We start from the raw sequence: 144,179 nt of genomic DNA, 5'->3' as shown, positions 1-144,179 counted from the left end.
CAATGACACCCGGATGCGAGCAGCCCTGACTGTCCAGAAGAGAGTGGCCATCGCCCTCTGGAAGCTTGCAAGGCCGGACAGCTACCGGTCAGTCGCAAACCACTTTGGCGTGGGCAAATCTACCGTCGGGGTTGTTGTGATGCAAGTAGCCAACGCAATCGTTGAGGTACTGCTCTCAAAGGTAGTGACCCTGGGAAACGCGCAGGCCATCATAGATGGCTTCGCCGCGATGGGGTTCCCAAACTGCGGTGGGGCTATAGATGGAACTCACATCCCTATCCTGGGACCGGAGCACCAGGCCAGCCAGTACATCAACCGAAAGGGCTACTTTTCAATGGTGCTGCAAGCACTGGTGGACCATCGGGGACGTTTTACAAACATCAACGTCGGATGGCTGGGCAAGGTTCATGACGCTCGCGTTTTCAGAAACTCTGGTCTGTTTAGACGGCTGCAGGAAGGTATTTACTTCCCGGACCACAAAATAACTGTTGGGGATGTGGAGATGCCTACAGTGATCCTCGGGGACCCAGCCTACCCGCTAATGCCCTGGCTCATGAAGCCCTATACTGGCGCCCTGGACACTGAAAAAGAACTGTTCAACTACCGGCTGAGCAAGTGCAGAATGGTGGTGGAGTGTGCTTTTGGACGTCTCAAGGGGAGATGGAGAAGCTTACTGACTCGCTCTGATCTCAGCGAAACCAATATCCCCATTGTTATTGCAGCTTGCTGTGTGCTCCACAATCTGTGTGAGAGCAAGGGGGAGACGTTTATGGCGGGGTGGGAGGTTGAGGCACATCGCCTGGCTTCTGATTACGCCCAGCCAGACAGCCGGGCGATTAGAAGAGCCCAGCGGGACGCGCTGTGCATCCGGGTGGCTTTGAAAGCTGGGTTCCAGAGTGAGCAGGGTAACCAGTGACTTTTAAGTTTCTGTACAGAGAAGCTGAACCTGCCCCCGTTTCTTTACCCAGTTAATGTTGACTATCCTCTCCAGTTACATACCCCCTTCTCCCCCTTCCAAAAAAATAAAATCAGTTCTATTTTGTTAATGAACACCGTTGTCTTTATTACTGTTTTCGCGGGAATGTTTTAAACCTGGGACGCAGACTGTGGTGGGGAGCGGGTGTGGTGTACTGATGCAAATGACGCTTCTAAACTCCAGGAATGACAGGCTCCGCAGTGGTGGACTGGTTGTTTCAACGGAGCCTGCCAGCCCTCCTGATCGGGACTGCGTGTATGTGGGGGCTATGTGACTTTGTGGCAGGGGGAGGAGGGTTACAGATCCCCTGCTGCGTGGCTCTGTGATCCAGGATAAGGACCGCTGCATAAGATCTGTAACTGCCCTCCCCCGCCACAAAGTCACAGAGCAACCCCCCCCCCCAGAACATGAAAACCACCTCCCAGACTGACCAGGGTAACTAGTCACTGCACTGTGTATGTGCCCTGCTGCTGGACCTGCTCCCGCCTCTGTACCCTGCTAAAGGTGACTGTCCTGTCCAATTACCAACCCCCTTCCCCCCTTCAGACAGACTCTCCTCCAAAAGAACATGATGGAAACAGTAATTAACAGAAACGTATATTTTATTAGCAACTACACATGAAACGGGGGGGTGAAACTTGGACGGGGGCTTGGGTGAGGCGGGAAGGAAAGGACTTGTCAAATTTTGGGGAATGAGAGCCTTCTAGTAGTAGAGCAGTCTGCAGGGGTGGAGTGAGAGTTTTCACGGACTCTGCCGCCCCTCCTTCTTTGGACTTTGGGTGAGGGGGGTATGGGACTTGGTGGCGGGGGAGGGCGGTTAGAGATACACTGCAGCGGGGCTCTGTCCTCCTGCCTCCGTTCCTGCAGAACATCCACAAGGCGCCAGAGCGTGTCCGTTTGCTCCCTCATTAGTCCAAGCAGCGTTTGAGTCGCCTGCTGGTCTTCCTGCCGCCACCTCTCCTCCCGTTCCATGTTTGAACGGTGCATTTGGGACAAGTTCTCCCTCCACTGGGTCTGCTGGGCTGCCTGGGCTCGGGAGCAGCCCATGAGTTCCGAGAACATGTCTTCCCGTGTCCTCTTCTTCCTCCGCCTAATCTGCGCTAGCCTCTGGGAGTGTGATGCCAGGCTGGGTTGGGAGACAGTCGCAGATGTGGCTGTGGGAATGGGAAAAAGGGAGTGAATTCCTCAGAAAGATAAATGTAGTTGTGAACAAAGAACATAGTCTTTCTCTGTGAACAAGACCATGCACTGCACCTATCACATGCGCACTCAGGACAAGGTCGAATTTTCGGCCCTCGCATTCAGTGCCTGGGGTCTTGCACTGCCGATCTGAGAAGCGGGGCAGGACACCGGAATTTGTGTAGCAGGCAGACATGGTAAGCCGTAGACTTGTGGCTGCTTAAAACTTTAATAGTAGCACTGGCCTCCTTTCACATTGAAAGCAATGCCAGTCCCTGCTGCCAGCAATCCGGCAAGCATGAACTCTGCCCCTGTCCCACCCCCTCGCGGCTGTCCCAGGGAAAGATCCCTGTATGCTGCCCCTCTCCCGCCTCCACCGCGTGGCTGTAAACCGGCGGTTACAGTTCTGTAACGGAACGGGAAAGCAGTCCCAATACTAACATTCCCCTACCTAATTCAAAGCAGTCACCATGAGCGACATCACCCTGATGAGGATCTCAGACAGTGATAAAGAAAGAATGCTTCGGGAAAGCCTGCAAAGACCAGGGCCGTATGCCGCCATGCTCTGCAGGGCAATGATCTCGGAGTACTTGATTGTCTCCTGGCGCGGAAACGTTTCCTACCACGGAGGACCCAATAAGGCCGCTCTCCCCAGGAACCTGATGCAAAGGCTTTCCAATTACCTCCAGGAGAGCTTCGTGGAGATGTCCCAGGAGGATTACTGCTCTATCCCCGGACATGTAGACCGCATTTTACTGTAGCTGCACTGGCAGGGACTAAACAGTGGAGTTGCTTGGGCAGAACAATCATGCAAAACCGGACATTGTTAGATTTTTTTTCAATAGTTGCACTGCCCAGGACTGAAACGTTAAGCGCCTAGGGCAAACTAAACATGAAAAACCCATTGTTGTTATTGTTAATATTCCAGTTCTGTTAAAAATAAATGTTTAGATGTTTAAAGCACTTACTGGTTGATCCTTCCCCTGATTCCGTGTCCGGGTTAATGGCTGGGGACGGTTGGTAGGGGATCTCTGTAAGGGTGATGAAGAGATCCTGGCTGTCGGGGAAATCAGCGTTGCAAGCGCTGTCGACTGCCTCGTCCTCCTCATCTCCTTCCTCATCTTCCCCGTCCGCTAACATGTCCGAGGAACCGGCCGTGGACAATATCCCATCCTCCGAGTCCACGGTCAGTGGTGCGGTAGTGGTGGCGGCCGCACCTAGGATGGAATGCAGTGCCTCGTAGAAACGGGATGTCTGGGGCTGGGATCCGGAGCGTCCGTTTGCCTCTTTGGTCTTCTGGTAGCCTTGTCTCAGCTCCTTGATTTTCACGCGGCACTGCGTTGCATCCCGGCTGTATCCTCTCTCTGCCATGGCTTTAGAGATCTTCTCGTAGATCTTTGCATTCCGTCTTTTGGAGCGCAGCTCGGAAAGCACGGACTCATCGCCCCACACAGCGATCAGATCCAAGACTTCCCGATCAGTCCATGCTGGGGCCCTCTTTCTATTAGATTGCACGGCCATCTCTGCTGGAGAGCTCTGCATCGTTGCCAGTGCTGCTGAGCTCGCCACGATGTCCAAACAGGAAATGAGATTCAAACTGCCCAGACAGGAAAAGGAATTCAAATTTTCCCGGGGCTTTTCCTGTGTGGCTGGTCAGAGCATCCAAGCTCGGACTGCTGTCCAGAGCGTCAACAGGGTGGTGCACTGTGGGATAGCTCCCGGAGCTATTAGCGTCGATTTCCATCCACACCTAGCCTAATTCGATATGGCCATTTCGAATTTACCGCTACTCCCCTCGTTGGGGAGGAGTACAGAAGTCGAATTTAAGAGACCTCTATGTCGAACTAAATAGCTTCGTGGTGTGGACGGGTGCAGGGTTAATTCGATGTAATGGCGCTAAATTCGACATAAACGCCTAGTGTAGACCAGGCCTAAGATGGGTTAAGGGCAACAGTTTTTACTGACTGTGGTTAAGGTTTGTGGGCTTCACAGGAGAAGGCCAATTAAATCAATTGGACCAAACAAGACTGATCAGAAAAACAACTGTCTGCACCAGGTGACAAAAATCTTCCTGAAAGCAGCTTTAGTAATATTTGGTGATCTCCTTAGTCAGCGGCCTGTCAGTCTCCTGAAATCCTTCTATCCCTCTTAAGAGGTGTGTGAGCAACGAGGCTCGGAAGCAGCAGTCAGGCAGGCATGCAGGCAGGGCCGGCTTTAGGCCAATTCAACCAATTCCCCTGAATCGGGCCCCGTGCCCAAGCCCCGGTACGGTGTACCAGCAAGAGCTGGTGCACCGTACCGGGGTGGCCCGGCTTCCCCAGGGGGCAATTTAAAGGGCCTGGGGCTCCCAGCAGGGGCTGGAGCCCCAGGCCCTTTAAATTGCCACCAGAACCCCACTGCTGGAGCCCTGGGGTAGGGCTGCGGGGCTCTGGGGGCTATTTAAAAAGTCCGGGGCTCCCGCTGCCTCTACCGCCCCGGCCCTTTAAATAGCCGCTGGAGCCCCGCTGCTTCCCCAGGGCTCCCACGGCTATTTAAAGGCCCGGGGCGGTAGAAGCAGGGGAGTCCTGGGTCCTTTAAATAGCCCTCAGAGCCCTGGGATAGCGGGGGGCTCCGGGGGCTATTTAAAGGGTCGGGACTCCAGCTGCTTCTGCCGCACCCCCTGCCCACACCAGCCCCCCACCCCCTGCCCTGCCCATCTCCAGCCAGCCCTGCACCCCCTGCCCACAGCCAGCCCCTGCTGCACCCCCTGCCCTGCCTCCAGCCCCATACCCCCGCCCTGCATGCACCAGCCCCGCCCCCCCTGCCCTGCCTGCAGCCAGCCCTGCACCCCCTGCCCACAGCCAGCCCCTGCCACACCCCCTGCCCTGTCTCCAGCCAACCCCTGCCGCACCCCCCTGCGGCCCTGCCCGAAGCCAGCCAGCCCCACACACACCCCTGCCCACACCAGCCCTGCACCCCCTGCCCTGACTGCAGCCAACCCCTGCCGCACCCCCCTGCCTGAAGCCAGCCAGTCCCGCACTCCTCTGTCTCCAGCCCAGCCAAGCCCTGCCACACACCCCTGTGGCCCTGCCTGAGCCAGCCAGCCCGCCCCACACCCTCCTGTCTCCAGCCAGCCCCACACCCCTTGCCCTACCTCCAGTCAGCCCCTGCCCTGCCTCCAGCCAGCCCCATGTCCACTGGTGCCCTGCAGTTCCCAGGGCAGTAACCCTGCACACCTGCTTCAATGAGGGGGGCAGGGAGCAGCTGGGACCCACACATGTGCACACAACTAGGGTGACCAGACAGCAAGTGTGAAAAATCGGGATTGGGAGGGGGGGGAGGGGAAAATAGGTGCCTATATAAGAAAAAGACCCAAAAATCGGGACTGTCCCTATAAAATTGGGACATCTGGTCATCCTAGCACATCCCCAGGGAGTGGCGGGGACCCACACGTGAAACGGAGCTCATTAATAACCGATCAACAGCATATATGACGCAATGTACATAATATATAATTTTATTATTTATATAGTTATGGAAAGTAAATAATACATGGAAGAAATGAAAGGCTTTCTTTTTACATGTTTTTTTTTTTTTGGTTAGTCATCCCTGCCGGTGCCCCGCCGAAAATGTTCGAATTGGGCCCCGCACTTCCTAAAGCCGGCCCTGCGTGCAGGGTGGGTAGGACAGAAGTCTCGTTCATTCAAGAGGATCTCTCCAGAACGCCCAGGATCTGGGGACTCCCCCACTTCTGTTTCCTCCCATTACTCACTCTTTTCCCCAAAGTTGCTGTTAAGACAAGGCAGCAGGAGATAAAGTAACTAGGAGCTACCGGGCTACTGAGCAATCTTGGGCCCTTACTGTTCTTTTTGAAAGTCAACAGCCCCAGGCTTCAGACACAAGGGAGGACCGCAAGAGTCCTTTGAGAACATGCCAGGGCTTAGGGAAGAAAGAGGAAGATAAAAGCCCAAGCCCAAGAAAGGCAATTGTTTTAGAGATCAACGTATCAAGCGTTTGTTCACTGCAGTGAGCTCAGCTTGCAAGTCCATGACCAAGCAGCCCAGTGGAAATGAATAGCACCGAGAAATCAACAGTGTTACAGAAGGAGCGCAGAGGTAGGGCCAATCCGTTCCTCTACCATCAACACACCCAAGAGCAAATAAAGACAGAACTCTCAAGAGTGAAAGAGAAGGAGTCCTACAAAATGGGTCAAACCTAATGTTGGTGAAAGGGGCTAATATGAATGGCTGGGGCAAGTCATAGCGCGGGCAGATGCTATGCAATCTTCCCTCTGCCAAAGCACCTCAGTCTTGACAGGCCACAGGTCCCTGCTATTCCAGCTCTGGACCCCTTTACTGCTTTGCCAATATACTTCAGCACTGAACAGCAGCACCTCTCTGCTATGCTAGTTGTTGTGCCCCTCCACAAACTTCTGTCAATATGCTTCAGTCCTGACCTGCATCATCCCCTCTATTCCAGTCCTGGGCCTCCACACTTCAATCCTAACTGGCTGCTAATACAGTCCTGGGAGTGTCCTGAACGGGGATGGCCAATCACGCTGCCATTGTGGTGTCAACAATTGACAACTAGGATGAGGGCAGCGAGCTCATCTTGCCTGTGACCAGAGACAGGATTTGTACTCTTGTCTCTGCGGGTAGAAGTCAGTGCTGCAGCTGGCCGGAAAAATTCCAATGAACATTTTGGGTAAGAATTTGCCAATTTGTCAAAATCTAAATGTTTTGTGAAATGGTTCTATTGGGATGAAGTTGCCTCATTAACCAGGCGGGAATCCAGGGACTCCAAAGTGCATGATTCCAGGGCTCCTAGCATCCGTGCCTCTATGACAGCCCACCAGGTGGACTCCCCCGGAGCTGGGGCTCCATTACCTTTCCACCGAGAATTTTGAAATGTGGAGGTTTGGGTCCAAATCAGAATGAAACCAAATTTCAGAATAGTTAAACGCCATTATCTTTCTCCACCCAGCTCTAGTTAGTGCTCTGGGACTAGAATCCCATCAGCAAGTAGGGTTAGGCCAGGTCACGACTGAGATAGGAGACCTCCAAGCAGAAGCCAGGTGCTACAAAAAGCAGCATTGGCATTTGTTAGGTAGCGCTCTTTCATGCAAGTCAAAACTAAACCAATATCCCTTGCAAGGCGGCAGGCAGCACTGGGCATTTGGAGCCACCATCCTTTAGATAAGACGCAAAACCAATATAATTAAATATCATGTGCTGCTTTGGAAAGAGAAGAGGTGCTAGTTCCCATCTCCTGATCATATTCTTATCTGGGTAATTAAACCCTGCCTCCTTAAATTCCCCTGTCATTACACCTGGATACGGTATACTTCACCACTTCCAGTTCCAAACTGTCATGTAATGTCCCTGTGTGCTGTAGAGTGCTTGATGTGTTTTTAGCCGAGAGGTAGCTGTATTTCAGTGGCAAATGAAGCAATCCCTTGATGTATCCATTTGTAAAATGCTTTGGGGTCCTTCTGGCTGGCTGGCGCTATAGAGAATGTTAAGAGACAATTGTTATTCCTGTGACTGCGGCAAAGCAATCTGCAAACCACTGAGACTGGATGAAATCGACTCAGGAGCAGGTCACGCAAAAGAGCTGAACAATTTTCTCACCCACTGGGAGAACAGGGTCATTTAATACAGAGCCATGAAATGGAAAAAATAAGCTTGATGTTATTGGTTCATAATTATTCTAAGTTAAATGTTGTCCAGGGGCATCCTCCCTGCTCTGCACTGCAAGCAATGTAAAGTAAAATTAAGCATATTGACGGGAATATGTTATCGCTACACTAGCTAGCACTGACCGCGTTCGATCTTTGTGTCTCTCACACTGACTGCACCCCAGCAAGCATGTCGCCATTCTGGCTGTGTTCTTTGTAGAGCTGCTATTACTGTTTCTCTTTACATCGGCGCCTAACTGGCACTAGAATTGAAAAAGCAAAATGGAAAAAAGGGGGTGTGGTTCATTTACCATCACAGCACGCCAGAGCAGGCCGCTCAGGGGTTCGCTGCTCGGTACAGTAACATGTGGGAGAATGCGCAGAATTGGACAGACCCCTCCAAAGAAATTGCTCCTTTTAGCTGCAGATTCTTCCATTCCTTACAGCTTGGTTTAACTTTTGCCCCTTGTCCCAGGGAAGCAGTGAAATCCCACAGGCCCGGTTCTGATCTCACTTAGGTCAGTTTTCCTCGGGCGGAATTCCATTGATTGCAGTGATTGACATCAGTGTGACGGAGACCTGCCTCAAGCCTAACGAGCTGGCACTGAACTCCTGCTCTAAAAAAGACCCAGGAGTCACCAAAAGTGCCAGTGATCCTCTCGGGAGAGCCCTGACCAGATCTGGTGGCTCAAGGAAAGCCTCCACCCGGGCCTAGAAATGCACTGGTCTAGAATCAATCAGGATTGGCTCCCAGTATGACCCGGCTTACCCCAATGAAAATGCAAATACTGACCATGTGGTAAGGGAGACGTTGAACTTGTATTGATCCTGCCTCACCTTGAGCCGGGGTTAAGCCCATCCTAAGGGCAGATTGAGAGTTGAGTCTGGGGACAGCATTTGAACTAGGAGCCTCAATCACCTTTTGTGCCACTCTCCAGCCCAGAGCAACTGTCAGCGGCTGCTAATAAACCCTTGAAAATGAGGGGCTTATAACGGGAGTCAAGGGACCTCTAACTAGCGTTAGAGCAAACCCTCTGCTATCGCTTGCAGGCTCAGGGAAACAGCTGGGCTCCTCTGGCACAATGCAGGTCACAAAGCCCGGACTGAAGCAAGCAAGAGCTGGAGGTCAGGTATTCTCTGTCAATGGGATCTGGGCTATGGACCGAACTTCCAGAGCAGAATCAACGAATCGAGATGCTGATCAGCCTCAGGGAACACGACAGACTTTCCCCTCACATAAAGCTTTTCCATCATAAACAACACAACTTTCACAGCAGCCACTGCCTTCCCTCTGCTGTAAAAAAGAAACCCAAAATAAATAGAAACCCTACCTAAGCAGAGCTTCCTATAACACGGAGAAAGGGAGATGTCTCTATGGAGTCCACCAGGGACCTTGCTATGCTAATCTAATCTCCAAGATATCTGTGCTTCTCCCATGTTAATGTGCAGCAGCAGTACAAAGCCCTTCAATCGATAGGAGACCGGCATATATCCATCCCCAAGCCTTTCACCCTGGCTAAGGCACAGCAATTCTATTTGTTCAGATTTTATCCTGCCAACAACTGCCACACATACTAAATAGGACCTGCTTATTGCCAGGCATGAACTCTCTACCACTTTTCATTCCACTCAGTTTCCACTATACTGGAAATCTCATTTCTGCTGGGTTCCCAGGTGGCATGTGTTATTTCTAAAACCAGACAGAGCTGGGTATAAAGGAGGGAGAGACTCTTGTCTTCAGAACAATGCACATGACACATCCTTGCTACGATCACTAGTTCAAACAATTTGTTTTTAAGTTTCAAACTAAAATAGTAATTATAATACCAGCACTTTTCTTCCATAGATCTCCTTGCACTTCCCAGGGGTGAGGAAGTATCATTCTCCAGCTTTTTTCCTGCTATGGAAATTGAGGCACAGGAAGGTTAAGTGTCTTGCGCAAGGTTATAAAGCAAGGCAGTGGCAAAGCTGCAGATAGCGTACAGGATGGGGTTCTGACTGCTAAGTCACGCTACCTTGACCTATCCACTGAGCTAGGCTCCATCCCTGTACATAAGCTGAAAAGGGGAACTTAAAACGGAGGTGTCAATGGCTATTAACAGTCTCATAATTCATCCAGATTAAAATGAAGTACCACTTTTCAACTTTATTTCACCTCCCCCGCCCCCTGCATTTTGCTTTCAGTGTTGGGCTCACACCCAAAACACAAACCAAAACTCATCTGAAACTTCAAAATTTCATCTGCAAAATTTTAGCTTAAATTAAGCCTCTGTTACATAAATTTCAAGGAGAAACCCTGCACCAGCCCACGGTCACTCAAAACTCAACACAGCTTTGCTGTGAAGTTTGTAAATATGGATGAACCTGGCCTGGGGTTGGGCCTTTTAATTTTAAACTGGAGACAAAGGAGCTTCCCTTAAAATGGAGGTCCTTTTCCTTTGGGGTATAAAGGTCAGTTCAATATAAAAGTCCTAAAGTTAACAGATGGTCCAAGGCCCTAGTTCTGCAATGTCTCAGTATTGTTCTTGGATAACTGTACACCAATTTCTGCCCTGAGACACAGCCAGGCAGATCCCCCTAGGACAGGCGAATCGTGCAGGAAGCCTTGGGCAGAGTCTGGCTCTGGAACCAGATATGTCAGCCAGAGAGATTCAAAATCTCCAGCAGCAATCCTCCAAGCTGATTGTTCTCCGACAAGATAGGGATTAGGTACCAACGGTTCAACCCTGGCATTTATTTTATACGTCTAAACCAACAAGCCTCCTGTAAACAAATCCCACATTCGACGACAAGAACAAAGGAAGTTGTATTATGAAGTTATCGGTTTCCTTTCTGCTCTTCGGTACATTATAAACTAGAGAAGGCAAAAGCCATAAACTTTGCTGATAAATGACTCTCATTTTCAGAAAACTGACAACAGGTAGGCAGCTGTTTAAGGATTTTTCCATTGCAGGTAATTTTCCCATACTCGTTTATGCCACCATTATCCTGGAGGTGGCTTTTTGTGCCTCTTATGAGAAACAACTGCATACGCAGCTGTTACTAAGTTATTCAACTTTCTGCCTGGGGATGGTTCCAACTCTAAGCAAGGCTGAATGCAGAACAGTTCGCTTTACTATTATTGAATTTTATCCTATCCCTTTCCACTGGGCTCAGAACCTCCATTTGCCATGGAGTCCAACCAACCTGTGTTTCAAGACTCCAGACCGGCTAGCCAGATATTCAGATAATGCTCATTACAGCTATTTGTCATAAGAGAAGCAGCAAGAAGAGATAACACCATCTTTTTCTTGTCTCCAGTCTAATCTAAAAAAGGCAGTGTGGTTTAGCAGTTAGAGCAGAGGACTTGGCATCAGGAAGCATATGGGGGGTGTGGGTTTCTATTCCACGCTGCAATGCAAGCTGAAGCAAGTCACTGCACCATTCCGTGGCTCAGTTTCCCCATCTGTAAAATGGGGAAGATATTTGTCAATCCCACAAAGTTTATCAAGTGAGTTGAGAATGTTGGAGGAAAGGTGCTGTCAAAGTGAATGCAACTCTGGAGCGTTTCCTTTCCCCCCCAGCGTTAAACATGTTCCGCTACCTATATCCAGGAGCAGGAGAGAGGGAAATGGAGGGCAAAGATTGAAGCTGAGTGTTAGAACAACAGAGAAGCCAAATAGAGTTATAGGTACACCAAGGACCAAATTCCAGCCTTGGCTGCTAGCAGATATCTCTCATTAAAGTCTATGGCAAGGGTTCTCAACCTTTTTCTTTCTCAGCCCCCCCCCCCCCAACATGCTATAAAAATTCCACAGCCCACCTGTGCCACAACAACTGTTTTTCTGCATAACCAGTAGATTAAAAGCCAAGGTCAGCATTAGGGGGTAGCAAGCAGGGCAATTCCCCAGGACCCCACACCACAGGGGGCCCCATGAAGCAAAGTTGCTCCGGCTTTGGCTTTCAGCCCTGGGTGCTGGGACTTGGGCTTCTGCCTTTTGCCCTGTGCCCCAGCGAGTCTAACGCTGGCCCTACTCTTTGGTTTATTTTGGCAGACCACCTGAAACCTGCTCGCGGCCCCTCAGGGAGCCCTGGACCCCTGGTTGAGAACTGCTGGCCTATGGGGTCTGCGCCTGTACAGAATTTGGCTGAAGGGTCTGTTGGAATTTAGGACAAATTGCCAAGGGAGCACAGGGAGGGACCCATGGAGATCAGACTGAGGACGATGTAGGCCTTTTAGGAAAAGGAGGATACAAAAGCCATTGACATTTTTATAGCAGCTTTTGGCAACATTCCCAACTACACCCCAACTGGTTCTCATTTATATGCATAGAGAAAAGGGATTTAGGTGCTAGGTGTAACTACAAGGTTAAGAGGATGAAGTATAGCGATTTGGATTTCCAGGACTTCTTCTGGAGGGAATAACTCATGGTCTAAGTATCAGGTTCCAAGTAGCTAGATTCCTGGATCCCATGGCTTCAGTCCCACTAACATCAACTCAGTCCTTCATCCTTCCAATGTAGTTGAGTTGAATTGCACACAATTGAACATGTCCGGGAGACTTCGGCATGAGACCTTAAAATAAAGGTCAGCGAAGATCCCATGGCACTTTTCATAAGGGCAAAATTTACCCATGTCCTTGTGCAAAATTGCCCCTTGCAATGCTCTTGATAGTTGTATAGCTGATAGTTGTGTTCCACACCAGAGCTAGCTGCATTTTAGGGGAAAAGTGATTATGTATGGATTGTAAAGCACTTTGGGATGCGAGAAGGTGCTATGTACATATAAGACAGAAGTGCTTAGGGGCCAAAGGGTCTGTTTCTAGCCCTTACTTTTCCCTCCTCTCCCAGCCTATCAAATCACAAGAGATTGAAAGAACGATGTCTGAGTAATGAAAAGATTACAAAGGGCTATTCAGTCAGCTACTTTCTGCTCAGACAGGTTTTATCTAGACCTATGAGTTCATAACCCTTCCTTATACTGTACTGCCACTGTTTGCACAGAAGTTATTGTATATTTACCTTCCCGTCCTCAAACAAATAAAAACCACCTGCGTTACCATGGGGAGCCAAGCACCTGTTAGAGGCTTAATGGTACTTGGGCTGCCACTAACCATAGAAGAGCTGAGCACAGGCAGAAGGGGTGGAATCTGTAAGGTAAATACTGGTGCAGCATAAAAGACACCCTTCATAAGAGAGGGAGTGATGAGAGCCCAGGACAAGGATGTCAGCAATGAAAAACAAAGAGGAGGACAAGGTGGCCACCTTTCAACGGAGGGATGGAGAGCAGACAGTTAAGGGATGAGACCAATATAACAGATGACCTTTCATCTGCTACTATTATGTTCCCACTCCAATCCTTGTTGGCCAGCTCTGGGCCTTGTTCGAGGTGCTGCAGTGCCGCACAATGGGACTTCTGGAGCTTGTACGTGTCTGACAAATCCTCTTGAAAGCGACAGCGCTACAATAGGCTGGAGGTTTCTAAAGGCTACTGTGAGACACTCTCTCCTTTATTCTGCCCTGTGGGCTCAGAGAGGACATAAATAAAAGTGTTTTCATTGCTCCGGAAAGCTACTTCATTAGCAGCACCAGGAAGCAAAGTCTTGTGTTTCTGCACAGAACAGGAGCAGCATGAGCAGCAGCAAAGAAAATATCCCCCAGCTGTGCCAATATGTCTCTGCTGTAGCCTGGCTGGACCAAACCAATCGAGGAGTTCAGTCTCTGTGACCCATGCAGCCATTGTCCTCTCTGCTGAGGCTGCCAATAAGAGTGCTGATTAATGCCAGCTGGGAGGTGGGCAGTTGTCACACACAAATGAAAGACCATTAAATTATTTCTCACAAAGCAATGAAAAGATCAGAGCCAGAGAGATGATATGAAAGGAAAAACACCTGTCCCCCTTCTCTACCCTATAGCTTCCAACATTGGGTGGAAGATGCATCAAAACATATTATGCAGAGGATGTAAGGTTATGCAGCATCAAGATGCATGCCTCCAAATTGCCCCAGGTATAATTAGTGCAATCATCTCCCTGGCTCATGTTTCCTTTTGTCCAGGTGCCCAAAAGAGGCTTGTAAGAACAAACGACATTGCCAGTCCAGCTGCTTAGAATGCTTGTCTACAGAGTCAACCAATCTTGTGCTTGCCTCTGCCCATCATGGGGCTCCAGCACAGGCTCTGTGAAAGGACCTTTTGCAGAAGCCCTAACATGGAGAGAATCCAACTAGAAGGACAGCATACAATTGTGTGACTCCCCCCAACTCTTCCATAACGAATCCTCAGAAATAGCTGCATCTGACTGTGCAGACTTCACAAAGGGAGCCTTGTGTCCATGACTGAAACGTGTTTTACAATCCGTATTTCTACAGGCATTTCAAAGATGGATGGCAGAAAGCTGCTCTCATCTCAAATGAATGAGTGTCGGGACAATTGACCAAAACCGGAAACATGCAAGCTACATTTAAGTTTAGACCTTGTCACTTCATATTAAAAAATGGGCATAGCAAATGGCAAATACTCAGGAAAACATAATTGTAGCACCCAATATTATTTCTAGGAGCATTTTTAGCTCTTTGCTGTATGTAAGCTCCTTAGCACCATATCATTGCAGAGAGGTGTGTCTGGTGCTTGCCAGGGAACACTACGTCTCAAGGAATGAACATATGCTGGATTTTCCCTCTTTCGTTTGATGGTAAACTCAAACAGTTGAGTTGTTGACCAACGGTTGCACAAACTGTGACAGACACTGGCTAAAGTCACCACGGCAGGGCCAGTGCAAGGATATTTTGCGCCTAGGCGAAACTTCCACCTTGCGCTTCCCCCCCTTCCCTTCTCCCTCCCCTCCCCCCGGAGAATCGCTTATTATAAACTTTCAAAAATGAATACAGTGGAGTGACATCTTATGTTGCTGCCAGCCTGGGGTTCCGTTCACTCAGCCGGCAGCGGGCTGAGCGGGCCGGCGGCCGGGACCCCAGGCTGGCAGGAGGCTCAGTGGAGCCGCTGGCTGGGACCCCGGATGGCAGTGGGCTGAGCAGGCTGAGCGGGGCCAGTGGCTGGGATCACAGCTGGCAGCGGGCTGAGTGGGGCCGGAGGCTGGGACCCCGGCTGGCAGGAGCTGGCGGACGGAACCCCAGACTGGCAGCGGGCTCAGCGACGGCTGGGACCTGCAGCTTGCCATTAAAAAAAAATCGGCTCGCGTGCCACCTCTAGTATATACTGTACTTTATGGTAATTTTCACTATACGCGATTTTCCTCTTACGCGCTGACCTTAGAACCTAACCCCCGTGTAAGATGTGACTCCACTGTAGTGTAAAAAAAAATTTGGGGCACTGCTTTTTGGCGCCCCCAAAACTTGGCACCCTAGGCGGCCGCCTAGTTCACCTAGTGATTACACCAGCCCTGCACCACGGCCAGAAGGAGTCGTTCTCTCCAGACCATGCTTTGAGGGAGACGTGACCAGAACACCAGATCCGATCCAATCCCCCACATGTTGAGGAAGTTCAGATTCAAGCTTTGTGTCTGGGGCTTCTCTCTCTTATGGGCCCAACTCGAACATTACACCTTGAGTCACTGTCCTCTGGGAGGATCAGAACTTCATGACTTAGGCCCATCTCTTAGGTTTCCAAGTGGATCCCGGTGTGACGGAGTCTGGCCTCTTCCCACAGTAAGAGCCAAATGGAGGTTTCTCGGGGCCAAATGACTGAAGTTGCAAAATAGCCAAGACGTGTCCTAGAGGTGGAATCCATTTGTCACTGAGAAACCTCTATTTGGACATCCCAGTCTCGAGAGCAGAAACCAGCAGAGCAAGATTCCCATCCAGCTGAGCAGAGTAATTATCGGCTGAAACACCTTTAAGGTTTTGACATCTAATTCCCTTCTACAAACATGCAAGGTGTCACAAGGTCAGGACTGAGGAGGAGCCCATTACATGAGCCATCTTTGAAATACTTGCTGATTTCCCAACTATGATATGGGATAAACCCCAGGCCTAACAGAGTCTGAGGACAAGTTTCCAAACTGTCTCGATTGAACACAATGGCCTGGACCAGAGGATGGATGACCTGGACACACACATGGGGAGAACTGAGAAGATGATATCAGCACCGGAAGACGTAGAACAGGAGGGTAAGGGCTTTACTCTCTTGGCTAAGGAATTTGGTCACATAGCGAGGAGGCTGGAGGAAGAGAAACAGCTGAGAGATGGGAATAATCGGCAATTAGCTTCCCTGATGGAGTTGATGGTATTTTTTTATTACTATTTTTATTTAATAAGCACCCACGGCTGCAAGTCAGGAACAAGGACCCATTGTTCTGACCCTGTAAAAACACAATCGACAGACATGGTCCCTGCCCCCAAAAGCTTACAATCCCTCATTGAAAAATACCTTATTTATTTTGGCTGGAACTTTTCAAAGCAGTCTAGTTCACTTAAGCCCCTTTGAAAAGCCTCTATATCTAATTCTTTGTACTTAATACATCTCTACATTAGAGCTGGGTGTAATTGTTTTGGTGAATAGTAAATTTGCTGAAAAATGCAATTTTGGGCAGCCAAAACTATTCACAAATTCAGGTTGAATTCGGCAAAGAGTTTTTTTAAAAAGGGGACACATTTTTTTTAATGAACCATTTTTTAAACAAACTGTTTCAACATTTTGTTTTAAAACTAACATTTTCAAAATGAAATGGTTATTTTATTCAACCCCAATGAACTTGTTTTCGTTTTTTTATTTCAGTGAGAAAAATGGGGAAAAAACTCAGTTTCTGTTCAAAAGGAAACCTTTTTGTCCCCTGGATTTTCCGGTTTGGCCGTTGAACTAAATGACCATGCTACATCTAAGGGATCCAAAGCCAGACTCTGCATGAAGGGTGTCTTTTGTTTCATAAAAAAATGTTTGATTTGCTAAGGATAAATCAACTACTCCCTCTGCAGAGCATTTCTCTGTTATTTTACTTGCAATGTTATTCAACGATCACTCCAGATTTACATGGTGATCTCAAAAGGGCAGAAGGATGAATTTGTGGTTAGAACACAGGACTGTGAGTCAGAAGATCCTGGTTCTGCTCCAAGTTCCCGTGTGAAATGAAGCAAGTCATTTAATCTGTTCTCAGTTTCCTTCATCTTTAAAAAGAAGGACAACACCCCCTTCCTAAGTCATGGATCCACTTTAACAGTAGAAGGTGTAAGCTCTCATCCTCCCCACCCACACCCAGCCTGTTTGTTTCACCTAATGCAGCCTGCCTGTCAAGTAGATTGTAGTCTCTCTGCGGCAGTGACATGTCTGTACAGCACCTAACACACTGGCATCCTGACTAGGATTCTTAGGTGCTACCATAATACCAACAATGAAGAATCATTTGGAAAATAGGTCCAAACACTCCTTAAACCAAGGGATCTCTGCTCTATGGAATAGTTACACATTTGAAAAGAGATACTTGCAGGGAAATGAAATAATGGAACTAGTTTTCTTTTAACAGGACCCCAAACGGCATGGATGATGGAACAATCACAGGCTTTTCGGACACTCACGTAATGGGTGACTCAAGACTCCATTACAAAGAATAGTTCAGAAGACAGAACAGTGGACATGCAATAAATGGACACGCTTTGGGGAGCAAGGGGCTGAAGGCTGTTCATTTCATTTTCCTTATTTATTACTCTGGTATTGTATGGAGTGTGTATATTTAGGCACGGTCTAAGTATGTTGTGTGTGTGAATTATATATACACCTCTACCCCGATATAACGCTGTCCTCAGGATCCAAAAAATCTTACCGTGTTATAGGTGAAACCGCATTATATTGAACTTGCTTTGATCTGCCGGAGCGCGCAGTCCCGTCCCCCCCCCGAAGCGCTGCTTTACCGCATTATATCCAAATTCATGTTATATCGGGTCGCCTTATATCGGGGTAGAGGTGTACTAACTAACTAAAATCTCTGACCACTTCTAATTGTGAGGAACAGCAAGATGGTCTACACAATTAATAGAGCAGACTCCAGACACAAATGTCAGATCCAGAGTTTGAACAGCCCAAAGTTCAGAGCTGCTGAGGTCCCAGGTTTGGGTTCAGACCCATCTATGGGCCTCTGTTTCCGGGCCAGATTGTAAACCCCTTCCTCACAAAATGAGCAGTTACTCACCCCAAGTAGTCCCATTGACTCCAGTGGCATTACTTGGGTGAGTAACTGCTCAACAGACTGAACCAGGAGTTTATAATCTGCCCCACGGAGCTAGAGGAGCCCTGAACAGCATGATGTTACAGCCACTGTCTGTTGGAATCCTACAGTAGGGACTATGCTGGTACTGGCTTGGGTGAAGTCAGAGAAACCACTAGTGATATGATCTCTACACGATTAGACAAGAAAGGGAATATTTTATTTGACCTGACAGTACCAAGCCCTAAAACCTTATTCTTTGTGAGCTTAGTGCAAACCTAATCAAACAATTGTTTATAGGGTCCCTATTTGTACATAAGTGTATGGCTAAACTACTCAAACTTCCTTGTGCATTTTTTCTTTTCTTAATTAAAGGGAAAATAACGTAGAAGGTTGAGACTGCGATGTCTACCGGTTTGTTTGGATGTCACTATTAAAACAAACTAAAGAAGCACATTTTAGCCCCAGTCCTGCAATGAGCTCCAGCTCCTTTTGCCCACAAAGTCCATGGGGGTTCTGAGCAAGTGCAGAGGTCTGTCTGTTTCATTGCCGGATCAGTGTCTTTGTTGGAACTCTGCAACCCCTAGAGTAGATCCTATAGGAATTCTTCCTTGCAGATTACAACATGCTTTATTACGATTAAACACTTATATCGCGGCAGCCCGCAGAGGCCACCCAGATCAGAGACCCATTTACAGCAAAGTCATCCAAAATGTTCTGCCCTGAAAATATTTTTTAAAACTCTTTTAAGAAGCAAAATGTTGTACACCATAGTCTGCAGGAAGCCTGCGTGGAGGCCCTTAGGATGAACTAAGAAAACCTCTTTGGCCCTGATTCTAGAATCAGATCCACCAGCATAAACCCCTGCATGCAGACAGAGTCCCAGTACCCTCAGATTACAGGAGAGGGGCTTCAGTCTGAATGTAACAAACCCTACACCTGTAGATCATTATTATTCCAACTCTCCATATGTTTCTGTTGCATTCAGGGGATAACAGAGGAAAATTCCTAGAGTAATAAATTGCAATGGCCAATAACAAACGACTTAGTAGTCAACCGGTAAAGGGTCTGCCTCCTCTTACAAACATTATGGCCAGATCCTCAATTTGGGTAAATCATCATAGCTCAGTTGAAGTCAATCGAGCTACAACAATTTACATCAGCTGAGGAGAGGAGTTCAAATCCCATTAAGGTTATAGTTTTAATATTATATTTTCTATTCACTCCCCCGCACACCAATATGCCTATAGTCTAGTTTTTACCACTCTCCTAAAAGCAAAATGAATTCAGATCCTCATCATTTGACTTTATTAGAAAAAACTGAAGTGAATATTTTAGTGCAATAAAGCCAGGGGACTCATCAAAACAGCCTAATCCAGTGGCCCTCAAACTGTGGGGCATGTACCCCTAGGGGGTGTGGAGGAATGTTCGGGGGTGTGTGCGGCAGGGCCCAGGCCAGCCCCCATGGGTGGGTGGGGAGGGAGCGCCACCGAGCCCCTGGCGCTCAGCTGCGGCCATGGTCCCAACCCCCATCCTGGCACCCAGCCCAAGTCCCGCTCCTGACTGTGGGCCCGGCACACAGCTGCGGCGCCCATCCATGGCCCCGTGCTCAGCCCCTCTCCCGATTCCCCACTGCATCTCCCGGGGGTGGGGTGGTGTGCAAGCAAAAAAGTTTGGGGACCACTGGCCTAATCAAAAAAGGCTGCCATGTGACTTAGTGTGTTAAGGTGGAGAGTGGGGTGCAGGACTTCTAGGTTCTAATCCCTACTCAGCCACTGTTAAACTGTGTAATCCTGGGCAAGCTACTTTAACTACCTTCCTTTGGGAGCTCTACTGCAGACACCTCAGGAACAATTTTCAGTGCTGCTGGACACCTACAGTTCCAATTAGTCACCAGATCATCATGCCCTAAGCATCCCAAGTAGGGCACCCAAAAGGAGCGACACTTGGACTTTAGAACATTTTGACATTAGCTTTCTGTGCCTCAGTTTACCTCACAGTAAAATGGGGATAATAGAGATCCCATGTGGCTGCTGCAATGCTTAATTGGTGTTTTTACACCGCTTCAAGATCCTTCAATGAAAAGGTGGCAGGTGTCTAAAGTATTATTTAAATTGTTACAGTAAGTTAAATAAGATTCAATTAGGGTTAATTTGGCCTTGTCTCCCATTCAAGTGGGAATTCTGACTTGCAAAAGAAGAGATGCCCAATTAGCCCTAATGCTACCATAGTTGATTCAGCCATTTAAATGGCTTTGCTAAGAGGGTTGTTTTTATAGACGTCCCATCTCTGTATTGATAAACTGCTTCTTTCCACCCTCCAACACGGGAAGTGTTCGGGATCAGGTGAAATGACATATAGGTCCAGCCTTTGGTCAAACAGTGCTCTGGGCAAATCAGAATCTGGGGCCAACAAACATGCCAAGTTCTTGTTTTTACTGTGGTTGGGGCACCAAGCCAGGACGAGTTGCCCAGGCTGCAGTTGTGGGGGCAGAGCGTGGGGTTCGTGAGAGCACTTTGCATGTTCCCTCTGAAGCTCTCACAACTCTTCCCATTAGCTCGTCTAGTCTGACCTCCTGTATAGCATAGGCCAGAGAATCTCACCACTTACCCCTGTATTGAGCCCAATAACTTGTATTTGACTAAGGCAGATCTTACAGAAAGGTGCACTATCGTTATCCCCATTTTAATCCTGGGGAAACCAAAGCAGAGCAGGGAAGTGAGTTGTCCACCATGAGTCTGGAGGCTGTTTCGCCCCAAGAAGCCTCATGTTTTTGTGCCGTGTGGTCCGCACCGCCCCTCACCCACATCACTTTCTTTAGCTTCTGGCCATGCAAGCTGGGACTCACATTATCCCTCTGGGCACTTCAGGTGAGATTCACAGGGGAGTCTTAGGCACGAAAGTCCAACATCTAGACACCAGTGGTGTTCATAATACCCTTGCTCAGATGCTGCAGAATGCTGCAGGCACCTACATTTCCATTGATGAAGTCCTCAAGGCTACTAAATTTGGCAGCTGGTCACATGCACAGCCTTGTAAGTCCTGACATCGCACAGCAGCTCGGCACCTAACTCATGCTTAAGCCCCAGAGGGATTCAAAAACCAGGTGTTTCCCTGCTTGTCTTGAGCTCAGGGCCTGATCCAGTAGGCACACACTGAGCACATCTAAACCCACATCAGAAACACCCATGGAGGAGGAGGAGGAAGAAGCAGCACATCCCTAATAACCTTTAGCCCAGTGGTTCGAGCACTCATATAGGACATGGGAAACCCAGGTTCAAATCCCTGCTCCGCCTGAGGTGGACCAGGGATTTGAATGTGTGTCTGCTATCTCTCCTGAGAATGCTCTGACCACGGGGCTATGGGGTATTTTGAGGTATATTGCTCTGTTGAAGCTGTTCCACGATGTATAAATAACTAAATATTCATTGGAGCAAGGAAAGTGCTGGGTCTCCCACGTGCAAGATGAGAACCCTAACCCCAGGGCTATAGAGTCAGTCTCACTCCAGCTCAGGGCACACTAAAGAGAGCTAGAGATAGCTGCCTCCCTTTGCCCTGCCCGCCTGGCACCTAAGGCCCAGCCCAAAGGGAGTTAGGTGCCTAAACCCCTTTAAGGGCAGGGCTTAGGCATTATGGCACCTAAGTCTCTCTTATGATTCCCACCCTCCCCGAATGCCCAGCTGGTTTCCTCTGAGAGCTGCATTCCCTGCCTGTCATTGACACAGAGCGGAGGCCAACAGGACAGGGTTTATCTCCTCAGAAGTTTCTCTCTCTCCTCTCCCATCATTTCCTAACTCATGTGGTCTCCTTTCCCCACTCACCCCCACCACTTGTTTCTCGTCCCCTTACTCTCCTTGTGTTAAACACTGGCTGATTAAAGCACAAGTGATCAAGTTCACTGATAGATTTAGGCTGCCTGCTCCCTGTCTACTATGGTTTGCCTTAGGATTCCACAGCTCCCAAGCAAGGAGACTATTCTAGGCTTCCAAAAGCTCACCTATTTTCTTCCAGTCCCACTAATGGACAGTGCGTTGTCTGCCTCTCCAGTCTTGCTGCTAAAGAGACAAGAAGAAATCTGGCTGTGGATCATAGACCCTCGCATTTGTCTCCCTTAAATAATAATATTTGATTATCAGCATAGCACGTAGGAGCCCCAGTCATGGACCAGGACCTTGGATGCTGTACAAACACAGGAGGGAGAAAAGACCCTACCCTAAAGCACCTCCCCTGGCACAATGGCAAAGCACTTCACAAACACTAATGAATTTAGAATCACAGCAAGTATTATAATATCCATTTTACAGATGGCCCAGCAGCCACTCTGGGCAACCTTGCTTTGACATTCTGTATCTCAAAGCCATACTTTTAAGAGTCCACCTGATGCCACTATCACTCTTGAGCATTTTGACATATTGACCCCTTCCCATGCCATCCCTCATAAATGAGTAAGAGTTTGCATGATTTGGGGCATACAAAAATCAGGCAGAAGAGTTCCAATACATGAAATGCGGGTATTTAACATGTTCAGTATCAATAGCAATACATATTTGAATAACAGGGATATAAAACAAGGGAGGTTGGGAGTACAGCACAGGCCTCAATTTTCATTTGATACACTGACCACTCTTTTTAAGGTGAAAAAGATTCAAATGAGAAATGTATATATTCAACAGCAACAATAATTAATTGTAACCAAACAGAATGATTCCAAAATGCAGTAAATGATTACTAGTGTTCTCTCTCATGCAAACTACAGTTGAGTGTCCTGATATAAGTAATTTGGGGAGTACTTGTCACCACCATTTTCACCTGCCAATGCTAAAACTGATTTTGTCAGTTCATTGCAACACACCATGCCTGTCTCCCATGCCCAGCATATGGTACATGGCAGTTTGGTACGCACAGATCCACATCTAGAAGGTGCATCACTCACAAAAGAGCACTTGCTTCATTTCAAAATATCTGGAGGAACAAGTGGGACATTGTCTGGTACAGTTTTTGGAAACAGACACTGCGTACCCATCCGCACTGCAATGGGTCAGGTGGTGGTGCATCTGGATCCAAAGCACTTTTCCACCCACAGGCCTGAAGATCGTTTTCTAGAAATGCTTCAGTTGGTGGTAAGGAGGTAAGCTCTGGTGTTGACGAGGTACGCTTGCTGAATTTTGCTGCCCATGATTTCTGCCATGCTTCTGACATGGTGGTACAATTTAACTGTCCATAGCATGCAGGCATGAATTTAGTTGCCTGTTCAATGGCGTCAGGCGTGCAGTCCTGGTACAGCATTCTGGTGTTGCTCTGCAGCAGCATGGAATGTCTATTACTGCTCGCTCTTGGACTAGGGGTTCTATCATCAATAAAGATGTTAGGCCCAGTTCAAGGTAATGATACAAAAGTAAGATATATGTCAGTGACATCTGATAATACCAGCATTCCTACCATTTGTTGTACAAGGATGTTAGCTTCCTCATGCAAGATGGCCATATCTTCTCTGTTGATCACCACATCTCCCCGGTTTATTTCAGCTGGGGTGTTGTCTCTGCCTGTGATGACTAGCTTGTGGTTTAGTGTGTCATTGCTGCAACTTCTTGTCTTGAACAAGTTCTGTACCAATGTGTCAATCAACAGTTTCTTATTTTCAGTAACTGTCAAGACGACTTTCTGTGGAGGGAACTGTGTATTTTGCACTCAACTCATGCACTCTGCTTGCTTCTGTAGCTCTGCTAGATTTTGTGACACCCTTTGTGCTGAAGGCTTTGTACCTGTCAAAGGCAAGATATGCAACATCTTCTACTAACTCGTGTATAGTGTCAACTCTGAAATTGGTCACAAAGTCCTTGAAACAATTTGCTGGCCAGTGTACTACCCAAAGAACTGCAGAACTGACAATGACTATGCTAGTGACTTCTTCTGAAGTACATCTAGTTGGCACCTCTGTCTGCAGCTGCTTCTTTAGGTTAGACTTAGCCTTGGCAGTCCTCATGTCACCAGTCACTGCACACTGACGTTGGTACAGGAGCCAACTCATGGTGATGAAATATTCTTGATATCAATCTGTCATGAACTTGCTTATAGGCCTAACATTCTTTAATATATACGGTTAGTGTCAAATACCTTTGTTGGCTCAACCTATGCATGCTTTTTTGTTACTGCCAGTGCCTGTAGTAGCCTTCGTATTGTGTCATAGAACCTGTAGGCCAGCTATCCCTATAGGTAGTGATAGCTAGCATGGAAATTAAACAATGAAAAGCATAAAACAAAACAAAAACAAAAGGGGAATGAAGAAAACAGCTGACTATGGGTTTGGTTTATAATCAGTTAAAGTCTATATATTTTTTTTTAATTAATGGAGATATCCCATCTCCTAGAACTGGAAGGGACCTTGAAAGGTCATCAAGTCCAGCCCCCTGCCTTCACTAGCAGGACCAAGTACTGATTTTGCCCCAGATCCCCAAGTGGCCCCCTCAAGGATTGAACTCACAACCCTGGGTTTAGCAGGCCAATGCTCAAACCACTGAGCTATCCCTCCCCCCCAAATTGTCCAACATTTCCAAATTAATTTGCATGAGTGAATATGTAAGAATTTGTTAAGTAAGCATGTTTTGAGAGTAAAAGACAAATATATCTTGTGTCTCAATTGTGGGGAGGAAGGAAGGTGTAGTATTAGCAGCAAGGCATATGGCTATAACAGGCCCTAATACAGACATATGTGCCTCCCTAGCTAATTATGCTCCATAACAAAATACTAGTGCAAAGCTTCCATGAAAAAGCAACTGAAATTCAATTAAAGTGTAAAGTATCAGAGGGGTAGCCGTGTTAGTCTGGATCTGTAAAAAGCAACAGAGTCCTGTGGCACCTTTAAGACTAACAGTTAGTCTTAAAGGTGCCACAGGACTCTGTTTCAATTAAAGTGGTTTCACTGTCACCTAGCTTGGGACGGGGGGGGGAGGTAATAAGTGCTCATATTTCAAATTGCTCAACAATCACAAGATGGCAGGAGGCAGTTGCTTCTAAATTCAGCATCCACAACACACACACACACACTATGGGCACTACAACAAGGTACTGCACAAACCCTGCATTTGGCTACTGGGCTGAAATGGGAAAGCAGAGGCCACCCAGCGTGCCCCAGGTCAGACAGAGAAGGGACTCCAGTGTGGGTGGGGTGGACAGAAAGCGGTGGCTGGGCTGCTCTCTATCCTGCCTGCAAGGGGGCGAAGGAGCAGATTCCTGGGAAGCCCACTGAAGACCTGGCATTTGGGGTGGGGGGAGGCTGCTGCGGCTGCTGCTGCTGTTTTCCCCGAAAACAAGTGGGGAGGAGGCGCATGCTCAGTTCCGCACCCCCAGTCCGGACCCTGCCTATTGCCACGCTGCCGCGAGCAATCGGAAACCCCCCACGGCCGCACCCCGAACTCCACACGGGTCCCGGCTCTCACGTGGAGCAGCTCCGGCTCCTCCCTCATCCCCGCGGAGGGGTGCAGCCTTGAAGCCCCGCCCCAACCCCGCTCTGCCTCCCATTGGCTGCTTGTCCGACGGGTTACGCCCTCTGCGGGCGGGCCCCTTTGTGACGTCACAATCAGCTGTTTGGACGTTCTAATTTCTGATCTGGTCTGAGATCAGCAGCAATAACAGAAAATAATAATAATCACCCTGAAGCCAGTGGAGGGAGGGTCCGGCCCCAACAGCAGCCGCCTACAGCTTGCAATGGTGCATATCTTCTGAGAAGAACAGACACACCACCACCACCTCCTGCATTTTTTTTTAATTTCCATTTATAATGTTGTTGATTTAATTAAAACTACCTCATAGACTGCCTAAAGCTGGTGCTTTACGATATTTAAAAAAATCTTGTGGTTTCTTGCGGTGTTGTTTACAAAATAATTGCTGACATTAAAGGCAAGGTAAGTGCCATCCTCTGTTCTGAAATGTGGCTGGCTAAATTCAAACTTGAGAGCTCTCTCTTTGTACTGCGGGCAGTATTTTTTTTTTTTAATTGAGTATGTTGTTTACGTTTTTAAGATCTCTCTCTGCATTGAATGGGCTGGGTGTGTGTTAAAATCTCGATGTGAGGGTGTATTAAGATTTAAGAGCCATCTATTTTCTCCTTGGTGTGTGATTTAAGGTCCCTTTGTATTTAGCTGGCTGTGTGCAGGCAGGAACATCTCTTTGTGTTTTAGTACGTTGTGTGCATTATGATTTGATGTGGCTGTTGGGTGGAAAGGAGAACAGAGCTCATTACCTTGTCGGGGAGACTATTAGCTATGAAGAGAGGTTGGTCTTTTGTTGTTTTTATACATCAGCCCTGGCCTGTAGTGACCAGGGTGAAAAAACAGGGTAATTTTGGATCTGGAGAGAGGTTCCTACTTACTTCAACCACACAAGAGTCTGTCTCTCTCTCTCGCCTTGGCTTGCCAATAATGAGAGGGGGGGGGGAGGGACATAATGTCGAGGCAGGTTTGTGAAAGCATATGGCCCCAGTTCAACCCCAATCCTCCTAACTACCTAAAATGGTGATGGTGCTTGGATTTGGTACTAAACAAAAAGACATACGAGGTCGCCAAAAAGAATGCACTGGGAGGACTCGGGCTCCGGCTGGTGTATTCCTCTTTCCAGCTCCTATGCAGGAGTCTCGACTCCCTTTTGCCACAAGCAGTGGGGTATAAATTAGTACAGCACACGCAGAGAAGGGGATGTGAGCAGAGAGCCCGTCTAGGTCATAGCAGGCGAATGGAAAGTGTACATCCTAATTAACGGCAGATCAGAGGGGTGATGCGCTGCGGCTGCTGCTTTGACTCAAGCTGTTTCTCTGAGGCAGAGACAGAGGCTTATGCTGAGACGATCCAAATCGGGCCTGTCTCTGTTCGGCTAATACACTTCTCTCCAGCAGGCGTTTACAGTGAATGGGCAAAGCGAAGTTGGTGCCTGGTTTGTTTCCTGATCGATTTCCCGTTTCCTCCCTCCCTCCCCAACTCCTTCACTGCAGGGTTAGCGTTTCTCGCTTGCATGAACAAGAGAGCGTGAATTGCACCAGATCCGCTCGGGCTTTAGCAACTAAGCCGGCCTAGGGAAGGACAGAAGCTGTCCAGCCCCGTGGTGTGGGCACAACGGGGCTGGGTGTTTGTCCTACACCATCTACCCTTCTTTGGAAACGGGCAGTGGTGCCAAGGAGGGTGGCTCCTGGCTCTCCTCCTCTTCGAGAACATAAATAGGAACAAAGCCCCGGCTCCTGGAAGGGGGGGGGGGGGAGATCTCCCCCTCCTGTGCGTCTGCAGAAAAAAAACAACTGGTGGCCAGTTGTACCGCTCTAGTCAATACCCCCTTGTCTCTAGTTGTTGTTTGTTTCGCCACCAACGGATTAAGATTAAAGGTGGATCTCTATCCCCATTGGCTCCCTGGGATTGGACGCCTGTGGTGACGTACGCGTGATTTGCATATGACATTGAAACGTCACCCAGGCCAGCCCTCCTCCACAACACATATTGAAGTTGTCCTCTTTTGACCTGTGCTGAGGGAGGTAATGTGCTCAGTGCTGGTCTGCAGCACATTCCTTTGACAGCTTTGTAGGCAAAAGACAGTCGGTAATATTTTTATCTTTGCCTTACTGAGCAAGGCAAGGTCAGGCTGCTCAACTGAATAAGGCTGAGCAAGGGGGGAAGTATTAATGCTCACCTTTGCTCTAGGAAGTTATCCTTAGTAGTAGCTGCACTGCTAGCCAGAACTTGGAGGTTGCTTCACTGAGCTATATATAATTTAGTATTGACACATGCAGATTAGCATGCCTAACCTATTTTTTCATACCATTAAGATGACAAAACGTTCAACTAGGCCATAGTAGTTGAGTGAAATGAAATACTAGGGCTGGATAAAAATGTTCCACATTAAATATCATTTAATATCTAATCAATAATGCAGATCCCAGATTGCTCCATTAACTAGAAAAAATAAATAGGAAAGTTATTTTAGCGATATGGCTGCTCCATAAATATTTCTAATGGGGGAGGGGAGAGAAAATACTTTAAACATTTGCAGCTGCTTGAGTAAGTCTGAAACTCAAAAACGTTTTTAGATCAAAACTTTCAAATGCATCCCATGCAAAACTGGTGTAATACCTTTATAATACGTTATTTGGACTGGAAATGCTGCCATCACGAAATGCTAGTTACAGATTTATTTAAGCTAAATCCTGTACATCCCATATTACTGAAGTTTTGACTAGTTAGATTTTTAGACCCTGATTCAGCAAAGCACTTAAGCGAATGCATGAAGTCCCATTAACTTCAGTGGGATTTAGGCATAGGCTTAAATGCTCCGCTGAAGGTCCTGGTGTCCTTCATGTTAGGCCTTAGCAGATTGACAGATGCAAATACCGGCACTGGCATGGTGAAGTGTATGCTACAACCCTCTCTGCACTATGGAAGTTTACAAGAACAGCAACAAATCTCACTGTTCAGCTGAACTTGTGTTAGACGCACATCAGCCCTACTGCAGGCAAATTCTGGCTGCTGGACCTGTTCTTACCACTTGCTTTTCAGGTGGTTAGAAATGTCAGAAGTCATTAGATCATCGTCTACTCTAGGGGCCGGATTTTCATAAGGGCTGAGCAGTCAGCAGCGTCCTTTAAGTCACCTACATTAACTGGCCAGAGCAATGAAAGCTGCGAGATGCGGAGCCTCTGAAAATCTGGCTCTAGTTGTGGGTTCTTAGCAATGGGGAGGGGGAGTCTAGCTTCAGTTCACCAGTGCTAGAACTAGTGGAAGCCCTGGGATAAGGAGTGGGGGGGAATTATTTTGTAAATTTCCCCATGGTAGACAGAATCTAAGGGGTAGATACACCCCCCACTCAGAGCCCAAACCAAGGCCTAGATGCTATTTAAGCCTAGGGAGATTAAAGCACTGTCCCTGCTACAAGAAATACCCACCGCTGACCGTGCACGTCAATAATGGGTGCAGCTGAACAGGTATTGACCATGGTTTTCTGCAAGCATAGACAAGGGCATGCTGTGTATCAGAAGCCATGATTCAAACTTGTATGGGGCTTTGTGTTCTGCCCAGGGCCAGGGGTGAGTTTCACCCAATTCCTTCCCTTCCTTAAAAAGCTCTCCTTTTCTACAATACCTACAAACAAAAAACTTGACAATGGTTAGGCCACTGGTGTACTGGGACCACAGCCTATCAAACTGACCAATATTGTCTCAGTGTTTTCTTGTGTTCCCCCATCAGCCGGTCTCCATCTGTTGGATGATATTTAGATTGTAAACTCTTTGGGGCAGGGACTGTCTTTTTGTTCTGTTTGTACAGCACCTCACACAATGGGGACCTGGTTCATGACTAGGGCGCCTCAGTGCTCCAGTAATATAATAATCTAGTTTATAATTCTGCCACATTTAGTCTCAGACATATTTAAAAAAAAACAACTTTGCCCTTCAATAAGTTTTCCCCCCACTCTTCCCAATAGCAGCAGAGAGACCTGCTTAAAAAAAAAATCCAATTGTCACAGTAAACATTCCATGGTTTACATCAAAATCTCTGAATATCTGAATGAATGTATGAGATGCCAGCAGTTTTAGTTTGAGGAATAATTTTGCACTAACATCCAGTGCTTGCAGCCAAGAGTAAAGACCTCTGAGTTCTAATAAATTATTTCTTTGGCCCTGATCCTACAATAAGCTCGGCCCAGGCAGATCAACCATGCAACCCACAGAGCCCTAACTGAGCGCTGTGCAGATACAGGGCTCCAACCCCATGGTGCTCATTGTAGGATTGAGACCTTTGTATTTTGAAAGTAAAATGTTCCAGATTAGCATTCAGTCTTATGGTTTTACATAAAAATTAGCAATTGGCCTGTTCATCCCTTGATAAACATATATACAGGTACTCCTATTAATATTGTTACATATCTGCATCAAAAGGAGACCAAGGTGGCTTCAAAAAATCCACATGCTAAACCATGGTGCTTTTGTATATCCCAGCCGGTTGAAACAAAGCCCAGACTTCTGGGTAATGTCTTGAAGTCTACTCTTGGCTTTTCTCCACATACAGCATGTAACATATTAAATTTATCCTCAGTGAAGTGCCACTGACTCCAATGGATTTATATCAGGGACAAATTTGACCCATTGGGTGTTGCTTTCAGCAAAGCGGTTTTCACTGTGGGAGTTGCAGTGTATTTGTATGCCTGGGGTTTGTACTTCTCTCAACTTCTCACCCATGAGAGCGAGAACACCCTTGTGCCCACTTCAGTGACAGAACAAAACTATCACCTTCAGTGAGGTGTTGGGACAGGATTCTTAAAGGGATGCTGCCAAGCATAGCATTTTTTGGGAGGGTGGAAAAAACCCCACACCTTTCCTTCTCTCCACCACAAGTTACTTAGAGTGGTTATTTTGTCACCTGAAATAGCTATAAAACCCATGTATGATGTATGTTTGCTTTCTGCATTTCACTCAGCTTGGAGAATGAAACTAGATAGTTTCATTTTTCTGGTTCTCCTGCACAATGCCAGAGTGCCTTGGTCCACAGTACGTGAGCAATCAAAGCAAAAGTAGTCTTCTCCACTGAATGTAAAACTTACTGATAAAAACCATTTTTCTTCATATTAGATTTCCCAACTACAGAGCACCTCTTCAGCATTTAATAACTGATAAGGCCCCGAGCCTGAATTCAATCTTCACAGACCGACCCTTGAGCCCAAGTGACACGCTACTGGAGTCGATGGCTCTACATAGGTCCTAATCCTGCAATTGGCTAACTTTGAGCATCAATTAACATGGACAAAGTTCCCTTTGGGAAATGCATTAATGGATTTAGTTCACTGTTAGTTGGCAGCCACATATAGACACTGGAGTTGATCTGCAGAGATTTTTTTTTTTTTTTTTTTTAAATGATGGATTAAATGCACTAACCCAGCCTTGCAAAACTGCTCTGAAGATTTACGAGCCCAGGAACAAGGTCTGCTCCCCCACCCTTTGCTGTGAAGATTGATGTTAATGAAGATATTGATATGTCACTCATCCATCCAAAAAAAACTCATTACTGTCTGGGTGACCACAATGTTGGAAGGCTGCATACAGCTCCTCACCCTATATTTTTTGCTAGAGCAATAAACTTAAAATGTGTATTGCATCCCCTCCAGTGGCTATTAGGATAACAGCCTTACTACTGTTGCCATATAATGGAGTTTTTCCTTTAGCTAATGGTGTTTAGAGGTGTGTGCCGTGGTGTCAAAGGTCCCATGCTCAAGTGCTGCTGCTGACCTATGAGTGTGGGTGATGCTAGCACATCTGTGTTTTAAGAGCTATGGGGTTTATATATTTCCAAAAACTATCTGCTTAAGAATCCTGGTCTAGTTAACATCTTGGGATTGTGACATTTCTTTCATTGCACAGCATTTTCCAAGAATAGGATGATTATAGACACCAAAGGAAGGAATTATTTGTGTGTCTTTTTTGTAGAACTAGCTGAAAATAGCATTTCCCAAGAGCATCAGCGGAATGCACTTGATTTGTGCCTCCAATGCATGATAGTGACGCCTGTATGGGGTATTCTTAGCTCCGCTTAGGAAGAATGTAGTGTTTGTCGTCAGTCCCTGTCCTACTGTGTAGTATTTATGGAAAGTTTCTGGGATCATGGTGCCATTTTCTGAGTAGTATTACAGCCTGCGATTCTAGATCTCCTGCCCCTGTTAGCTACAAAGAAACAGACTCCTACTCCTAGCTTCAGCAGGATTCCTATGCAACAGAGGTCTTTGTTGCCATTCCTTTCTCCTATTCTTAGCTTCTAGGGCTATTTGCAGAGACAGTGATTCACAAAACAAAGCTAATTATGTATGCAGATTATGGGGAAAAAATAGTTAAAGCCTTTAAACAAACTCTTATTTGAATCTGTTTAAGTGCTTAAAAATATGGAATGGTTGGACTTTTCAGAAGAGTGATGACAAACTTAACCCTTAAGAAGCAAGTTTATCCTTAAGGGGGTGTCATTTGAAGACTGCCTACTTTCCACAGTGTGTCTGCCCACTGCGGATTGCTGTTGCAGGGAAGAGGTAGCCTCTTGGTGCTGGAAACTGAGGATGGGTCAGGATTCAGAATTCTGACTGGTCCTCTTCCTTCTGTTGGGGCCACTCCAGTTGGCTCACCTTCCTCTGCTGGCAGTGTCAGAATCAGTCTTAAGGGTGGGGGCCAACCTGGGGAAAAGGCAGTACTGACTGGAGAACAACCTATACAAAACCTTGGAAAATTCTGCCTGGGATTAGGGGAGTGGGAGGTGGAGAGGAGAAAAACCCAGAGGAATTTATAATCCAAGTGTCAGCCAAAATGTTGTACCACAGTGACTACTTGCTTGTATGCAGGAGAACTGGGTGTTTCTTCTGCATATAGCGAGTTGCTGCTCTGGGGCTTGAGGTTGATGTCTCACAGATGGCAGCTTGTATCACACAACTTGGTGGCACCAGCCACATCTGTGTTTGATTTCTTTCCCCCCCCCCCCAATCTCTCCAGCCCAAACAAAACAAAGCTTTTGTCCATTCATGCAGCACAGTGTAGTCCCATAGCTGTCAGACTGTGAGCAGATGTCCCCTACCCAGAGTCATCCACAGATAGTCTGGACTGTCACTCCATGGCTTGCTTCCTTTGCAGCTCGGAAGGGGGAGTAGATTTATGTACAGTCCCTAGACCCTACTTCACACCAGGACTAGGGTGACCAGATGTCCCAATTTTATAGGGACAGTCCCAATTTTTGGGTCTTTTTCTTATATAGGCTCCTATTACCCCCGACCCGCTGTCCTGATTTTTCGCATTTGCTGTCTGGTCATCCTACACCAGGACACTTTGCTCCTAGACTCAAGGAAGTGATGCACAGGCAGGGCCAAGGCCAGACCGTGCTCGCCTACCCAAGCGATGGATGCTGTCCCAAGCATACAGGAGTCTGCAAACCTCCAAAAAACTGCACAGGTGTTTTCCCTGGGTGCCCTACAAAGCGCTCCACAAAGCAGCTGTGGGGTTCTGTTAAGAGGGAAGAGTTTGTGGGGAGTTTATCACTGTCGTTTACACCGTGCTAAACACTAGAACCGGTTGGAAAGAATTGGGGGGTGAGGGGGGTGGAGTCTTTCCCTGTGGAAAGTTTGACTTTTGATTGGGGGGGGGGGGGGGGGAGTCAAAAATTGGAACTGTCCATTTAGGAATTGCCATCATAGTGCCTCATGGAAGTTGTAGTTCATGCTCCCATTCTCCTCTGTATGCTGGCCTCAGTGATATAACTGCATCTCCCATGCTATGCCACTGTGGCCCCTTTTAGGGAAGATTCCACACCCCCACCTTTAATTTCAGTTAGATGGTTGTAGGTTTTGCAGTTGCCAAATGCTGTTAAACCATGTTGTACCCCAGAATTGGTGCATTTCACTGGTGGGTGCAATGATTCCTGCCTATCTACTTGGAGACAAGAGACTATCATTACTCTGAACACTGGAGTGGACAAAGCATCTAAGACCATCTACATTACAAGAACTGACTCCAGGGACAGTCTTAGATGCAACTTAGTGTAGACAGGACCCAGCAGTGTCTCCACAACTGGGTTAAAAACCCCAGACAGTCCAAGGCTTACATCTCATTATGGAGAGCAGTAAGGGCCCCTCACTCCCGTCTACATTATTTTTAACCAGGGACCCTAGCTTTTTTCTGTTAGTGGGGCCAAGCTTTTTTAAAATCCAGATAAATGATTGACAGACAAAGCAATTCTCTAACTACTTTAGCACAGGCCTTTTTATTTCCCTGCCTGCTGCTGCAATCCGCGGCTGTACCATTGCAAACAATGGATTGGTGGAACATTTCTAAGAGACTGAGAAGCAGTGTGTCTGCACCTTTGCTGGATGCACTGCAGATGTGAGGGGGCAATTGGCGGGTTACTCTCTAGCCATGAAGACAGCTGCTAGCTGCCCACAAGCCTTGGCAAATGCTGAGTTGATCCCCTAGGAAGGGAATGTTTTCTGTGAATGGCTGGGTGCTTTATGGCACAAAGTGCTAATCATGTTGGACAAGAGCCACTGATTGTAGGGCATGGGGAAACAGCCTGATCCTGCCTCCCTTGGAGTTTTGCCATTGATTTTAGTGGGAGTGGGCTCATGGCCCATGTTCAGATCAAAGGTCATGCCAGCCCTTGTAGAGAGAGCTCTCTCTCTACTACAGATGCAGAAATATGCACTTTGGTCTGAAAACTGCTTTCTCAAGCTATCCATACAGGACTGTCCCCCAGCTCTGAAATGCAGCTGCCTCTAGGATGAAGGGCAGCAGTCAGTGGGCTACAGTCGTGCAAGTAGAATTCAATTCTTACTGGTACGCTGTATCAGCATGGGGGAGAGGGGACGTGGCCTCCCCATATGATCCCACCCCAGGGCCCCGTGCTCTCTCCCTCCCATGTTACCTGGGGTGGGGGGCGCTCCCAATGGGTGGACAAGGCACAGCTGCTGTGTGGGCTGCTAAGAGAAGAGGAGGGCTTGCTCTCTGGAACACTAGCCGGCTCACAGAGTCACACCTGCTTTGGGAATTGCCAGCAGAAGAGCTTCAAACCAGCTCCTTCTGACAACAGAGAATATTTTTTTCAGCCACACTGGCAACCAAGCCTCACGCCGGCAGCTCCTCTGGCATGGCTGTACTGCCCCCAGCCCTTCCATGCAGCTGCATCTCCTGAGTCCTGTCCGGGCTCTGTGCAGCAGCCCCGCTGGAGCCCAGTGCTGGGGTGGCTGGGGGGAGAACGAGAGTAGGGGCGGTACAGCTGCATCAGAGGAGCTGCCAGCGTGGGGTTCTGCTCCTTTCGCCGCTGTGGTTTCCAGGAGCACCCTGAACCGCGGGGCTCTCCTGGGAACTGAAGGGGTGAAAGGAGCAGAACATGGGACTGCTGGGTGGCCCCATGCGGGCAGCTCCTCTGGTGTGGCTGTACCACCCCCTAGCCTCACGCCCCCGCCCCCCCAGCACTGTCCTCCAGTAGGGCCGCTGTACAGACCCCAGACAGGAGACGCAGGCACACAGCTGCGTGGAAGGGCTGGGGGCGGTACAGCCGCACCAGAGGAGCGGCCGGCGTGGGGCTACCCGGCAGCCCCATGTTCTGCTCCTCCTGTGTCTTTCTGGTACGCTGTACCGGCTATAAATAGCTTATTGGTACAGCGAACCGTACCGCCCTACTTGCACTGCTGGTGGGCAGTACCGGCAAAAGTGCAACAATCACACATGACACAAACATGCCCAGAAGTGTCCTTCACTAAGCATGACCCTTGTGCATTCTTTACAGTAAGCCTTGAATGACCGAGCTTGGCATCAGCTATGCCTGATGTTGCAACAGGAGTAGAAAAAACATGTTGGCCAAGGACACCCAGGCAACCCTATCTCTTATGAAAGGTCTTTCAGGCCCTTATCTCTCTGTGCAGGAGAGATAAGGATCTCAGTTTGAGGTTTCACTTAAGCGATCATCAACTAGATGGAATTCAGTTTCTCTGCCTTGGAAGGCTGTAGACCTGAACTGCCTCTGAAAGCCCAAACCTGAGATTCCAGAGTGTGTAGACATTTCAAACCTGATCCCTAGGCAACTGAGCCCTCCCCAAGTCATTCTGCATTATCTTGTAGGACATCCCCTGGATTACACTATGTAAGATTGGCAGGCCACTTAGGAGGTCTTCACATAAAGAGGAACCTGTTGCTGTAAGTGCCTTTTGTTAACTACTTCCCCCTTCCATTCATTGTGGAGGTTCATAGATGGAGGTAGGGAGCAGGAAATGGAGATGGTTTTGAAAGGAACCTGCTCACCCATAAAGTAATAACTAGTCTGCTAACGGTGGTCATGTTTTCACTGCAGAAGTAACCCTGATGGCTGGCACCTGGTTAACTGAGCTTAGGTGTGAGCAGCCACACTGCAAAGTCCTACCCCGGTTACCAGTACTGCACTCCATCTGTTATTAGGGCTCCTGGGGGCAGGGCTGATGAAAGGGGGACAACTGTACTAGGGCCCCAAGCTAAGCCCCCCCCACCCCCCAAAAAAACCATAAGTCTGTGTAAATAAAGTGCAGTGGGCCCCAGCTTTCTCTCAATGGGCCTGCCTGGGGGCATATCCCATTGGTCTTTGCATTGAAGTAAGCTCAGCAGCTGAATTCCTGGTGAATTGTCAGCTAACTAGCCTGTTCGCCTGGGCCCAAGTGGAATTATGGGAAGGCTCTGGAGGACTATCAGAACTTGAGTGATTTAGTTTGTGTCCTCAATGCAAAGTGAAAGCTCCAGCTGGGCCAAAAGCTCCATCAAATCTGTGTGAGAGGGTGGTGTGTGGGGAAGGAGGAGGGCTCAGCAGCAACTCCCAAGTTTACTCTGCAGTGAAGACAAACCTTGTGTGTGTAGAAGTGGCCGTACTAGTGCCCCATCTTCTCTCCTTGTGTTTATTTTGCTTTAAGTTCGGGTAGTTGTAACAAACCATATGGTTCTAAGTCCTTCAGGCAAGGAGTGGAGACCTACTCACCAGGGGGGATTCCCTGACTCCATGTGGGAAAGGAGCAAGTTGGAGGACTTAAGTGTTCAACTCTAGCTTGGAAAACCATAGTTAGGTGCAGCACTCAGAACCCCCTCCACCAAGTGTGTAGCCAGGGTTTTTAAGGGCCCCTTTACAGACAAACTGAGGAAACAGTTTGCAGCTCTCTCTTTAGCATCCAGTGGCTCAGAATAAAACACTTGGTGAGGGAGTGAGGCGGGGCACTGTCAATTTAAGACTCAAGTAGCATGTCACTGCTATCCCACCTTCCCAAAAGGGGGAACCAGTCGATAGCAATTTCTGAGGGTGTTGCTTAGTTGGTGTCACTATGGGCAGGTTCCATAAGAATAAGCCAAAGGCCTCCCTATTTTCCCTTTTGCTATGAGCCAGGCCTGGTGACTATCCTCACACAACCCCTTATTTCATGCTAGCAAGACCCCTGTCAAGCCAGTATACAATTAACACCATGGGGGCCAATTCATCAGCTGGTTTAAGTCAGGAGAGCTCCACTGAAGTCAGTGGCATTACACTGATTTACAACAGCTGGAGATTTGGCCCAGAGTCTGTATTCCCATTAGTAAGAACCCCTTGTGCCCTTACTGAAATCTATCTTCCACTGGACACACCGACTGGTTCGTTGTTCCAGGATTGCCTACACAGGTTTGTTATTGTAGGGTTGCTCATGGCGAGCACTGGGCTACTGTTAATTATTAAACACTTGTGAAGACATCGTTTCATGGCCTTTGACAACAGATAAGAAAAAGCAATTTTGGGGCATACTAGACCTAATTGTAGCTGCCTAGCTGGTAAAGGTAATAGCTTCAGGAATATAGAGCCTTGGACAGTGGCTAAAGCAGGGGTCTGAGAGCCAAGAATTTTAGTTTCAGGCACTGCCAAACTCAGTGTGTAACTTTTGACATCCAACTTAACTTATCTGTGCCTCATTCCCCCCTTTACCACCTGAGAAATAGGGATACCACTTCCCCGCTTGGAGGAAGGTTGGGCATCAGTTAAAGTCTAGACTCTAGAGTGTTTTATCTTAAAAAATATATATATATATTTATTTATTATTTCCATTATACACTCTGATGGCCTAGTTTATAACTCAGCCCTAAAATTCACACACAGGCAAGAAACTTGCTATCTTGGGGGGCAAATCTGTGAGCAAGGTGCAGACTTTAGAGCAACAAAAGAGAAGGTCTGTGCTTTCAAACACTCTTCCATTCTAGGATCTCAGAAAACTCCTGGATTCTTTAACCCAGAATGCTTTGGGCTACTAGTCTGGTGTTTCCAGAGAGGCCATGTAGAGCTGTGTTGCTTCTTACAAAAACCTGGATAAGATTGCCCCTTCGCCAGGTATACACAGGTATACAAGTGCATTTCGTTTTCATTCCAGCAATGGACTCGTTTTAGATGCATTTTACATCACGGCAAATTATAAGACAAGCGACTGCCTCCTACTTTAGGCCCCGATTCAAGAATGTACTTAAGCACATGCTTAGCTTTAAGAATATGCTTAAGTCGATCCCTATTTAGCAAAACACTTCAGCCCATGTTTAAGTTCTGCTGAAGCCAATGCTCATGGCTCAGTGCTTTGCTGAAGTAGGGCCCTTGTAAATGAACTGGAAGGGGACCACCAGACTCCTCCTCTTTACAGGCTCCACCTGGCTCTCCACTCCCCTCTTCCTCTTGCAGGGCCAGTTAGTTTTCAGTAGGTTGCAGAATGGGCCAGACATTACGTTTGTATGTTGTTCTGCAGCAAACATCAGTTAAAAAAACAACAACCCTATGACTGCAATTCAATATGGGACAGTTGCCAAGGGAAGTCCACGTGTAGGCCTAAAACATTGTCAGTGACCTTATAACTTAGACCACTTTCACAAACAGTGTAATTTAAGGACACAGCAACAACCTTGGCCCTGGTGTCCCTTGTTATCAACCAAATTCAACCCAGCTGTAACACCTCTGAAATGGAGTTACACCAGGGATCAATTTGGACTTATACATATATGTGTATGTACAAACACTATGTTGTTTAACAGTGAAGGCAGCTCAAGATAAACAGCCAGCAACATAAGCAGAAAAGAACCTAAGCAACCAACAGTTACATTCTGTTGTATAGTCAACAAAACACCTAACCTGTGACAATTTATAGAATGCTTATGACCAGGTCCTCATCCTACTTATACCAACTGAGGATCTGGCCCATAACCCTTAACTAACCCTTTCAACATATTTGTTTTAGATCTCCTTCCCTCCTGATCTGTTTTGTTAATTAGAAGGAAAAATCTTAAGATTTAGAGAGCAATTTAATTGGAGTGAGAGAGAGAATTCTCTCTCACACACACACACACCCCACTAGGGTTGCCAATCCTCCAGGATTGTCCTTGAGTCTCCAGGAATGAAAGATCATCATGTGATGAAGCCTCCAGGAATACATCCAACCTAAATTGGCAACCCTGTGTGTCACATCAGGCCATAGATTGGGTTGTGTTAGTCCTAAACTTTCTGTACAACTTGCTCACATGACAGATGTTGTGCAAAGAGACATGATAAAGTTCCAGTGCTGTATTGCTAGAAGAAGGCACACAGTTCCATGGTAAAATTCAACTGACTTCTGCTCTTGGCAACATGTGCATTTAGCAAATGTAGACACATTCATGAGCATTCAGATGACTTGCTGATGGAATCTAGTACCTGCCATGCTGTAAAGGGGAGCCACCCACATTAAGATGTTGTAACAAAACCATGGCAACTCAGGAATGATCACTTAGATCTTCCAATGCTGCTGTTGATGGGACCTCAGATCCTCCTGCTCCAAAAGCACAGCCCCCCAGCGACTCTCTATTAGTGTAGGGCCTCTGACACACAGCTGAGCTGTTCTGGTTCCATCCAGCAGAAGTCATCAGGGCACATATGCACTAGCCAGTTAAAGCAGTAAGCTTATATATATATATATATATAAATAAATAAATAAAGATTGCTGGATCTGCAGAGAAATTAGAGCAATTTATGGGCTTAATTATGAAGTGGGCTCACAGAAGCCAATATAAACTCCCAGAGAGCCCCAGTATCATGGCAATGGTGGATCTCATGCACTAGGAACCATTTAGCTTAGTGCAATTTGAAATGGAGACAAGGGCTCAGATCTGCCGATATCTAAAGCTCTTCCTGCTGTCAGAGAAAGTAGATCTGCCCAACAATCCCAACTCCGTGCCCCAGAGGAAAGTGAAAACCATTCTGCTTGGGATGGGGAGGGGAAAATCCTTCCTGACCTCAGATTTAGTAGGGCAGATTCCCTGAGCTTTCTGCAGCCTCGCTTTGAGCTCTGCCCCACCTAGAGCCAGCACGCTTTCTTCACGCTCACTTGGAAAATATCTAGCAGGCGTAGGACTCACGCTAATAATTAACAGTCATTGCTGTAGGGCCCAGAGGCTGCTGGGATCAGGGCCTTACACACTGCACAGGCAGATAACATGGCCCTGTCACAGACATGAGCGCGCACACCCCGACCTCAGCTCTCGGGAACAAAGTGATGTTTGCTCCGATTCAAATTCCTGTTGTAACTTTTGCCCTTCTTAGTAGCACTATATTTATGTAGTTTGCCTGCAACGCTAGTGCCATCTAGGAGGGGGATGCTGATGAAACAAGCTGCACTTAAGGCTTGGTCTGCCCTGCAGACTTACGTCGGTATAACTACATCCACCCTCCCAAGGGACACAGCTATACGGACTGAACTCCCGATGTAGGCAGCAGTACGTCGCCAGGTGGGCACCGCCCATTGACATAGCTATCGCCGCTCAGGGAGGTGGAGCGCCTACACCGATGGGAGAAGCATTAGATAGAGTCGTCACCAAGCGCCGCTGCAGTGTGTATGTGTAAACAAGCCCTAAGGCAGGGTTGGATTAAAGCAATCTGTCATCCTAGGCACACCCCTGGCCACACCCCTGTTTTGGCTCCTACTCGCAAGCCATCTGATGGGTTGGTGGGATGGGCAGGTTGCCACATCATCTCTGGGGGCACATGGTCTCCCTGGACCACCCAGGCTTCAGGGAGTTGGGGTCTGTCCTGAAGGGGGGAGAATTTATGCCCCAGCCACCCAGAGGCCTGGTTGGTATTGGCCAGGGCCCTCTCACAAAACAAGAGTCCAGGGAGAAGCTTACGAGCTTTATTTCCCCTGCCTCCTACACCCGCAACTTACTAAAATACCGTGGCTGGGCTGCTTGGACCTGCCTATGTCCCATGGACTCACCATGGGGCTGGCAGCTGCCCCTCTGATCTCCTGACTGGAAGCAGGAGTGCTACAGGCCTGTCCCAAGAAGGGAAGAGACCCCTTGTTAAGTCTCTCTTGGCACCTGACCCTTTGCCCATTGACTTTCTGGGGCCAGTGTGAGGGCACTGGGGTATAATCAGAGGCCGTGCTCTAGACGCACTTCCCCACATGCCAATATTCACACTGCAGCACCACTATGGGGAGACCCTATAAGAACAGGCAAAGGGTGCTGGATTTCTCCACCACTCTGGCTGGAAGGAGCCAGTCTCATGAACAAGCTGGATTCATAGGTGTCCAGTGTCAGTCTAGTCCGCTTAGAAGAGTGGAGGCCTCACAAGCCAAAATGCAACCGGTTGGTCTTATTTCCAGCCTGAGCAGCTTGGCATGTTCCCTTTCAAAGGCTGGTTATGTGCCAGCTGTGAAATCCACAGGAGCCCACCATGAACAGCCTCTGTCCTCTTCATCAGGTCAGAATGTGTCAGTTCCTTGCCTCTCATGGAAATGGCTTCCCCTTCTCCCTCAGCCAGGACAAGCCCTGTGGGAGAGCCATGTTCAGCTGCATCCCACTCTGCTCAGGAAGTGGGAAGCCAAGGCCTCTATATAGTGTGAACCACAGATCTTATTCCAACCCTCCCTATACCCTTCAGAGGAGCTCTATGCTTCAGACAGGTGCCAACTGCGTTGCCCATGTTTGCTGCTTGCAGCTCAGTCCACACCGTGGCATGAACACAGCTCCTCCCTCCATCGCCTTTTCCAGGGTCACGAAGTGATGGTGTCAAGAGGGAGTTGCTGACTGGACTAGGGGCTTAAAATCCTTCACTGCCCTTAAGGGCCCAGCTGGGCTCATTGCAAGCAATTGTCAAAGGCTTGGATTGAGTAGGGTTTTAAAGAGACTCAGGCACAGGGAAGAGTCATTTCACTTACCAACATCCTTTCCTCCTAGCCCCCTCATTGCTGATCTGAGCCATCAACAACTCTGTCACTTCTGCTCCAGAACAATGCTCTGCAGTTCTCTAGTGACATCCAGCTTCAGACATGGGGGGCTGGGGAGGATTCAACCCAGGGCAGTGGACCCGTATGAGCAACGAGGCACTGCTTACCCCCTGCCCCATGTTGAGGCCTGTTCTGGGGCAGATTTCACCCTTGAGAGGGAGGTCACTTCTCCCCCCCCCACCCTTTTACAGATGGGAATATGGGGGCGGGGGGGAAGATGCCAATATTTTCAGAAGTGGCCATTGATTTGGGGTGTCTGAGTTCCTGAGTGCTCAGCCTGTGCCCCCTTGGAGGTGGTTTGCAGAGCCGTGGAGCACCCACGACTCCGCTTGAAGTCAGTGGGAGCTAAAGGTGCTGAGAACCTCTGCAAATCAGGCCCAAAGTGTGTCTTAACACCCAACAGCTGAGCTGCTCCCCCAGAATCTCACCCCCTTTGGAGGACTCAGCACTAAGTGACTTGCCCAAGGTTGCACAGAACCCAGCTCTCCTGACTCATGGACCAATGCGTTAACTGCTGAACCATCCTTCGTCTGCTCTCCCTGGAGCCCCTGCCCAGTTCACCTACCGATGCCATGTGCCTCTGTATGTTATCGTTATGATTGCTTCCCTCACAGTGCTGCACTCTCTAGGCATTCGTTATGACCCCTCACATTCATATAAAGCACCAGCAGACACTGGCCCAAAGGGTTTAAAAGGCAGGAGATAGCTCATTGTAAATGAAAGTGTCTCTCTTAGGGCTGAATCTTGCCATTGTTCCATGGAAACCCTACGAAGGCAGCAAGAGTATTTCTGAACGGCTGCCAGAGTGAGATAGTGGTTCTTCCATTGGCCTGGGAATGAGAGCTGGGTTCTCTAGCGCCAAGTCTCTGTACGAAGCTGAGTTGGCACTTTGTGTCTAGGCCTCACAATCCCCTCTTATAGGATTGGTAGATGCACACTTCTGAAGGGCTGTACGGTCTGCGTTTGAAGAGTAAACTCGTAGAGCGCTAATACTGGGGCTGATCCTGCAGCATGAGCTCATGGGAGTAATCCCACAAATGTCAGTGGGCCCATTCTGGATAGAGCTCCATGCGAGGAATGTTATATGGATTCTCCTCCTCTCAGTACATGGAGGGACTCCACAATTTAAATGAGACGCTCTAATGGTTTGTAACATGCAGAGAGGGCTGCTACAGGAACTAACAGGGACAGCTTGAGTGCATGTGTATGGAGATCAGGAACTAAGGTAGACCAATCATGTAGAATAAGGAAGGTGATGGTTGGAGATATCAGCAGCTCTGTAGAGGAGAGCAGATGGCCCTCTTCTTATAGGGAGAATGGCATTGTTACCGGAGTGATGTGACCCTCCCTCTTCCCTAGCTCTACAACGCCCCTGTTTATCAAGTTCTGTAAGACTGCATGCACAACTTTTTTCTAATTGAAAGCTGACTTTCATCCATCTCTTGTGTCCTCTCCACATCGCCTGCATAGCAGTTCCCATCAAGGTGTTTACACGCCAGATTGATTAGCTTTGATGCTGCCAGTTACACGGTGTTCTCCAGCTTTTCATAAACAATGGAGCAAGTCATTAAAGTGCTCCGTTGTGCTAGTTACCTAGACTGTGCTTAAGCAGTGCCCCTATCTTGAGACCAGACCTGAAGGGCATTCATAGCCAGTGAATGGAAAGCTTCCTGAATGCTTTTTAAAAATAGTTGAATGCAAAAAAGTTCAGCTTTACTGCAGCACCAGGGAATCAAGTGCTCCATGGTCAGCAGTTCAGGTGGTTCACATGACCACATCGTGCCTCGGCAGTGTTTTCTTTTCCTCTGTGTTAAGTGTGAGCTGTGAGGTGTCTATCACGTTTTTAAATAGGATGAGGTTTAAAGCCCTAGATTTGCAGAAGGCTGAACGTCAACGTGTGTTGACACAAAACATGCTCCACCAGCGAAGTGTCAGGTGGCTTTACACCCATAATGAGTTTATAGACAAAATGCCCACAAACAAGGATGCCAGACATCCCAAGGAATGCAGCCCAGAGCCTATGGCAGGGGTCAGGGCAGAGTTAAGGTCCAATCTATACTCTAAAGTGGAACCATGTCATAACCAGAGAAACCATATTGTAACTGGCTCCCCCAGAGCAATTACATCTGCACTGGAGATTGGTACTACCAGGGCACAGTAGGCCTTTGCAGCAGATAAGAGGAAGCAGAGTGCAGTGGGCTAAATCCTGGCCCATGGCTCCACCCCCTCTGGACACATAGAAGGGATGGAAAGTGGCCCTAACCAGACAGCTGGGCCTTCATAAGAACAACCATACTGGGTCAGACCAAAGGTCCATCTAGCCCAGTATCCGGTCTTCCAACACTGGCCAATGCCAGGTGCCCCAAAGGGAATGAACAGAACAGGTAATCACCAAGTGATCCATGCCCTGTCACTCATTCCCAGCTTCTGGCAAACAGAGGCTAGGAACACCATCCTGCCCATCCTGGCTATCCATTGATGGACCTATCTTTTTTGAACCCTGTTATAGTCTTGGCCTTCACAACATCCTCTGGCAAGGAGTTCCACAGGTTGACTGTGCGTTGTGTGGAAAAAAACAAAAAAAACAAAAACGTCCTTTTGGTTGTTTTAAACTTGCTGCCTATTAATTTCATTTGGTGACCCCTAGTTCTTGCGTTATGAAAAGGAGTAAATAACACTTCCTTATTTACTTTCTCCTCGGTCATGATTTTATAGACCTCTATCATATCCCCCCTTAGTCGTCTCTTTTCCAAGCTGAAAAGTCCCAGTCTTATTAATCTCTCCTCATATAGCAGCCATTCCATATCCCTAATCATTTTGTTGCCCTTTTCTGGACCTTTTCCAGTTTCAATACATCTTTTTTTAGATGGGGTGACCACATATGCACGCAGTATTCAAGATGTGGGCGTACCATGGATTTATATAGAGGCAATATGATATTTTCTGTCTTATTATCTATCCCTTTCTTAATGATTCCCAACATTCTGTTTGCCTTTTTGACTGCCACTGCACATTGTGGATAGTTCTCTGAAAACATCCACTCAGTGACTCCAAGGTCTCTTTCTTGAGTGGTAACAGACAATTTAGACCCCATCATTTTATATGTATAGTTGGGATGATGTTTTCCCCATGTTCATTACTTTGCATTTATCAATATTGAATTTCATCTGCTATTTTGTTGCCCAGTCACCCAGTTTTGTGAGATCCTTTTGTAGCTCTTCGCAGTCTGCCTGGGACTTAACTATCTTGAGTAGTTTTGTATCATCTGCATCCCTTCTCTTGACCTATGGGAGTCCCTGGTGGTATAAAGCTGATGCAGCCACCCATTCCTGAACCCAAGCATAGATTAGTGTGCTGGTGTGGCCAGAGAATCTTGCACACCAGCAATTCCCCAGCCAGCACAGTCGTCCCCAGGGGACTATCCCTGCTGGCATAATTTAGAGCAGCCTTTAGGCTGCGTTAAGTTTTCCTGGAGATTGAACAATGTCTCAGCCACGCCCAGGATCTGCCCCCCTTCATTTCAAGGCTTGAAGCAGATCAGACTCAGAACACCCTTCCTGCATCTTGCTAGTGGACTGGTCACTTTCTGCAGAATACAAGAGAAAAAAAAAAACAACACAACAGATGGCCCTTATTGAAACACCTCTTAGCTCAGTAGCATCCAATTTCAGTGCCCACGGTCCAGGAGTATGGATTCCTGGAATGAGCTGGATTCTGGGCACTTAAACCATATTCAGCTATACCCATGGTCAATGGGTGACTTTCCCAGCAAAGAAAAGACCACTGAGCGCAGCTATGGGGAGGCCTGCAGGAGCTTCAGAGAATAGCTCATATGCCAGCCCAGTTACACAGGTGCTTGGGTGAAGCAGCCACATGGAGCACTATGGTATATGATTGGAGTAAGTTCTATTAAAGGATCTCTAACAGGGATATCACTGGTCAGGTAGTCTGCTATACCCTATGGTACTTGATTTACTGTACCTGGGAGAGGTGTACATACGTGGTTCTATACCTGGGACTCGGCCTGAGGTTCTGTGGCCGTTGCATTTCCAGAGAGCTGTGCTTCAGGATCTCAGCTTTGTTATACTTCTAGCCCTCACAGTTGAGAAGAAAGCCTTGAAAGCATGAACTGAGCGTAACTGGTGCAGTATTATCTTTCTGAGCCTGCAGCCAGCCAGCAAGATTCACCACAATGACCTAGAAGTCAGTGTAAAAAAATCCACATTCGATTTTTCAAGAGAGATGGGGCTATTCTAAAACAAATTGCATTTACTAACACAAGAGGTCCGGCCTTATTCATTTCCATGTTTAGTTCATTAAGCCTCTGTTTGTAAGTATTTAGATGAAGTGCTGCAGAATTTCCAGCCTGCTGCACCAGGCATTGCAGAATCCTGGGATCTCGGTGCATCTAGCTTCTAGCTCATCTCAGACTATGCAGGGCCTTACTGGCAGGGCCGGCTCCAGGAACCAGCTTACCAAGCAGGTGCTTGGGGCGGCCCCTCCGGAGAGGGGCGGCACGTCCAGCTGTTCGGCGGCAATTCGGCGGACAGTCCCTCACTCCCGCTCGGAGCGAAGGCCCTCCCGCCGAATTGCTGCCGCAGATCGCGATCGCAGCTTTTTTTTTGTTTTTGTTTGGCTGCTTGGGGCGGCCAAAACCCTGGAGCCGGCCCTGCTTACTGGTACTTACTGCATGCTCGGTGGTTTCAAGTGTGCCAACAACCCACCTCTAAGAAAGCACTGCACCCTGCAATAGCTTAGTCCAGGTCAGTACCATTAAAAAAAAAAGCCATAAAATGTACAAATATAACAAACCATGGCCACAGATACGCCATTGTTGGTGAACCTTAAATACAGAACCTTAGCACCACATGCTCCAGCCCCTACCACTTGAGCTCTGGTTGCACGTGCTCAGGAAGAGGCTCTGAAGAGCTCCTTCGCAGGCAGGGCAGGCTGTAAGTAACAAGTTCTGGGGCTAGACACTAGCAAGGGACAGGGACATGGTCAGGCCAGCGTGTTACACAAAGCTGTTGTGGGCTGGCTGGTTACACAAACCAGCTACCATGTCTGTCCCCAAGACCTTAGTGTTAGCAGCTTTCAGGTCACTCTGCCTCAGAAGGGATAAGGGCCAGTGCTTCACCTGCTTCCAGTCCCTTCTTCCCTTCAGGTCCACCATCTCCCTCGGCAGAATAGGTGGGTTGGTGCACTTGGATCTCTGGTTACTTCATAAGCTCCCCTTCTCAGGGATAGGGGGGGAATAGAGAGTCCACACAAGGCATAGATACAAGTTCTGTCACTTGCTGTCATGGCCTCAGTGGTCTGTCTGGCCCTCTTCACACCCAAATGGCCATTGCCTGAGTGCCACTAGTTTAGTCCTTGGCCCCTCAATGCGAGGACTCCCCATGCCTCAGGGCTGGGCCACCATTCCTGCTTCAGGGCTCAAGAGTCCTTCTAGCCCTCTCCCCTGCCTGAACAGCCCCTCAGCCCTGGATGAGATGCTCCAATAAGTCACTCTTCAGGCAGGAGTCCCTCACAGCCTTCTTCCTAGGCCTGTAGTCAGTCCACCACCCTTGGCCAGCATTGTCTACTCACCCCTCCAGGAGGCACAACTGAAGGTGCAGGAGAGTCTGGTCTCCCCCTCTACCCCAGGCTCCAGCTCTAAGGCCCTAAATAAGGGAACAGCCATCTACTTTAAGGTCTTCCATCCCCATTTCTGTCCCCTCAGGCCTGCTTCCCACACTGCTCAGGTGAGGCCTCTTTGGCCTTTACTTCAGGCCTTCTTCCCACACTTCCCTAAGTCTGCCCTAGACCCTTCCTGGCTAAGCCCCCCTCATGTTCTGCTCTCAGGTTTCTCCCCATAGGAAGGGGGGGGGGGGAGAAAAAGAGAGACCAGACAGCATCTTTAATAGCAAGAATTGCATCCAGCCCAATCATCAGACCCAGCCACATGACCCCACTCCTATGCAGGATTCAGGGAAAACCAGACACAAGAGGCCCAACTCCCTTTGAGGGGCAGCTCACCCTATGACAGCCACCGTCTCAAACTAGAATCCTCACTTGCACAAACATATGAATGCAAAGCAGGGAACTGCATGCAGAACTGTGTCTTGTGCATGCAAGTTCAATTTCCCCAAATCTAGCCCTTGATGTGGTTCTAATCCCTGTTTTTTTTGGGGTCTCATCTGAATATATTTTTCCATTAATATGTCACACCGCCGTTCTGTAGGTCTTCAAGATCTTTATTGACAATAATGAAGTTCAACCCTGCCCCCAGTCCCACTCTGAGTTAGAGAATTACTTTCCCCCCCCCCCCCCCGCCCCATCAGTAAAATTGGGATGGTAACAAGCCATAACATGGTGAAATGCCTGCCCTGGGCTAGAGGCAGGAACTGAACAATGACTGCCTGGCTCTGAACACTATGCTCTAATCACTAGACAATGCTTCCTCCCAAATCTAGAAAGGGACAAACTCAAGTATTCAGCACTGGAGTGTAACTCTGTTTATTTGACCATTCGGACAAATATTGTATTTGACCTTCTCTCCCCTTTAGCGTAATGGAGTTGTCAGAGGTTGTTCTGAAGGAGCCAATTCTGTGCGGTGCCCCCAGGAGATGCAGCCATGGGGAAGAGGCGAGGGAATGGTGGCATTAAGTCATCTTTGCACCCTCTGAACTCTGTGGTGTTCAAAGGATTCAAATGACCCCTGATATAGATGAGAGCCGCCCCAGCTGTTTAACTTATCGAAGTCCTTGAGCTGCCTATAGACCGCAATGCATCCCAGAGTCCCTGGAGCATTACGGGCCTGGCCGAGTCCCTTCCTAAGCTGTTCTCTCACCTTCTTTTGTCTTTCCGTTCAGTTTGTCTCCTCCTAAAACCATCATATGCAAAATACCAAACCGCCAGGCTAGAACTTGTGGGACTATCAGGACATTCACAAACCATCACTCAGTTCTCTCTGCTTGTGCATTAGACCCTTTCCCCTACCTCCTTCGTCTTGTTTATTTAAATGATAAGCTGCTTGGGGGCAGGGACGGGACTACTTTGTTTGTCCTAGTACAATGGGGCATTGACCATGGCTGGTCTCAAGGCACTACCATCATAGACAATAGCCCAGGGCTCGGAACAGGGGCATAATGGGGCTGCTTATGGCAGTCCAGTGCTGGGGGAGTTCTTGCCCAGCCGCCTGGGACACATTAAACGGCCCTTTACACTGCCAGGGGAGCCAGATCTTTTCTCAGTTGTTTATAGCATAGCCAAGTCTCTGCTCTACTCTGCTACACCGTTGATTGATTTGGGAAGAACGTGTATCACAAGGTCTGTATTACACACCAAGGTCATCGCAGATCTGGACCATAACAAACTAGCCCATGTGCTTTTCGTTGGGTTATTTTCTTCTTCCTGCATTGCTGTACATAGTTCTAATTACATACACAAAACCACATTACACGAGCATTATTCAAGTTGCACAGCCAAGATTGCAGTAACTAGGAAATGCCAGGAATGGCCTATGCATTTCCTGTCACTCCTCATAGCCTAGGAAGGTGCTGCAACTCCCCTGCCTTAGTTTCCCTTCACTCAGACCTCCTCAAATACTCCACACAGGCCAGAGGTATTAAAAAAAAAAAAAAGAAAGTGTTTCCCTTCTGGGGTCCTTTCACAGTCAAGGAAGCCCACAGCCCTCCACCAGGGGCTGTGCTCTGCTTCAGATCAGCTTCTTCCAGCTAGCCTCTCTATCTTCCTCTAATCCAGCTCCCCCTGGCCCTACACAAGTAGCAAAGACGCACAAACCCAAAATAAGCTCAAAATGAAGAGTCCTCACCCAGTATCTAGCTAGGCAGAGCCTCTCCTTCCCAAAGGTCTGTCTTCCTGCTCACCAGCAGCAACTCCTCGTCATCCACAGAAACCTTCTTCTCTCTATAGCCATCTGCTAGCCCAGGCCTCTTCCTTATCCACCAGAGGCCTGATCCAGTGTGGTGACCCACAGGTCACATGACTTGGGTAATTTTTCCCACCTGGGGAGGAGAGTTGGCGGTGTTACAGGTGGGCATGAGACCCATTGCCTTTTAAAGGGCCAGCTACCCTGACTTCTGAGTACTTGACTTTGCAGCCTTAATAATATTCTTTTAACTACTTTGTATGTGAGTGCGTGTATGTCATTTCCTAGGTGTTTAAAAAAGCAAACTGAAAAATCAGAAAGTCCACCTTGTGGCATCACATTGACACCCAGATGGGTCATCAGCCACATTGGAACCTTTAGATTCACCACACAGACCTCTGCCACTTGAGCAAATGATAGCAGTAGTAGGTTGTTATCCTTTATATGGAGTAGCACTAGAGGGGGGATAGGACACTTTGCCAGGGGCTTTCACAGATATTTGCTGTCAGCAGAGGAAGGGGTGAGACTCAATTCTTGGGTTCCAGCCCAGGCTCTGGAGGGGAGTGTGCTCTAGTGGGCACAGAACACTTCTGTCTGTTTGTACCCTTCCCAAAGCTTGACCCCTTCTGCCCTATCCCCTCCTACCAGTCCCTGTCTTGTGTCTCCTCACCCTAGGCTCCTTGTCCCACTCTCATTCTCCTCTCTTTTCCAGTCCCAGTCTCCACTCCTCAGACTTTTCATCTCAATCCTGGTCTTGTCCAGCATGTTCTAGTCCCACCCCTCTGGACTCTCCTTCCCAGTCCCTGCCCCCAAGCCCAGGCTCTTTGCCCAACCATTCTCATTCCCGCCTACCTCCCTGGCTTCTTGCCCCCAGTTCCTTCCTTCTTGCTTCCTTGTCCAATCTAGCTCTTTCCCTCCTCTGGCCTCCAGTCTCTTTCCCCCCACCCCATGTTCTCCACCTCCCCTGGGTCCCAGTCCCAGTCTCCCTATCCAATCTCAGTGTGCCTCCTCCCAGCCTCTTTGCCCAGCCACTCCCATTTCTCCCCCTGTGCCCCAGCTCATCAGCAGATCTGTCTCATCTCCTTCTTCCTCCACCCCACAGGTTCCTCAGTCCTAGTCTCCTTGCCAGGCAGTCTGACTCTTTCCTCTGGATCCTTATCTGGTCTCGGTCTCCACCCCACCCCAAGCTCTCTCTTTGATCTCCCCAGCTCCCAATCCTGGTCTCCTTGCCCAGCCTTCTCATCTGACTCCCAGTCCTAGCCTCCCTCCCACCCCAGATTCTCTCTCAGCCCTGCCAGCCTGTATTCAGTCTCCCCCCTCCCCCAGCTCCTTGGCCCATCTACCCCTCTCCCCCTGGTTGTTGAATGAGGCAGCTTTCTCTTCCACACTGTTCCTTCCTGCCCAAGGTACGAATGCAAATGCAATGGAGATGGGCCAGCACGCATGTGCTTTTGATTCTGCAAAACCCCTTCGGTTCATTTTCTTTCCAAGCCCAGGGTGGCTTGGATGTGGGTCCAATTTATACGAGCCTGCAAAATCTGGGCGAGAGGGTGGTCAGATAAGTGGCTATGTCATCTCTTCTGCACTCCAGCAGGGAAAGGGCTGCTTTGAGGGCACGGCGCAATGAAGCACTTTTCCTGCAATCTTTCATTACTCATTGTTCCCAGAGTAGATAAATATTAAATTAAAACCCACCCCATCCAACCACAGGGCCCTCATCCCTTAGCACAGCCATTGATAGAGGTTGTTAGCTCCCGGGCAGCAGCCTTGCCCAGCGGAGAGAGCAATGGACTGGGAATTGGGAAGTCTGTTCTCACTTTTGTCACTTAGTTGCTCTGTGCCTCAGTTTCCCCAGCAGTGAAATGGGGATAATGATACGCAGCTTTGCAAAGTGCTTTGAGGTCTAAGTATTTATTAGAGCTGGAGAGAACTAGTGGACTGACTCAACACATTTCAGTGAAAAATGGGGAGACCATGGCTATTTGTAATTGCTATTTATTATTCTCTTGTGTGAAGCTACTTCTCTGTCTGCAAAAGAGACATTCAGCCAGTTTAACAATCCTGCCGGCTGAGACTTACAGCCCAGGAGTTGCCTGTCAGCAGATGCCTGCTTTTTCCGGGTGTATATATTTAGTGTCTCATCTGTTTCCTCTTGATAAGGGGTGAATTCTGTTGATCAAACCCTAAGACCTAAATTCTAATCAGCTTCCTGATAGGATCATGCCATTATGCCCTTTCAAATCCCTTTCCAGCTTTTCATCTGCTGCCCCAGATTCTGCTGTGTAAATCTGGAGTAACTCCATTGAAATCAACAGGCTCCAGATTTATGCCAGGGGGATGAAGATCAGAACCTGGCTCAGGGTCTAATTTCCACCACTGTTATTAAGATTTATTGGACCCCCTCCCTCCAACTCTCACCCAAGTAGGAGCACACGGTGGGAAGACACGAGGATGCCTGTGACTCAAGGGGTGACTACCCACCCCAATAGCTGTGACCCAAACTTTAATCCTTGTTTAGTTAACTCACCGTGGGGGAAAGGGATAGAGGGTGGCCTGGTCATTTTCAATGCCTTTTGGCTTCCTGCTTCTGAACAGAGGAAGCAGCACTGACATAACCCGGGAAAGTCTATTCTCATGCGTTTTCCTGCCCGGCTCTACAGTCATGAGTGCATCATGTGCTCCGTGTGACCATCTGAACATTTGAGTGTTTGTCCAGTCCAGCCCCTTAGCCCATCCCTAGCTTTTCATAATAATAATATTTGGCACAATATCATAGTTTTCACCCCTCAATCTCACAACACTTTTCACAGATGGGGAAGTGTCAACGTCCCCATTTTACAGAGGGGAAACTGAGGCACAGCAAGGGAAAGTGACTTGCCCGAGGTCACACAGTAGGTCAGTGGCATAGCGAGTACTAGAACCTAGGTCTCCTGACATACAGTCTGCTCATCTCTTATTCCTTATTTAGTGCCGGAGACCTAGCCTGCACTTTGCAAACTCTGTGCGAGCGCCAGCGCTAGGCTGGTTTGTTTGCTCTCGAGGAAAACAGGTCAAAATCAATAAAAGCAAAAGGGGGTGAGGGGAAGGTCATTGCCTGAGGCACGGGGAGGGGAAGGGAAACATTGAGTGAACTCAGCATTACAGGAGGTGTCTGGGTGGTAAGAGTGACACTGTCAGAGATCAAGGGGCTGCAGCCGCCAGCCCTGAGGGGCTGTGCTTTCCCCAGCACACAGTACCCTATAAAAAGAGAATGGTTGCAGCGACTTGTCCTTGAGATCCAGATCAGGGTTTCCTCTCCCTCCTCCCTGCAGCCCATCTGAATCCCTCGTGATGCAGGAAGCTCTGGCTTTCCACAGGGCATGAATGAATTTCTCCTTTCTTTGCAGGCCTTTGCACTGAAGCCAAGTGAAGAACCTCATGATTGCACTATACATAACTCGACTCAGCTAAGCTTTCACTAGGAAGGAAGGGGTTCCTGCCCTTCGGAAGGACTCGTCCACCCAGACAGGACTCTCAAGCGTCACTCTCCCACCCGGCACCCACCAGCAACGTCCATCTCCGTGCTCTGAGGCAGGCACTCGACGCTGGGTTTTTCTTCTCTCTTCCCATCAAAGCTCACCTTGGAAACCATTCCCCAGCCATGTTCCAACGCCTCACCAGCCTCTTCTTCAGTGACAGCAGCACACCTGAGGGCCTGGAGGAACCCAAACCCTTTGTCTCTGAGGAGGAGGAAGAGGATGGATGGCTCATTATTGACCTTCCAGGTGAGAAAAGCAGAGGGTGGGGGGAGGGGGGCCACCGCTTAGAAGGCCTCTTGTTTCACCGTAGGCCTTGATGAGTGATGAGTGAATCACTTCAGATAAAATCTATCCCTTTCCACCCCTGCATCTGAAGCTTTGACCGAAGCCCCAGCTGAATCTTCAAGGTTCTGGAGGGTCTGGTTAACTGCCCCCCACGCCCCATTATTATCTTTCATCCTCACTCTTCTTCTGGCCAAGGCAGGTCCCACTTCCGGGTCAGTGAGAGGAAGGGTGGTCCAGTGGTTAGAGTGCTAACGTAGGATTTAGGAGGTCTAGGTTCAAGCCCCTGCTCCCCAACAGACTTCCTGTATGACCTTGAGCAAGTCACTTAGTCTCTCTGTGCCTCAGGCTGCCAGGGGTGTTGCGTGGCTAGCTAAATATTGTGAGATGCTGTGGTGATGGGGGCCACACACATGCCGGAGAGAGCTGACGGGCAGTGGAGGGGTAGCTTGCACTGCTGCTGTCTGTGCTACATCTGGTCTATGGAAAAGCAAAACACCTAGTTTCCCTCATGGCAAAAGTACTTTAGGTTGGTACCGTGGTGGTTCCCAGCCCTACCACTCACGGTAGTGACGCTGCAGCCCTTGGGGCTCTGGTACCCCCAGGGACTTTGAGGATTATACGGCTGTGAGTCTGGGACCTTGGTGTCTCCTTTGCAGTGCCTGAAGGGGGGGTTGAAGGAGATGAGGAGAATTTCACCCAACACATGTGCTCTGAGTATGCAGGTTTCTCTCCCTATCTGCCCTGCCTCACTATCCCTCCATTGGTTATAAATCATCTGAAGGCTAGTGCTGCAGGAGCTACCTCCAGGGAGTGTGAGGAGGGGAGATGTTTAGGATCTCATCTGGAGGGCAGCCGGGAGCTGGGGATCAAGCCCACTAAAGCTGACAGTGCCACACGCCACCTGCTCCTGGTTTGTTTGCTTGGAGAGTTCCTAGCACGGCAGCGAATGGCTCACACAGAGTCCATCCTCCCTGCCGTGTTTGAATGGCAAAGCAAGAGGCTGAAGCTACGCTTCTAACTTCACTGCCAAGCCAAACACGATGAATCTGGAATCAGTCATTCGACTGCTCTCCTAAACTGACCCAACCAAGAGCAACAATCTGGGTTGGACACTCTCAGTGGCACTACTGTCACAGAGAGCAAGAGCATGCGTGCTAAGGGATCTCTCACCCATGCTGGGGATGCCCAGAAAGCATTTTCAGGTTAGTATCTTGCCTGAAGGATGAACATACAAAGGATTCTGAAACCCATCCAGAAATCGAGGTCCCCCCACTAATTCACATACAAATCAATTGGGCAAAGTTTCTGAGATATTAACTTTACCTGTAGATGAGCCCTCCATCGGGTATAATCTGATTGAAAAGGTTACAGAAGATCTCTTTATGTTCGTTTAATCAAAGAGTATTTTACCCTGATGACCTAACGCAAACTCATTTGGCACTTACTTGTTTGTGGACTGTTCTCCCAGAGTTGGGAACAGACATGAAGGATATGCAGAATGCCCATCCTCCCCCAAAATCCCTTTTAAAAGCAATGTCTTATTGAAGGCTAATGTCTCCCAGGCCTTTCATTTCTTATTGCTTTGTTCATTTAATAAGAAACAAATTTGAAGATTTGAAAATACCGTTGTTTTTGCCAATATGTTTGTTTTTTACTCTATTTTCATTTTCCAAGACTATTCTCACTGGGCTGATTTAAGAACGGATAGAAAGTTTGGCTGCACCCTGCAGTTAGAGTTTATATATTTTATCCAAGCCTCTTAATTAAATTGTTGTGCCCAGAGCAAATTGTGCACACGAATGAGTAGGGTGCAAACACCTACCTGCCTGATTTGGGAGTACAAATGGGTGTCTAAGAGCTGCCAGCTGCCCAGGCAGTTTGTTATGGGCACAACATTGTGAGCAAAGTCCATGGGCCAAGTTGCTCCTGGGGCAACAAATGATTTTATCTCTCAACAGAGCCTCTGTCATCTCACCAAAGTCACAGGTCTGACTGAGTCTTCTTAATTCCATGACATATTGCTCTATAGTGTCATCAGTTTTTTGCATGCATGTAAAAAAATGGTCTCTCTCAAAGGTTTCACTCCTTTTTGGCATGCAATCTTCCTCAGATTTAGTCAGTATTTTACTTAATAATAATAATATATGGAGATATACCTATCTCATAAAACTGGAAGGGACCCCGAAAGGTCATTGAGTCCAGCCCCCTGCCTTCACTAGCAGGACCAAGTACTGATTTTGCCCCAGATCCCTAAGTGGCCCCCTCAAAGATTGAACTCACAACCCTGGGTTTAGCAGGCCAATGCTCAAACCACTGAGCTATCCTTCATGCTTTCACTGTTTTCAAACATTCATTTGTGGCATTAAAACCAATGCGTTAAGAGAGAGACTGCTCTGTGAAGGAGATTTAACTTTAGAAAAAGCTCTCCAGAAACTGTGAAAGCACAAGCTAAAGAGCTGGATTCACCAGAAGGGGTTATCCATGTACTAAAGTACAAAAGAATATAGCCAGGATAGGTCAAACCAGAAAGCAGAACTACTTGCCATGAAAACCACTGCTAGGGGAAGACTGGGTATAAACAGTGATGTGGAAGGTGTGGATCACAGCGTGGCCCCAAATAGCGTGTTGCCTTTGGGAAACTGTCAGAAATGTGGGGGAGATAATCATTTTGCAAAATGCTGCAGATGCCAATGCAGAAAGCATTCAGTTGAAGACAACATGGTTGAGGAATTCTTCATACACACACTGAAATCAAGCAAGCCTGATGAAAGGGACTGGATACTGCCTATGACAGTGAATGGAACAATAATTCCTCTGAAACTGGACACAGGAGCTCAGGTTAACATTCTGTCTGAACAAGATTATGAGAGACTGAAGATAAGACCAAAACAGGGACCAACAGAAAAGAAAAGTAGCTGGTTATTCTGGAACAAACATACCAGTGAAGGGGAAGTGCATTGCTAGTATCAACCATAAAAACACCACATACAGGCTCCCGTTCATTGTCGTGCCAAAGGAGGTGACACCAGTTTTAGGCCTGGCTGAGTGTGAAAAACTCAGTCTGGTAAAACGGGTGCTCTCAATACATGATCGTACTGTACCTGCCTAGGAGGCACTCTTTCGGGAATATCATGATCTGTTTCAAGAGTTGGGCTGCTTGCAGGGTGAACATACAATTCGGATAAACAAGGAGGTCCCTCCAGTTGTCCATCCATGTAGAAAAGTGCCCTTTGCACTCTGTGATAAACTCAAGATTGAGCTTGCAAGGATGGAAGCAATGCAAGTAATACAAAAAATTGAGGCACCAACAGAATGCGTGAGCTCGCTAGGCATTGTGGAGAAAAGTAACAGCCAGCTATGCATATGCTTAGATCCCAGAGACCTCAAGAAGGCTATAATAAGAGAACATTTCAAACTACCAACCAGAGAAGAGATTATGGCTCAATTTGCAAATGCACAATATTTCAGTACAGGGGGCTGGAATAATTTGTATAGTGGGGGGGTGCTGAGTGCTATTGAGCCAAACTGTAAACCCTGTGTATGATGGAAACCACTTCAAGCCAAGGGATGCAGCAGGACTCCCAGCACCCCAAGTTCCAGCACCTATGTTTCAGTAAATTGGATGCATCCTCAGGATTTTGGCACCTAAAATTAACTGACGAAAGCTCAAAGTTATGCCCATTTAATACCCCATTTGGAAGATATACATTCTTACACTCAGGGCCGGCTCCAGGCACCAGCGCAGCAAGCAGGTGCTTGGGGCAGCCAACAGAAAGGGGCGGCACATACGCCTCTTCGGCGGCAGTTCGGCGGTGGGTCCCTCAGTCCCTCTCGGAGGGAAGGACCTGCCGCTGAATTGCCGCCGAAGAATGAAGCAGCGGCGGTAGAGTTGCTGCCGAAGTGCCGCTGATCGCGGCTTTTTTTTTTTTTTTTGGCTGGTTGGGGCGGCAAAAATGCTGGAGCCGGCCCTGCTTACACTTACCCTTCAGCATAGCTTCAGCACCAGAAATGTACCACAAAACTATACATATGATCTATGAACATATTAATGGTGTTGAAAACCTCAATGGATGACATCATCATCATCTGGGGCTCAATGTAAAAGGACTTCAGGAAGTCCTGGATGCAACTACAGCTGCAAACCTCAAACTAAACAGGGAGAAATGTGTTTTAGGGGTTACAGAACTGACTTTTGTTGGGGATGTTATTTCCAGTGAAGGTGTAAAACTTGATAAGAGGAAGATTTCAGCCATTGAAATGATGCCACATCCCCAGTCGAAGAAAGATGTCCAGCAGTTCCTGGGAATGGTTAATTATCTTGGAAAGTTCATACCTAATCTGTCTACCAAAGCAGCAGCTTTGAGAAAACTCCTAGAGAATAAAAACACATGGTGTTGGGGTGCAGAACAGGAGGAATCATGGGAAGATTTAAAACAACAACTGATACAAGAACCAGTGTTGAAGTTCTATGCACCAGAAAAGCCTATTAAAATCTCAGTAGATGCTTCACAGTCTGGGTTAGGTGCCATGATTTTAGAGACATATGAGGATTGTTGGCAACCAGCGGCATATGCATCCCAATCACTGACTGAGGCAGAAACCAGATATGCACAGATTGAGAAGGAGCTTTTAGGAATATTGTTTGCCTATGAGCGATTCAATCAGTATATTTATGGACAGACAGTGGAAGTTGAAATGGACCATAAGCCCTTGATAGAGTTATTTAGCGAACCGCTAAATGACTGTACCTTAAGGAGTCAAAGAATGATGATAAAGCTGCAAAAGTATGATTTGATTGTGACCTACATGCCCGGTAAATTCATGTTCACTGCAGATGCACTTTCCAGAGCAGTGCCTCCCACAAAAGCAGAGAAGACTTTAGAGACAGAGATGCAAATCTATGTAGATCTGATTATAAAGTCAGTTCCCGTAGCTAACAGGAAACTGCGACAAATAAGAGAGGAAACAGAGAAAGATGAATCATTGGGGATATTAAAAGAAGTGATAGTTAAAGGGTGGCCTGAAAAAATAAGGAGTTGCTGTCCAAGTATAAGAGACTATTGGAACTGCAGACATGAACTTGCTCTGATAGATGGGGTGATTTTCAAGGGCAGTAAGGTTGTAATTCCAATGAACCTCCGAAAAGAAATGGTACAAAAGATCCACAAGGGTCATTTATGAATTGTTAAGTGCAAACAACAAGCACGAGAAGTGCTGTGTTGGCTGCGGATCAATCACCAATTACTAATTTGGTAGGAAACTGCTTTTCCTGCTTGAAATACAAGCCATGCCAACCAGCAGAGTCACTGAGACCTCATCCAGTTCCACAAAGGCCTTATGAGAAGGTTGGCACTGATTTATTAACCTGGCAATTAAAGGATTAGTTAATAGCCACAGATTATTATTCTCTGTATCCAGCAATTTGCTCACTGCACCGTACTAATAGTAAGTCAGTGATAGCCGGCATGAAGGGAATCTTCTCCAGACATGGAATTCTAGATGAAATCTTTAGTGATAATGGGCTGCCGTTTTCCAATGCAGATTTTAGGCAATTTGTTATAAATTGGAATTTTCATCACAAAACATCAAGTCCAAATTATCCCCCATCAGATGGACTTGCGGAAAGGTTTATACGGACAGTAAAGAACCTTATGAAAAAGACTTTTGACAGTGCGGGTGATTTGTATAAAGCTTTATTGGTTTACCGAAGTACACCTCTGGAGAAAGGCTTTTCTCCAGCTCAGCTGTTAATAGGAAGAAGGAGCCGATCTAATTTACCAGTCACTGATAACTTGCTGAAATCTCATAACAATGAAACCATATGGAAGATGAAAGAAAATCAGAAGTGGAAGCAGAAATTTTATTTTGACAAAAGGGCCCTCCCCTCTCCTAACCCAGATGGTAGAGTGTGCCAGAGGAATCATACCTCTATTGAGGCCAAAGAACAGCTGCATCCAAGGTCTTATGTGTTCCAGACAGACCAGGGGGACACATTTCGACAGTAATTGAAGGGATCTAAGAGTACATAAGAACATAAGAATGGCCGTACTGGGTCAGACCAAAGATCCATCTAGCCCAGTATCCTGTCTACCGACAGTGGCCAGTGCCAGGTGCCCCAGAGGGAGTGAACCTAACAGGTATAGATCAAGTGATCTCTCTCCTGCCATCCATCTCCACCCTCTGACACACAGAGTCTAGGGACACCATTCCTTACCCATCCTGGCTAATAGCCATTAATGGACTTAACCTCCATGAATTTATCCAGTTCTCTTTTAAACGCTGTTATAGTCCTAGCCTTCACAACCTCCTCAGGTAAGGAGTTCCACAAGTTGACTGTGCGCTGTGTGAAGAACAACTTCCTTTTATTTGTTTTAAACCTGCTGCCTATTAATTTCATTTGGTGACCCCTAGTTCTTGTATTATGGGAATAAGTAAATAACTTTTCCTTATCTACTTTCTCCACATCACTCATGATTTTATATACCTCTATCATATCCCCCCTTAGTCTCCTCTTTTCCAAGCTGAAAAGTCCTAGCCTCTTTAATCTCTCCTCATATGGGACCCATTCCAAACCCCTAATCATTTTAGTTGCCCTTCTCTGAACCTTTTCTAGTGCCAGTATATCTTTTTTGAGATGAGGAGACCACATCTGTATGCAGTATTCAAGATGTGGGCGTACCATCGATTTATATAAGGGCAATAAGATATTCTCCGTCTTATTCTCTATCCCGTTTAAAATGATTCCTAACATCCTGTTTGCTTTTTTGACCACCGCTGCACACTGCGTGAACGTCTTCAGAGAACTATCCACGATGACTCCAAGATCTTTTTCCTGATTCGTTATAGCTAAATTAGCCCCCATCATATTGTATGTATAGTTGGGGTTATTTTTTCCAATGCGCATTGCTTTACATTTATCCACATTAAATTTCATTTGCCATTTTGTTGCCCAATCACTTAGTTTTGTGAGATCTTTTTAAAGTTCTTTTTGAAGTAATCCCAGAAAGTTCCAAAACATTGACAGTCAATGTGGACTCTGGCATTTCCCAACTGACTGATCATTTATCATCAACGGAGGAAGGAGAAACAGGCTAAGAGTAAGAGAACAACTCAGACTCTAATGAAAGGCTGATACTGAGAAGATCAGAGAAGGAGATTAAACATTCTGAAAGACTCATAGAGACTTGCTAACCTGCTGGGAGAAGGGGTATTTGAGGAAAGTGAATGGTAAAGACTCAATCCAGAGTGATGTGCTGGTAACCTCTCCTCTCTAGGTATTTGACACATTGGTTTATGGAAATGAACTAGATGGGTTGAGAATTTTATGCATGTGTTATTAGATAGTCATTAGTTGTTTATATATATGCATATAAGAGCTAATTGTTTTTTTTTTAAGAGGGAAGATGTAGAGATATGTTTGTGGAAGATTATAATTTAGAGACACTCCCTCTTAAGGGACAGTATTATGAATAGAGGAATTTAGAGATGTGCCCTGGAAGCTGGGGTTGAGAACCGAGTGTAGCTGTGCACAGCAGTTCACCACAGAAGCTCTCTAGTTTATTCTGTTAAAAGTTTTATTCCTTTCCCATTCACTGGTTTGTTGTTTAATGAATCCCAAGGTCATTACATGCATCAGCTGATCTCTGTCGGGATGGTGCACAATGAAGGCGTCTCAGAAACCATGCTTCCACTCCCCTGGAAGCTCTGGCACTGCTAGGGTTACCATATGTCCGGATTTTCCCGGACATGTCCGGCTTTTTGGTCCTCAAATCCCCATCCAGGAGGAAATTCGAAAAAGCCGGATATGTCCAGGAAAATACGGAGGGGTCGTGGGGCTTGGGTCCGGGCTGGAGCCGCTGGGGCTGGAGCCGGACCCGCTGGGGCTGGCCGTGCTCAGCCGCCAGCCGGCGCCGGGGCCAGGGCTGGGCCGGAGCCGCTCGACCGGAACTGGGGCCCGAGCCGAGCCAGGCCAGAGCCACTGGGTCCGGGGCTGGGGGTGCTCGGCCGCCGGCCGGTGCTGCTCGCCCAAGGCCGGGGCCGGGCCAGAGCCGCTCGGCCGGAACCGGGGCCCGAACCGGGCCGGAGCCGCTGGGACCGGGGCTAGGGGCGCTTGGCCGCCGGCCGGTGCCGGGGCTGGGGCCGGAGCCGCTCGGCCGGGGCCAGAGCCGGTGCCCCGGGGCCCGAGCCGGTGCCCTGGGTCCCGAGCCGAGCAGGAGTTGCTAGGGCCGGATCTGCCGGTGCTAGGGTGGGACGGAGCCGCTCGGCCGGGGCCGGTGCGCTCGGCCGGAACTGGGGCCGGCGCCCCAGGGTCCGAGCTGAGGCGGGCCGGAGACGCCAGGGCCAGAGCCTCTTGGCCGGGGCCGGGCGCCGGAGGGAGCCGCTCGGCCGGGGGGGCCGGACTGGGCCGCGCCTACTCGTGCTCCCCCCGCCCCCGCCCCAGCCCCATCTTACCTGCTGGCTGCCTGCCTGCCTGTTTCAGGCTTCCCGCGAACATTTGATTTGCGGGAAGCAGGGGAGGGGGAGACGCAGGGGGGCGGAGCGTTCAGGGGAAGGGGTGGAGTTGGGGCGGGGCTGGGGCCCCGTGGAGTGTCCTCTTTTTGGAATATTAAAATATGGTAACCCTAGGCACTGCCCAGTGTCAGAGACAGGTTACTGGGCTAGATGGACCATTGGTCTGACCCAATATGGCACATCTTGTGTTCTTATGAAGGTCCCCTCGAAGTGAAGCTATTCCCAACACCGCTTCAGGCCGTCCGATATCTGGCAGTCATTTGCAGCAGTGTTTGGGAATAGTTTCACTTCTAAGGCCCTTTTGTTCCCCTAGAAGTGAAAGTGAAATCATTCCCAACACAGCTTCAAGCTAATGCTGCTGTGTCTAGGTCAGGGATGGGCAAACTTTTTGGCCGGAGGGCCACATCGGGGTTGCAAAACTGTATGGAGGGCTGGGTAGGGAAGTCTGTGCCTCCCCAAACAGCCTGCCCCCCCAATCCGCCCCCTCCCACGTCCCACCCCCTGATTGCCCCCCTCAGAACCTCCCCACCCATCCAACTCCCCCGCTCCTTGTCCCCTGACTGTCCCCTCCCGGGACCCCCCGCCCCTAACTGCTGCCTAGGGACCCCACCCCCTAGCCCACTCCCCCTGCTTCCTGACTGCCCTGACCCTTATCCATAGCCCCGCCCCCTGACAGGCCCCCAGGACTCCCATGCCTATCCAACCCCCCCCTTCCCTGTCCCCTGACCGCCCCCCCCGAACCTCCGCCCCATCCAACCGCTCCCTGCTCTCTGTCCCCTGACTGCCCCCCGGGACTCCCCGCCCCCTTACCATGCTGGAGCCAGCCACGCCAACGCGCTGCCTGGTAGGGGCAGTGGGCCAGAGCGCTGAGGCTGTGGGGGAGGGGGGACAGCAGGGGAGGGGCCGGGGGCTAGCCTCCCCAGCCGGGAGCTCAGGGGCCAGGCAGGACGGTCCCGCGGGCCGTAGTTTGCCCATGTCTGGTCTAGGTGATAACACTGAGTCACACTTAGAGATTGCTTTTTATGGTTTACCATTTTCAGCCCTGATCAGGGGCCCTTCTGCCGACAGCAGATAGCAGCAGCAGGTCAGTGTAGATGGGGCTTCTCTATCTTAATTTAAATGGTTTGTGCCTTTTCATTTCGGGGGTAGATTAGCTCACTCAGCCATTTGCAATGACAGCTTAGGACCGTTTGCTTACAATTTAAGCAGAGAACTTGAGCAAACAACATTTCTGTGCACTGCCTTTCTATTCCTGCCGCTGCCTCGGCAGCCTCTTTTTTACCGGAGTCACTCTTCCTTTTCAGATATTTTTAGATATCCTGGAAAGAGACTAAGAATAAAGCTACCAACTGGTACAAGAGCAAGTCCTGGCTGTTTTATCACCAGGACACCCTTTGCTTGATGGAAGGAGACTGAAGAGAGCTAGTCTCTCTAACCATGAGCTAGACCCCTGGGATCAGGCGTTGCCCCTCCCTCGGAAGGAGTGGGCTGGCCTCGCTCTTATGAAAGTGCCCAGGTGGTGATGATGGGTCTCTAAGTCACAGCATGGATGAGACTTTAACCTTCCCTCCCAGTTTTTTAGCAAGCACTGGCACTTGACACAGAAACAAGCTGGAATAGGGCAACCAGATTTTTCCAAGCAAGAAACTGGGCTACATGTCTTGGGAAGGAGGAGACAGTGCAGTGCATGGCCAGGAGAGGGTTCCTGGGGAATCAAGTTGGGGTACATGGGATGGCGATGGGCGAGGACTCACTGGGAGGCTGGTCTGGCCTGCAAATGCCAGATGATTCCTTGGTTCTGCGGGATGTCTGGTGACTCATTGGGTGGAGGAGGTCAGGTCTGCAGCATGAGACGTCTGGCTGTGGGAAGGTCTCTGGGGCACCCGAGCTCAGCCACCCTGCTGTGAGTGTCTCTGGCTCAGCTGACCAGCAGCTCCTTCAGGTTGCCTAAGCCTGTGATGGTTTACAGGGATGGGGAGGGGAAAGGGGAATGTCAGATTTTATCAAACTGACAGAAACTCCAGGACAGGCCCTGAATCCCCACTCGTCAGGCTCACACACCCTAAACAGTCCCCTTAACAACCAGCAGTCGATGTCATGCAGGCCACAGCCTTCCTGCTAGAACCCCACCAATGGTCCCTTGCATATAAATCCATGATATGCCCATATCTTGAATACTTCATGCAGATGTGGTTGCCCCATCTCAAAAAAGATATATTGGAATTGGAAAAAGTTCACAAAAGGGCAACAAAAATGATTTCAGGGTATGGAATGGCTGCCGTATGAGGAGAGATTAATAAGACTGGGACTTTTCAGCTTGGAAAAGAGACGACTAAGGGAGGATATGATTGAGGTGTGGAGAAAGTAAATAAGGAAGTGTTATTTATTCCTTCTCATAACACAAGAACTAGGGGTCACCAAATGAAATTAATAGGCAGCAGGTTTAAAACAACCAAAAGGAAGTATTTTTTCACACAATGTACAGTCAACCTGGGGAACTCCTTGCCAGAGGATGTTGTGAAGGCCAAGACTATAACAGGGTTCAAAAAAGAACTAGATAAGTTCATGGAGGATAGGTCCATCAATGGCTATTAGCCAGGATGGCAGGGGATGGTGTCACTTGATCATTACCTGTTCTGTTAATTCCCTCTGGGGCACTTGGCATTGGCCACTGTCGGAAGACAGGATACTGGGCTAGATGGACCTTTGGTCTGACTCAGTAGGGCCGTTCCTATGTTCTTATGCATCACAGGCTGATGAGTTTTTCCTCTGCATTCTGCCTGCCAGTCAGGGATCTATTTATTTCAGCCCTCTCCTGAAGACTGGAGTTATGCAAAAAACACTTGAAGGCTAAGCTGGCCAGGTCCACCCTATGAGCTAAAACTGTAACGACAAAGGCCCAATAAGCCACCTACATAGGGTTAAATGTTACTCACGTCTTTGTCCCTCACTCACTGCCTCCTTTGTGTGTCCTTGGTCACTTAGCTAGATCATTTCAAATGGGTCCCTCCTTTCCTCCTCCAGCCCCAACCTGGGGCTGGCTCTGTGAGACCCTCACACAACTGATGAACCACTTGGACCCTGCGGGTCCAGGCCCAGCTTTCAGAGGGGGTTGGGTGTAGCAGCCAGTAGCGAATTGGGGCAGACCAGGAGAGCAGCAGTAGGCAGCTTGAGCCAGGATGGACAGAAGCGTCTTCAAGCTTCCGTGGGGGTCGGAGGGGGAAGAAGAGTCTATTGGGGTAGGTGGGGAGAGAGGAAAGCTATGTGGCTGGGTTTGCTGCCTCCTAAGCACTCCTCGTGGCCCGGAGTGGCTCTGCTGCATCCTGCCTCAGTTTCCCCTTCTGCTCAGGGCCCCTTAAGAATTCCACACAGTCCAAAAGATTTAAGACAAAATTCCTCTGCTCGGCTTCTACTTTGCTGAGCCCAAATAAACTCTTTTCCACCCAGACTCTAGCTGGACCCAGTTCCCCGTACCTGAGGGCCTGTTGTCTATAGTTCTCCACCATCATTCCCTGCTGAGGGATGTCACAGGCCTTCTCCCCCAGGCTGTGCAGATTCACATAGGTTCCTGATCCTGGAGAGGAGCCTTCTTCACCCCAACATCAGAGGCTGTCTCTTCCTGCTCTCAGAGCTGCTGGAGGCTACACCCCCTACCTTCCCTCTTCTCCAGCTTCTCGCTGTCTTCCCCTGGCTGTCCACACGCCTCTGTTTGTCTAACCCTCCCATCCTGGTTTAATCATGTCACCGTCTCTCACATGACTGAATTCATTCTCTCCACCTGGGGCAGCGAATCAGCTGTGTCACAGGTGGGCTAAGCCCGCTCTCCCTTTAAAGGGCCAGCCACCCTGTCACAGGCTGGGAAAGGAGGCATGAAAAGTCTGTGCAAAAGCAGAGTCCTCAATGCCCATGACCTGGCAGGATCACGCACATGGTGCTGGTTGCCCAACCTGAATGGCTGAGTACCACACGCGCAAAACCATAGGCCATTCTGATCTATGTGCTCAGTGAAAACTGCAGCTCACCTGGGAATTTTAGGTTCCCCTTCCACTTCCTGTCACAGTTACACTTATTGCCTGTCTGGAAGGAAGCCTCCCTGGGAACCCAAGTGCTTGGTGGATCCAGGGCCGGCTCCAGCATTTCTGCCGCCCCAAGCAAAAAAAAAAAAGCGCCGCGATCGGCGGCGGCAGTTCAGCGGCAGGTCCTTCGCTCCTAGAGGGAGTGAGGGACCTGCCGCCCCCGAATTGCCGCAGGTGCCGCCCCTCTCCCTTGGCCGCCCCAAGCACCTGCTTGTTAAGCTGGTGCCTGGAGCCGGCCCTGGGTGGATCAGAGGCTTGTTTAGCCTGGATCCTCCCCTCTTCTCCCAGTTACACAATTGGCTCGAGCAGTCGAGGTTCCGAGAAGTAAAGAAAAACAAGCAACCCCAACCACTCCAGACTTGTCTTTATGTCGCTAAATAATCTCCAGCCGGGCCTCTCGACAACTATTAATAGCCCAATCTCCAGGGACTGGGAGAATGACTCCCTGCTGTATGGAAGTCTAATTCTGGAGCAGCATAAGCCCTTTGGAAATATGTCCCCTGAAATGAAGTCTCTCATTGGCTGCCCTCTCCCAGCCCAAACGGCATCGCCCCTTTCGTCCTGTCTCATGAGCAATTGACCCAGCATTTTTTTAAATGATTATTTTCTCAGAATTTAAAAAAAGATGATGCCTATTGAGGATCTCCAGGCCTTTTACAACTCCCTGTAAGGAAAGAGTTATTCCGCCCTTTGTACAGAAGGAAAAATGGAGGCACAAAGGGTTTAAGACATTTGCCAAAGGTCGCACAGGAAGTTAGTGGCAAAACAGAGGATAGCAGCCAGGATTTTAATTGTGACTTGACTTTGCTTTAACCACTACTCCACACTGCCTCCCAGTATTGTTATGATCATCCATGAAATTCATGCTGGCCTGAAAGAAACTAATACTTAGCACCTATATAGCACTTTTCATCCGTCGCTCTCCAAGCAGTCTACAAAGGAGGCTAAGGGTTACTAACCACGCCTTACAGCTGGGGTAAGTGAGGCAGAGAGATGAATGGTCTTTCCCAAGGTCACCTAGTGATTCAGTGACAAGGGCAAGCAGTAAATCTGGGTCTCAGCTCTCCCAGCCCACACTGGACCACAGTTGCTCACTGTAGGCGGATGCATCATTGATGGGACTAATTGAAGCCATCAGTGTCAAACTAGCGATGGAAAGTCTACCCAGCACTTTGTGTTTTCATATATCTTCCTTCCCTTTGTCTTGCTGCAGACACACGTTCCGCTCAGCTTTCACTCACACCCCAACCCGCAGAGGGGTCGAACACTAGACTGCACAAATAGATCTTTGCTCAGGGCTCCCCCTTCACTAGACCAGTGACCACTAGACCACTTCACTAGACCAGCCTGAAGCACACTGAGGAGCTCAGCAGAGGTCGGAGCAGTCCTGACTGAACCGAGCCATAATAACATCTTCCTTTGCTATAACACAGCCAATATCAGAGTGAGGGAGCCCTGGAATCACACTCTTCCACCTGAGCTGCAAGAAACTGATGACAAGAAACAGGGAGAGGAACTAACAGATTAGAAACAGGCTGAGCAGCTCCGTAAATTATGACACGGCTGCCATTTAGGCTTAGGAAGGCCCCATCAACATCACAGCTATGATGGGGTCCAGGGCCCTGGTTAGAACACAGTGCTAAGTTACCGTGTTGGCCACATAAGCTTAGACTGTCCAGGTTTAGAATCCAATTCCAATACACCATTAACCTCCACCTCCACCACCTGTAACCAGCTCGGGGAGCACGCGCATTGGAAGGGAGTCTAGCGCTGCCATAACCGTGGGGCCCAGCCCTTCGGAATGCTCCGCTTGGATACAGGAAGGAGGAAGACGCCCTGCAGGGATACGTTTCCTCCTGAGTCCTGCCAGTCCACGTTGGTTTAGGTGGGGTGGACAGAGCATATCTATCCGAGAGCAAAGCCCAAGCGAGACCAGTCCCCCGTGCTTTTCCCTGTTGGTGCTCTCATCATTCTTAGCGGTCCCTCGGGCACGCGGATGCTTGGCTGAATCGCCCCTTGAGGTGGCCGCGCTGTGCTGTGGTGGTGTTTTTATTTTGCATGGTGGTTTATACTTCAGTAAAGGTTTTATCGATTGAAAAGAAAGAAAACAATAATGCTGTTGGGGTGTCATTTTTACTAATAATGCCCCCTTTTTCTCCCCCCCTTCCCCTCCCCTCCCCACCCACTGTATATTGTATGTGTGTGTGTCTCTCTGCTTCTTTATTCTTCCCCCTGCCTGCCCCCCCGCCCTGCTCCCACTCTGCATGGCTTCAAACAACCGTGGTTTTTTTGGCTGCTCCCATCTTGTGGATGGTGGCTCTTGTCTCTCATTAGCTAGTTACACTTCAGCCCCAAGCGAAGAGCAGCGGGTAGGTGAGAGGGATTCCGTTTGCACTTCCCAGTCCTGTCCTGGGTCCCCCCCACCTACCACTTCGTCGTCCCACTCACTCAGTGACTGTGTCGGCAGGCCCGTGCCCTCCCAGCCCGACCCCTGCTTGATGGACGAGAGTTGGTTTGTCACCCCTCCCCCCTGTTTTACTGCAGAAGGCCCCGGCCCCGTCAGGTTGGAGAGCAGCCCCATGGAGGACCTCTTGATTGAACACCCCAGCATGTCCGTCTACGTCACCAGCAACAGCATTGTGGTGGAAAGGGAGAGCCCTGATGAACCGATCAGTGAAGGGTGAGTCCAGCCTGGGACGCTGCGGATAGTAATAATAGTACGTGGTGTGTCTGTAGCCCATGGCAAAGGCAGACAGGTATCATCATCTCTGCTTTCCAGCTGGGGAGGCAGAGGAATGGAGGCGTTAAGAGACTAGCCCAAGGTCACACTACAAATCAGTGGCAGAGCTGGGATTAGAGCTGCAGTTTGGGGGGACAGGCCTTGCCCAGTGGCTAGAGCACTCTAGATATCCAGGCAATACCATCTGGCTAAAACACTAAAGAAAGACTTTCATATTAAGGGTGGGGGGGACGGTCCGTGGTCTCTACAGCCTTGTCTTCAGGGGAATGTTCTTTCCTTATAACATTAATTTTTGGCACCCACAAAAGGATTTTTGTTTTGCTTTTTTCATCCGGGATCCTATCCCACTTTCATTCATTGGCTTCGGAAGTGAGCGAACTCTACGCTGGAAAGAGTTAATATGGTCTAAGATTCATGTGGGTGCCTCTCTATTTTGGATTAATTACACTGGTCCTGGCAGTTCTCCCACTGCTGTCCCACGTTGCATAGCTTCATGCCTGGATTGGCTTGTCTGTTTCCCTGCCTGCCCTCTATTGCTCTGGAGGCACCTTGACCGGCTGTCCTCTCCCTGTTTAACTGGCAGCCAGGCACGCCGCTCTACCATTTCAGCTTGTGAAGAGTTTACACACTCAGAGTCACATACCAAACCATGGCCTGTGTTTCCACATGGACCTATCAGGAGGGCCTGGACTTCTCGCTTTCTGGGGAGAGGAGCATGTCCAGGACCTTCTGGACAGCAGTAATGGAATGCCAAGATCTACAAGCTGGCAGAGCAAATGCAGGAGATGGGGCACCCCGGGACATGCCCAGCGCAGCAAAGGAGCTCTGCTATCATGAACCAATCCAGACCACCCCATATTCATAGTGGTGAACGTTCCACAGTAATCAACTTGGCCTTGCTGTTGATGAATTCGGAGGACTGGTGTGGTGGCCAGGAATAAGGACATGGGTCCCATCCATGCCTCCTATACAATTTGGGAACCCTCCATTCACAGCCCTAATAGTTGATCTACCCACAGGAGCCTGACAGGTAGCAATCGAGAGTGGCAAGCTTCTAGATGTTGGTAACCCCACACTTCTCTGCGCTGAGGGCAGCTCTCCTGTTGGTGTTCCACTGCTGCAGCTCTGGAGTGAACTCCACACAGATCTCCCGGAAAGGAGCCTTCCCACATCCTGAAGTGGGATGTGGGAAGGCTCCTTTCCGGGAGATCTGTGTGGAGTTCACTCCAGAGCTGCAGCAGTGGAACTCTGCCATCACCAGTTCTCCATTACTATCCTGTCCCACCAGTCAATGCTGTAACATTGTTAGCAGGTCACTGGCCAAGTTGTCAGGATTGTCCTCCCTGCTTCCTGGGGAGTTAATGGTAGAAGCCAACGTGAAGCATCCTGATACGTCCCCCATGTCGCCCGTTATGTTGTGGTCACGGGCAGTTTAACTTGAATCTTTACTGTGGGGCTTCTTGATCTCCCCATCCCATCCCTGTGGAGCTCAAGAACAAAGAGCGTGCCATCTGGTTACGGACTGTGCTCCTTATCATCTTGATGATGGATGGACGCGTTTGATGTCCCTGGATGATGCTGCCATGATAGAGTGGCTACATCACTTACCCAACATCTCATTCATTCTGCAGTCAGAAGCCATACACCAGAAGAAGTCAGGGCTAGTTTGCCAAGCCCAGAAGCAGAGCTCAGCCCAGTGAAGTCACTCCAGGAAAGGGTCGTACAGAAATAACTGTTCAGTTTCATCCTCCTCCTCTAGCCATATTGACACAGCATCACTGTGCCCCAAGTGCCCCTTGCAGCTGGGTACCCTAGCACCTTGCTTACCATCACTTCCCCTCTCAGCCCTCGAAGGACTCCACGACAGGTTGTCTTGCCTCAATCATATCCCCTGCCCCTTGGGGCAAGTTTATTACAAACAGTGAAAGTAATCCATAGCAAAAGTCCCCAAACATAGTCCATTTATCACCCCAGTGCACCTAGTCCATTGACACCACACATACTGTGCTCCGGCATCTTCCACAACACCTGGGCTCTTCATAGGTCCTCTCCTGTCCTTCTGCCAGGACACCCTTCCAGCTAGAGTGCAACTCTGCTCTTCCCAGTGCAAAGCTCCCCTTCCCCCCGCTGACTTCTCAGCTGGGAGTTCGTCCTCACCCAGGGAACATTCATTATCCCCCTATTTCATTAACCTCTCAGGCAAGCCAGCAGGGAGATGCTTCCACTGTTCCCTTGGGTCCTCTGGCTCCAGTTCTCCAGCAAGGAGATGTCAGCTGGTAAGCCCCTCCACTGCTCCCTTGCCTTCCCCAAGGACCTCCTACAGCTGCCTTCAGAGATCTCCTCCCTGATCCTTATTAGCCCCAGGTGCTGCTCCGCCCTCTGAACTGGCCAAAGGTGGAGCACCTGTTCTGGCACAGGGGGACTGGACCTGCTTCATTTAAAGGGGCCAGCCCTCCTGTGACACTGCAGCTGTCTCCTAACCCATCCAAAGCTACCTGGCTGTGTGGCTGCCCATACGTGTGTGGAGCGGTTTGTTCGTATTAATGACGATCAGGATCACAGTGCTTCCTCCACACTGCCGGGCAGCACTTTGTAAATAGTGCTTACTCTCAAACAAGGGACAAATTACGGGATGCTAGGGAATCATGGGAGTTTGTTCATTTGAGCCCAAATCCCAGAAATCCAGTAGGTTCCAATAGACACCCCACAATGCACTGCAAGAAAAAGCCCAGAATGCTGGGCCCCGAGGAGCAGAACATTGCACCGGGGATATCTGTTCAGAATGGTGCGCAGTTATTTCCAGAAAGTACAGAAGGCAGTGCTTGAGAAGGGAAGTAGCGTAAGATGGTGTAGACAACGCAGTGTGGGCACACTCTTTCAGTCATACCACCGGTATCGTTACAGCAGAAAACCAGACACCAAAAAACCCAAGCCAGTGGCAATAAGGCTTTGGAATGGACTTGGCTCCACTCAGCTTTCGCTGGTGTCTTGGAATTTACCACGTTGGCTCTTTTAGGAAGGATATTTGTCGACTTTTCCTCCTCATCTCAGCTCAGCCCTGGTCCTGCAGTGCAGTTCTAGTTCTGAGCGCAAAATCCTCCACTCTGGAATGCGGTTCTTCCTGCAAATTGAGCTCTCCTGGGCACCGAACCGTGTCCCCCCCCCCCACTCCTAGGCAGAAAAAGAACCCAGAGAGGGGACCAAAGCCCACTGCTTTTCCAGGAAAGGGGACCCTCCTGGGAGACAGCAGCAATCCTTACTTCCAGTCCCACACGTTTTCCCATCGGCAGCCGCAGAGTTCACAACCAATGCCCGGAAGTGCAGCCGCATGGCAAATTACAAGCCACGCAGGCTGCTCAGTGTTTTGGGACGTGTTACCAGAGTATCACAACAGCACATACACACCAAAGGCAAACTGGGCTAAGGCCCAGCCATGAGCCAGCCAGAGAGCTCGATGGCTTTTGGCATTAACACTCCATGGGAGCGTGGGCCAAATACATCGTTATTGTTTATACAGCACCACAGAGGGGCATGGCCCAGTTCAAGAGCGAATTTCCCGGGCAAGTCTCAGAGGACGACACTGAGCATCATCGGCTGGGATCTCATTTGCCCTTTGCAAACTCCTCTTTCGTAGGGCCAAATTCCAATCCGGCTGGAGTCAGTGAAAGTTTGAAGGCAGAGGGTGAAATACAAAGCAAAATGGCTACAAATAATAGTTAAAAGTAGGGAGGAAATGAGCTCAATTTGCCCTTGATTTCCCTCATTGTTGGAGGAGAACTTCTGCTGACCGAGCAGCTGGCTTTGAAGCTCTCTTCTCCCCATGAGTCATCTGTGCTAATGGAACCTGGATCAACCACGCCAATCGTTTGATCTGGGGAGGTCCTGTTCCTTTTAACAACTCTGCTTATTGCAGATTGGCCTATGGAGCAGTTCACTCATAATTCCATTGGCCTTGTAAGAGGCTTTGAACAGCGTTGCTTACAGGAGACAGCAGGCCAAATTCAGAGGTGATGAGTAGGGGAAGGGTCTCAATTAAATGCCAATTACTAAATCAAAGGGAGCCTAAACTGGAGTAATTTGCATGCTGAGAGATTAGAAGAAACCACCTTAGAATCTCTTCTAAATTTGTCCCTGTATGTGTGTTTGTCTGTAAGACACTTGCGCGCAAAGCCAGCTAAGTGGTTGTTAAGGGGTTGTCAGCCTGGGTAATACGAGCATTTTAAAGAATTAACCTGCCATACCGATCTTGGGGAAATAGCTCTATTTCCATGGTGCTATCACCATAGTACCGCATGCAACCTCCAATGGAACAATTCTTTGTTGTGCTGAGCATGACGTGGGGCTTGTCTCTTCTTTTGCTGTAGGGGCATTTGCACATTTGACTCAGAAGGGAGCTGTCAGGAGTCTCATGTGTGACTCCAGTTGGCAGTCGACCCCTTCGTGCCCTGGGGAAATGCAAAGTGGTGTCTCACCTGTCTGAGGTCATCCTGAGCTTAACCATTAACGAATGTGTGTGTCTCTCTCTCTAGGGACGTGCCTGAACCCCGGCTGGAGCGCCGCACCCCGCACCACCCCACCTCTCTCACGGCAAAAGCTGCCATCTTGGAGAAGGTCAGCCAGGTCCGTCGGATCCAGCGGGCAAAGCAGCTGGTGGAGAAGCACAAGCTCAGTCAGAAGGTCATGCAGCGGCAGAACCGCGCCAGAGAGCGCCACCCCCGGCGGGCCAAACACCAGGGCAGCTTTGTCCACCAACCATGCCAGCGCCAGTACAACTACTAAACTACTTCAGGAAGTCTGCACCGCGGGGCATTACCCTTTTAACTCTCAAGCTTCACGTCCCATCTTGCGATGCTTTCTCCAGCAGAGGTGTCTTCATCCTTTCTCTGGAATAAACCTATCCCCATGAGAGACGCTTTTCAATTTCTTCTGAACTGGTGATGCTCCACAGCAGATCCTTGCTGGGCTCTCCTTCGGTTTCACTCCCCTTTTTACACTAGCGTATACATTTACTTACCTATTATTTTCTTCCTTCTCCACTTCGATACCTTGCACCCTCCTCCCCACCACTGCAGCTTTTGCTCTGGCGCTGAGCAGGAGAGAAAGCCGGCACATCACCCTCACATAACCTAATGACGCTGGCTGGGGGACAGCTTTTAAATGTCAAGAAATGATTTAAAAGAATCAGTGCTAAAGTGTCTGGAAAAACTTGTGTCCAACCAGTTACCCTCGGGAAAATGATTCCTGATGGGAGGTATTTCCCCAGCTCCCCGACTCCCTCCCCAATACTTGAGTAAGTTCTTCCAGCTGCTCTTGCAACGGTTACCAGTATTTGAATTCGAGTTTGGTGTTCCCAGTGAATGCTCTACTTTTCACTAAGCTTAACACCAATGTTACGCTGAATTTATGGGAGGGTGAAGATGCCCCGTCATTTCCTTTGTCCCTTGCCGTTGTATTGGGAGCCTGTGACATCAGTGCCTTTCTTTATGACATCACACTCTTCTCCGTGGAACAGATTGTGATGTCACAAATGGAGATACCAGGTTCAAATGCAAACTGGAACAAAATAACAACAAAATTGGCCCAAATTCCAGGAAAATGTAACAATTTATGTGGAATAAAGACCATTCCCCCCATCCCCCTTTAAAAACTGGATTGTATATTAGATCCTCTCTGAATTAACTTGGGAGCTGGGATTGTGGTGTCACTGATGATCCTTACTTGCATGCTTTTATTATCTAGCTGTCTGTTCAGAGGTGCCATGCTGGAGTAAAGGGAACCCTGCTTGAGCATCTCCTAGCAAGTATTTAAGGCCTGATTTTCAGAAGTGTTGAGCACCGACAACTCCAACTGAAATCCGTGGGAGCTGCAGCTACTGAATGCTTCTGGAAATCAAGCCTGTGCAGTATTACTGTAGCCCTTAATTCCCCACAGCCTTTTAAAAAGAGTGCAAAGTCCATTTTATTATTCCGGTGCTTTCAGGTTACAGTCGGGTGTCTTACAATATGTTTGGCCCACCCACTCCAAACGGCTTTGCTTAAGGGACAAGTGTCAAAGCTCTAAGCAGATTATTGCATGTGGAACACAGAGTAGAGATCAGGTGGTCTTTAGAAAGGCTGAACAAATCTGCCTCGTGAAATGGTCAGGAACATTCACCAGCTTAGGCAAAAAACAACAAGAAACAAACCCCGCAATGACTTACTTGCATTTTACAATGACGAAGCCCTTAAAAAGCCCTCATCCATTCGAATAAAGAATTCTCATTCCAGGCAACAAGCTGGGCAGAAGTCTGTGGGGGTGGATTATCTGATTGGTTGTAAACACCATATTAGATCTTCAGAGCCAATGGTTGAGCAATGAACGAGGAGGCCTACCCCCAGACTGAGTTGTCATTTCCTCGGTCTGTCCAAATCACTGGATTTCTGGCAAAAGGCTCTCCCTGGTCTCCGCTGGTTTTGGTGCCCCGGGGAAGCCAGTGATCTGTACATGTCCAAACAGGTCTTGGTGTTTTCTATTTTCAGTCAAAATCTGGGCCCTCGGAAAACAAACCCGCAAAGCAGCATTGTGTAAATCCCACTACCTCCAAGGAGCTGTTCGAGGAGCCACTCCCAGCGGACAGGTCTAGCCTCAGCGGATGATACTTCTTGAGCATGATCCTAAAGCTAGTGGTTGGACATAACCCATCACTCAAACCCCCAGGCGTGACAATTCTCCTTCACGCTGGTATAACAGCCTGTGGTTTGCTGCCCCATCTAGGGTTTGGGAGGACAGCGCAGAAAGGGGCTTGTGCAATAGTCACAGAGGTGTAAAGTATGTCAAAGCTGGTAGCGAAAGGATGTGAAACAAGAGAGGAAGCGAGAGAGATTGGGGACAAAAGAAAGGCAGGAGGAGAGAGGGCAAGACAAGAAACGAGGATGGAAACTGGAGCAGTTGAGAGGGTACAAGCCCAAGGCCGAGAACTGCATAGCGCAGAACTTGTGCCTATGTGGATGGAAAAAGATACAAGTCCCCCAAGAAGAGGTATAGATGGCAGCTCCCCTATTCCACTGTTACAGGCAGGCCTAACGCTCGCTAGTCTGATAGTCCCTACAGGACTATAGGGAGTTTCCGATGGGAAATAAAGTTCCAGGCATTCAGCCCAGTTGAGGAATTTCTTCTCTGTAGTCAGAATGGGCTAATAGATAACCCCCAGTTAACTGCACTAAAGATTGTGCCCTGTGTCATGAATAGCCATATTCATCCCTGGTGGTTTTAATGCTGCTACGCCAGAGCTGGGTTTGGCCCAACATGTTTATCCTTAAAAGGCCACTGTCAAGATAAAAAAAAATCGTACGTTAATAATACGCGATTAGTAAAACCGCAAAGCTGTCTGAAAATCACTTTCCTCCATTAATGCTCTTTATTTACTGCTTGCACTTCACTCCCCGGGGGAACGAAACTGGACTGTCCACAGGCAGGCTCGCATTCCCATTTGCACAATGCTGTTGAGTTTGAGTTTCCACCATGCAAGGCCATGTTGAGCTACAAAAATAAACCACTTTCACTGGAATTTCTTCTATAAACCATTATTCAGACCTTTACCTTCATAGTAGGTTTTGTGAAATTGTGTTTTTAAAAATAATTGTAAACAGTGGGCCTCCACCATGTGAGCGCCGCTTTGAAAATGTCTAATAATTGAGCTCTTGAAACTTTTGAGAGGAAATAAACTTACAATTAGCAGCCTCCAGGAATGGAGGCTAACAGATCTGGTTAGCCCGGAGAATGGCTAATATAATTTTGCCTGCAGGATCTAGCTAAAATGCAGGTGCCATGGGAGCCTCTAAAAATACAGAGACAAATGGGATTATTTTAAATATATTTTATATTTGTTGTTCTTCAGTGTAATCAACCATTGTTTGAAACAGCCCTACTGCCTCTATAACTCTCCCAGTTTGGCTTTTGTAAAGTTCTGCACAAGACCATTATTAGTGTCTCCAAACTCAAAGCCCTGCTGCCCTCATGACACTACTGAACAGAAAGTTCTCACACAGCATGGAAATAAATTCTAACCCGCCTAGAGAAATAAGAGCAGTGCCTGGCAAAGGTTAAAAAACAGTAACATCATCCTGTACTAATGGAAAGGATGCTTCAGGCAGCTATTTCTGATTGAATCATTGGTGACTCTAGTAACTAGAGATAACTCCCAACCAATATGCTGGACCTGAACTCCTCCCCCACCCCCAGCACACACAAATTTTGTTGACGTTACAGCTGGCTCTGAGCTCTGTAGCTTGGGCCCATCTCTAATAGGAACCTGATTTTTAGAACCTGATCCCTCCTTTCATTGAAGTCAAGGGCAAAATTCCCATATTGCTAGGATCAGCTGTTTGTTCCTCTTTGCTTTTGCACCCTTGTCAGCATCTGGAGAAGCAGCCGAGCTCATGTGCACAGATCTCTTGGCAAGACGGTTTAACAGCAGTTAAGAGAAAGAGAGAGAACTTGAAAAGCCAGTGTTATTTCCCATGGTCTGGATGAGCCCCACCCCCGTCTGTTGTTTGATACCAGCTCCACATTGTCTCCACGTGTTGGAGCAGGCAGTGGTGTGATAGAACTTCATCTGCTCACTGCTGAAGGTCCCACCAGGAGCGTGTTAAAGATGGCAACACATCTATTATTTCATTTGCAGCCGACTCCTTACCGGAGACTGGCAATGTCTTGACTTGATGGGACATTTACAGCTGTTCACATCCTTGGTTTTCTATTAAATGCCTTTTTCTCAAGTGAGCCCTGATGCAAGTTGGGACTGGTGCATTTTACATGAACGCCGACTCAAGTTCCTGCAGAGGGGAGGAGGAGCTATTTCCTAAACTCATCAATGTCCATGTCAGAGTTAAGAATTTTTTAAGCAGCAGCATAGGAACAGGGTTAAATTTTGGATGCTCATCAAGTCTACTCCCCCCCGCATCCCCGGTTCAGTTCTCCTTTCCATAGGCTGTTTGGTCAATGTGTTCTGCAGCATTACGCTGTTTCATGCACATAAGGTGGCTTTAGAGGGAGATTTCCTTGCTGGAGCAGACACCAATAAAGAGCTGTATGAGGTCAGTAATTTTCTGCCTCCCGGCCAGCTCCCACCTGTTACTCTTACACAGTTCTACACCTCCACTTACGACATGCCTCAGGCACCCTGCAAATGACAGTGTTGTCACAAATTTAACATGATGATGTCACCCGTGCCCAGAGCCCAAAGCCCCCATAACACTTGTGATATTTGGAGCTGACCATTGTGTCTTGCAGATCAAACAGGTGCCGAATGGCTGCGAGAGAGAGCGAGAGAGCGAGCAAAGCTTCCTAGAAACACAAATTGCTTTGGGGAATGCTACTTACCTTGTACACCTTACAATGCCTATGTCTGCTAAGCTGCTCACAAGCATTTCTCCCAGTAAGAGAAGTCCCTCTTTAAAAGCCTCCCAGCCTCGCTAATTGTCCAGGAGGTGAGAAGCAAAAACTACTCAATTAGGACTTGATCCAGCAGCAATTGAAGTCAATGGCAAAGCTCTAGTCGCCCTCAGTAGTGCCGGCCAGGGCCCTTAAGTGCTGTTAAAACAGAGGCACTGAGTCCAATAGCCCAACTGCCCGTTTCAGTGGTGGTTCATTTCTAATATTTAAAGTTTTTTTTTTTTTTTTTTAGAAGGAGAATGCAAGGAACTTTGCTTGGATGTCATCGTTCTGCACAACTGCATCATGTTATCCCTAGTCAGCAGGGGAAAACAAGCAAAACTACCATCCCACTTTATATCAAGAGTTTAGAAAGGGTTAATCAATGATTAATAATGTTTTACTGAAAGGTCAAATCATTGTTAGACAGGTCACTAGGGGCACGTCTTCACTACCCGCCGATCCGGCGGGTAGCAATCGGTCTATTGGGGATCGACTTACCGCGTCTAGTGAAGACGCGATAAAATCGATCCCTGATGGCTCTACCGTCGACTCCGGAAATCCACCGTGGCAAGAGGCGGTAGCGGAGTCGACGGCGGCGCGGCAGCGGTCGACTTGCCGCCGTCCTCACAGCCAGGTAAGTCGACCTAAAATACGCCACTTCAGCTACGCTATTCACGTAGCTGAAGTTGCGTATCTTAGGTCGACCCCCCGCTGTAGTGTAGACCTAGCCTAGGTTACTATTACCATGGCTTACAAGCATCTAAAACACAGACTGTCCTCACCGTAATCATTTATTAACCCTTTATAAGCTGATTAGAAATGCACCTGCTATCAAGTGTGACCAAACATCTAATGCTGTGACAGAGGTGTGTTCACACTGTGCTTGGAGGCGATCACTGGAAGTACTGGTCTGCTACCAAATTTCCTGTCCTAGTTCTTTAACGATCAACCAGAGCCCGTCACGCTGAGGTTGGATGGCTCTCCTTTTATCTTAAAGCAAACAAAAGGTGCTTAAAACACAGAACCTTTGGGTACACGTGTGTAAATATTTTAAAAACAGAGTGGCTGTACGGTGTTGGTTTTGGTTTTGCATTCAGTATTTCGAGTTTGTGGTTAGTTGTGTGATGCTCCCAACTGAAAGGTTAAACAAACAAACCAACCTGTGGCTGGGAGCGTGTTGTTCTGATCTCCTACTTTAATGGCTATGCGGAGTTTTCAATTTCTTTTTTATTTGTGTAGGGGAAATTACAGCGTGGACTCAGGGACAAACACGTGCATTGGGATCTTTAAAAGTGCATATTTTAGAACATTTGATTCTGATGCTTTCTTTTATTTCCTGGGAGGCTGTGGATACTAATCTGCACGTCCTAAAGGAATCTGTGAAACCTAGTGAGATGTCTTTTTATTTTCTTAGCATGAATTGCTAGTATTGGCTGCCTTGTGGAAGAGGAAAAGGATTCGACTGGCACCAGTGTAACTGTGTAACAGATTTAAAGTTAGCAGTGTCCACTTACTAGCTATGGGGCCACCCAGGGGCACACCCACCTCACTCATGTGGGTCCCAGGAATCACATGGAAATTGTTGAAATACAATTTATTCCTCCTCTAGGCCAGCGTTATTGGAAATATCTAGCTAGCTATTTTTAAGCAATATATTTTGAGAGGGCATCAAAGCCCCCAAGGGCTTGGGGGCAATGCCAAGATCTTGGAGGCAGAGCTAACAACGGATCTGTGCTCCACACGAATCACAAACTTGAGCTAGATCTTGCTCCCAACGGAGTCAATGGGAGCAGGATAGGGCCAGGCGGGTGCAAAATGGTTTGGAAAAAGTGTGTTGAGAGTAAGAAGGGGGCAGAGGAGGGGGCACTGCGATGGTTGTTCGCGCTCTCAGGAATAATGTCATTTCTGATTTTTTTTTTTTAACATTAAAAAAAAAAAAAAAAGGCACCGGGTGGAAAACAAAGTCCTGGGGGCGCATCTGTTTAGAAAGCCAGGTGGGTTTGGCTCTTGCTTTCTCAGCGGGCTAATGCTGAGGACACGGCCAGCATGGGCAGTGCAATGGAGTAGATCTTCTAATAGGTCTTGCCCATCTTTAGAGCCTAGGAGCCAGATCCCTGCGAGGTACTATCCCCCCCCCACACACACACACACCCACATGACCCAGGAGAGCGCTCACAGCCAGTCAGGCTCTATGCGAGGGGAGGGGCAGACTGGGGGGAGGAGCCAGGGGGATGACTGTCATTCCCCCTCCACCTGGGTGGAACTTGCATGGAAAGGGCAACATGGCCCCAGGCCAGATTCTCTCTTCTGCAGAGCTCCTCTCCAGGGGAGCCAGGGCCAGAGCCAGTGGGGAAATATAGCCTCTGCCTGGCTGACCCTGCCTGCCTGTGGATTCTCCCACAATTGGCCTGGTGCAGAATCAGAACCCACATCCTCTGCCATGCAGCAGTAAATTCTGCCCTTCTTAGTTGCAGGGGGTGAGGGAACTGCTTCGCCCCATAAACACCACTGGCCCTGCTTTTTTGAAGTCAACAAGAGGTTGGCTTCAATGGGGGCACGGGCAGCCCTTGAGCACAAAGCTGGGGGGAATGCCCCCCCTTTTGTTTTAAAACATTTATGTAGGGCCAAGTCTGAAGCCACATATTCTAGCATTCTGCATAGAACACCCCCTCGAAGCAGTCCTAGATAAGTGATCCTGGTTCAGGGGCTGAATTCAAAAGCGGGTCACAGCAGCCCACTTAGTCCTTGATCACAAACACACAAGCAGTCCATGATGCTAGACTCTGCCTACTGCATTTTGGCCGGGTTTCATTTGCATTTAAAGGGTGATGAGGAGCGCTGCTGGGCGACAAGCTGGGTGCCATGGAAAGCACACCTGCCAGTAGAGCTGCCCTTGAAATCCAGCCCTTCGAAACCAGCACCTACAAGTACCACTTCCGAGAGGCACCCGCTCTGCTGGGAAAGCCCAGCCTTGAGGAAAGTCAATTCGGTCCAGCAGGGCCCCTTTCTTTTAATATTGCAAAGTACAAATTTAGGTATGTAGCTCATCCCAAAGCTCCTCTCTTTAGGAACCTGTTATTTCTCTTTGCACCTTAGAGACTAACAAATTTATTAGAGCATAAGCTTTCGTGGGCTACAACCCACTTCTTCGGATGCATAGTGGGTTGTAGCCCACGAAAGCTTATGCTCTAATAAATTTGTTAGTCTCTAAGGTGCCACAAGTACTCCTGTTCTTTTTGCGGATACAGACTAACACGGCTGCTACTCTGAAACCTGTCATTATTTCTCTTTGTATATTTTAAAACCGTATGTAGCTGTGTGTGGAGCAGTTTCCTTTTCTCCCCCCAAGGCCCAGGGGGGAGGAAATCCATTAGTGTGTTTCATGAAGGCCATGCACAGTACCAAACTCTCCTGCGATGTAAAAAGTCCATGTTTGCAAGGGCACCTGGCTAGGATAATTCCCAGCCCAACTCTCTTGCATAGATTGGAGCTGAAATTGGGGGTTTCCAGTTATGGAAGAGGTGGTTTTTTTAACAAATGAGCATGGCAGATATTTGTTATTTAATAAATAGACAAATATGACTGCAGTGAAAAGTGAAGGTTCAGCAATGGTCACTAAACTGTAGCTAAGAAAGCGGTCACTCCCCTTGATAGTGGTTCTCCACCATTTCCATAATGTAACGCTATATTACAACAGAAAAAACCTTTGGGACCCCTCACCCATCTAGCTAGTTGTGACACACACACACACACACACACACACACACGTATGTGCGCAACCTGTTGGAGAGCCCCAGGTTGAGCATGCATGCTTTAAAATAAGATGGGAGACAAGTATATGTCTGGATGATGCATCTACTCCCCCAAGCTCTGAACTTCTCCAGGAATGTGACCATTCTTTCATGGCATGGATACCTAACAGTACAAAGAATAGTATGATGACATTGTCTGCACTGATGGCGCACCTCACCCTGTAATCAGTTGGTTACTTTCTCTTTAAACAGATTGAATTGGAAAAGAGGAGGAGAAGTAAAACTGCTTGAGGTCAAGGATGTGGAATTTCTTCTGTATCCCTAGGGCACCTTTGGAACCTCTTCTGTAGACTCTCTGGGCCTCCTTCGCCTCGCCCACCGTTTTTAACTCCACTGACCTCTCTCTGGCCAATTTGACTCCCATGTAGGATCAAAGTCAGGCCAACCATCGTCTTTTCTCCTTTAGTTTCAGGTGCCTCCTCTATGCCATTCTAGAAGAACCTTTGACTATTATGCAGTTTGGTATGTTCACCTCCGTCCGTTTCTCCTGCAGCTGTTCCTGTGAGCTGTCAGAGATACAGCCATTCTATGAACACCTCCTTGGCCCAGCTCTCATTCCACTGAACTGCCTGGGAGTTTTGTCAATGGGAGGGGGAATAGGGAGATTAGAAGAAAGTCTATTTATAAATAAAAATGGGGGAGGGGAGGGGAGAGGAGGAAGTGCTCTGGCATGATTAGTAAATCACTTTTGTTTTGACGTGTGAGAGTTTTGTGAATCCTCATAACAGAGGAGATGCTGCCTCCCCCTTCTGCTCACCCCCCAAAAGGCAGCCTGGCACCTGGAGCATGCACCAGCGGGCAGCTCTTGGAGTGCGGAAGTGAAAGGGTGACAGCACTCTCGCCAATCAGAAACACAGGGTCAGATTTTTAAAGGGCCGCACTGTAGCCTCCGGCTTTATGCCCTTGATGCAGGCACGAAAAGGCTCTTTCTAAAAAGTTAGCTCATGAAATTTAATTTAAAAAACAAATCCCACATTTTCCTCAAAGAAATGGTTATTAAAAAAATGAACGGCTCCATCTAGTATCCCAGCTGATGCTGACTTATTGCTTCTTTGCTCAATAAACACCTGCAGCTTCAAGTTCTTTACACCTCCCTACCCCCTTTGTTTACAAGGAGGTAGAGGATGTGGGTTAGCACCTGATGAAACATTCAGCCCGTACCCGTCTAAACCCACTTGGGCAACACCAACTTCCCTAATAATAGGTCTGCCTGATTAGGCTCTGAGATATGTCAGGCTCATTGTTCTAGCTCAGCACGTGCTCTTCTCCACACTAGCTGCCTGCCTGCAACTAGCGGCTCTTCGGTCAGAGGGAGTCTACACCAGCCCCCATCGTTACGGCCACCCCCATTGCCACTGCTCAGCCTTCCTACATGGAGATTCAGACTCTGGGTGAAAGCCTGGCTCCACTGAAGTCAATAGCAAAACTTCCTTGGACTTCAATGGAGCCAGGCTTTTACCCTTTATCTCCAGGGTGTGGGAGATCCTATTCCTTGTGGGGAGAGGGGGAAAAACCACCCTACTAGCATGTAACTTGTACAGGGTCCACCTGTATGAGAAACCCCAAACGTCTTTGCTGTTCCAACTCCTTCTTGCCTAACAGCGAGCGGGGGAGCAAAGCTGACCATAAATACAAACTATTTTAAACATCCAATTCTCACTGCAAACAACTTGTATCTAATTCACTTTTGTGCTTTCAAAATCCAGCTTTTACCCTTCCTGAGACAAAGGTACAGCTCACACTGTAACAGCAACATAGTAATATTCTTTTCTATTGTATCAGAACTGTATCTGTAACGTAGCATTTGAGTGTTGCAATATTTTGTGTATATATATATATATCTCTCAACTCCCACAACTAGGTATTATACTCATAATACTCTCCTATATGCATTATACCTCTTCATAGTGTATTGACTGTGTATGTGCCTTTCACCCTTTTGCATGGTTTGGTAACAAATTAGGGAACCATAGTTAAAGTCCTATGCAAAAAACGACTGGGAATTTAAATTACAAAAAAAATTCTGCAGCTGTATGTTATTGTGAAAAAAAAAATAGATCTGGGATTTTCAAAGGAGCCAACAGAGTTAGGCCCCCAAATACCCTTTATTTTGGTACCTAAATCCCCTATGCACCTTTGGGAACTCCTGCTTAAAATCTGATTTCCCACCAGTTTGAGGGTGAAGATAGAGTATAAAGATGACATGACTACCACCAGCACTTTGCCAAAACACACTGTATGTTAAAAATCCATTTTTTTCCCTTTCAAAGGCTTATCGAAAGAGGAGGTACTATTTGGTTTGAAAGGGTTGCCTTAAACCTTCTTAAAATGAGTTTGAGAACATTTTCTGGTTTTGCCATCTCCTTTCCCCTCCCTCCACACCACCACTCTAACAAGCAGCAAATTTTGAGTGTGTGCGCATTTGACCTGTTTAGAACACAACCCAGATGACCAAGCAGATTAAACTCCTAGTAGGTTTTTTCCCCCAGCTCTGTTCAGCTGAGAGGGTGATTTAAACCTTAGAATCTATTGTACGCCTTACAATAGCAGGACAACTTTTAAAACAGGGGTTTTGAGAAGACAAAAAAAAAAAAAAAGCCCCACATTTTCTACATCACTATACTGTAGGAACTGAAACCTAGTTCAAAACAGAAAGCTAACAAAATACGTTCTTGTTGTGTGTTACATGTTAAAGCAATGTAAGCAAGGCTCGTAGAAAGAGGGAGTCTACTTCACGTAGAATACTGTTTAAACATTTGCAACATGTTGACAGAGCGAAGGACATGACTGCCTGGGACATGTTATGTGGTGTGCGTGTGTGTATGTAACATGGTTTTGGTTGTTAGATTGTAATGCTGTCCTGGAAAAAAAAATCTAATATAAAGGAAAACCACAAGAAATTAAAAAAAAAATCTATATATTTAAAGCATACTTCGTGTGTGTGTTTTAAATCATAAAGGGAACCAGGTGCAGTAAAACTCGTTACATCCACCATTCAAAATCCAGTAGCGTATTTCACTGACTGTAGCAAGTGTTTGTTCCCGGAGGATGGTTAAGCACTGCCCTAATGAGGGAAGCACCAGCGTTTTACATGTCAGTACAGATCAGAACACAGGATTTCAATTTCACAAGCCTGCAAGAAGTTTAAATAAAAAGTAGTAAAGGGTCATGCTGCTAATCACAGTTCTTGTCCATGCAGACAGCGGGAATCTGCTGGAAGATGTTAAAATAAAAGCCTTCGGCTCAAAGTGATGCATTCTTGATACAGCACATCTCAGTCTGTGTACAGTGGCAGGAGACCTTAAATTGAGTTAATAGCCTTCGTACTAATGGCCTTTTCTGAGGCTTGGTGGAGAATACTGTCCTTAAACAAAAGAATACTAAGCTGCAGAATTTTGCTACCATCCAAAGTGGGGGGTTAGGTTTTTATTTCTAAGCTATCTCCGCACAATCGTATGTTTATCTTTATCACAACATCCCATTCACATGATGGGTTTCATTTTAACATGTTTACAGGAGGCTCTGGGCTTAGTGCCATTCTCCAGAGTTCACACTGGACTCACTGGCAGAGAGGCAGCCCCCTCAGCTGTGGAGCAGGACTCAGAAACAAAGTTGGTTAGGCTGAATATGGAAGGGAGAAGGCAAAGAAAATGGCATAGAGATGAAAGGATGCAAAGCAGACAAACCTCAGTGACAGGGTGGAAAGGAATGAACTGGACACTAGCTAGTAGACTGACTATAGCAGTAAAATTATATGGGTCTAGTAATACTGGTAAATTTCCCTACATAAACGAGCCCGAAGGGTTGGTAGGAAACTCAGACTAGATATGTTTTTTCCTCTCCCACAAGCCAGGTGGCAACCCTACGCTGATCATCTCCACAAGGCTGCCTCTTTGATCAAACAATTTCCAGCCTATGTAAATCCCAAACTAGCTATACCAGCAGAGGTTCATCAGCTTCCCTCGCCTACAGAGCACACGGAGGGATAAATAATGCAAAGGGTTGGAGCATTTGCACCATGCACCACAGCCCAGAAGGGTGCAGAGACGAAAGAGGGAGTCTACTTCACGTAGAATGTGGTTTAAACATTTGCAACATGTTGACAGCTAACCTCCCTAGAGTCAGAACAGAACCCTCCAGTCCAAAGACATATTCTGCAACATTTTATATGTAGAAATCCTAACCACAGGTGCCGGCTGAGTTACACACTGTCACAGAGTCTAGGATTTCCAAACAGTGGTGAGAGGTGCTTCAGGAACAAGGAGATCCGTTTTATATTAGATATCCAGAACAAAAAAGGGGACTAAGTCACAGCCATTCTCACAGGAAAAGCAAATTTAGAGGTACTGAATGACTTAGCGGACTGGTTATGAGATACAGCACTTCTCACCTCAAGGTCAAAAGTGTCCAAAATGGTTCCCATCTGAAGGTGGTTTAGTGGCCTCTAAGTCTTGTGGTTTTGCTCCAGCTTCCATTCATAAAAAATTTCACCATAACTGCCCCCCCTTGCTGGCAATCTCAGCAGCAAGGCCAAGAATGGCATGGTAAGAGACCAGATTACCCCTTCCTCATAGGTCTGGTCCCTCAAGTTTCAGGCCCATTGGTAGGGTTGTGTGGAGAAGACTGCACTGCCATTACACAACTTGCACCTGTTCTGTGGAAAAAGTAGAGCTCAGTTTCCACAAATATCACCCCAAGAGTTTTCACCAGCATAACAAATAAAATGTAAGGCAAGACTTAATGAACCTATAAATAAACCCAGGGTTCCCACTTACACAAAGGTTTTAGGGAAAGTGACATGTGGACCTCTTCCTGGGTCTGATCCTGATCTCATTAAAGTCACTGGGAGTTTTGCCATCAACTTCAATAAGAACAAAATCCGGTGCAGTGTGATCTTATAAGTAGGAAAACACAGAAATATTAAAATAGCTTAGTTTTACATCTTAACTTGTTGAAGATGGCAGGATTTCAAGGAAGCAGAAGTGTGGAGGTTGGAAGTGAAAAGGTAGAATAATTGTCCCTTTTCAGGGTTTTGGCAAAAATCTCTGAGCCATACTGCCTTCCGGTGGCTCTTCAATATCCCTGCATCAGGAGTGGGTAGACATTTTTGGGGGAAAACTGATTTTATACAGTAAACCAAGGTATCAAAAGAGCATTACTGAATGTGGCTCTCTGAGGGAAGTTAACAGTTTCAGAACACAGGTAACATCTACTGCCGTTTGGCCCTAGCCCAGGGCAGAATTTTTCCCTCTGAAGTTTTATATGCAAAAAGTTCAGCTTTCTGGGGCAGCCCCTGACCAATCAACATTTGGCATTTTTGGCACAAGACAGCTTATTTGCCACTTTATGTTCCACAGGCCATTTTTTTACAAGGTGCAATACTTGTCAAAATCACCTGTGTGCAAGGTAACATGCAACCTAGGATGACTTGTGTCTGAGGCCATGTCTACACTTACCTAGATCGGCACTGTTGCAATTGATGCAGTGGTGTCAATTTAGCAGGTCTAGCGTAGACCCCCTAAATCGAGCACAGAGTGCTCTCCAGACAACTCCGGTAGGTACTCCAGCTCCCTGAGTAAGGGAAATCGGCAGGACAGCATCTCCCGGCGACACAGCGCGGTAAGTCGACCTAAGCTACATCGACTTCAGTTACGTTATTCACGTAACTGGAGTAGCATAACTTAGGTCGACTTACCACGGTAGTATAGACAAGGCCTCAATTTCTTACCATGAAAGCTTCCCAGCACAGGAAGGCTGACCTACTTTCTTGTGTAGTACACGTGAACAAGTCACTACTGAGCGCAGAATACTTATCCAGATAAAACTTCCAGGTACCAGATTTCAGAAAGTCTCCAGACCGCATTCTTCTATGCAGTATCTTCCTCTTGGTGAACACTTCCACATGGAGAAAGCTATCTTTTGGGGCGCCTCGGTCCATATTAAATGAACGCATCCTGAAGACTGGGGTCCTATTGGGATCCAGGATGTGGGCGGACGTCCTGAAGACTGGGGTAGTAGGCTTTGAATATTTTCTTGCTTTGCAACAACAGCTGCACTAGTTAATTCATTTGTGGTTAAACAAATTCCTCTTTAAAGCTCCAAATAAGGAGCTTGTAGGCCTAGAGCTTCAAGTAATCCATTCAATCTCCCTGTACAGTAGTATGCTGCTGCTAATAATAATACAACCCAAATTATAGGACAATAACATTTATTTAGAGCATTAGGGATTCCACATTATACAAACCCTTCAATTTATTTGTATTTCACTGGTCTGTTTCTACAACAAATACATCCGATCTACTTTATAATAAAATTATTTACATTTCCAAACAAGACTGGGTTTGCCTGTAACCCTCTTACTGCTATTCACATACAGTACTTAAAACAACAGCACAATACATCATTTTAATACCTAAAAATGGCAACCCTGTAATCTAATTTTTTTTTTATGAAAAGTGGAAACTTAGAAATAAGTTTACAACTGCCTTTCCCTCCCTCGCATTTCTTACAACACATTAGCCTAATGCACTAACTCTGGACTTCATCTTAGAATACCAGAGGGTTTAACAATAACCCAATATTATATCCATTTATTTGTTTTTAGAAAAAAACTTGCACTTACTGGGAACAGTATAATATTCAGATGACTTTACTGTACATCATTTTATTCTTTTTTCAAAAAAAGAAAAATCACAACTCAAAATTGCTATTGGTAAATTCACACTCATTTACAAGTCTTGTGTTTCCGTGCAGTACTTTACTTGGATTTTCTTCTTTTAGACTGCATTGCACTGGCATTCGTTTCTGAAATTAAAAGGAAAAACCTGTGGATGCTAAGCTAGTAAGCCTTTCAAGAGAGGCACACACATTGCTTTTTTTTTTTTTTACATGTTAAAAAAACATACTGTGGGGGAGGAGAATTCAGACTGTGAGCTCCCCAGGGCAGGGATTGTTTCTCATCTTGAGTTTTTACGGCACCTAACCCGATGGGTCCCTGATCCTGACTGAGGCCTTTAGGCAGATAGGACAATCCCAAATAAATAATGATAATAAGCTCTCAGTAGCTTCTCTTGCAAGGATATGTGCAAACAGCTTCCCCGCTCACAGGGATGTCCGGAGGCTTAAAATTTGCAAAGCTCTAAGATCCTTGGCTGAAAGAGGCTGTGTAAGTATTATTACTGTATTAGCTCTAGTTATGATTCTGCCATCTTGCAAAGCACTGCCACAAAAAGAAACCCAGGAAACATTACACATGGCTTGAAGAACTTGAACTACACAGTTACATGTGCAGTGCTTAGGCACTCCAGAGATGGGTGTAATAGGAAAAAAAATGAATGTTTTTTGGAATGTGCCTTTTAAGTGCAGACTCTATTGGTCCCACTACAGAGAGGGCTTGAGTCCTGATGTTACACAACTGTGTATGAAACTCTTGCTTTTGCTTAATGTATGGCTGCTGTAGGGAGAATCCACTATGCTTCACTAATAACTTGCATCGCAAGTTACAAAATACTGTAGCACTTCAGCCGTGGAAACAGAAGTACTTACAGAAGCTAGAGCGAAAGTAGAGGACATTTCAAGTGCACTCACAATTTCCATTTTAAAGCAGTAAGAAAAATATTGAGCAAGGATTGAGGAAACCTACATCCTTACAATTTTAACTAAATACAACACTGTAAAAGTTTGTGATGATTCTTTGGCTCTTTACAATGTCTTCTGAAGACTATCCTTCGGTAACAGTCTGCATTTTAAAACCACTGGGGAAAAACAGTGTTGCAAGGCAACAAAGCAAAAAACCAAATCCTGTGTGCAATTCTGGTCTCTCATGTTTAAGAAAGATGAATTCAAACTGGAACAGGTGCAGAGAAGGGCTACCAGGATGATCACAGAAATGGAGAACCTGCCTCACAAGAGGAGACTTGGCCTGTTTAGCCTAACAAAACAAAGGCTGAGGGGAGATTGGTTTGCTCCCTATAAATACATCAGAGAAATAAATACCAGGGAGGGAGAGGAGTTATTTAAGTTAAGGGCCAATGTTGGCACAAGAACAAATGGTTATAAACTGTCCATCAACAAGTTTAGGCTTGCAATTAGACAAAGGTTTCTAACCATCGGAGGGGTGAAGTTCTAAAACACCCTTCCAAGGGGAGTAGTGGGGGCAAAAAACCTAATTTGTTTCAAGACTGAGTTTGATACATTTATGGAGGGGATGGTATGATGATGTTGCCTACAATGGCATATGGCCCATTCGCGACTGTTATCAGCAAATATCTCCAATGGCTAGAGATGGGACTCTAGATAGGGAGGGCTCTGAGTCCCCAACAGAACCTCACCCACTCATTCCTTCCCGACCCCAGATACGGCAGTCAGTTGGACCCTGAGCATTTCAGCAAAATCCAACAGCCAGAGAATTGTTTCCCACATGTCTAGCTTTTGGATCTTGCTGAAATGCTCAGGGTCCAACTGATAGCCATATCTGGGGTTGGGAGGGAATTTCCCCCGGTTCAGATTGGTAGAAACCCCAGAGGGATTTCCCTTCCTCTGCAGGATGGGACACGGGTCACTGGTCACTGGCTGGTTTGAACTAGAGTAAATAGTGGAGTCTCAATAACTTGAAGCCTTTAAATCAAGATTTGAGGACTACAGTAACTCAGCCAGAGGGTATATTGCCAGAGTGGGTGGGCGAGGTTTTGTGGCCTGCGATGTGCAGGTGGTCAGACTAGATGATCATGCTGGTCCCTTGTGGCCTTAAAATCTCTGAGTCTAGAAAACACAATGGTACGTCCCTGTGCCCATTAAATGTTACTGTAGTAAAGTCAGCATGAATAAAAAGTTACAAAATTTGATTAATCAAAAGCGACAATGATAAAGGCTGCAGCCAGGCATGTTCCAGTGGTTCTCAAGAGTATCTGTTCAGTGCCACTACTCAAAAGTGAACTGCACTAACAGGCATGACTTATACCAACTGGAGTTTTTTGCTCCTAGAAATCTGTACCAGTCAGTTGAGTTTAGCTCCAAGCAGTCATGCAGCATTCATATCCTTTGGCCACAAGCAACACTAGTTGTAGGGTTTGTTTTCTGTTTGTATTAAATAGGGTTTCTGGTGTTTGGTAGAATAAATGGCAAACTTCCACCATTATATGGAGTACTGTTTCAATCACTCACTTTTGGAGCCAATAGTCTAATGTCTTCTGAACATTACTGGAATTCTAACACCGGTCACTACCCAAAACTACAAACTAGTGTGTGCCACATATATAATGATCACGTAAAACTGACTCAGTTTGCCCACTTCTACAACTGTCCTTGGGCTGCTTCTACCTTGCTGCCTTTCAGCAAGGGCATTGCACACATGAGCAGGTCTGCAAAGCTACAACCCTCTCTTCATTTAAATCCTTCCTGTGTAGAGCCACTTCTTCCAAAATGCCTACAAGAACTAGCCAAGTATTTCTCTTCCAACAATGTCTTTTACTCCATCTTACTATGCACTAGATTTTGTTTAGAGAACTTGCATCACCTCTCCTATCCCTCACTGCACAGTTTCTGAAGTCAGTTTGTATGTTTCTTAGTGCACGGATTGTGCTTTTATTTATAATGAAAGGCACCTAACACATTCCTGAGTGCATTTAAAATAATAAATACACTTAAAAAAAAAAGTTCTCATTCGCTATTAAAAGGTAGAACAGTCAGAAGTATGCACAAATGACAAACTTCTTCAGGTTCCATCAGTTCCCTAGCTAGCCATGACAGGCATAGTGTGTTTCCCCTGAAAAATTCTTGGGTTTTTGTTTTCATTTTTGTCTTCGGTCCTGAGCTTGCCCAATCACCTAAATGGGAGGAAAGGAAATCAAGGCCCTGTGTACAATTTGGTAAGCTGGACCTAGATTCTGTGGCAGCTTCAGATACATGGTTAAAAAAAAAAAAAAAGGAGGTTTTTATTTCATTAATAGAAAAACAAATAGTGGAACAAACGTGTTGTTTATTCCGATACTAAATACCATTTATTTTATGCTGTTCCCACATTTTTCGTTTTTAAAATGCCATAGTCTGTCATGTTTAGGTTTCAGAACTAATCTACTACAGTGAATGGGGCAGGTTACACCTCCCAAAGCTATTGTTTCAGGCTGCCTCAAACTCATGAAGACATCACTGTATCACTCTACATTCTGTTCACATTTTCAAACTTCTTTAAAATCATCAAAGATCATTAATTTTTAAAATGAAAGATGAGATTCTGGAGCACAATTATGTTACAAGAAGTGAATTTCATGGCCATGGGACCGCAGAATAAATAGATGCCTCAATGCAATTTTTGATACTCATTTCAGTACTATATTTAGCTGGAAGTGTTCTCTGGAACACTTTGAAGGTAAAAATGTAAACATTTGTAATGTTTCCAGTGAGGGAAAAGGTTGCTGAATTTAATTTGATCAATTTCATTTCATTATAAATCTGTGTTATTTCTTAATGTTCTATATGTTATCTTTAAAATATTGGCTGAAAATTCCTCTTGACATTCTCTCTACATCATTACATGAGTCTCACCTACCAGAACTTTACTGACATGAGACTGACCCCATCAGCTCAGTCTTCACTTAAAAGTTAGGTGGACGTAGGTATGCTAGTCAAGGGTGTGAAAAAGCCATACCCTGACTGATGTAGCTATGCTGACCTAACTCCCAGTGTAGAGGCTGCTACGTTGAAGGGAGAATGTCTATGTCAACATATGGCCTGGTCCACACCTAAACAGGTCAACCTAGCTATCTCACTCAGGGCTGCGAAAATGCCCTGTGCAATGTAATTAGGTCAACCTGACCCCCACTATAGACACTGCTTGGCTGACAGAAGAATTCTTCCATCGATCTGCATATGACCTCTCAAAGGGGTGGATTTATTACAGCAATGGAAAAACCTCTTCGGTTGCTGTAGTAAGAGTAGACCTACCCATAGCTACTGTCATTTGAGGATGTGGTGTTCTTAAATCAACAGGAAAAAATGAGAAGCAGTTCAGCAGTTACTCCCCCATAGCTGCGATAGCTCTTGTACCTGCTTGTGCCCAGCCCTGCTCCTGCCTTTGACCCAGCCTTGCCTCACTCCCGGTAACCCAGCTCCGACCCTCAGCTCTGGCATCTGGTCTCTGACTTCTGCTCTGACCTGTGACTCCAACCACTAGGACTGACTCTGGCACCACCCACTAGGCCTGACCACCCACGTCCCCGTCACTGACATCATGAACCAGGCATTCTACCAGTGAACATGTATGTGCCACACAAATGCTGCATACTTTGTTCCTGACCATAGCCCTTAAAGAAATAAGACACTCCTGCAACTGCTGATGCCATGGGTTAATATCTGTAACTTTAGGATTTCACATGTTCTTGGACAGAACAGCTGAGGATCTGTGTACCAGCACACAAAACTCTTGGACTGTCATTGAGGCAGCATTCTAAGCATGCCTGAGCAGCATAACAAGACCATTTGGATTTGCGAAAGCAGATCACACACTAGAAGACATAAGCTTTTGTCTGACTTCTTTCAGACTGTAGGAAAAATGTCACTGTCTTGCCTGAGTACACTTCTTTCAATGTCTGCCCATTACTGCCAAGAGTACTATATTTTAAGAGTACTATGATTTTTTTGAATGCTATGTTAATGAGTACTACAGAAAACAAACTACAGTAAAAAATTTGCATACAAGAGATTTACTGCAGGTACTGAACTATGTAAACTTCGAAACTCCAGCCTGTCTCTAACTCATCAGTACTAACTCTAGGGTTAGGAGCATACACTGAACACCACAGGCATGGTGCACTTATTCAAATGACATTATTATTTTGGAAACTACTTCACTTCCTGCCCATTCCACATAAAGGATGGCTGTGCATTTTACCTTTTGCGGTGCTAGAGGCAGATGATGGCCTGGAGGACCTCTTGCGCTGTCCATTCTCTACTGTTTCCTGTGAAGCAGCAGATTCCTCTGTTCTTGAATTTCTTCTACTTGGAGTTTTAGATTTTTCACAACTCTCTTTTGCCTCATTACTAATAAAGTGAGACAAAATATTTCTGGTGAAGTGCAAGAACCTTTTTTTAATGCAATTCATTAGACAAGCATACAGGTACCAGTGCCAGATCCTTAGCACTGAAGATATGAAATGCTAGGGATAAGGGAAGAGAGTATTTGAAACATTCAAATGACCGAGAAATTAGGTATATTTTAAATGGTCAGCAGATATCACCATTACTGAAGTCTAGGAAAAGTCTTAGTTTATATAAGAAACTGCTATAATAAGGAAATACAGAACTGAAGTCACAGATGAACACAAGAGAGAATTGTGAACTTTTAAGAAGGGACTGTTGTCAACTATTTTGCACAACTAAGAAGAGTTGCTTCACTAATCTTTCTAAATGATTTATTCCCAGACCAAAACAGGCTTTATTAAGGTGGGTTTAATGCGTTAAAAGAATTAATAACAAAGTGCAGTTCTGCCATGAAAAGTTATTCTACAATGGTACTGTGGGGCTTCACATTTATTTTCTCTCACACCATATTAGCAGGTGTTTACATTTAAAACTGTTTACTCATTTCTACCAGCCTTGCAAACTCATCTTGTGCTCTGGGAATTAAGCTAAGTTATTTGCTTCTCATACACAGACACTAGTAAGTTTCACTGTTGTATGCAGTGTTTTTGCAGCCGTGTTGGCCACAGGATATTAGAGAGAAGGTGGTTGAGGTAATACCTTTTATTGGACCAATTTCTGTTCGCGAGATAGACAAGCTTTTGAGCTACTCAGAGCTCTTCCTCAGGTCTGGGAAAGGTGCCACAGCTAAATAAGAGGTTAAACAGATAGTTCAGCACGTATTTCTAAAGGACCATTCAAGATGAAGTGCCCCGTTAACACCCCTGTAGTCACTGGATAAAAAGGGGGATCAGTGGGTTACAGATTGTTGTCATAAGCCATAAATCCAGTGTCTTTATTAAGACCATGACCAGACGCTAGCAGAACAGATGCAAAACCTGCAGACATCTCTCCACTGCTACAATGATCAACATCCCCCACAACACTCTTTTCAAGATCCATGGATCCTACACATGCTACTGTGTACCTCATCCAGTGCACTAAATGCCCCAACAACGACTATGTGGGTGAAACCAGACAATCACTATGCTCTTGAATGAGCTCACAGAGAAAAATTAAAAAAGACATTAAAAAAAACCCCGTATCACCTATGGGTGAACACTTTTCAGAAAGCGATCACTCTATGTCTGACCTATCAGTCCTCATCCTCAAAGGAAACCTGCACAACACTTTCAAAAGGGGAGCCTGCTGCTAGACACTAAAAATCCTGACTTTAATAAAGATGCTAGATTTATGGCTTATTACAACAATCTGTAACCCACTAACCCCCCTTTTTGTCCTAGGACTACAGGGGAGTTAACAAGCCACTTCACCTTTAGAATATGGGCTAACTACTCATGCTAAACTATCTGTTCAACCTTGTATTTAGCTGTGGCACTCTGAGTTACCTTTCCCAGACCTGAGGAAGAGCTCTGTATAGCTCGAAAGCTTGTCTGTCTCACCAACAGAAGTTGGTCCAGTAAAAGATATTACCTCACCCACCTTGACTCACCAGTAAATTTCAACAGGCCAAATGAAGCCCTCAGTGACATCTATGCAACCCTATTGTCTTCTGTGGGTTCACAAGGTAACTAAGTGGAACCAATTAAACAACTCTCTGTTGATAACACACAAGAAGGAACAGAATTCACTTCATGCCCTCTTCATGTGACGTCTCTGCAGGACTAACCAGAATAAAAATGTATTTTAGTCAGCAGTCCTGAGTCTGAAAAAACACACAGAGGAGATCTGTAGAGTACAAAGATTCTATTTTTACATAGTCACTTCTAAGAGGAAATCCTCATTTTAAGAGAGAAAACTTATACAAGTTTGTAGTTTTAACAGCTGATGTCTGAAAGCCAAGGAATTCAACAGTCAAGTTACAAAGACAAAAAGGCACAGAACATTGGCAAGCATGGAAGGGCAGAGAGCAGGTAACCAGGTAGGCAAATAAGTATCCCCATTTTACATATGGGAATACAGAGGCACAGAAAAGCTAAATGACTTGCCTAAGACATAAAACAAGTGTCAACACTAGGCTTCAACCCCAGCTCTCCAGATCTCATATCTAACCCACTAGATCAGTGTTTTTTAATGTGTGGGTTGCAATCCCCAGTGGGGTCACTGGAGGGATTTAGGGGGTTGCAAGCAGGGCCAGCACTAAAGGGTAGGAAGCAGGGAAATTGCCTGGGGCCCTACACTACAGGGGGCCCTGCAAAGCCAATTTACATGTTTCATGGGGGGCTGAAGCCCTGAGCCTGCAAGCTACGGTGGGGCTGAAGCCCTGTGCCTCGAGACGTGGGGGGCTGACAGGGTCAGCTCTAGGTTTTTTGCCGCTCCAAGCAAAATAAAAAACACCTTCAAGAGGGCAAATGCCGAAGCAAAAAAAAAAACAAAACAAAAACCCTCCGAAAGCACAACTGCCGAAGCAACAAAAAAAACCCCTACCCAGAACGCAGCCCTGGAATTGTGCCGCCCCAAGCACGTGCTTAGTTTGCTGGTGCCTAGAGCCAGTCCTGGGGGCTGAAGCCTGAAGCCCTGAGCTTAAGGTAGGCTGTCGCAATTTTTTCTAGGGGAGTCACGATTTTTTTTTAAGTCCAAAGCGGGTTACCAGCACAAAAAGATTGAGAAACATTGCACTTTAGACTAATCCATTAGATTAGCGTTCCACATGTAGGTCCCTTAGCCTCTGTTTTCCCATATGTGATTAGTAAAATAAAGATAATGATAATTATCTACTTCAGAGGGGTGTTGTGAGGCCTACCCAAATAACATTTGTAAATGCCTGTAAGTATGACGTCCAGTCACTGGCAGAGGTGGAAATGGAACTGGAGGTTTGACTCCCCATACCTGTGATTAATGCACAAGACTGTGTGACATTTGAAGGTGCCATTACAGCCACTGCCCTTGCTGCTTTTACAGGGATTAGGAAATCCAAAACAGCCAGAGACAACCTTTCCTGAATTGTGTATGACCTTTAGTACTTTGCATGAGGCAGGGCTCTCCTAATGTGCGTGATACTTATGCGCAGTTCTGGAAGTCCACATTCAGCTTGGGAGGATTCCTTAACTCCATAAAAACTGACTTGCAGAAAACTTCAGAGGGATTCATAAAGTGACACACTCTGCCAAAAAAGCCATTACCTGTTTCCGAGTCACTGATAACTCAGAAGAAAGTTATGTTGAATGCTTTTAGATCAATGTCCTAGAAGATAAAGCACAAGATGGGGTATTGGTGTCTGTTACAGACCACCAAATCACACAAGAGAACAGGGTGACCGGCTTCTTTGCACCTATCTAAAATGTTAGGGGGAAAAAAGGTGTGTGATCATGGGCAACTTCAATTTGAGTGACATATGTTGGAGGTCTCATGCTGCCAGTACTCAAACATCCTTAGAATTTCTAATATTACAGATGACCATTTCCTAACTTAAAGTATGGCATCCAATACAGGGGAAATTTTATATTAGACTTGGCCTAAACTGATGAGGGGGAACTGATCACAGAATTAAAAATTAATGGTTGCTTATGTACAGGTGATCATGACTTGATCACATTTATAATGTGCAAACAGAATGAAGTCCAGACTAGTAGTACATATAGTTGGTGCATTAACAGGGCCAATATTACAAAGCTGAAAATTATTATGAGACAAATCATCTGGGAGGAAAAATTTAAATCAGAAACGTGTGACTGATAATTTGTAATTGTTTAAGAACACTTTACTAGATGCCCAAAGAGCCACAATCGAGGAAGCAAGCTGTATTGGTTAAAAAAAAGATCTGGTTTAAAGAGGAAGTGAAGGCACCTATAAATTAAAAAAATATATATATATATATATATATATATATATATATATAACAAATGAAAGAAAGGGGAAGTAGATAGTAATGATTATAAATCAGAATTTAGGAACTGTAGACAAATCATAAGGGACACAAGGAGAACTCTATGGCCAGCAGAGTGAAGAATAAGAAGAAGGGTTTTTTTTGTTTTTGTTTTTAAGTATATTAGGAACAAAAAGAAATCTAACAATGGTATTGGTCCATTAATAGATGAAAATGATAGAATTAACAATAATAATAATGCAGAAGAAGTACAAATGTCCAATAAAAATTCTGTTCTGTATTCGGGGAAAAACAGATGATATAGTCATATCATATAACACACTTTCCATTCCACTAGTATCTCAGGAGGATGTTCAACAGCTGCTACTAAAGTCAGACATTTTTAAATCAGCTGGTCCAGATAACTTGCATCCAAGAGTTTTACAAGAGCTGGCTGAGGAGTTCACTAGACTGTTAAAGCTCATTTTCAATTAGTCTTGGAACACTGGGGAAGTTCCAGAAGACTGGAAGAAAGAATATTTAAATATCTACAGAATATTTAAAAATGGCAAACAAGATGACACGGGTAATTATAGGCCAGTCATTCTGACATCGATCCCAGGCAAGATAATGCAGGATAATAGGGGAAGGGGGAAAGAGGCAGTGGGAAAGGAAGGGAGAAGAGGAATGGGGCAGGGGGATGGGGCACTGGGGCGAGGGGGATAAGGGCAGGGAACAGTGGGGAGAGCAATGGGGAGGGGATGGGGCAGGAAGGCAGCTACGGCAGCACTGGGAGGCACGAGAGCGGCAGCATTGTTTCAGCAGCTGGCGCCGGAATGATCGCAGCTCCCATGTTCCGGTCACCAGAGCAGCAGCAGCAGCTGGGGATCCCCCGTTAAGCTGGCCCATCTCTCCCCAGCACCAGCAGCCCAGGTACCACTCCGGGATGGGGAGGGTGAGAGGGGGGAGAGCCAATGAACCAGGGGAACTGGCTTCAGCACAAGCATGCACATGCACACACACGCATTGCCCCCCCAAATATAGCAGTCAAACTACACCTATGCTTGTGTGGCTGACAGGCTGATGGTGTCAGGGAGCTGATACTCAGCTAAGCACAAGTAGGACTCCCTCTTGCTGGAGGCAGGAGTAATGAGGTGACTCACAATCCTGGGTACCCCAAGAACTGTCACACTGATGTAGTCAATTAATGAAGAACTAAAGAAAGTAACATAATTAATGCCAGTCAACATGAGTTTTGGAAAACAGATTCTGTCAAACTAACTTTGTATCTTTTCTTGATGAGATTACAAGTTTGGTTGATAAAGGTAATAGTGTTGATGTAATATACTTAGACTTCTGTAAGGCGTTTGACTTGGTACCACATGACATTTTGATTAACAAACTAGAACGACATAAAATTAACACCGCACACATTAAATGGATTAAAGCAGGGGTTCTCAAACTGGGGGTCGTGACCCCTCAGGGGGTCACAAGGTTATTACGTGGGGGGTCGCAAGCTTTCAGCCTCCACCCGCAGACCCTGCTTCACCTCCAGCATTTATAATAGTGTTCATTATTTAAAAATGTGTTTTTAATTTATATGGGGGGGTTGCAGTCAGAGGCTTGCTGTGTAAAAGGGGTCACCAAACAAAAGTTTGAGAACCACTGGATTAAAAGCTGGCTAACTGATAGGACTCAAAAAGCAATTGTAAACAGGGAATCATCACCTAACAAGTGCGTTTCTACTGGGGTCCCACAGGGATCGGTTCTTGGTCCTATGCTATTAACATTTTTATCAATGACCTGGAAGAAAACAAAATCATCCCTGATAAAGTTTGCAGATGACACAAAGACTGTGGGAATAGAAAATAATAAGGAGGACAGGTCACTGAGCGATCTGGATTGCTTGGTAAGTTGGGCACAAGCAAACAGTATGTGTTTTAATAGGGCTATACACCTCTACCCCGATATAACGCGACCCGATATAACACGAATTCTGATATAACGCGGAAAAGCAGTGCTCCGGGGAGGGGAGGGGGGGCTGCGCACTCCGGCGGATCAAAGCAAGTTCGATATAATGCGGTTTCACCTATAACGCGGTAAGATTTTTTGGCTCCCGAGGACAGCGTTATATCAAGGTAGAGGTGTATGTAAACATATACATCTAGGAACAAAAAATGTGGCCATACTTACAGGATAGAGGACTCTACCCTGAGAAGCACTGACTCTGAAAAAGATGTGGGGGCTGGGGTGGATAATCAGCTGACCATGAGATCCCAATGCGATGCTAAAGGCCAAAGGGTATTGCGATCTTTGGATGCATAAAAGGGGAATCTTGAGTAGGAATAAAGAGGTTATTTTATCTCTCTATTTAGCAATGGTGCAACTGCTGCTGGAATACTGTGTCCAGTTCTGGTGTCCACAATTCAAGAAGGATGTTGATAAATTGAAGAAAATTCAGAGAAGAGCCAGGAGAACGATTAAAGACTTAGAAAACATGGTTTATAGTTAGGGACCTACCAAATTCATGGCCATGAAAATGTGTCACGGACCATGAAATCTGGTCTCCCACCATGAAATCTGGTCTTTTCTGTACTTTTACCCTATACTATACAGATTTCACAGGGGGAGACCAGTGTTTCTCAAATTGGGGGTCCTGTTCCAAAAGGGAGTTGCAGGGAGATTGCAAGGTTATTTTAAGGGGGTCGCAGTATTGCCACCTTTACTTCTGCACTGCCTTCAGAGCTGGGTGGCCGGAGAGCAGCAGCTGTTGGCCGGACACCCAGCTCTGATGGCAGCACCCTGCCAGCAGCAGTCCAGAAATAAGCGTGGCAATACAATACCATGCCACCCTTACTACTATACTGCTGACTTCAGACCTGGGTGGCTGCCGACTGAAGGCCCAGCTCTGCAGGCAGCAGCACAGAAGTAAGGGTGGCAATACCATACCATGGCATCCTTACTTCTGCGCTGCTGCTGGCGGTAGCTCTGACTTCAGAGCTGGGATCCCGGCCAGCAGTTACCGCTCTCCAGTTGCCCAGCTCTGAAGGCAGCGCCACCACCACCAGCAGCACAAAAGTAAGGGTAGCAGTACTGCAACCCTCTACTACAAAAACCTTGCGACCACTCACAACTCCTTTTTGGGTCAGGACCCCTACAATTACAACACCATGAAATTTCAGATTTAAAGAGCTGAAATCATGAAATTTATTATTTTTAAAATTCTATAACCATGAAATTGACCAAAATGGACCATGAATTTGGTAGGGCCCTATGTATAGTGATAGACCCAAGGAGATCAATTTATTTAGCTTAACAAAGAAAAGGTTAAGGGATGACTTGATTCCAGTCTGCAAGTACCTACATGGTGAACAAATATTTGATAATGGGCTCTTCAATCTAGCAGAGAAAGTTCTGACATGATCCAATGGCTGGAAGTTGAAGGTGGACAAATTCACACCAGAAATAAGGTGTAAATTTTTAATAGTGAGGATAATGAGTCATGAGGGGTGGGGGTGCATTCTCCATCGCTGGCAATTTTTAAATCAAGATTGGATGTTTTTCTAAAAGATATGCTGTAGGAATTATTTTGGGGAAATTATCTGGCCTGTATTATACAGAAGGCTAGACTAGATAATCACTATGGTCCCTTCTGGCCTTGGAATCTATGAATAAGACACAAACATATTTGGAGTTCCCAGACACTTTGGAGTCACATAATGTGTCAAAAAGAGTTAGGAAAATGTTCAAGTGTTGTAAGCTCATTTTGTGAGCCCTCATATCTCCCATATGTCTGGTTTGTTAGCCTCATTTTATCAGAAAAATTCTGCACTATAAGACTCTCTCACCCACGAAATTTCAGTTTAGCTTTGCTGAAGCTAAAGGGAGATTATAATGGTAGGCAATTTCCAAACTTAACTATACAATTACGGTGATAGCCCAGTGCATGCAACAAGATAGTTTATTTTAAATAATTAACTCAGCAACAGCCCCAGGAACTCTGCATTATTTTTTCTGCTGCCTTCGAGGAGGGCTACACCTAAGGAGGATTCAGGGAGGGTGCTCCGACGGCCGAAGGCAGCTCTGGTTCCCCCCTCCCGGCCGGGGCAGCCCCAGAGCCTGCAGAGGTTTATAGCGTTAGCCCCCATTTAGAGCTTGGTACTCCCCACTATCCCAATGGGCCCTACGTCGGTAAGGTTTACCATTTGCCCTGGCTAACAGCTATTCTGTTGTAGTTAGAAGAGCATGAAAGATATGATCAGTAGTTTTAGCATAACTATTTTCTCTCTGTCAAAAGTCTAGCAATATTTCTATCATTAGATACTCCTATAGTCAATTTAAGGTTCCCACTATTAAAAGGTGTGGCCCAAAACATCAATAGACCAGTACTATCATGAAAATCATACTTCATCCTGATGTTTAACCACCTGAGTTACTGAATACATTAGCCAGCACCTGTCCATGTATGTTCTACAAGACTCTGCTAATATCAGTTTTCAGCAGAATAAACGATAGCAACCATATACAAAGTTCTGTTCAGGCTGATGTACAGAAGGGGTTCCCTGGCATCTGAAGGAGGTCTTATGGCAACCTCCATGAGATGCTTCCTGAGGCAGAGAGCCCAACCCTTCTTGGGTACGGTTGAGGAAGGACTGATAGATACTGCACCTGGCCCTCTCCCAAGGTGAAGAGGCAGTGTTGATGTTCGTCACTGACCGAGAAGGAATGCGGGCAGGAGGCACAGATTTTAAAGCCTGGGGCATAGTACAGTAGCCGTGTTTGGATACCAGGGGCAGGGAGAGCAGAGACAAAAAACAGGCCCCCAAACTAGCTATTCTACTCTAAAACGACTAGAAACTACCTAAAAACAATAAAAGCAGTACACATCTATAAAAACTAACTATATACGAGTTACCGGGCGCGGTGGCGCGCGCCTATAGTCCCAGATACTTGGGAGGCTGGTGGATCGCTTGAGCTCAGGGGTTCTGGGCTGTGATGCGCTATGCTGATAGGGTGTCCGGTACCACTGACAGCCTGGCCAGCGGGTGGCTGAGGGAATGGCTAGAACAACACGAATGACATGTGAGGGCTCTGTGAGGGCTGATGGACCGATCTGACAAGGTGATACACAAGTTTGCTGTCCAGAAGTGTAGGGGCACATTTGGGAGTCTTAATGCAACAGTATCCTACTTTAATAACACCTGGGCTAACCAGTCTCTTCAATAGAGAAAAAAGATGTGTGGCCAAGGAGAATAAAGAGGCTGTGGCAATAAAGAATTTCTTGAAAGTTGTATGATTAAGGCAAAGTCAAAGAGAAACAGACACCCTCCAAAGATAGCTACATTCATCCTGAATCTATAGCGACTATCTACTTACCTTTGGCCAGCAACTATTGCAGCATTTGCTTCAAGTTCTGCAAGAGAAAAAGATATATTTCTAACCTGCTGCGGAAATATATACACGTTAAAAATCAGATATCTGGAAGATATGTGACTGCTACCTGTAATATAGGCTTTGGGGGAAAACTATGAAATACACTGTAGGATTCTCTCACAACATTTGATGGTAATGTTAAAACACAGCAGAAATATACACAGGCACATCTATATTTTAAGAAACCTAGACTTCGTTTTAAATATTCTCAGTGTAACATACAGTATAACGTTTTTCTCATTAGTATAACTTGATCCCACCCTTTGCCTCAAAATAAACACAACCCTTTAGGCACCATTATTTATCTCAGATCACTTATCCTAAACTGGGTTGGTAAAATAACTTCCCTACTCTACAAGACAATTGTTACTCTCAAACTAAACAACCCTATAGCTAGGAAATTCCATACTGGATCAGACCAGTGGTCCAGCTAGCCCAGTATCACATCTCTGACAGTGGCCATCACCAACTACATCAGAGAAAGGTACAAGAAACCCCGCAGAAGGCAATTGTAGAATAGCCTGCCCACAGGGAAAGGTTTTTCTTAACCTTCATTTGAGTTAGTCTTTGCCTTATGCCATGAGGCATGAAGACTTATATCCCTTCCAAAGGGGTTTCTTTTTTAAATCTTGAAAGTATAAGTCAGGATATTCTTAATATAAATGTACAATCCTTTTTTGAGTCTTGCTGAGCTCCTGGCCTCAAAGATAGCTTTGAGACAGGGTGCCCAGATCTGAACACAGTATTCCAGACAAGGACATGCCATTGATTGATAGAATAGTGTTATAACTTAATATATTTTCAGTATTATTCTCCACTCCATCCTGAAATATCCTAAAATTTTGTTCACTTTTCTTAGCCACTGCTGCACAAAGCACTGACAAGCTTTTCCTTTAAGAATGCTTTAACAATTCCTGTTAACTTTTTAATTAAATGTAATTTTTCTACAGTGTGTTCCAAACGTGACAGTTAGAAAAAGAATTTTTTAAAAACTCACTAAGAAATAAGGAGAGTTGGCTTATCAAACCACTGGATTCATATTCTTGTCTGACCCACAACAACAGAAAAGCAAAACGGACTGAATATGCTAATCTAGAGCAAGAGACTGAATTTTGAAATTACTAGAAATTTTCCTTCCATGCAGAATTCTATAAGCAAGGATAATATTCCATAGTAAAAATCAGAATAGCAGTTTCTTCACGTGAACTTCCTGTGACACCCACATCCCCCCAGCTTGATGAGCAGAACATAACCCCAAAAGCATGCCTGCCTGTAATTGTTTTCTTTCATTTAAATGGATGTTTTTGAACAAGTCAGTGCAGTCTTTTCTTCAAGTCCCATTTCCAATCACACTAAGGCCTCCACACACGTGCTGAACTGTACACATATTAATGGTCCCATCAATGACAGTGGGGCTACTCACGTGTGTGTGTTTTTAGGATTAAGGCCTCAGCAAGATTTGTTTGGTTTTTTAAACAGAATTTAATATGTCTATTATCTTAGATGATAGCAAATAGCTCTTCCCAAAGGCAGCAAGAAAAATGGATCGGTGTAAACGCTGCTATGGGTTCTCTAAAAAAAAAACGAGTAGAAAAGAAATTAGATTTTAGGGCCAGAATTTCAAAAGGGATCAAGTACCCAGCAGCACATATTTAGGCCTCTAAGGATGTGGACAGTTTTTCAAGAGCACTCAGTTTCCCATTTAGGGACCTAAATGGATTTCAAAGGTCTTCAGCACCCAGGAGCTCCCATTTAACACCTCTGAAAATCATCTAGGTATCTAAATGGGAGAACTGAGTTCTTTGGAAAATCCAGCCCTTAAAGTTGATGGCTGAGACTTTCAAAGCTGTCCTGGGAGATGTAAATATACCACCATTAAAATAAATGGAAAATGTGTCTAAATCCCCATCACTACTTTGAAAATTTCAACCTACATTTCAAAAAACAATATAGTCTGTTCACATAAATTAAAATTAAGGCATGCAGGACAAAATGCTTAAACAGCAGGAGCCACCCAAGCTATCATGCTGATCATTCCCATAAATTTATGAAATAACTGTTTCAATGAATAACAGTATCAAAATGGTTTCAATAAGGACAGTGTGTACAACCAACAAAAGGCAACTGCTTCCCAGAAATGCAAAATAATGCAAAGTTGCATACATAACGCATAGGTGTATGCTGATTTCCACAGTAAAAATTACCTCTTCTTTGAACAGCACTTTCTGGTGTTGCAACTGGAGTTTCCTTCTGGGTTAAATGTTGTGAAGATGCTAAAATAAAAAGGGAGGAAAAAGTCAGCACTGATTCACTTTTCTTTCAAAAGCAATTACAGGATTTTTTGCCTTGCACGATCAGCCCAGCCTACACAGCAATATGGTAACCTAAGACTGATTGCATTTCTTTTTGGGGGAGGGAAGTGGGGGGGGGGGAGGGGCGGTGGTAGAAAAACCAAGGAGAAAAAAAAATTCTGCTTGTTTTTTTGCATTAAAAATTTTGGATTTCTCCAATCCATATAGTTTGGTTGGTTGGAGAATTGGTGAAATTAGACATCACATGAGATAAAGGACTGAAAAAGTTAAGGGATTTTCATTTAGTTTTTTTTTAAATTCTGGTCTTTCTTTGGTTTTAACAATGATACGATTCCAATACCTAATGAACATTTGGGAGAAAGGATGTCTATTAATGTTAAACACTCTTACCCTTTCAATTAAATTGCAAGAGTTTAAAATACATTGCAGAGATTCTCAAGAAGACCTCCAGAAAAACCAACGAAGACCTGACTTAATATTCTTTATACTACTAAGTTAAAAATAAGCAGGGGAAAACAGCCTTGTTAGAAAAAAAAGCATGCTAAATAATTCAAAAAGAAAATAAACCCAGAACTGTTTAGGTCCAACTTAAACAACTGACTATATACCTTTAGAGCCATAAAATTATACATACATTTTGAGATAAAACTGAAAACTCAGTTCTTCCTTTAACTGCATGGCAAGTCTAACTGAAATTCTGTGATCTTCCTTCAGTGGCTGATCCCACTGCCAAAATCTAAAGCAGCATAGAATATGCAACTATCTACCTCTGCTTTACAAGTTGGTGAACTCAAGTTGCAGGATAAAGACAATCTTGAACGCAGCTTCTTTGCACATAAAAAGGCTTTTGCTTTCACCTTTAAAATACCATCACCTCTGGTGTGGAACTGGTGCAGCAATCACCAGCCCTTTTACTATTTCAAAGTTAAATGTTGCCACACCACGTTATGGGTTTGTAACTTCTGCCTATGTTACATAGCCAGCTGGGCTGAAAAAGGTTACATAGCGTTCAGAATGTCAAAAAATAAAAATAAAAAAAAGGTGTGGGGGGGAAAAGGGGACGGGGGTTCCTGTTACTTTTCAGTGAGACATGGAGTTTTCAAGTGTGGAACTGCAGCTTGCTGCAAACATTAGAACAACTATCTATTTTGTACTCTTGAAATAAAACCTACATAATTCCAGGGGTTATATTCCCACGAACTAACAAGGTCACTCTACCATATTATATTTTATGCTTCCAAGGAAACCTCCTCTCTCTGTAACTAGATTACACATCTGTTCCCATTCCTTTTCTCGGTATTTATCTCACATACTGAATAAAAGGAGCAGCAGCAAAGTCACTTGGAAAGTAACACAACATTGTTTGCCATCAATGTTTTAGAGGAAGATTGTCATGGCTAATTTTTGTTAACAGCTTTCCCCCCCCTCCGCCCCCATTGTGGAATAATGTTAAGACATCTAATTAGCTGATAAAGCTATCAATAATACTTCAGGTGAAATTGTGGCCCCATTCACATCTATGGAAAAATTCCCATTCAATGGTGTCAGTATTTCAATCCTGGTGTCCAAATTTCATGATATAAAGCACTAATGGGAAATGCTTCCAAGAATTTACTTCAGAAGCCATTTTATTTCCATTCCATTTTCAGGGGGACTATAAAAACGACAGCAAAAATTAGCTGGGTCATCTTAAAACCTGTTCAGCTGCTTGAATAGTAATAGTGACCAAAAAACCAGGTTAGACATCAAGATACTTTTTGTACTCACATGACATTTACTCATAATTACATCTCGCTGTTTTGTGTCTCTGAAATGTGGATATTTAAACTCACTCTTTTTTAGTGGAAAAAAGAGAATATTAAAAAGTTGCTGCACATTGATGGTAATTAATAATTTCCAGAAAGGGTTAACATTTTTAGAATGGGGACCTTGTGCTCATGCTCACAGTTAAGTCTTCTTACCCACATTTAATTCTTTGGGACAAAAGTTTTACTTCACATACTAATTTGAAAGAAAAATCACTCTAAACATAATACAAAAACAAATTTGCATTCTCTGGCAAGAATATTTCCAATCCATACAGAATTTTCCTTGTTGGAGAATTGGTGAAATTATAGGTCACAAGAGATTGAACAACAGAAATTGTATGTACACCTTTTATCATCTTTACATGTGTTCAAATACAATTTTTCTCCCTACTTTTGATCTTTAAGTGAAATTACTCATGCATTATAGCATCAGAGCATACTGCACTTGAAATCTCATGTTAAATATTTTGCTTCACAACAGGATTAAGGGGAAGAAATGGTTTTGAGCAAGTAAACTTGTATTTTGAACACAAATATATCTTTCAGATCTACTGCAGTAGCAAGAAAAATTATGAATTTTAAATAATAAAATTATTTAAAAATTGGGAATATTTTCACAAGCTCAGCATGTAGAAAAAATTAATGCAGCCTCTTAATACACTCAAAGACTCTCATGAAATCACAGTTTTTATGAAGATGCTTTTTGTTTCTGTTCTAAGAGCTGACCGACAGCAATTCTCTTATGTAAGAATTGAGTTAAATGTGGGAACAAGAAACACTTTTTAAAATAAAAATAAGCTATTTTCAGTGTAATGTTACAAGCACAGTTATACCATTCAGATGCTATAAAAACAATGCTCTAGGAGCAGCAACTGGGTTATATTACCCTCTGTTGAACTGTCTGGATTTTATGTTAATTGCAAATGCAGATTCCTAAAGCTCCACATATCAGCTGAATTTCTGGCTCATAATTGTAATAGGTGGTGGGAGAATAACAGTGCACACAGAGTACGTACCTATATTCTGTGGCAATTCCTGATGTGCTCCTCCTTTTTCCTCCACTAAGCCAATCCCAATTTGCTCATCTGGTAAACCACCACGGTTACTATTAGTGCTTGGAGCGGTGGGTGCAAGCTCTGAGATTACAGGAGTGGTTACTACCGACAGTACATTCGTGGGAGGAGTGTTGCTTGATAAGCTTGGAGATACAGAAGCAGAAACAGTAGCAGCCGTGCTAACACTCAAATTCCCAGGCCCAGAAGTGCTCTGTCTTAGAAGACTGAGTGCTGGAGGTGTCACAGTTCTATTGTCTAGCTCTACAGGTAATTGCTCTGTTCCCAGACTATTAGGGCCCTGGCCTTCAACTTCTCCATCCAAAGAATGTTGTTCCTCCCCTTTTTCAAGGGAGCCTGTAACTTTTTTACATGCTTTGGTCAGCAAAAATTGACCAATCTTGTCCACTTTTCCCTTTCCCTTACCGGATGAAACTGGACTTCGCCTGTTTCCAGAAGATCCCGGACTACTTGTTAGAAGAGATGTAACCACAGCTCCAGACTGTGTCGCCGTTACAGAGCACTGATCAGCTGATACACTAGCTTGAGAACTGGACTCATCTGGGTTAAAATCTTTGACTTGTTGAACATGGGGATGTGGAAGAACATTTGAAGATGCCATAGACGGGGGAGAAGGAAGTTGAATAGGAGCTGCCAGTGGATTAAGAACCAGTGACCTGCTTGTTGGTATACTAGGGACAGGACTATTAGGAGGAGCAGGCCCTGATGAAAACTTTATGTTCTGTGGTATGTGCAGAGGACCTACAACTGCAACTGACTGAGGCATTAAATTAGAGTTAGAGGTCAATGGTGCAGTTGGAATTGTACTTGGCTGAGATCCTTTCATAACCTGAATGATTGAAGATGAGTTTATAAAAACTGGTGTAATGAACTGAGGCCGGGAATTAGACTGAACTGCTGATTGTCCCTCAGAAACCATAACTTTGTTACCTACATTGGGCATTGTGACGACAGTAGAGACTAATGTAGGCTGTAAATGAGATGGTAATGGTGTTGATGTGTTAGCAGAAGATGTAATGGGGTTTGAAGTTACAAAAACTGTTATCTGATTGGGTGGTAAAGAAGTGGAAATAGAGGAGGAGCTAACAGGTCTTTGTATTACTGGAGGGACATTCTGTGTAACATTTAAATTCATCTCTCCTAGTTCTTGGTGCACTTGAGTTGAACAGGCTTCATTATTCTGAGGCAAGCTTAAGGAACTAGAAGGTTCTTTGCTTGAAGAGGAATCCTGTAGTGGAGGAACAACAGCTATCTTCTTTAGCTCCTCTCCAGAGGTTACCATTGATGGTAATTCAAGACTGGTGAACCCAGGGGGTTTAATGGTTACATTGGGAGCTCCAGAATTATCAAGAAGTTGACTTAAGGAAGTTGGTGCCTCTCTCATAGTCTTATTTTCCTCCAAGCTGGGAAGCTTGTTGGTATCTAAAGATGGCTCATCTTTTTTTGGTTGTTCTTCAGAAATTTTGATTTCTTGGCTGGGAAGGCCTTTTAGTTCAATATTAGGCTGGTCTTTGTTACCCTGGACAACCTGTGTACTTTGGCATTCATTGTCTTGAGAAACATTAAGGCTCTCTTTGCTATCTTCAGGAATGCCAGTCATAACAGATACAGAAATTGCAGGATTCTGAGTATTCAGCATGTTGTTGTTTGGAAAACTTGTTGTCACAGGTGTTGATAAAGAAGTTGGACCAACTACCATGTTTCTTTGTAATTCCATGTTTTGCAAAAGTGATGGGTTCTGTGGAGTCGGCAATGCTAATTTAGCTGCTTTTGAATTTTGTCTGCCAGGACTTGGCGTGGTTTTCCTACTAGATCCAGGACTGGACCTTCTGCTATTGCTTGGACTTGCTCGCTTTGTTCCTCCAGTGTTGGCTTGCTTTCCTGAATTGACAACAACAGTATCCAGCTTGTGAGACTGTGGAGCAGCAAAACCAGACTGATTGTTAATTGTGAGATTTGATGGGGCTTGTCCAATGGCCTTCAAGGTAGTTGGATTAAGACCCTGTTGATCAAATCCTCTGTTAAGATTAGGCCTTGGAGGCAAAGGAATATTAATTTGGGGAGGAAAGAGACCCGCAATAGAAGCATTAAGTCTCTCTGGAGATAAGCTTATTTCTGAAGGTTCTGTGCTAGGTGGACGATTATTAGGAGTCTGAGGATAGTATGGTCTTGGGCTTGCTCTGTTTGGGGTTTTAGGCCTTGAAGTTTGAGATGGGGTGGCTACATTTGGGAAATGGTGTGTATGAGAGCCAGGTAAAGAATTAGATTGTTGTTGAGGACTTGCACCTTGGGAAGTTGAAAGTGGAGAAGGTCCAGGTTTTGGCCCCGTCATCATTAACTGAGTTTGTGAAACTACTAAATGAGAGGTCATATTATTTTGAGCCCCTGATGCCGGTGGCCCGTCAGCTCCATTTCCTTCTGGGAGAGAGGATACTGATGAAACTTCTCCCAGTGGTGAACTGGAAGGATTCTGTACATTATCTTGGTAAACCATCTTTCTTGCACTATTCCCCAGAGGAGGATTGCCTGGCAAAGAAATTCTTTGCTTATCAGGAGATGGAGGTACTGATCCAGGACCTTGTAAACTAACCATTACTGACATGTTACCACTCTGCTGCATTGGCATTCTTTGAGTTTCTGGATTTAAAGGGCCCCTAGGTGGATGAACACCATGTGGCACAGGAAGCCTGACTGATTTAGGATCCTGTTGCATCATAAGCATCATCATCATTTGTTGCTGTTGCTGCTGAGTCTGTGGCTGTGCCTGGGGTGGTGGTGGCTGCTGCTGCTGCGCATGTTGCATAAGTTGAGGTGGCATCTGCTGAAGAGGCCTTTGTTCAACTGGCTGAGATGGATAACCTAAAAACAGACACAAAAACCTATACGTTATTAATTCTTAGAAACTTCAGAAAAAAACAGTATTTGTGTGACCAGCTCCAACAGATAAATAATGTTCCTTTTGTATCAGTGTAACATGACACTGTTCTCTTTAATTAATATCTATAAGTTTATACTCACTCCTGGGTTACAACCCCCCCGGACAAGAACCATTTTACCGAGGGAAAAGATTTAACACAAACAAAAAACCCACATGGCATTTATCAGTGCCTTGAAGGGGCTTACATATAATGCTTCATTTAACGTACCACTGACTTCCAGGACCTTGAATTGCAGGAGGCATGTAATTTTATTACAGCAATCAGTGGCTACCATTCTGGGTCTACTTCATCTGAAGAATAAGGGTATGTCTACACTACCTGCCGGATCGGCTGGTAGTGATCGATCTATCGGGGATCGATTTTATCGCGTCTAGACACGATAAAAATCAATCCCCGATTGCTCTGCCATCAACTCCAGAACTCCACCGCGGCGAGAGCTGAAAGCGGAGTCGACGGGGGAACGGCAGCGGTCGACTCGCCGCCGTCCTCACGGCCAGGTAAAACTTCGCGTAGCTGAAGTTGCGTATCTTAGGTCGATCCCCCCCCCCCCCCCCCCAAGTGTAGACCTAGCCAGACTCTGCAGGCTTTTATAGCTATATTTTCACTGACAAGGGCAGAGTTCAACATTGCCTATATTTACATATGTCTTTGAAATGGGAAAAAAATTAACAGTAACTGTGGGACTCTGAAGAGCAAACTCATGACTGAAATTTGACAGCTTCAGGGGTACATTGCAAAATCCCACACCATATCACATAGCCAAACAGCAAAAATGGTGTGGTGGTCCTAATGGCCATTATGGTTTAACATCTGAAATATCCTCTATCTGCGGTCTCTATCCTGTATAAGCAGGGAGGATAAATCTAATTAGGTCTTTTACTAGTTTCTCCATGACATTATTTAAGAAATACATAACATATCAATTTGATGTACTATAGGCCCTAATGTTAACCATTAGATCTCTTCTAAAAAAAGACACTGAGCAAGTATGTTTCTATCAATAATATATTTCAAAACAAGCAATAAAATAGACAAAAACTTCTACTTTTAGGTAAAGAAATCAGTCTTCAAAGACAAATGTTATCTCTAACTCTATGCCCTATAAGACCAATAAGCCAAAGACTTAAAAATACAAGCACCAAGAAAAAAAACAGGTAAAATAATAAAAGCAAGTCCAAAATGGATTTCCAAATCAAATACAAATCTCTAAGTTTCACTGACAGAAACATGAAAGCAAAGTGAATATTGGCCAAACAATTATAGTAAATTTCACAGGTTAAAATGTTATCCCTGTATAATCCTATTGAATTCAACAGGATACTTCCAGGTATAATGCAGAGCAGAATTTGGCCTTAAGTGTTCAAATACAGCTTAAAGCTTTAAATAAAACAAAACATTTAGACAACCTGCACCAATTATTTGCTAATGCCTGATGTCAGTTAAGAAACAATATATATCCCCACATATAATATTCCCATAGTCAAAAAAATACTGTATATCATCTTTGTTTACTACATTATATAATCATGTTAAGAACTTGTTATCACCTGGTGGCCTGTTTGTAAAATCTGAAAGTTTGGGGCCAGTGTTGTCTAAATTTATTCCTTGCTCTCCAGGCAACGGTGGCTGATCAGTCTCCTCCAGGCCAGCTGGACGTGTTTCTGAAGAACTTAAACAGAAATAATAGTAATTAATGAACATTCAGCCGTTCCAGAGCCAGTGCCAAATTTTGTTCTACATTTGCTTGAATTATTTAAGATTGAAAAATAAATAATCCTTAGCATTTATGTAGTACTTTTCATTCATAGATCTCGAAGTACTTTACTTAAGTGGGTAAGCAGTCCCATTTCACAGATAGGTAGACACACACACAGGTTAAATGACATGCCCAAGATCACACACAGAAACAGGGGTAGAGGCAAACAGAACCCATGTCCCCAGATTGCTTGAATAGTTCTCTAATAACACAGTGACAGCTATAGTGTAACTGCATATGGTTGTTAGAAGAGTTTAATTTTTTTTAAAAGGTCCTGCACCATGATTTCCCATATTATACTCATAACAGACTAGTTCCATATCTCACAGTCCTCTATCAAGATTCCAGAAAAAATCAGTTGAGATACTAGACTTCAGAGGCTAATTATCCAGAATGTAGAGATCTGTGGATAGTGAACACAGAGGCTCTGCAACTTGGTCACCAGGAACTCAATTATACATGTTTAAACTCTGCAGAAGCAGTACCAAAATAGTCAAGTTTGGCCATTGTATCTAATCCTTTCACAGACACTGAAAACAGCCTTTTCCTAATTCAGAAAACAGTCAATTCTATGGACATCAAACATACCTAGAGGGTGTTCACTGTCATTACCACCTATTTGTGAGAAAGCTAGGGCAGAGATGGCAGCTGAAGCTTGACAGCTACGCATATACATCTAAGATGAGGAGAACCTTAACTACATGAAAGCTCCAAGTTAAAATTAAAGTGAGATCACTTCAGCAAAACAGGGGAGGTGGTACAGTGGTGAAGAGGTTCCCCGCCCTCCCCCTAATCCCCCAATAATCTGAGCTGGAAGTGAATGTTGGTGGAATTCATTCCCTTCCTCAGCAACTAACCTTAGTGCCAGGGAGAGATATAGGGAGCTTGCAAGGTAGGGGCTGTGATGCTAGCAATTAGAGCTAGTATAATGGTCTATAATGCGATGCACCATTTGTTAAATTGGTTATTTTGCTATTCATAATTTTGGCAGGTATAAACACTCTCATAAATGTCTATGCTTAGGTAGCTAACCAGAAATGTTAAGTTTTTGAATTATAGTAGGTAAGAAAAGCAACATGGCATCTCTGTGCAAGAAAGAGCCTTAAACCCAACCAAATAACCCTGTTTGTAAGTCAGTTCCTAAAGATCATCATCAGACAACTGCTGATCTACAAAGTATGTTGTGGAGAGCTTTACAAACACACAGCTAAGATTTTCGTTTGCTCTGCGTATAGCAATGACTAATAACTTATTTGAACCTTAAATAATGTATATGGCTGAAGTTCACTATGCACACTAAGGCCATGTGTGCATTATGGGAACTCTAGTGCCACCGCTATGACACCAAAGCTATGCTGACATAACCCTGTAGTGTAGGCACAGCCTACAGTGACAGAAGGGGTTTTCGGTCACTGTAGGAACACCACCACCCTGAGCGAGAGTAGCTAGGTTGACAGAAGCCTTATTCTGTCAATCTATCTGCATCTACTCCAGTGGCTGGGTCAGCAAAGCTACAGTGCTTAGGGGAGTGGATTTGGCACATCCCAGTGCTCTGTAGCTATGTTGACCTAAATTTTAAGTGTAGATTAGGCCAAAGAAACAAATGATTACCATCCACGTCAGTACTTCTGTATGTAACTAGAGAGGCAGAATGAAATATTGGTTATTTGAATTTCACCCACACTCATTTGGATTTAAAAACAACCAGTAACAGATTATGACAAATCCAAAAATCTGAACCTAATGTTTCAGAATATGCAAACCCTTCACTACAGAGCTTCAGCTCTGAAACACAATATTTAATTTCAAAAACCCTATTCTGAGAAACAAAAGGCAGGGAGTACCCCTGCATAAGGAGAAAGAATTCATAGATTCATAGATTCTAGGACTGGAAGGGACCTCGAGAGGTCATCGAGTCCAGTCCCCTGCCCGCATGGCAGGACCAAATACTGTCTAGACCATCCCTGATAGACATTTATCTAACCTACTCTTAAATATCTCCAGAGATGGAGATTCCACAACCTCCCTAGGCAATTTATTCCAGTGTTTAACCACCCTGACAGTTAGGAACTTTTTCCTAATGTCCAACCTAGACCTCCCTTGCTGCAGTTTAAGCCCATTGCTTCTTGTTCTATCCTCAGAGGCTAAGGTGAACAAGTTTTCTCCCTCCTCCTTATGACACCCTTTTAGATACCTGAAAACTGCTATCATATCCCCTCTCAGTCTTCTCTTTTCCAAACTAAACAAACCCAATTCTTTCAGCCTTCCTTCATAGGTCATGTTCTCAAGACCTTTAATCATTCTTGTTGCTCTTCTCTGGACCCTTTCCAATTTCTCCACATCTTTCTTGAAATGCGGTGCCCAGAACTGGACACAATACTCCAGCTGAGGCCTAACCAAAGCAGAGTAGAGCGGAAGAATGACTTCTCGTGTCTTGCTCACAACACACCTGTTAATACACCCAGAATCATGTTTGCTTTTTTTGCAACAGCATCACACTGTTGACTCATATTTAGCTTGTGGTCCACTATAACCCCTAGATCCCTTTCTGCCGTAATGTAATGTAATAAATAATAATAAAATCCAGCTGTTATCCAGTGCTTTTCATCAGCAGAGCTCAAAGCACTTGATATTTTTAGCTCTTTCATAATTACCCCTATTTTATAGAGGGGAAAACAGACAGTGAGGTGAAGTGACTTGACCATGATCACTCAGCAGGCCAGTGGCAGAGCTGGGAATAGATCCCTGATCTCCCAAGCCAGTCCTCTATCCACTAGACCACACAGCCCCACTCTCACTTTGGCTCACTAGGCATTACTGAAATACACATAAAGCAATTAAAAAAAAAAGTTGAATTAAGACATGCAAAAGTAAGATCAGAGGAAAGGCACAGGCAGCAACAGCCCCTAGGCATCCAGCATACACATGGCTCTAATGTGACCCACCCTTTTCTACGAGGGCTCACATTTGCAGCATTCGGTTGTGGTAAAAATCTTTGGTTTTCCATGCATTCTGGGAAACCACGACCTCCCCACACCCACCACCTTGAGTGTAACCAGGAACGTTCCCTTCCACCTCTCAGTTAAAAGCACTCTGACCCTTTATCAAATGACAAAATCCTCCTAAATGCCCTTCTGCCCAGCAGTGCTAATCACTCCATCACCTCATAGCTGCTAAATCCTTCTTACCAATATATACTATATTATTGCAGGTGTCATCTCCACATAACTTGCCTCATACAGAGTTCTACAAATCCTAGGGCAAGCCTTAGGTGCAGATTTATACAGTGCATTATTGTTTGCATCCTGTTGGTGCCTTTGATGTGCACTATCCCTACACAAGAGAACATACACGGAGCTGTAAGGCAAATGTCTAATTAAACTTATATTTAGTAATACTAAGCCTATTTTAAAAGTTTGCACGAATGAGCAAAATTTCTCATAGCTGAGCTATGTAGTCGTCCTATGAAGCAGTCCTTTTTTTCTCCTGCTACTCCTCAACATCCTTCTACACTGACCTCTTAAGGTTGCAGGTCAAATATTTCTCTTAGAATAAATCTTCATTCAAGTGTTCTGCTCACTCATGAACCTACCTTCAAAACTGCATGTTGGACAAACTATTTTCATACTCTAATATGGTTTCAGTTCACATACCAATAACTGTTATAACTTTTGGCCACTGAATTAATACAAGTGTAATTTCCAAAAGAAAAAGGGAGACATGAAAACCTTTTTAAGGACCATCTTTTTGTTCTGTTTCTGTATAGCATCTGGCACCACAGGGTCCTGATACATGATGAAGTTCCTTAGGTGCAATGGTAACTTTATATATACAAAAATAAAAAAAGTGCAGATCACACTAGTAGTACTGTTTTTAGTCAAAGTTCACTGCTCTAAATTCTTCCCTATGGCTTGCATGGAAACTGCTCTGTAGCTCTTAAAGAAAAACTCTCTGCAAAGAAATCCTTCTTGTTCTTGATACATAAGGAGTTAATACAGGCCAAGTAAGTTAAGAGTAAAAAATTTTAGGCAATCACTGAAAGGACTGATTTCAAGACAAACAAAGCATAAAGCTTCTCTAAGCAGCTCCAAGTAGCTAGATGGAAAGGAAGGGCAGAAAGAGAGAACAAACTTGTTTTAGCTATGAGAGTAAGACTATGCTGAAGGACAGCAAGGCAAAAGTTTGGATAAAAAGGGAGTACAGCAACATCCTAATATAGCCATACTCTTACAATACTACTGACTGCACAATACTAAGCCAAACAAAATTTAGAATCAAAATCCTATGCTGTATAAAGGTTATGGAACTGTACTTTGTAAAAGCCAGGCAATGATATCAAAGCACTACTGCAAAAAAATACAGTACAGTAGTATAACAAATCTAAAGCTAGTAATAATCTAGTAAAAAGCTAGTAAGAATACTAAAGGAGCTAATAGAGGAGGTATCTGAGCCTCTAGCTATTATCTTTGGAAAATCATGGGAGACGGGAGAGATTCCAGAAGACTGGAAAAGGGCAAATATAGTGCCCATCTATAAAAAGGGAAATAAAAACAACCCAGGAAACTACAGACCAGTTAGTTTAACTTCTGTGCCAGGGAAGATAATGGAGCAAGTAATTAAGGAAATCATCTGCAAACACTTGGAAGGTGGTAAGGTGATAGGGAACAGCCAGCATGGATTTGTAAAGAACAAATCATGTCAAACCAATCTGATAGCTTTCTTTGATAGGATAACGAGTCTTGTGGATAAGGGAGAAGCTGTGGATGTGGTATACCTAGACTTTAGTAAGGCATTTGATACGGTCTCGCATGATATTCTTATCGATAAACTAGGCAAATACAATTTAGATGGGGCTACTATAAGGTGGGTGCATAACTGGCTGGATAACCGTACTCAGAGAGTTGCTATTAATGGTTCCCAATCCTGCTGGAAAGGCATAACGAGTGGGGTTCCGCAGGGGTCTGTTTTGGGACCGGCTCTGTTTAATATCTTCATTAACGACTTAGAAAGTACGCTTATTAAGTTTGCGGATGATACCAAACTGGGAGGGATTGCAACTGCTTTGGAGGACAGAGTCATAATTCAAAATGATCTGGACAAATTGGAGAAATGGTCTGAGTTAAACAGGATGAAGTTTAACAAAGACAAATGCAAAGTGCTCCACTTAGGAAGAAAAAAATCAGTTTCACACATACAGAATGGGAAGAGACTGTCTAGGAAGGAGTACGGCAGAAAGGGATCTAGGGGTTATAGTGGACCACAAGCTAAATATGAGTCAACAGTGTGATGCTGTTGCAAAAAAAGCAAACATGATTCTGGGATGTATTAACAGGTGTGTTGTGAGCAAGACACGAGAAGTCATTCTTCCGCTCTACTCTGCTTTGGTTAGGCCTCAGCTGGAGTATTGTGTCCAGTTCTGGGCACCGCATTTCAAGAAAGATGTGGAGAAATTGGAAAGGGTCCAGAGAAGAGCAACAAGAATGATTAAAGGTCTTGAGAACATGACCTATGAAGGAAGGCTGAAAGAATTGGGTTTGTTTAGTTTGGAAAAGAGAAGACTGAGAGGGGACATGATTGCAGTTTTCAGGTATCTAAAAGGGTGTCATGAGGAGGAGGGAGAAAACTTGTTCACCTTAGCCTCTAAGGATAGAACAAGAAGCAATGGGCTTAAACTGCAGCAAGGGAGGTCTAGGTTGGACATTAGGAAAAAGTTCCTAACTGTCAGGGTGGTTAAACACTGGAATAAATTGCCTAGGGAGGTTGTGGAATCTCCATCTCTGGAGATATTTAAGAGTAGGTTAGATAAATGTCTATCAGGGATGGTCTAGACAGTATTTGGTCCTGCCATGCGGGCAGGGGACTGGACTTGATGACCTCTCGAGGTCCCTTCCAGTCCTAGAATCTATGAATCTATGAATCTATAATCATTGCCACAGCTTAATACAAACAAGGTGCAAGTAGAATTTTTCATCCCTATTTAGAAGGCTATCAAGAGAACAAATAGCTTTATGTGACATTGTAATTCTAGAGGACAGCTTTACAAATCCATATATTGATGTCTTCTAGGCTCATAATGAAGCCCGGTGACCATCAAGGTGGCAATTGATGAAAACAAAATATTAACATTGGCTTTCTTTAAAGTAATGATATTAACAACTTCACTTTTCAGAAAACGTGTCACTTTTTTGTTCTCTTCTGAATTCTTATTTTGTTGTTGGTATGGGAAACAAGACAGGCAACTAAAGCTTCTGTTATTTTAAATTGCCGTATAGCGCTACTGGGCGCTGTTAAACAGCTGCTGTGTTTTATCCCAGTGGTGGCTGAAGTGATACCAACAAATTCCTCTCCTATAGTGAGTAATAATTAACTACTGTTTGTAAAACACTTGGAAATCTTTGGACGCCGGGTGCTGTATAAAAGCGAAACATTCTGATAAAAGGGAAAACAAAACAAATAAATTGGATCCTTTTCAAGAATGTCATTATATTAACTGAAAGTGTGATTCTTTCTATGGACTGTAGAAAGATTCAGACATTTCATAAGATTGTTAGAATGCTCTTTGATACTGGGATATGATACTATACTTGGTGCATTTAATTCCACTATAAGCTGCTTTTGTTGTAACACTTCAGTTGCTTTGGTTCTCAAGGATTAGTGTTTTGAAGAGTGCACCAGGAGTTTGAGACACTGTACAAACATACATACACAAAATACATTAAAAAGTTACATTGCAAGGTTAGCAATTAAGAAATGCCAAAATTAAGGTTGCTTCTGCAGCCTTGATTTGTCCCCCTTGTGCATATGCATTATGATGTAGCCTTAAATTACACGATCATATAATATTCTTTCCACAGGACCCCTGCCTCATTCATTGCACATGGTGAACCTGTTCTGCGGATAAATTAGGGTTGTGTAGTGTAGTGAAAGAGAGTGTTGTCTGTAGGACCCCTGCTTCATTTGTTAATGAAGTTGGAAAGCATGTAGTTAATGAACCAGGGAATTGTAGGAAAAGAAAGGATGGGCTCATGGGTGAGGCAGTTAAATGCTGCCTTGGAGAAACTGATTCTATCCCTGCCTCTACCATAGAATTCCTGTGTGGTCACTAATCAGGTATTCCTTATTTTCTGGGTGCCTGATTTGAGACCCTGGAGCCTGATTTGCAGAAGTGCTGAGCACTCATAGCTGCAACTGAAGTCAATGGAAACTGTGCTTGGAACATATAAAATGCTTTATAGTGCCAAGAACCTGAAAAATTAATATCCTTAATGTCTCAATTTGGGCACCCAAAATTAGTGAGTACTTCTGACCTTAATCAAGCTGTGCCTCAGCTCCCTATCTGAAAAAGGCGATAAAAATCACATCTCAAAGGGGTGTTGTAAAAATAAATTCATTAATATTTGTGAAGCACTCAGATACTGTAGTGATAACTATAGATCATCCCATGAGGAAGTTATCCAAATCCTGCTCTGAAGACAGAATTATTAGTGTGGAGTAAGGCACATCCAGGGCCACATATTGAACAATGAGGAGAAAACAAAATATCGAATAGCTTCTCATTAAGTGAGCACCATGCATTCTGTGCAAGGCAGGGCTCTTATGGGGAAAAAAATAGTGTGTGATCATGTAATTAAAAACTGTATCTTAATGCATATGCACAAGAGAGACAAATTAACGTTTTCACAGGTTAATTCTGGCATTTGCTAACTTCTGAGTGCTTGACTTTGCAACCTTAATAATATTCTTTTAATATAGATTGTGTGTGTTTAATTTCCTAGGTTATTAAAAAGCAAACAGAAAAATCAGAAATTCCATCATATGGCTTCATACTGAAACCTACATGGATCACAAGCAAGGTTGAAACCCTCAGATCCACCACACAGATCTTTCCACTTGAGCTAACAGAATTAACTGATAGCAGTAGTAGACTATCATCCTCTACGTGGACCAGCACTAGAGGAGGATGGGATACTTTGCCAGTGGGTTTCACAGGCATTTGCTGACAGCGGAGGAATGGTCAGATTCAGGATCTTGGGTTCCACTTCAGGCTCGGGAGGGGAATGGCGCTCTTGTGGGTACAGACTCTTCTGCCCATTCCTCCCAAGCATGACCCTTTGTGTCCTCTCTCTTCCAACCTGTCCCTGTCCCAGTCTTGTCTCTTCCCCATCCCTGGCTCTTCATTCCAATCCCATTCCCCTCTCCTACCCAGTCCTACTCTCCACCCCTCAGACTTGTCATCCTTCCAATCCCAGGCTCCTACCCCAGCCCCTCCCAATTTCCCTCTTCCCTGTCAGCCTCCTCTCCCAATTCCCTCTCTTCCCCCCCATAGGTCCAGTTCTTGCTCCTGTGCATTTGAATCAGGTAGCTTCCTCCTCAATACTGCCTGGGCCCAACTGTGGGGATATTAAGACCAGAGAAGAAACAGTCTCTCTGCTCTCACTTCAGGTGTTCAGACCAGGCACAGCTTGCAGCATCCCAGAGCTGCAATTGCAGGGAAAGTCCTACTTAGTCCCAGGCTGAAGCATGCCCAGTGAGCACAGAATCTTTGGAGAATTTAGCTGCTAAAATCTAAGTTTCAACTGAGCATGTGCAACTGCCATTTTTCATAGAATCATAGAATGTCAGGGTTGGAAGGGACCTCAGGAGGTCATCTAATCCAACCCCCTGCTCAAAGCAGGACCAATCCCCAGACAGATTTTTGCCCCAGATCCCTAAATGGCCCTTTCAAGGATTGAACTCACAACCCTGGGTTTAGCAGGCCAATGCTCAAACCACCGAGCTATCCCTCCCCCCAAGGCTTATAACTTGTCCAAATTCAGACAGATATTCATGAGAACAGCAAACGGCATATCCCTGACACAAATACCACTCGTGCCAATTTCAATCCCTGCTCCAAAGAATGGGAGCACCAGACTTTTTCAAAGAAAAGGTTGCCAGAATTGTTTTTTAACATGTAAGCAAAACGATGTATTTTTCTTTAGCCTTTTTCTTTGAAATGGCTGAACCATTTTGGCTGAAGTTTTCCAAAACATTTCACACTTAGACATATAGCATGGAAAGTTTGCCAAATTATAACCATTTAGGCTCAAAGTTACGTGTGACTGAAAACAGGATCTTATAATGGAATATGTTGAGCAGCCTTATTAATAGCCACCCTTACATGCAGTCAGACAAATTTTAAGAAGATTTGCTCATTACAATCTTTTATAGCTACAAATAAGGGGTTTATTGATTAATGAAGCTGAGGGTCTATGATCCCTATTCCACTCTAGGGGGAAAAGACACCAGGTTGAACAGCTTTAAGATAGTGACGGCTCGTGATCATTATTTTAGGTGTGACATTGGAACCCTCAACAGATGCATGCACACTAATTAGCAGCACTTCTGAAAGTGCCCCTCAACCCCTCTCATTGTGGCTGTCATGCTGTATAAGTATGAACAGGAGCGGCGCCAGGGTTTGTGGCGCCCTAGGCAGGGGTCGTTCCACGCTCCCAGTCGTCGTCGTCGTCAATTCTGCGGCGGGGGGGGGGGGGGAGGGTGTCCTTCCGCGCTCCCGGTCTTCGGGGCACTTCGGCGGTGGGTCCGAGTGAGTGAAGGACCCGCCGCAGAATTGCTGCCGAAGACCCGGAGCACAGAAGGACCCCCCGCCGCCGAATTGCCGCCCCCCCAAATCCTGGTGCCCTAGGCGACCGCCTAGGTCGCCTAAATGGAAGCGCCGGCCCTGAGTGTGAATGCTCCCTCCGAAGTCCTGTAGAGCGGCTGCTTCTGTTGCTGTTATAGAACAACTTATACACCTTTGAGTCCCCAAAGCAGTTGGGGGCACTGACACAGCAGTCTCACATAGGCCCTTCAACTGGAAGATGCCAACATTACGGTAACAGTTGTGAGTGATGCACAAAACTGGGATGATGGCAAATTTATTTTTGTAGTTTAATTCCCTACCCTTCCACCCCGAATGGAGGCAGAGCTTCAATGGCAGAACTACCATTGCTTTAGCATTTAATCTTTCTTCAAAAATACTTTTGCTGCAACGTGCAAAATTCTGGGCTACACACACATGTTCTCTTGTTTTCAGCAAGACAATGTTAAAAACTTACTTAGTTTGTTCTACTTGCTGATTATTTTTCTTCTTCCTTGGAGGCTTTTTCTTTTTGGGTTTATTGGCATTCTGATTGTTCTGTTTGTTGTTCACACCAAAATGTCCTGCAGATATATCACTCTGTAGCAAGTTTACCAACAGTGGACTTGTTAGAGTGACATCTTTATTGACTGGAAAACCAGGATTTTGTCCACAGGAAATCTGATTCCCATTTGGTGGGCCACTAAAAGAGGCATTAAAAGGTAACCCATGTCCAGTAAAATGACTTCCCGAATTACTGTTGTTTCCTTGCATTGCCTGCAAGTGGGAAGGCACCATATTTGGCTGCTGTATGGGAACTTCAGGTAACATCTGTGTCAAGTTTACATCACTGTTTGTTGTAGTAGCAGAGTCCCCATGTTGCTGAGACATGTGGGGGCCAGGTACTGTGGGTCTTAAAACCTGTCCTTGAATTCCCATAACCTGAGAAGGATTGCCGTTTACAGGGCCTTGCTGTGCCATAGTGAACTGCACCATGTTTCCTTGCATATTTGGGGTTGGTCCTCGCATTATTTGAGCTGGCCCCGTCATAACATTAGATTGGTTTTGAGTATTAAATGGTTGTTTATTGCCTTGTATCTGATTGGTCATCATCTGTTCCATCATTGAGTTTTGCTGTAGCAAGACCTGGCCTTGAGGTCCCATCATTTGATTATGTGTCGCCATCATCTGTTGGCCCTGCTGGGGAATCATTTGCTTGGGTGGAGTCATCCTTTGTGGTGCAGGACCAAGATTTTGGTTTTGGGGTGTTACCATCATTTGGCCTTGTGGCATAAGCTGGGCTCGGGAAAGTATCATCTGGTTTTGAGGGTTTAGAGATCCTTGAGCCTGAATGTTCACCATTTGTGCTTGGGAGGATACAATTTGCTGATGCATTCCCATAAGCTGAGACTGTGGTCCTTGCTGAGGCTGTCCCTGCATGTTGCCCATATTAACTTGTGGAACTCCACTAGCACCAGCCTGCTGGTTGTTTATATTTCCATGAAGTCCCATTAAACTGGTCTGCATCATATTTGGTGGGCCATGTGGTACCTGCATCTGATTTTGAGGAGGGCCAGATCCTTGACCGCCTTGCAAAATATGAAAATTTAAAGTTAAACATTAAAAATTGCACTGGCATTAGACAAACAAATAACTTTGTTAAAAGAGAAACCCACCAATTTAGTTACTTTATCATTTATTTTATTTTACCAGTGATTTAAAATATTTGTCAACACATTCACAAATTTCTGCCACAACATTTGACACTATAGCAGATAGTCATGTGGAAGTGAAAAGGGTTAGGACTTAATTCAATCCAGTAAAAGTGTGTTTGTTCCTACATAAACAAGCTTCAAATCTTGAAGCTATTCCATAATATGTTTCATAATAAAGACAGCAACATATGGGGAATACTGACAAGATGACGTTATCAGAGCTTGCAGAACTGAGAAGAGAAGTCAGCCTAGAGGACTATATTTGGCAAGTGACTAAAGCATTAAAAAGGAAATTGCTTGTAATCAAAAGAGACAAAAATGTGACTGTCTCTAAACAGGAGTAGCTTTAAAAGTTTATTGGAAGATGAAAAGTTTTACTGGAGACTATGCGGGATTATATTTCTTCTAAGACAAAGATACTACATATTGTTTTAAACTTGACCCGAGACTCTTCTTGTGGGGAGGACATACCTTATGGATCTTCTCCTTTACTATTTCTACACTCAGAGACCCAGTGTTGAGGCACAATCTTCTTTTCAGACATAGAAGGCTGGATGCAGTTACTCCTGGAGCCCACAAGCAACACCACTCTGAGCAATGGCAGATGGGGTTGTTTGAGAAATGAGGAACTTCCTGTGCTTGCTGTCACCCTGGAAGCTAAGTATGCTGCCTCTGCAGTATTCCCAGCCCCAGCTAGCAGAAATTATATAAAATTGGCAAGAGTAGAACATTTTTGCTGTACAAAGCTGCCTCCATTACAGGAGTAAAAGTTAATTACAGAATAATTAAGACAAGTAAACAAATGTTGAGGATTACAGGAGAAAATAAACTTGACACAGACCTGTATGTTGCACATTTTGACTTGTTTGTAGCTGAGGGGCTCCACTGTTCACAGGTGTACCTGGTGCTGTTGAAGGCACCTGACTTTGCATAAAGTTTTGATTAGTTTGCCCTCCAGGGAAGCCAGGTGGGAGGCGCTTGGGCATTCCTTAATACAAAACAATTATTTATTAGTTTCTGTAATTTGGTTACACAAGTGCAGACTGACAGGGTAGCTCTTCCCATCAAGTTAGCAAGGACAGGCGGCAACAAACAGGAACCAATGAAAATCAAAATATTCTAGCAGCTCAGTTCTTGCTCATCTTCAGTTTAGGAATTTCCAAAAAGGCAATGTTACTTAAGATTAAACACAAAACTATAGTAACTTTGAGTTACTGAAAAAAAGATGTTTGTGCTGATGTACTTATAACCTTGAGTACAGTTTATAACAGCTGTCTGCTTTAACAAACCTGGTTAAGAAGCTACTGTGTCTTGAATCAAGTTGTGATTACCTACATTGTGAATGAATAATGGTGTGCGTAGGAAATACAAAGGGCAGATTTCGTAAAAACTGAAAACAAAGTATGATGCTTTACAGTACTCTAATCTCCTTATTTTTTAATTGAGTCTTTTCCTTCCTAATCACGCCCGGTATACAGTCAACATACACTTTGAGTGTGTGGCAATTTCTTGTGTTCTTTAGTGTTGATTATGAACTCCTTGGGACAGAATCTGTGTCTGTCTATAAGGCACCATGCACACACCTTTTGTCACTATTTGTGTGTGTTTGGAGGGAGGGGTAGTTTTGGGGGGGGTGGGGGAGTTTAAATGCAACTTCTAGCCTCAGAAGAAGATGCAATTTAGCCATCATTGCTTTCCATTTATACCTATATATCAAAATAAGCACAATCTAATAAAAAGACTCACGGATAGATTTAACTCAGATGTCTACAATTGCTTGGTCTTCTATCTCCACATTAAACAAATTATTTTAACAATTTTTTTCTCACATTGATCAGGCTACATTTGTCTTCCTTTATACAACAAAATATATACACAAAATAAATGGGTCTACTTTATTTACAGTGAATAGCCTTATTTTTCAGGTTGGTAACTCTGCTAGATTACACACAACCTTTAAACTGTGAGAATTAGTGAGTTCTACTAATTGTAGTCATGATCTAATCCCAGTGTAAGGGGTAGTGCAGCACTGTGCTGCCCCTGAAGTAACCCCGGAGGGCAACTATAACTCAGCAAGTCGCAATCTTCTTCCTGTTTCCCCTGCTACTCCAAGAGGGAGTAACCATGCTGCATCTATACCTGGCACAGCACACATTCGCTGGTGTGCCAGCATAGCTATGCCAGTTGGTGTATTGGGGTAACAGGGCCAAGGCTCTACATAGTCCCTGCAATAATTCTCACCCACCTTAGTGAGGGGTGGTGTAAATGACTCTGCACAGCCCACTTCCTCCTCTTACACATCCTGTGATGTGGGTAGCTGGCACACAGGGGCATAAGGGGGAGCCTTGCACCTCTTTAAACCTCTGTACCAAGCCACAATTTGACATTCTGGCCCCACTGAGTTCCTTGCAAATTAACAACATTCTAGCACATTTAAATAAATCATTGGCACATATATAACTTATAGGTCAATCATTAATATTTGATGACATCAAGATTACTGGTCAAGTCTGAGACTCAGGGGCAAATCTTTAACAGACGCTCTTTGAAATAACCTATGGAAGGACTGTCAACTCCTAATAGTTTAGCAGGAGTTAAAGTTCAATCATTCAGAACTCAGAGAAACACAGAAAAGTAAAATCTTACATAATTTTTGCCATATATTAAATCTAATTAAAGTTTGTACTATGCTAAATTAAGTAAACATTGAATAAAATGAATATATGCATATATTTGGATTATTTATAAAGCAACAGAGTATATGGTGCTATGTAAACAAAGACAGATCCCTACCCCCAACCCTGATGTGCTTACAATTTAATTCAGACATAATACAGCAAGGGATAACTATGAACAAAGGAAAGAGGTAAGAAGCAAGATCCTCAGCAGGTGTAAGTCAGTGTGGCTCCACTGAAATCAATAAAACTGTGTCAAATTAAACCAGGCGAGGATACAGTAACCCATGTCCTCTCCATGGACAATAAGATCTGGAAATAAATTCAAATTATATACATATCTTGCTAGTTGGTTGTGTCTTTATGTGAAATGTTTAAATAGTTATTAGAAAGAGTAGGATTTTATGTTTTTATTAAGTTAACATATTAAGAATTGAGGGGAAATATTTGACAAGATTATAGGAGTGGAGATCAATGTTAAGACTACCTATCTGGAAATAGTGAATCCAGATGAGGAATGAGGAGACCACAGTGTGTGGGATCACAGAGGCTATTCCAGGTAAAAGGGGATCTGGCATCAGAAAGGGTAAAGAATTGCCTGTGGGTGTTGGAGATGAGGGAAGTTACAAGACACAGGCCCATGAACAAGAGCATGAAGAATTTGAATCTGACACAGAAGGAAATCAGATACAAAGTGCAAAGACTTGTGGAAGCAGAGTGCAAACAGATGAGAGATTTGGTTGGAGCAAGAGGCACGGAACAGCCTATTGGATGGACTTGAGGTGTACGACATGAGAACCTTGGAAACCACAGTGAATGGTGCATTAGGCAAGGAAAGAGATTACTAGAGTATTGACGAAAGTTTTAGCAGTAGGGATTGAATTAGACAGTTGTTTTGGGAAATAAAAAAACCCCAGCAGGATTTAGCAACAGCTTGAATGTTGAGGGGAACAAATATGATGAACTGAATGCTGCCATTCAGGGAAATGCTGAAGGAATGTTCAGAGAAAGTATGAGATCCAGTCTAGCACAAAACTACAAACGCCTAAAAAGTAGAAAAAGTCTAGGATGAGGCTGTTGAAGGCAACAGACAGGTGGAAGACAACAAGAACAGGGATGTGGGATTTGGCCAAAAGCAGGTCCTTAGTGACCCTAGTTAAAGTAGTGTCTGGAGTGATGCAATAGAAGCAGAGGATCAAGAAGAGAGTTAAAGAGGAGAAAACTGAGGCAGCATGAGTAGACAAAAGAGAAGGAAGAAGGTAGCGAGGCAGGTGACGTCAAAGAAGGTGTGAATTTTAGAAAAGAATACAGTAGCATACCTTGAAGGCAGAGAGCAAAGAGTACAAATGTGAGGAAGGGGATGACATGGAGCAAGAGAAGGGAGGAGAGGGTCATGGGGATACATCAGCAGTTTGGAAGGGGAAAACTGAGACAAGTTATGTACTTATTCAATGGACAGGGTTTTTAAAGTACTTTTTTTAAAGTAACAGTCTGATATAATAAATTCTAGCTGTCTTTTTATAATGTAACTTTTATTTTTGATGACAGAAAGGTCTGATTTTCTTACCTCCTAAGCCAGGATGTAAACCTTGTGGACCTTGGCTTTGCTGCTGCATCACCATGAAGTTGGGGGGTACATTCCCCTGTTGCACCATAGGATTACGACCAGGAGAACTGACAGGCTGTTGAAATCCCTGGGGAAGTGCGTTATTCTGAGGAGGCCTTGGTCCCATCTGCTGCTGTGTTTGGTTAACTGTTGGAGAAGATGCAGGAGATCCCTGCTGGAAGGAGGAGGGAGAAGAAGCAGGAGATTTGCTGGTCAGGTGGGGTTGCTGTAGTGGTGTAGGAACCCGTGATGGCCCTCCCTGAAGATTCTTCATCTGCGGAGCAGTAAATTGACCAGGGTTGTTCATTTGAGAAAAGTTTGGGTGAGCCTGAGAGGCTTGCTGGCTTCCAAAAGGGTATGGAGGTGGAGGGTGGGAGGGAGTCTGGACTGTTGCTAAAGATGGCCTTGCTTGGAGTTGTTGCTGCATCTGTCCAGGCAATGGGGCCTTTTTCCATCCCTGGTTTACTGTCAATGTACCCATTGTTCCTTGGCTTGGAGGAGGTTGAAGTGCTCCTGAAGGCAGCTGATTCCAACCAGGAGGAACTGGAACCTGAGCTGGGGTGGTAAATGAAGGTCGAATACCCTGTTGTGGCTGCTGATGCTGCTGGGGGGGACGTGGCTGCAGCTGTGGCTGTTGCTGCAGTTGTTGAAAGTTAGCGGGGTTCATTTGTCTGTTTACAGGAACTGACTGCATTGAATGGATCTGAGGTGCTAAAGAGCCAGATGGATGATTTTGCTGCTGGATAGTTAGTCCAGACAAGAGTGGATCCATTGAATCTATTAAAATAGCAAACAAATGTGACAATAAATAATATACTGCAGCCAAAGATAGAAAACAAGAAAGAGTAAGTTACTTGCTTGCATTTGCTTTCTCCTCTGAACTTGAGATCCAACAAAAATTCACATTCCAGCATTCCAATTTTCCAACGTATACAATAATTAGTACACTAAAAGAAGCCAGAATTTCTGGCAACCTTAAGAATCTAATCATAAGCATTGTGAAAGGTATAAATACAGTACTGTAGTCTCCAAGAACCTATTCTTATATAAGCCTTATATATAGTTAATGGGACCAAAAAAATCTCCCAACTCTGAAGGGAAGATGGAACAACAAGAAATTATGAAGACGGTGTAATTAGATAACATTTCCAGAGAATAGTTAATATTTTCTGTAAAGAAAAATGATAATGTTTTGCTTTTGCATTGTGCCTTACGTCAAAAGGATTTTAGATGCACTTTACAAAACTGGGCAAGAATAATCACTATTTTACAAAGGGGCAAGTCACTTAACCGTTCTGTGCCTCAATAGTCCTAAACTCACACAACTTGCAGTGGCAAAAATAGGCAGAGAAATCAGGCTTTCAACTTCCAGTCGACTTGTATTGAAAAATTTTACTTCCCAAAGAGGTGCATTTGCTTCTCATTTTACAGTTGCCTCAACCTACACATCCTTTTCCTAGCCCTACCTACCATAGTATTCATGATCGTTAATTTATTATAGATTCATATATAATGATATCAAAATGTAAGCTCCTCAGCATGGGGACCTTATCACTTTGTGAAGTGCCACGCCCACCAACGGCAGTGTATAAAGTAACAATTCTAATGCAAAAGGCCAAGGAAAGGAGACTCTAGTAGGAGCTGCACCTGTGGGGGTGGGAGGAAGAAAGGAAATCAGGCCATTTATTTAGATGCCTAAATATCTTATTTAGATAGTAGCAAAGCTGAAAATATATTAGATGTTTCCAAACACAACATCCCTATCCTAAAAAGTGTACAGTCTAAAAAGACAAAAGGTAGACAGATCCACATCACAAAAATGCCATCACCTTAGCTGGTAGTCTCAGTAATGAGACGAATGGTATGTCTTTGCAAAAAAAACAAAACAAAAAACACCATGGCATCAAGTCTCAGAGCCTCAGTCTACACACTTGGGCTTGCGGGGCTCAGGCTACAGTGCTAAAAATAGCCATGTGGATGTTCTGAGGAGGGTGGGTCTCAGAGCCCCAACAGGAACATCAACATGGCTATTTTCAGAGCTGCAGTGCAAGCCCAAGTTTGTAGACCCGGGTGGGACACCCTGGAACCCCAATATTCACCACTGTCATTTAATTAAGATATGTGAGGCATCGTTCTAAAAGTCTTGATTTGCTAGACATTAATATCGCGTTGGATTGTATGTGCTATTGTCGTATGTGAAGTTATGAAGTTTGGCTTTGAATGTGTTACAGAAACATGTTGTGAGATTGGAAACACCCACAAGCAGCCTTTCGGGCACAACACTAAAAAAGATCAAACAACGTTAATAGCTTATTGAAGAAATGCACACAAGCATAAGGATTACCCCAGGAACTGTGTACAATAGAAACCTCTCAGAGATAGCACTACAGAATGGAAACTGTTTGACCCAGGTTACAGCAAAAGAGCTTTCCAGCAAGTGGGAAGAAGATATAAAAGGGGAACAATGACATCATGATGGGACCTCACTCTCCCTACAAACACACACTTGGAAACACCTGAGGGGCAAGGACTGAACTGTGGGAAGCGATGGTCCCAGGCTAGAGGGATTTTTAGACTGTGTATGAAAACCTGGGAAAGCCAAGCTGCAAAGCCAAGGCAGCTTGTGCCTTAAGAATCTGCCAGCCTGTTTATCACTCAGGGTGAGAATTTGCTAATTCATATCCTACCTAGTGTGTTAAGCTCAGTTTGCGGTTTTGTTTATTTACTAAGGTAATCTGCTTTGATCTGTTTGCTATCATTTATAATAACTTTAAATCTATCTTTTGTAGTTAATAAACTTGTTTTTGTTTTGTCTAAAACTAGTGTGTGGGGAAATTATAACTTGGGGCAGAAAGCTGTTGCATATCTCTCTCCACATTGAGGGAGGGGGCGAATTTTAGGAGCTTATGCTGTACAGTTTCCTGTGCAGTGCAAGATGGTATAACTTTGGGTTTACACTCCAGAGGGGGGTGCGTGCCTTAGCAACTGGGAGGTGCCTTAGTTGAGCCTTCCCAGGCAGAGCTGATCTCAGTATCTGTGTGAGAAGCTGCAGGGAGTGTGTCCCTATCTGTGTGTATGCTGGTGAAAGAGGAGAGCTTGGCAACTTATCACAGCACCACAGTGTGAAAGGGAGCCCAGACTGGTGGGTCAGGCGGGCTCAGTGGTACCCCAGTTCCAAGTGGCACCCTGAGGGGAACCTGTCATACTGGGCTCTGGGACGCACTGCCGCGGGTGTGTTTTTGCAGTGTAGACATACCCTAAGAATTGACAGCACACAAAAACTAGATTATTCTCTGACCCTGAGTGGTGATCCCTCCAGGCAGAGAGGAGGAACAACAGTGTGGGGAAGCTTTCCTTTCCCGATGCAACTAAAAATATTTTAACAGTACTACAGTAAGAAACAATTCTGAAAATGGTCATCAAGATTTGTGTTACTAAAGGTTTTTCTAATGTTTAAAACCTGTTAGAAGAAACCTTTCCAGGTAATGACAATACTTTCTTCCAGTGAAGAAATCATTCAAGGAGGGGTGTCTGTTAGAAAAGTAGGGGGACAGCCCAGGACCAAATTTTGGCGATATCCTTCAGCGTGTACTTATGTGTCTGTCTGTCTATGCTGAAGGAAAAAGAATTCAGAAGTACTTTGCGGTAAAAAAATGTCAATAGCAATAGTTGTATGCGGTGTTGTTGTAACCTCTTTTATTGGACCAACTTCTGTTGGTGAGAGAGACGAGGTTTTGAGCTTACAGAGAGCTGAAGAAGAGCTTTGTAAGCTGTGTAACCTTGAAAGCTTGTCTCTCTCACCAACAGAAGTTGGTCCAATAGAAGATATTACCTCACCCACCTTGTCTGTATAACAGCAATAGTGACAGATAAATGCTATTACTGTAAATGTTCTTTTTTACCTGACTGTGAAGCAGGTCGCGGTGTCCTGGGCTGCAGCTCTGCATTAGCTCCACTTGCCATCATAGAAGAGGAAACATTTCCACTCTGGGACATCATAACAGTTGTAGGATTGTTCATTCTTATTAACCCTGGAAAATTAAAAATCATTATTTGTTAGATCTTAGATGCAGTTGGTCACATTACTGTACCTACAATGGATAACACTGGTTTCAAAAAGAAAAAAGTTAGAATAGCATTATTAATTTTTAATTAAACAAAACATTTCTTTAAATGTAAAGAATTCTTCCCCAAGAAAAGACTCAAATTGGACTTACTTAAGGAAAACTCCACTCATTTTACTCAACCTATCAGTCTGAAAGTTTGCAAAGTAAGAAAATTCTCACTAGGAATAAAAGGAGGTATTTATACGAAGAATATTTTGAAATACTATTGGAATTTCTGAACCTACTACTGGTGGCATCTACTGTGCTAAAAAAAAAAAAAAAGTGATATCTGACTCAATGGCAATATGAAAGCTTCACATGAGAAACTGAACAAAATGCTTAGCTACCAGAGAGAGGACGTGATGTAAAAATAGATTAGATGAACTAATATTTCTCTAGGATGGAAACTTCACTGGCATAAACTTTTGATTAATTTTTAAAGTGCTTTATGACTGTTAAACCAATATTTTACTGGGATGGCAATTTAGTCTCTTACATGTGGCTTCCATATTGACATTGATTTGCTTATCACTTTTTCCAGCAAGATGGTCAACTCCTTTAGTGTGTTCAGAAATACCAAAAGGTAATTCAAAGCATGTTTTCATATGTATATATGTATAAATAAAACAAAACATCTACAATGTAAATAAAACATTTATGTTTAACATATTGCTTTGGTACTGAATTAATAGAAAGAAGATCAGTGGCATCCTAAATCTTACAGTGACTGAACTATTAACCAGCAAATATATATAGTCCTTTTATTTCTGGTGAGAAGCATTTCTTACCCTGAAAACTTCAGATTCTAGGGTAAACAGACAACTTTATTCCAAATGTATTCATTATTTTATCTCTTAAAAGAAAAATTAGCTTTAATTAAAGTAAAAATTTGAACTCAGAAGACCTTTGAAAAATTTGCAGCTGTTTTTTTTGGTAATGTTCAACCAAGTAATAATGTATAATGAACTTTACACATTCAAAAAGCTGTACATTCTCAAAATACACCATGCGGCATATTCATAAACATTTTCTTTGTTACAGATGAGAGGCAAAAGAGGTAAAGTGACTTGCTCAAAACCACACTCCAAATCAATGGCAGAACCAGGATGAGAACTCAGGACCTGAGGAGTACAAATTCTAACCTCATTCCTCCAGATTACCTAGACTCCTCATTGACAGAAATATTATTTTAAAATCAGAATATGTTAATTCAAAGTTATTTCTTTCCTGAAGTCTTCTAGCCTATTCAACCTCTCTGCAGAATGGATTTGTAGTGGGAATGGTAGATTCTTCATTTTTTCCTCACACAAGAAAAGGGGCCACAAGCATCATTGGTAGGCCCCCATCCTCCAAAAAACAAACAAGTCACAAGGTTCGAGGAAAAAAGGGAATGGAGAATCAGTCTGACTTCCATGAGCCTGTGGCAAACATACTTTAGTTACAATAATGTACCTTAGATTTTTTTTTCTGTGCTACACAGAAGGTAAAAAAATCACTTATCTAAGTGAACTTTTGGGAAAGTACTCTGAATCCCACATATACAAATCTAGCTCCTAATCCCATAAAGCTTTACCCATGTGCATAACTTTACACAAATGGAGTCCTATTGACTTGAACAGGACTACTCACTTGTAAGAAGTTACACATATACTCAAGGCTCTAGAAAAGCATTAAGGAGATGGAGAGAAAAGGACCATATGATGAGATATTTGGAGGAAAACCTTCATGGTTTCACTCAGGCTGAGATTTTCAAAAATGTCTATGGGAATTAGGCACCCAAATCTCTAACTTTCAATGCAAAGTACATTAAGATCTAGGAAATGAAGCTCAGAGATTTTCATAGTGGAAGTAATAAATATTCTATTTCACATTTTTTGTTAATTACAGTGATTTAACTACTCTTAAATTAACCAGATTTCCACCCATAATTTGCAATTTGTAAATTTATTTTCCATTCATTCCAGTGGATAGCTACATTTCTCTTGTCCTAATCTACTGTACATGAGAAGGTCAATGAGAGCTCCCTATTTGTTAATTTTTTAAAAGTTATATTAAATCATATTTTAATTGTTTTAAAATTATTTACTTTGCGCTTTGTAATTAAATGCAACTATTAGAATACTTTATTACAGAACAATTTTCCTTTAACATTTAATAATCAGACTTCCTACAATTTATGAGTTATACTGGCATGATAGGATAACGGATGGCATATATGCAGTTTTGTTTAAGCATACAACTTGGAGGAGAAATAGTTCTCCATTACAACAATGTTAATATACAGAAAAACAGCCATACTAAAGTAGCAGTAAAACTGGGTAATAATGCACAAACTTATTGTGAGAATTTGTGCTAATTTTAATATGAATTCACTTTTCTGTGATCATGCACCTTTTGTATTCACTATCTGGACATTCAACTGAAATTTACTAGCATGGATGCTCATGGGAAGTAACAACATACAAGTATTCACACACTGGATATTTTACATGGGATGGGACACTGACAGCAGGGAAACTGGTATGCATATTAGAGTTACAACTCTGCTAGCAACTGTTGCTACAATCAGTGAGGTTACATGATAAGCTTAGTAATAAATTTAATAACATGTAATACTAAATTTAACAAAACTGAACTTACCTTGGCCACCCTGGATGGAAAATCCTGTCTCCATTCGTATTGAATTGCCTGCTCCCATGGGCCCATTAATCCTGACATCTTGACTTCTATTTTGACCTAAAGCCAAGTTGATGGCACCTTCACCTGGAAGTAATACACAATCTATTAAGTTAAATTATATGCATGGGGTGGGACAGCAAGGGAGAGAAAGGAACCAACCTCAAAGCAGCATTTAAAGATGGTGTCAAATTTTGACCTGCTGCACACACTTTGGAGTACAGGGTGATTATGTAACACACACTACTCTTGCCAACTCTTCAAGTATGCAGTCAATATATTGAAAATTGAATTGTGGTCTTTAATAAGAGAAGAAGGGAGCATCCTGAGACAAAAGGACTGAAGAGCTACATGCCCTGGGTTTGAACCTTGCACGCTGTGCCCTTGGCTTGTTCTTGTAGGATCATCCAGGAGTGTAATTTTAATTATGAAAGCCACTGATTTTAAGAAGAAAGTTTCACCTCAGGCCTCAGACAACAGCATGAAAATATTCATTTTTTTTTAAAAGCTAAGGGCTAGTCTACATTAGAAGCACTACAGTGGCACCGATGCAGCTGCGCCGCTGTACCACATCTAGTGAAGCTGCTCTATGATGACAGGGGAGAGCTCTCCCATCGACATAATAAAACCACCTCTACAAGACGCAGTAGCTATGTCGGCAGGAGAAACTCTCCTGCTGACACAGCACTATCCACACCAGCGCTTAGGCTGGTGTAACTTACGTTGCTTATTCACACCCATGAGCAACATAAATTATACTGACATAAGCGGTAGTGTGTACAATCCCTTAGTAACATGTTGGTAATGACATTCAGAAACACCTTCTACAGAATTTCAAACTCCTCAAAGTCAAGTAACTATTATATGTAAACTTACTCCTGAAGGAACAAAGTAAGTGTTGTTTCAATATAGCTACGGAAAAACGGACTGCTTCAGAAAACAAAGGAAGACATTTCTCTAAACTATTAAGTTGCAGAATGTCTGTGAGGTTCATTCTCAAGCACAAAAATTGCTTCTTATCAATACTGCAGTTTTAGCACATCCACAATTTTAGTACCTCTTAACAGCAGGTGTGACGTACCTTCAATCTGAACAGAGAGAATTCCCAAGTCACGGAGCTGCTGGTTGTTGCTCTGAGCCAGAATTCGCAGCCGCTCTGCAGCTTCCCGGGGTATATTAAATGTAACACGTACACTGTTCCAGGGTTCTACCTTCTGCAATTTTAACTTGTTGGATTCTTAGTTAAAAGAAAAATAGAATGGAGTATTACGTCATTTTTCAAACAATGTAATAGCACAGCAGAACAAAGATGAAAACTGAGCTACCTTTTTGGTTTTCAAGATTGTCAATGGTTATTCCAATATGTGGCGATGGGGAAGTTTTCCCATATAGCTGTGTAATCATGCTACCCGCCAAACCAGTTATTTTCCCTAAAAGTCAATTTCATAAAGAACCAAACAGATGAAAACCAGTACACCATGGCCAACATAGTAACTCAGAGAGGCTATCTGAAAATTAAAACTTTTTTGTACATTAAAATCATCTAAAAATTATTCCTAATATAAATGTACAGATCTATAATTTTTAACCTGTTCAAGAAAGTCTCTTTACAATTTGGGCCTATGATTGCTATTTCCCAATCACTTGATATTTCCCATAGTAACAAAAGTCTTACTAAATTTGTTAACTATTTATTCCTTAATAACATATCACTTGTGAATGTAATAATCCATCACTACCAAGTGCTTTGTGTCTCAGTATCCTAGCCAAATGATTACTGTAACAGCAGAAAGAAATCTCTATTGTCCTGTTTATCCTCTTTAGTACCCGCAGACATTGCCTCAAGGGTAAATTATTTAATCCTCCTTTTCACATTGACATAAAGAACTAATTCTTCTGCCACTTCCTTTTCTTTCATCAATAGTTCTTTATTGTTCTATCCTATCAACAGCCTTATTGGATCTCATTTTGTACTTCTAAAAAAAACATATTAAAGATCTCATTACTGGTGTTAATATCCCTAGCTATTAGTGATTCATTTTCCCTTCTTGCACTTCAAACACTATTTATCTCGGGTTCTTATATAGGTCTCACAAAGATGCAGTTTACATCCCCTATACTTTCAGAGCTCTATTGTGTTCTAAAATCAGCTTAAACAACTTGCCACTCATTCACATGAATTTTAAAAGTTTTAGTTTCACATAGAACCATGCATTTTTAAAACCAATTCCTTCACTTCTTTAGACTCTGAACAATGTTCATCAACTCCACCATGAACACTGGCAATTGATTTCACTATGTAGATTAATCCTTTTAGTGAATCCAGTTTACCAAATACACACAATTAAATTGTCTGATATGACTGAAATATTAATGCATATAATTTTATATCTGTAATTGTGTTTTTAAAGCACCTACTGCCATAGTTTATAATATATGCTATAACAGAGTGAGATTTGCTAAAATTAAATATAGATCCACCCTAGTGCTTACTAAAGGCAATGAAAAGACTCCCAATTCCCACTGAAGTTGATGGATCAATTCCTGACTAAGGTATAGAATGAGGAGAAGAGATTAACATGAGGTGAAAAGGATTTGTTTTGTGCACTCTAGAATTGGTAGACCAATTACATTATAATTATTAATTACCCTACACTGTGGAAAGAGATCCACGATAACGCAGGAAGTATTTTAAAGTCTGACCCATAACATAAATAGTCCAATATGCAAACACACAAAATTGATTATATGGAATAGAGGGGTCGATTCTTAATTCAAACATGTGGAGCGAGAAAAAGAACCTTCCACAGAATCTAAAACAGATTTCTGAGAGTCTACCCCCCCAGAGAACCCGAAAGGGTGTAGCCCAAAAACATTGCATAAGGGAAATGCATCTAGGAGAAAGAGCTTCTTACAATAAGGCTTGTCTTCATGGGGAAATTATACTGGTATAAAAAAAAGTGTCAGTTTAAACTGCTAACGTTATATGGGTATAGTCTCCTTATTTGTTTTATCTTATGTTGCTTGGGAAGAGGTTTAAGCTAAAACAAAAAATCCACTTATATTGGAGTAAGAATGTCCACACAGGAGTTCATACCATTAAAAAACAAATTTAGTGTATAGCTTAATTTAATTATACCTGGTACAACTGGTAAAACTTTCTTGTTTAGACAAACCCAAAAAAGGGAGTAAAATTCTTTATACCGATCTTTTCTAGAGAACTAAAGTTCTCTAATAGCTGGAAAGAACCTTAAAAGTCATAGTAAGCCTGGCATCTGCATAAAGTATGCAATAAAAACTATTTTAAAAGACTATACGAAATCACTGACAAAAATAGTGCAAGATCCTGACCAGTTTTCCAGACACATATAATTATCCAGTCTCACTCTGGAATGGGGAAAAACAGCACATATCATGGACCTCTTTGCTGGTCTTAATAATAGCCACATTAAAGGGAAACTGTAGGAAGTTTTCAGCCGTGTACACAATTCCAGGGTATCTCAGAAAATCTGTGGGTGCAGACAGGACATGGACCAAAATACAATAAAACAAATATGTATGTAACTTCTGGTGAAAAGAGAGTTAAAGAATTGACAGTGGGATGGGGAATTCAATAAGTGGTAGGAAAAATGCTGAACTAATAATACAATCATAATGATATTAAGCAGCTAAAGAATTTCAGAACATGTTTTCGCTCTATGCTGCCCAGAGGAAAAGTACTGTAATTTTTTACAAAAAAAAAAAATAATCCCAATAATTTATTACAGTCTAGAGTACCTTAATTTAGAATATGATTTGTGTGTGAGAGAGAGAGAAGGAAACAGAAGTTGAAAAGTGACAAGAAAATGGATTACCCATGTGTAAAAGACCAGGTACATTCTTCAATATGATACCCAGTTTCTGTTTAAAGTCTTTGTCATCTATATTTCCTTTAAAAGCGACAAAGATGGTGGAACCTTCAGGAGTACCATCCTGTTTTAGGTCATCTTCCTCCAGTCTGGAGTCAAAATCCACCTCTAAGTCTTCCATAGTTGAGGAGAGCAAGGAAGCGTAGGTTTCTTTTAAGTTAGGTAGATCATCCAAAACCATGGCTATTTTCCAGCAATGCAAGCCAGTCAGACGTTAAGTAGATGCTTTGAAGGAAATAAATAAATAATAATAATAATGCACTGTAAAATAGGTACAATTGGGCATCTAAACCAAAATCATGATACATAATCTGAGCACTAGAAGTTATTTTCTAGAGGAACAAGGACAGGAAAATGCTATTGTGTTACATTTCTTACAAGTGATCCCAGTGCAGATTATTCTAAAATACCGTGGTACAATAGTAACTGTCTGTTGGTCCAATATAAGATTATTTCACCCTCCTTGTCTCTTTAAAAGAAAGCAGAACTGGAAGAGAGGGAGAAGGGCAGCAGCCCTGAAGCTGCTCAGAAGACCACCAATGGCCCCTATTACAGCTGGAGATGTCATTGCTACTCCACTGTAGTGCCGTCACCACTACCAAGACTACCACACACATCATTTTGATCAACAGACGGTAGGATATAGGTAGCAGCAGTAGAACTAAGGCAGCATGCTTCCAATTTTTTTCCCTTTTCTCTCCAGCCACAAATATTTAAAGCGTTAAAGAGGAGACATGAATCAGGAAGGAACAGTTATGGCAGACAGATAGAATGGTCCTTGCACTCTGATGTAACTTTTCTTAATTTTATGCAGTTATATATGTAGCATCAACAGTATGCTTTATAATTTTATACTGATATTGGCCCTCAAAAACTTCTATTATGGCTAATACCTGTAATAAGATTTTCCTAAAGCATCATTGGAGGGGGACCAGCCAGTCTGATAAAGAAAACCAATACAGATTCAAATCTAGAGGCAACCATTGCAGGAGAGTTACGTGTGAGTGTCAAAGTGTCCTTGTCAACAGAAATTTTGAGTTCAGGGCACCTTGGAGAAGACTAATTACAAAAATGAAAGCAATAGATGCCAAATCAGAGAAGGCTATAGAACTCTTTGAAACCCTGGCTGCTAAAGTCACAAAGAATACAGACCGAATAAAGGAGCCAACTTTTCCACTGCCACCATGGAAAGCACACAGAGGCTGCCAACAAGAAAATAAACAACCCACCAGGTGACCCAATATCAGGGACTGCAAGACAAACAAGCTGATCTTGAAAATCGTAGCCATCGTATTATCAGGATTGTTGGTCTGCCAGAGAAAACTCAAGGGAGTTGGTTCACAGAATTCTTCAGAACTTGACTATCAGAAGTACTCAAGTTGACCTGTAACGGTAACCAGTTAAAAATCAATTGCACTGTCATCCCAGTACCAGAAAAGGGAGAGCACCTGGTATTGATCCCTATGCAATACTTTGCAGACAAAATACTTGTGATTAGACAGTGCCAGGAAATTGTAAAATTTTAAAACATTCCCTAAATAGTTAGTTCTCCAATATTTTTATATGGAGATAGAATGAAATGGCAAGTTTTTAACCAAGCCAAAGGCAATCTCGGGGTTCCAAAATGCAATATGTACTCCTTTATCCAGAAGTCATAGCAAAAGACATAGCGAACAGAAGTCCACAATCATCTTCTTACCCAACAAACAGGGCCTGCTTTAAGCTGATTCCCCGGAATGGGGCCCCGCAACATCCGGGGCTGCCGGTGGAGCAGAAAAAAAAAAAAAAAAAAGGCGCGTCCTGCTTCTCCCCCCTCCCTCCAGCGCTTGCGCCACCATACAGCTGATCAGCACAAGCCTGGGAGGGAGGGGTGAGGAGGAGGAATGCGGCGTGCTTGGGGAAGAGGCAGGGCCAGGGCGGGGATTTGGGGAGGGATCCAATGGGGCAGGGAGGGGGTGGAGTCGGGGCAGGGAGGGGGTGGGAGACAATTCGCGTCCCGGCGTGGGGCCCCGCACCTGCTAAAGCCGGCCCTGCCAACAAAGCTTACCCTTTGGCTAGCTACGCTGATCTATGAACAGGTGAGACTTGAACCATCCTTCTTTACAAACTACAATATACATATTTGGATTTGGCAAAGATCTTCGGATTCCTGACAGAACTAGAACCTATCTGGGTCCTTAATGCTTGGTTTTGGGTGGCTGACATTCTACTAATTCTTGTTTAATGTTCCCGATATTTTTATTTTATGGAATTTGTAGCACCAGCAATAAACCCTACTGGGATACAGTTAGGTCACAATTGTAATCTAAGAGCTTGTCTAAATGGCAAGGTAAAGCTCATTAGAGGGGTGTGATTTGTAAATTGCTTTAATATGCTAAGCTCTGACTGTCCTGGATAGACCGTGCTGGCGCAAACTAAAAGGTACCTAGATCACGCCAGCAAATTCTACATGGAGCAGTTACCACGCAGCACATTACAGCACCTGACAAATGACACTCTTCTAATGTGCTTTGACCAGTTAAGAGGACTCAATTCCTGAAAGTCATTGACAGCAACAGATGAAATTTCCTAACATAGACAGGATTGTAAGGAACACACAATTTCAAGGTTAATACGATATTCTAAAGCGTCTATCAAAACCCTCATAGCTCAGAACTGCAGTCTTCAGGTCGGGATATACATCAGTTTTTGGTAGCAGTCCAGTCCTTTACCCTGCATGAAAACCACAGGGCAGAGCTTAAAGGTCATTTGCAAAAAAAAAAAAAAAAAAAAAAAGGGGGTGGGGGGAGAAATGAGTTGACCCCTTCCTTAAAAAGGAAAGGGAAACCCACCACCATCTGGAAAAGCTTTTTAAAAAAATAAGATGAGCTTGGACTTCCGCTTTATATATATTATGTATATATTTAAAATATACACAAAAAATATGCCAACAAACTGTTAAAGCTGTAAAGTCCAGCACTCAGAAGTTAGGAATGCCAGAATTAAGACTGTACCTTAGTTCACCCCCTTTGTGTGGATACATTAAGATGCAGTCTTTAATTACATAATCGCATATTACTTTTACTATAGGACCTCTGCCTCATTCACTGCACAGAATTGATGGTGTTCAGTGAAACCTTGTTCTGAAAACAGAATGATTAATGTCTTCATGGGCTTTTCCATGGTGCTCATCACTGCAGTACCAGAGTGCTTCACAAACATTAATGAATTTATTTTCGCAACACCCTTGTGAAGTGAGTTATTATATTACCATTTTACAGATAAGGAACTGAGGCACAGATCAATTAATGTCATGTCAACTAATTTTGAGTGCTCAATTAGGATCTGATTTTTCAGAATACTCAGCATTATATATGGTCAAAGAACAGCTCCCATTGACTTCAGTTGCAGCTGAGTATGCAAGTCAGGCACTTAGAAAAATGAGGAATACACATACAGTGCCCACTTGTGAAAAGTCTGGTTTAACTGGCATCACATAGGAACTCTGGTAGAGGCAGGAATAGAATCCAGTTCTCTAAGGCAGCATTTAACTGCCGGAACCATGAGACCATCCTTTCTTTTCCTGCAGTCCCCTACTTATTCGCTACACATCTTTCAGCTTCTGCAGCAAACAAATCAGGAGGCCTAAAGACGACATCCTCTTTCACTACAGAACCTTGATTCATCCCCAGAGCAGGCCCATCCTATGCACTGAATGAGGCAGGGGGCTGTGTGATCATGTAATTAAAGACTTTATCATAATGCATAATGTAACACACACACAAAAAATCAACATTTGTAAGTTCAACTTCATGACAAAGAGATTGAACTACAGTACTTATATGAGGTGAATTGAAAAATATGGTTTATCATTTTACAGTGCAAATATTTATAATAAAAAATAATACAGAGTGAGCAGTGTACACTCTGTATTCTGTGTTGTAACTGAAATCAATATATTTGAAAATGTAGAAAAACATCCAAAATATCTAATAAATTTAAATTGGTATACTATCGTTTAACAGTGTGATTAAAACTGCAATTAATTTTTTTAATCACGATTAATTTTGAGTTAATCACATGAGTTAACTGCAATTAATCGAAAGCCCTAGTTAAAATTAGAAGCACAGCAGACATAACAGTTCACAGGTGCTAATATAATATAGTTTACTAAATCTGAAAGGATCACAGGCATTGTTTCACTTGACAAGGAAAGCCTTTGATCATGCTGAATGGGCGTTTTGAGCTTTTCTTTACATTTGGGTTGTGTTCTAAGACTACATCTACACTGTACCAGTGTGGACTATGGGGTGTGAGTTGCAGAGGGCACCAAAGGGTTGTGCGCTAACTGCCACATGTGGACACTGCTCACGCAAACTAAAAGGTACCTGGTTTGCATTAACGTAATCCTGTTGGAAAGAAAGAAAATGACTGTTCCACTGAGGATAAATGTGTAAACAGTTACTGGGCCAGAGGCTGTAGTCCAGTAATTAGGGCACCCACATGAGAGGTAGGAGACCCAGGATCCACTCCTCTTCCTCCAATCACTCTTTCATTATTTATCCACAGTGGAACAGCTCCAACAGGAGAGACTGAGGGAGCCCCACATCAGAGTATCTCACAGCTCAGTGGTTAGAGCACTCTTCTTGAGCGGTAGGAGACCCCTGTTAAATTTTCTCCCCCAGAAGGGAGGGGAGACTTGA

At 45.0% G+C, this 144,179-nt stretch overlaps 2 protein-coding genes across 2 annotated transcripts; one reads left to right on the top strand and one right to left on the bottom strand.

Moving 5' to 3' along the window:
* The first annotated feature begins 25,550 nt into the window (after positions 1-25,550).
* On the top strand, positions 25,551-77,465 carry TP53INP2 (tumor protein p53 inducible nuclear protein 2). The gene is made up of 4 exons (XM_065414383.1): positions 25,551-25,843; positions 52,965-53,342; positions 68,513-68,648; positions 73,238-77,465. Exons 2-4 carry the CDS (start codon positions 53,219-53,221, stop codon positions 73,485-73,487), a joined length of 510 nt encoding a protein of 169 aa, XP_065270455.1. The 5' UTR covers positions 25,551-25,843; positions 52,965-53,218; the 3' UTR covers positions 73,488-77,465.
* Positions 77,466-88,143: 10,678 nt separating this feature from the next.
* On the bottom strand, positions 88,144-141,238 carry NCOA6 (nuclear receptor coactivator 6). The gene is made up of 15 exons (XM_065414358.1): positions 140,727-141,238; positions 139,444-139,722; positions 136,671-136,826; positions 135,554-135,676; positions 132,710-132,838; positions 128,769-129,584; positions 125,368-125,514; positions 123,304-124,400; positions 120,441-120,456; positions 112,987-113,100; positions 108,444-111,359; positions 105,512-105,580; positions 103,251-103,287; positions 93,822-93,970; positions 88,144-88,738 (listed from the first exon to the last, which is right to left on the bottom strand). The coding sequence occupies exons 2-15, from the start codon at positions 139,676-139,678 to the stop codon at positions 88,692-88,694; spliced, it is 6,051 nt and encodes a 2,016-aa protein (XP_065270430.1). The 5' UTR covers positions 139,679-139,722; positions 140,727-141,238; the 3' UTR covers positions 88,144-88,691.
* Between the last annotated feature and the right edge of the window lie 2,941 nt (positions 141,239-144,179).

The sequence above is a fragment of the Emys orbicularis genome, chromosome 12 (assembly GCF_028017835.1).
Source record: "Emys orbicularis isolate rEmyOrb1 chromosome 12, rEmyOrb1.hap1, whole genome shotgun sequence".
Taxonomy (NCBI): Eukaryota; Metazoa; Chordata; order Testudines; family Emydidae; genus Emys; species Emys orbicularis.
Note: the sequence above shows the minus strand (reverse complement) of the source record. Positions and strands in the feature narration are given on the sequence as shown.

Bases quoted from the DNA above. Each gene is read 5' to 3' on its own strand.
- TP53INP2 (XM_065414383.1), top strand. From the start codon at position 53,219: ATGTTCCAACGCCTCACCAGCCTCTTCTTCAGTGACAGCAGCACACCT. The intron at 53,343-68,512 runs GTGAGAAAAGCA...GTTTTACTGCAG, and splicing joins GCTCATTATTGACCTTCCAG to AAGGCCCCGGCCCCGTCAGG. The intron at 68,649-73,237 runs GTGAGTCCAGCC...CTCTCTCTCTAG, and splicing joins GATGAACCGATCAGTGAAGG to GGACGTGCCTGAACCCCGGC.
- NCOA6 (XM_065414358.1), bottom strand. From the start codon at position 139,678: ATGGTTTTGGATGATCTACCTAACTTAAAAGAAACCTACGCTTCCTTG. The intron at 125,515-128,768 runs GTAAGAAAATCA...TTTTGTATTAAG, and splicing joins TTTACATCCTGGCTTAGGAG to GAATGCCCAAGCGCCTCCCA. The intron at 111,360-112,986 runs GTGATAACAAGT...GTCTGTTTTTAG, and splicing joins TTTTACAAACAGGCCACCAG to GTTATCCATCTCAGCCAGTT.